At 38.3% G+C, this 144,179-nt stretch overlaps 1 protein-coding gene across 2 annotated transcripts; it reads right to left on the bottom strand.

Moving 5' to 3' along the window:
- Window positions 1-57,488: 57,488 nt before the first annotated feature.
- On the bottom strand, window positions 57,489-132,232 carry RpL9 (ribosomal protein L9). 2 transcript variants are annotated; one of them, XM_090373390.1, is made up of 5 exons: window positions 132,143-132,232; window positions 123,094-123,147; window positions 101,048-101,253; window positions 75,742-75,955; window positions 57,489-57,631 (listed from the first exon to the last, which is right to left on the bottom strand). In XM_090373390.1, exons 2-5 carry the CDS (start codon window positions 123,137-123,139, stop codon window positions 57,531-57,533), a joined length of 567 nt encoding a protein of 188 aa, XP_090229516.1. In that variant the 5' UTR covers window positions 123,140-123,147; window positions 132,143-132,232; the 3' UTR covers window positions 57,489-57,530. The 2 variants fall into 2 exon arrangements, with proteins under 2 accessions (XP_090229516.1, XP_090229517.1); XM_090373391.1 differs by lacking the exon at window positions 132,143-132,232 and adding an exon at window positions 131,995-132,072.
- Window positions 132,233-144,179: the final 11,947 nt, after the last annotated feature.

Here is a 144,179-nt window from a genome sequence, read left to right as displayed (position 1 = left end):
AGAGCGTAAGCCGAAAACACCAATAGAAGATGCTTGAGCTCTTGAAATATTAAAACTAGAAGGAGCAAAAGATATACGTTGGATGGTAACCAGATGGTAGCAGTTTCTCTGCCATCTGGGATAAGTGGCCAGTCACTCAACGAGAACAACACAAACGCTACAATATGGTACATATACACCATTTCATTGATTGACCTTCATTAGTACGGCATCATCATAATATACACAGGAGTTGCCATAGTTTGGTAAGGCCGTCAAAACAATAAATAAAATTTTACAAAAAAGAAGAAAATGCCCGCGGTTGATTTACCTCAGAAATTTTTCTATACCACACACGGTAACCTGTACTTTATTCCCCACAACGTAAGGTTCTTGCAGTAATGTAATATCACTGCTGTTTCCTTCCATGGCCTTATTTATTTGAATCGCACACTTTTAGCTTGCTAAGTCTAGCCGTAAAATTAAGCCCAACTGTAAATTTTTCAATCTCTTACCCATAATTAATTTTCCTTTTAAGATTCTCTAATGCATAATTAACATATTCAGGACACATCCATCAACATCAGTATGTGCAGCTGTAATCTTTTTTATTCTTACAGTTGCAGCAGACCAGAGTCTCTTCCCAAAAAGGAAATTTTTACGAGAATGTCCAGAGCTAGCACAATGTTTACATATTGCATCACCCCCTACAGAACTTTACAGTATGTCCAAAGTTCAGACATTTAAAACGCTGTGTCACAAAGAAGATTTCTAATTTTATATTCAGACCAATTTACATAAAATCTGTCTCAGTTTTTTTTACTGTCTGCCGTAACGGGGAAGTTTTCAATTCATAATTTTTGTAAACCCCTGTTGTTGCAGGCCACTTTCTACATCAAACACTACGACTTTTGGAGCTACGGCCTGGGTACAGAAAATACCATACCTAATTCTTGGAACGCCGTTTAATCTTACAGATAACATCGTAATTCTCGGCCTCAACAGCTTACAATGGTCTAATGTTTCTAATGGTCTTTACACTCCTTACTTTGACATAATCAAGTGCTGGTCTAACACTTTTTAAAATCTCACTTTTAACTTCCTCGCGCTAATTTTGTAATTCCCACAGCTTTTATCAGCATAACTTTAGGAGGCTTGACTACGTGTTCTTTAGTTTCAACAGTTGCATGTATTCTCACTTTTTCACCACTCTGATCGGTCTTTTAGCAACTTATTTTCTGTAAACTCATCCATCGCCTTAGTTTCTAGCACTTCCCATAAGTCCATTATAACTCTCATCGCAGCAGCTGGAACTTTGCTGTGAACATCAAATAGATAATTCCTAAGATCTGATCTTACTTCTTTAACCTATTCAAAGCTGCATTATCAGGCATTTTACATATACTATCATCTTTTCTTTTCTTTTTTACTCATCTTTTCTTTTTTGTAATTCCAGTGCCACTCTGCTCGTTCTTATTTTGTGAGATGTTGTTCCATTAGCTTTGCCCTTCTTTTGAAATGATGTGGCTTCATTAGCCTTTAGATCTGACTTAAATTTTTCCTTTTAGTTTCCCTTGGAGACAAGGAGTTCCTGGCATGATTTTACCAGAACACACTTCTGCCTCTGTCATTTCCTCTTATTGAGAAAACATCAGTTTATCTATCTCATCTCTTTCATCATCTATTACATCTGATGTCGCCTCCATTATGTTAGGTCCTTATCTTTCAGCAGCTCCCTAGGCTTCTTATCACTGGAAGAACCCAGACATGTTAATAAATTAATTATATAAATAAAAAAGGGAACTGTGTACACTTAAAAGTTGCAAATACACAGGGCCGTGCCGTGCTATGATACAGAGAGGCAGCCGCATCAGGCGGCACCGTAAGGCGGCGGCATATGCAGCGAAATCAAAATACAATTTGAACCATTAAGGGGCGGCATTTCGAAGACTTGCATCATACTGAGAAAATCTACTGCATGGCCCTGCAAATACAATACCATTAGTAGCAAACTATTTACAACACACGCGCCCATGCAGTGTTGCACTTCAGATTGCCCCTCAGGTGAACTTGAGAATCAAATGGAAAACTGAAAAACCCCTCTATCCCTCCAGTTATAAAAACAGCCAGCATCCAAGTAAAACTGGAACTAGAACCCAGGGGTAGTAATGAATTTCTATTCACGGAATTACAGGATTAAAGGTTAAATACTTTTTGATACACCCGATGTCCCCACTACAATCTCTTCACAAGCCCGTTCAGCCAGGCAGGGGAACCCCTGCATGCCTACCCCAGACAACGTAGCAGTAGGGCAGCTAAACCCGTAGACTTGTTTCAGTAGTAAGAATCAAAAAAGAAAATTCAGTTAATTTGAGTACTCGCTCAAATTAACACAGACCGGCACTTGCCTTCAGAAAAATTTCCCCAATCTAGCCGCTAGCGCACCAGCATCGGACGCCGCTTGAAAAGAGGCACTATACACTACGTTGAACCCCTGTGCCACTTTTCAAGCGGCATAGGGGTTCAACTCCGCACCAGCATCGGACAGTTATACTAGTTATGAACTCGAAGGGATGTTTAACGCTTAGCGCTGATTACATTTTCTGTTTGAAAAAGAGCATTCCATTTAAAGTGCCAAACAAGCACAACCAGGGATCACTACTTGAGATCAGCATCGGATGGTGGTGAGCTCAAGGTTCTTCAAGAGTCTGACAGTCTTTCATAGGGCTACATTATCATTTTGGTCTTTATCTGCTGGTCGCAAAATAAAACAGGCTTGACAAAAAATTCAGAAATTTAGCAACAGAATCTTCATTTGTGAGATATAGTTGATATAGTATTTTCTTACTGAGTAAGTAAATCAATGAAACTAACGAAAGCCGAATGACATAATCCCTGAATACTGGAACAGGAGCAGCCATCTTTTGCACCTATTAAATGTACACTGATTCTGCTGGTGCCCCATTCAGTGTTGCCAACTCTTAATAATATTTCCCGCTAGCCGCATACTCAAAATCCGCTATTTTTAGCACTTGACCCGCCAAATTTTTTAAATTTTCATTTGTTTGTACTTTGTAGTGAATAAAAACAAACAAACAAATAGTATATATAAATAGTTATTTATTTTTCTGTTTTTAATATAAAATCAATATCTAAAAATCTAAATTAATTTCGAAATTCAATACCTCCTCATCATGTGCTTCATGTGTACCTATTTTGCGAAGCACTTCTTCAAGTAAAACATAATTTTTACAACACTTTTCAACTCTTTTGAGCCCGTATCGTACTGATAAGATTGCATTAACCGTGCCAACACTCATTCTGTTGCGTGTTTTGTTTTTTACTAGATTTAAGTTGCTGAATATTCTTTCCACATCTGCATTGGATAATGGCAAAATTAAAATACCCAATGCAAATCGCTAATTTCTTTAAATGGATTTTTACCGCTTGCATCTCGATATTTCGAAACTTCTGACCTCTTCATTGTATTGTTGATGTTTTCCCATTTAACGAGAGTAATGTTTATATACTGTTGCTCAATTTTTTCAATTTCTACTTCAGACAATTTTAAATTTTGTAATAAATTTATCAGTGGTTCTTTTTGTTGCTTTAATATATTGTTAACTGAGATTAATGACATTTTTTCTAATTCTTTTATGTTGTCCGGAAGGCGTTGTTTTAATTATTGATACAAATCAATCAAGAAATTACGGCATCTCTCTCTCTTATTGAAATTTCATCTGTTGTTGTGATAAATTTATTTATTATTAATTCATTTATTTTTCTTTCAAATTGGTAACCTAAATATGGCTTAGGGTCTAAATAATTATTAATGTCCTCTTCTATCCTTTCAGTAACCCCGGGGGCTCACATCTGGTGAGTATGGGCTTGGCAAACCCAGGGTCCTGAGCTGGATATCATCATTCTTCTCTTTCTTGGTGATGTCTTTCCACTTCTCTCTCTCTCTCTCTCTCTCTCTCTCTCTCACACACACAGGGGGTAACTCGGGAATTTTTTTTTTTTTTTGGCTGGTGCAGCATAAGCCTCAGGCTTCCTTGTACCATATGGCTAATAATAATATGTGTATTTGGTAAAAACATTTTATTGGCAATCATCGACAATAGCGTGTTTAAATCATGTAGTAATAATGTAGGATCGGCAGTATTTGATTCAAAAGATTTGTTTACTCTTTGTACTTTAGATAAGATAGGTTTTAAAATAAAATATATGCTAAATTACTTTCATCTTTGAACATTGAATAAAGAAGTTCTGCAGTATAACATTTGTCAGTCAAACGAGTTATTTCGAAATGGGCTTTTAATTCAATATACTGTTCTAAAATTCTTGTTATAGCAACTTCAATGGATAACCACCTTGTTTGACACGAATGAACTATCTTTTTCGTATCTGCACAATCGTTTATGGCACTGTATAAATATTTGAATTGATTTTGTCGGCTGGTGGATTTACTAAACGCACGATTTTGCATTGCACGAGGGTTCTAGGAATACAACTATCGTGCTATACGAGGACTGACTATACTAAGATATTATTACACTGTGGTTATTAGAAATAATTATTACTTATTACTTATTGCTCTGTGTTTATTAGAAACGTTGAAAGAGATGTCGGTAATTCGGATCGCATTTCTTGGAAGCCAAACAAATACGACGAAGAAAAATTATCCAATGCCATTCCTTCCCTGTTTCAAAAAAAGCGTCATTAGAATTTTTTCCACATTTTTAGATTTGATTCAACAATTTAAAGCTATGACCCAATGATCAGGTCGTTTGACCGCGAGCGTAACTACGTAAAATTGTTGGGGTTCTCCTCAGGGAAATCCAGAATAATATAAAACCGATTCTTCGCTTTATAAAAAAAAACTATGAAATATGATATCCCTACTATTTCAATTATGAATTATTTTTATTGTTAATTAAAAAATAATTGAACAATTAATTTAATATTTCTTAATATAAATGTTACATTGCCAAAATACATAAAATGCTAAATATTTATACTCTTCCCGCTAAAAAATCCGCAATCCGCTATTTCATATTTTTATCCGCTAAACCTGAAGCAATTCCGCTAAATCTAGCGGGAAAACCGCTAAAATGGCAACACTGGCCCCATTGCTTGTGAAATTATTTCAGTACTAGTCTGGTCACATGACTTTTTTTTTCGGTTTACATTTTTTGCATAAGTTTTTGCACATAATTCACACTTCCATGATAATAAAGTGGCCAGAAAGGTGCATGGTTTACTTACTAATTATGGCGATTTTGAATACGGCGTGTTATTTACGACATATGCTATCTCTCCTGTGTTGCGTGGGGAAGTTAGCCATAGTGCATATCATAAATCATTATTTCGATAGAAACACTAATATTAAGGTATTTGAACTCTGGCTTAGCAGTTTCTGGTATCATTATATGCATCATTATATGTATCATATATTGAGAAATTGTTGAAGATAAATACAAGAAAGGCACCTGGGGTGGATGGGATCTATCCAGTTATATTAAAGGAGGCAGCGAAGGAAGTAAGCAATCCGTTAGCCATAATTATGAGAGCTTCCTTGGACTCAGGGGAGGTACCCACAGACTGGAGATGTGCAAATGTAACCCCAAATCACAAAGGAGGATCAAAGGCTGACACAAGTAATTATAGACCTGTGAGTTTAACTTCTGTTCCAGGAAAATTAATGGAAGCACTGGTTAAAGAAGCACTGCAGGATCATTTTGACAAGAATTCAGTTATAGCTCAGACACAGCATGGTTTGTTAAGGGAAGGTCTTGCCTGACCAATTCGATTGGATACCATGATGTAGTCACAAAAGAATTGGATGCAGGGAATAACTTTGATATTATATATTTGGATCTTAGAAAGGCTTTTGATACTGTTGCACATGGAAGACTGCTGCACAAATTGGAGCAGTGTGGCATTGGTGGAAAATTGTTGCTATGGGTAAAGGGATGGTTGAGTGGCAGAAGACAGAGAGTGGTAATTAATGGACACTGCTCATCGTGGACTAATGTTATTGGTGAAGTCTCTCATCAGTGTTGGGTCCATTGTTGTTTTCTGTATTTATAAATAATATTGATGATGGTATATCAAGCTTAATGTCCAAGTTTGCAGACGATACAAAAGTTGGTAGGGTTGTTAAGGACGCTACTGACGCTATGCTGCTGCAACAGGATCTGGAAAGGTTGAGCAGATGGGCTGACATGTGGCAAATGAAGTTTAACATTGACAAATGTAAAGTACTACATATAGGAAACAGCAACCCCAGAGCAACGTATCAACTCTGTGGTACTACACTGACAGTGGTAGAGAATGAAAAGGACCTGGGGGTAATTGTGCAGGCAGATATGAAGTTCTCTGAGCAGTGCAGAGGGGCTGCAAGAGTAGCTCATGGTGTCTTATCAATGATATACAGGAATTGTTCTAGCAGGGATAGGGAGGTGATTATTCCCTTGTATAAGGCAATGGCCAGGCCGCACCTTCAGTACTGTATACAGGTCTGGAGGCCTCATTTCAAGAAGGATGTAGAGCTGCTGGAACGAGTACAGAGAAGGGCAACAAGATTAGTGAACGGAACGAAGGGTTGCTCTTACGAAGAAAGGCTTAGGTTTTGCAAATTACAGTATCTGGAGGCTAGGCACCGGCGAGGTGATCTGATAGAAGTGTACAAAGCCTTGAATGGTTTGAGCATGCTCAATGCCGACGGGATACTGCCTCTTGGTCAGAATAATCACCTGAGAGGGCATAAATTCAAATTGAGGAAAGACAGATGTAGGATAATTGTGCGGAAATTTGCCTTTAGCCAGCGGGTAGTTGGTTGGTGGAACAGACTTCCATCCCTTGTTGTGGAAGTTGATAGCCTAAATAAATTTAAGGCTCAGCTGGACAGGTATTTCGAACGAACGGAGGGGTGAAGTGGAAGGGGTTTTTTTTTTTTTTTTTTTTGGCTGATGCTGCATAAGCTTGCTTTCTTGCATCATATGCCTCTACTAATGCTAATATATATCATTGTATATATATCTATGTATGTACGTAGCGCATTTGCCAGTTTCTGGTTAGGGGCCGCTTGTTTTTTTTTTTGTTAATAAAGAAAAAAAAAAACACTAACATTAAAAAGAAAATTGTCATGAGTCTGCATTAAACGTGCGACATTATCAGTAGTTAAAAAAATTAGACATGACTCCCCGTTTTAATTGCAATTTAAATGCCACGATGGAGCCCAGAAGTAAATCCTAACTCCAAATAAAAGAATGTAATACAATAAGAGTGATGCATCTCTCATTGATTATGTCAACTGTACCTATGGACGAGGCAGGAATTATCGGGATAAGGTGGTTGGTTCCATATAGTAACTACGTTGGTCGCCAGACCAACGTAGTTACTATAAGGAATAGAGTTTTTTAATTGCATATTATTTACTATAATTATTGCTCTTTTCGTGTTTCCCCTAAATCTGGTCATAAATAACTTATATGAGAACAATATTTGTGCCCAAGGTGACACAATCGTTATAATCACCAGCCCCCCTGCCATGACGGGTTTGAAAGGCTTCAGTTCTAATTTCTTCAATGACGCGAGAAATTTAACTTTTTTTTTTCACAAACGTGGCTGAATTAGTCGGTATCGGCGAGAATTGCATGTATTTTATTTTATTTTATTATTATTTTTTGTTTATTTTTCTCTTTCTCTCTCTTCCGGATATTATAGAAGCAGCATACGCACAAGTACAGACACATTACACAATTGTCTGTAATTGCTCGTATGACTCCTCATAGCCTTAGTTATTCGGCGCTTAATCACACCTAACAACATGTGAGGCATCAAGTAATCGCTTTTAATTATGCCACTGGTTTTAGAACGATACGATACACAGGGCACCAAACCACCAGTTTGGTGCCCTGTGCTACTGAAATCTCTCATTACTTATGAATTTGTAATACATTTAGTTATCTTATTTGCTTCATTAGGATTAAAATAATATAATGTAAAGATTTATTCCAAAATTAATTATTATTATTTGTGAAAATCCTGATTTAAGCTAACGTATTAAAATTCCTCAGACACAAAGAAATTCATGCCAATATAGTTACAGGATTGGAAGCATTACTTTGTTTAGAAGGGGAGACAAGAGTGAAAACGCTCTGATCTAATCACGACCCAAGTAAACTAATTAAACCATTAATCAGTTATCTAAAATAAGGAAATCCTGATGCTAATTCAGAGGGAGTAAATTTGAGAACATTAGTGAGGTAATGAATCCGTGTTAAAAACAGCTGCCTAAACAGGAGAGAATTAAAAATTCATATATTGTTAAATTTTCCTATTATTTAAAATTTTTAAGATATTTACTGTTTTACATATACAAATGTATTGAGAGCTAAATTTAAAAATGTATAAGTAAAATAAATCTAAGAAGTATCAAAGATATAAACCAAAATCATTGTCTACTACTGAGGAAAGCCAGAATGAAGGGACAAATTAAATAGGGATACATATTGTATCGGTTGTACTCAGTAAAGACAAAAGGGGAAATATTTAACAAATTATAAAGTCTTTAAAAATTAGGAACGAAAGAATAAAAAAGATGTATATAAAATAAAAGTTAATAATTAAGTCATTATAAACTGTAAGTAAGCCATCAAAAAGCGCAAGGAATAAATTAAATTCATACTAAAATAATAATGTGAACATGCATTGTCTTATGTATTAATTTTCTTGAGCCGCTTTTTACCTTCCCCACCCCACCAACACTCATTTCCTATGTTTAGAGTGGAGTGGTTTTGAAGTCTTGTTACTTTTATTTTTGAAATATTGTTTTAATATGGATGTAATTTATTTGTGTTGTTTTATAGTTTACTATTATTTTTGTTATTTTAAGTTACTTTATTTATTAATTTCTTATTCTTCGTCCTAATTTTGTAAGACTTTAAAATCCGCCATTTGCTTTACTGAGAACAGTAGAATATATACCCATTGTTTAACTTTGTTCCCTTCTTTTGTTTCCCTCAGTAGGTCCTAATTTTGGTTTAATTTTACTGATATTTCCCACTTGTAATTTGGGGATCTTTACTGGGGATTTTTGTACAGCAAAAATGCAACTCGACCAGAGAACACATGGAGTTTATGGACATAATACACATGGACTTAAATGTTCGGTCTTAGGTAGCCGAAATATGATAGCGTTATGCAAAAACGCTAAGGGAAAGAGCGCTAGATTATTTCGCTCTATGCAAAACTATTCTGTTGGAGAGAAAATACCCATTTTTTGTCGAAATAAAATTATAAATGATAGAACAAAAAATTTGGAAAAACTAAAAGAAATTTAGTAAAGAAGTGTAATACTATTTCAACAAGCATATGCAGATCGTTTGAGAAAATAATGTTTCTCGTTACGTTTTCTATCTTGATTTGGGGACACTAAGTGTCCCCATACATAAGCAAAAGTTCTCTTACTGTCACAGGAGAGAACAGAAGTGTCCCCACATAGCCAAGACAAAAAAAAACATAACATAGAGAAACAATACGTGTTTCTAAGTATTTTATTTTTGTGGCTAATTCATTTATTAGTACCCAGAACCTTCAGTTGAACTCGAATTTGACAGTTAATTCTTTTCTCCAAATGTACGAAGTGTGGCAGTAAAGTTCCCGGACTGGCTCAATAAAAAGAATACAAAGTGAAGAAGCTCAAAAATGGTTTAATTTTTATTCAAAGTAATCGCCACTTGATTGAATGCACTTATTACATGTGAGCAGGAGCAGCAGTGCGTAGCACACGCTTCTTGATTAGACCGGGGTTCGAACCCTTGACCACCAAATACAGAGGATACAGAAAGGTCAGGGAATGACCACCGCATATCCCCCGAGCAATATGGCATTAGTTGCTAATGCTCCTAAAAACCAAATAACAACTTATTACACGGTTCTAAAAGTTTCTGAAAAAGGTCAGGGAAGGCGTCCAAAGAGATGATGTTCAATTTCGCGGTTACATTTTTCATCATGTCCTCAACATGCTGAAATTTTTCCTCTGATATCAGTTTTCACCTTTTGGAAGAGGAAGAAGTCCGCTGGTGCTAGATTGGGAGAGTAAAGTGGATGGTCGATCTGTGCAGTGCCATGTTTCATCAGAAATATCTTCACAGCAAGTGAAGATATTTCTGGGGGGGGGGGGCATTGTCATGCAACAATAGCCGGCTGCCTTGCTTTCAAAATGTGAACTGGTTGAATCACCAGTACGCAAAACACCTCTCTATCATTAAGATGCAAATTCCTCGTTAATCATAACCTTGTATGTCGAAAAACATGATCAGTATCGTTTTGATCCTGGACTTCTGTAAACGAGACTTTTTGGGCCTTGATGATGATTTTGAAGTTCACTCTATGCTATGGCGCTTCGTCTGTGGGTCTCACTGAAACACCCAATACTTATCGCCAGTGACAAAACAGTCGAGGAAATTAGGATTGTCCTGATAAATCTGGGTGAAGTCTTCGCAGATGACACTCTTCGTTGCTTCTGCTCATCCATGAGGCTGTGCGGCACAAATTTTGCTTAGATCTTCCTTCTTTCCAAATTTTCATGCAGCATTTGACGAATCGTTTCCTTATTCATATCCATCTCATCGGACATAATGTTTAAAGTCAAAGGACGATCTCTTGCCACAATTTTCATAACTTTTGCAACTCTGTCTTCATTTCAAGAGGTTGACAGAAACCCACTTTTTTGGGTCATCGCAAAGATCCTTACGTCTGTCTTTAAACCGCTTATACCATTCAAATACGCCGGTACGACTTAAAATTAAATCGCCATAAACATTTTTAATGTTTCATACGTTATGTCAGGGTATGCTATTTATATTATGGAAACGCCGATTTCGCTTTCTTTCTACAATCACTTTTGCATATTTTCGATTGTTCTTTCCGCACTCCGGCACGACTACATAGTTTTCACGCGGTTACAACTAATTATTTCAACAATAATGTATTCATTACCCGTATTTAGCAGTCATGCAGGCTTAAACCACGATCCACTCAAACGCCGCGTGGTTAAACGCAGATGTACGATTGCACTCCTGTATTTGCCTACTCGGTTACGCCCTGTTGTTTCCAGTTATTACCCTTTTATTTCGAAGATCCAACGATATTTCTATTCATAAAAAGGTTCTAAATTCTTCGTCAAAAACTGTAGGGCAATAGCTTATTAACCAAAAGTTTTTGATTCTGTTATTCATCATAAGATTCATTTTCACTCTACTTTATTATAGGGACAGACATAGTAATATTACTAAAGCTAAAAAAGAGGAAACACTAAATCATGTTACAAATTCAGCAAATTCCTACTGTCTTTTTAAGGCTAAACTGATAAGGCAAAGAAAGCAAAACAACGCTCACCTTCAGCGGTGCAAAAGCACGACCCTCGGTCCAAGGAAACGCACGATCATACCCATAAAAGAACGAGTATTATTATTTTATTATTATTATTATCATCAATTTATTTCTCTTATGAGAACACCCGGTTACAGCCACAGGCTAGAGGGTGAACATACATATACAACTATGTTACAAAACATACAAATATGTTACAGTTATGAAATACATGAAATACATAATATCTGATTTATAATTATCTGGAATATAGAATATTTCAGTTATTAATTACTTACTACCGTAAACTGGTAAGAACTTAATACCATGACAATTGAAGCATACCTTTTGCTTGAACAGACACAAGTGATAGTTTCACCGTATTTACACAAACACAAATATTTACAGCCAAACAACGTACAGCATTTGTAACCACAGGAATGACTGCGATACAGTAAAAAAAAAAAAAAAAAAAAAAAAAAAATTGAAAGTTCAAATTTCCAGCAGTCGTCTTCTTCTGTGGGATTAGAGTTGTGTAGGTATGACAATCCTGACATCTATTTCTTGATGAGGTCGGGTTTCCTAAATCCCAGTGGCTTGTGTCTGGCCGAACAAGGTGCTGGAACTGTATCCTTAATTACATCTGTATTTGCAAGTAAGAGTTTCTGAGAACTTCCTTTCTGTAGGATTTGCAATTGCAGAGCTTTTCAGGATTGATATTTAGGTTGTTGAATAGCTGGATGGTGTTTGCTGGAAAGAATCTTCCGAGGCTATCTAACTGCGTAAATGCCGATTTCAGTTGTGGTTTCTTTTCTGCAACTCTTCTTGGTTTTTCGCCGGGTATTTTTATCCACTCTCGGGCTTTCGGTGCGTCCAGTCGTCCCGTTAAAAGCTGAGCGAGGGTCATTATGTTCCTTGACGTTATTGTTTGTCTCCAGGGTGTGACCTCTAAATTGGAGTATAGTATAGCTCTTGAGATGGTAAAAGGTTTAGCTGAAATTCTGTTCAGCCATCTCAAGAGCCAGTATTCGAGTCCTAGAAAGGCTTTGATACTGCATTCGGGAGCTGAAGACCAGATTTGTGCCGCGTATAGGGGAATAGGAGTAACACATCTGTTGATGTATTGCTTCATCAGACCGGGGTCTTTAATACCGGTGAGCTCCTGCCTGGTTGCCCAAAGCGCCGCGTATGTTTTGTTACGGATGTATGCGAAGTGCGGGCGGAAGGTCAGGCCTTCGTCCCACTTGAGACCAAGATCAATGTGTGACTGTGCCTTTTGGACGAGGATGCCGTTCACAAATATTGCCATTTTGTTTGGCTTTATTTTATTTGTGAAAGTCATTTGTGCCGTCTTTTTTTCGTTCAACTGCAGCCCGATACAATCTAGATACTCTTGAAGTTCTTTTATTCTAGTATTAGCCACTTGGTTGTGGTAGTCAGCTGATTTCTGATCTCCTGAGGTAATAAAAAATTTTATATCATCGGCGTATGTGATGAAGTGCTTCTTGTTCTGGGCTAAGAAGGGTTCGAGGGCTATGGCAAAAAGTGTGGCAGACAATACTCCGCCTTGCGGGACACCTTTATCAACCTCATACGTTGCGCACATGTTTTCGTTTGTCACCGCAATTTGTCTGCGCCAAAGAGTGCTCTTTAATAAATGGAGGGCATTTCCTGTAATGTGGAAGTAGTCCCGCAAAATGACTATGAGAGCTGGGATGGATATGTTATCATACGCGGATGCCACATCTAAATAGACTACGTCCACCTGCTGCTTACTGTTTAGTGCTTGCTGGATCCTTAGCAGTGTCCCCATGAGGTTGGTGATGGTCGATCTCTGCGGAAGTACCGAGTGCAGGTATTCTGGCCTGTGCTTAAAGCAATGCTCGATGATGGTGTGCAGGATTGTTTTTTCAAAGATTTTTTGCAATGAGCATCCGATAGCGATTGGTCTGAAGTCTTTTGCAGATTTTGGGTTTTTTATTTTGGGGATAGGTTTTACAAAATAGCTTTTCCACAGCTTCGGGAAGTTCTCCTCCATCAAAATTCTCTGGAATATGTGTAGTAGTACATCGATGATGTAACAGCTACAGATTTTGATCATAAATAGTGGGAAATTATCTGGCCCAATTGTTGCTTTATTTGGGAGGCTGTTGATTGCACTTTTTAAGTTGTCTCTGCTAATACTGATTTCCTTTAGATGTCCATTGTTAGTGACAATCCGATTACTATTGATAGATTCCTTAAACCCCTTGATTACATCTTGTATCCTGTTATTGTTTGCTTCGCTGTCAATTTGGTTTTCCTTGAGGGGTGTTCCGAAAGTGGCTTCGGTCCATTCCTTAAAGGATGCCTCAGTCATTTTATGCGCGAGGTTTTTTTTGCTGACAATTCTTTTGCCTTTTTTTAGTTTTGCTTTAGCCATATCTATGTGTGCCCGTTTCTTCTCCTTCATGAACCGTGCTCTTTCATGTTTGTACCGGGTGTGGTCCTCTGGATGTCTAGTTCTTTTCCATTTCCTGAACAATTTTTGCTTATTTTTGAAGATTGCTTTCAACTGTGAGTTGAACCAGGGCTTTGCCCTGTCTGATAATTTAATTTCCTTAGATGCTCCTTCTTCAGCCATATGCATGAGTGATTGTGAGAGCGCTGATAAGGCATCATCAGTGCCCAAAAGGTATAGGTTTTGCCAATTATATGCCATCAGATGTTTCAGAATGACGTCACTTTTAATATATTTTGATGAGAAAAGTATCTTTGTATCGCTTTTTGGATGCGGACCAGTTTGGCGGATGTCCCGGATTCTTCTTAAAGTGGCTTCACACGTGAGCGGTTGGTGATCCGAAGTGAATTTCATGTAGCTATTCCTCAACTTTATATCTGGGGTATTGTAGTATATGAGATCTAGGCACTGAGTTCCTCTTGTTGCTGGTGTTTTCAATTGGATCATGTTTAAAGCGTTCATTGTATCGTCCAACTCGCTTTTTGCCTCCCGATGTTTTGGTAGTGGCATATTGAGGTCCCCCATTATGATTGTGTCTGTGTTCGTGCTCAGATTTGAGGTGAGCCACGTAAGAAGCTCGGCTCTGTTTTCTTTAGTGTGTTCCGGTGGTAGGTATATTACGCCTAATTGCAATCTCCTCGTTTCCTTGCCAAGAGTGGCAATGATAGCCTCGAAATTCTTCGATTGCGCCTCGAGTTCTTTGACTACAGAAAATCCTTTCTTGAAAAGAATCATTACACCGCCTCCTCTTTTACCCTCTCTTCCATTTGCGATGCAGTTGTAACCGGAGGAGTGTGCAAGGGCGTCCAGGTGTCTATTATTATGGAGCCATGTTTCAACTAAGCATACGCAGTCATTCTCCGAGTTGAGTAGTAAGGTTTGTAGTGCGTGTAGCTTATTCGATATACTTCTTACGTTTTGCAAGAAGATAATGATCCGGTTCGAGTCTTTTGCGAGAGAAAAATTGACTGTTGATTGCTATTGGGCTCTTCGTAGGTTCGCGGTGCTGTTCCTAATTGTGGGCCTCCCAGCCCTTTCTCTATATGTCTTCACCAGCGTTCCTAATGGCCAGATGTTTCTGTCCAAGAGCCGTCCTTCACTATTTAGTGGGCAGGAGAGTATGAAAGAGGAATATGCAGGATGTCGTGTGCGTATTTGCTTGACCTCTACATCCATCCCCAATCCTCTGTCGCACATTTCTTTAATAAGATTTGGACCTGTCTGCGGATTGAGTCTTGAAATAAATATCTTTCCTCTGGTTTGTACAGAGGATATGTTAAATCTGTCGGCAAGCCTCTGACTGTGTCCCGCAACACGATTAGTTGTGGTCTCGGTTCTATTGTGCTCATCATTGATTTGATTCGTTTTTTGAACCCTATAGTCCGCGAGATTGTTCTCAAACATGGATTGATTTGCGCGAGAGGGTATCGATGGGGCAGATTCACTCGTCTTGTTCTGTTGCGGTGCCTTCTGTCTAATGGTCGCAATCTGCGCAAAGGTAGGTTGTCTAGTAAACCCAGCATTTATTTCAGTCGTCAATGTGCTCTGGGGGTTGTCATTGGTTGATAGGGAGAGGGGACTAGCATTTGCGAGGTCTATTCTTGTTTCTGGCCTAGTCGTGTGGTCTTTCTCAGTGGAGATTTCAGATCTTGACACTCTTAGACGCAGTAGTGACTCGCCTCCCTCATTTTTAAAGTTATTATTCCTATCATTTCTTGCTTTTCCCTTAGTATCCCTCTGTAATTTGGATGTCTGCGTATGCTGATCTGTTCGTGCCTTATCCGCCTCCTTATATTGGGCCCTATTTTCTTGTTTTTTCATAGCTAGTACAGCAGTGTCGATTTTTCTATCCGTTAGTTGTAACTGCGCTAATAGTGTGTTCAATTTTTCCTCTAATAACTTTTGACTTCTGCTGATTTTAATGTTTTGCTCCCTTAGTTCATTGTTCTCCTCTTGGATCTCACGTAGGGCCCTGTACATCGGAGAGAGGAGCTCTGTTAAGTAATATTCGTGATTACTTGTGTAGGGTTCCGAGCCGCAGTGTTGTTTTTTCTCAGTTCCATTGCAATGAGGGCTTTCTGCAACACGCTGTACAACGAAGTTTGACATTTTTTCAGTGTCTTGGGTTCTGCTAAGAAGTCTCCGATGTTCGCAGTCATCTGGACATGCGTCGCACCCTAGTATTTCCGTTATCGAGTCACCTATGACATTAATTGGTTCTTCGGGTATCCCAGAGCAGATACCTTGAGAGGAGTCCGTAGGCTCGCGTTCGCTGCAGGCGTCATCGCCCGACTCGCCTTCGCTAGACTCTTCTTTAGATGGCTTATTTACCCGTTCACCCCCATCGTTCCCTTTCTTGGATTTACAAGTTAGACAAAGAAATTTCTTCTTCCTAGCTCGATTAAGTCGAGCTATGTCCACCGAGGAGCAACATCTTCCAATAACCGCCTTGCATCCGCTGCATTTAATAGCGCATTTGCTCACTTTTTGGCATATATTACATATTTGATCAGTTGCTTCTGATCCCTGTTTTTCCATATTTTGTAATCCAGACATGTGTTTCCCTTTAGCTTTTAAGGTCGCTCTTTCCCTAAGGGCAAAAGAAGTATAGTGAGCTACTGTAACTTTACTAAAGCCTTTCTGCCCACCTATTAAGGGGAAGTACAGCGGGAGGTATGACCTTGTAGTGATTTCGAAAGACTACCCTCGGTAAGCGGACACGTTGCGTTTATACGAACTAGAAAATGTCCGATCAGGTATTCGCAGATTTAATCTTTAGAAATCATATTTACCTGCATGCTTTCGTCTTCTGTTCATACTTGTTTCAAAAGCTGGAGAAGAGAGCTACCCACTGATATCAATTACAACTAGTTTAACACTTTTAATCCATACTAAATTAAGGTAAAAAGCGGAGCACATAATTCCTCAGTTAGTCAACTTCCATTACTCTTTGTAAATAAATTATAAATTGAAAGAACTGGGAATTGACAAGCAACTGCTGTCTTCAGGACATCAGCGCTCGTGAACTCCAAAAAGAATTGCATTTCATTGAATGCTATCAGCAAAATGTCACGATTTTGTTGTAAACAAGAAATTAAAAATCGTTTCTCCATTGGGAGAATGGTCGAAAAGTAAAAGCGAATGATCACTCTTCACTTTACGTCTATAGTACTGACTGTGTAAGTGAGCAAACAGGAATTGTCTGTCTCTGATTAACTTTTCAACTAAAGAAATCGAATGCTAGCCTGTAGTAATTCATCTACCAAGAGAACTAAGCTAAATTTTCACTGAATTAAAAAGTGAAAATAATAATAAAATAAAATATACTCACATCGGTTTGCTGTTTCATTTGTCTCTTTAAGGCTTCTGCATCTTCTATAATTCCATCCATCAACGATGAGAGCTGTTGCATTAAAAGTAAATAATAATAAATAAATTATAAAATAGTTTGAGCTAATTTGTCATATTAGCGTTATTTACGCGAAAATTTTTAATTTTGTTTCAAACTGATATAGATCGAGATACTGATATAGAGTCTGCGATTGTTCATCTATGACTAAAGGATATACAGAATTTTATTTTATTTTGACACATTTTTCTTCCCTAAGGGAATTTACTTATTAATATAGTGCCAGATGCTAGCCATACGATTATAATCTTATGGCCAAGATAAGATTATATTATGGATGAATTTTCAAATCCACTACACAACTCACCTTATCCATACTTTCTTCAGCCGCATCCATTCTGTTTTTCATGTTGGTTGATCTCCATATCTGCGCTATTAGCTTAGCCTTTTTCTCAGTGGGCATGACTCTGCCTGCAATACGCATAAGTTCTTTATCTTGGTCTTTGCTTGGAGATGGGGCTGATGGTGATTTTTTTGAGGGCCTTCGCTTTTTGGAATCTTCACCCGTAGCTAGACTGCTGTCCCAATATGCAGGATCAGTAAGATCTTCTTCTTCGATCTTTAGTTCTAACTGTTCGTTTTGAAATCCTAACTTGTCAATCATACCTTTCAACAGGGTTCTCAGTATGTTAAAATTTACCGCTCCCTTTTCTGGATGACATAAGGACAGATCTACAAGATCTCCCATGCTAAATAATTCGCCATCCATGCTGCGATATTAAGGAGTACCCCGTGTAGTAAAAGGTGCAAGTTATACCTGAAAAAGAGGAAAAAGTTAAGAAAGTAGTTAACAGTGAATCAATTCACAAGAACAGATTTCCTCTTCGTAGTTTGTTAAACTAAGGGTTAAATGTCCCTTATTTGCTTCACTGTTCTAGACCTATTCTGTGGATTGGTTATCAAATATAAATTTATAATAATATAACTATATTATATGACTATATTATATTTATAAATGTAAATATATCAAATATAACTTTGATATATTTGCGTAAAAATTAAACTACAACTTAAATTCATTTTTCATGGATTCATATTTCCATTAGGCTGCATGAACGTAGCTTAATGGTTGATTATAAATATAATATTGTCAGAATGACATTTTTAAATTACCTTAAAATTTGAATATTATAAAAATTGACTTTCAGCGTACTTTTCAATGCGAAAAAATGTTCCTAAGGGCGCCATAGAGATGATGTAGTTGCAGAAATACTACAAGTAACTTAGGAGTGGTAGGAAGATCAACAATGGACAGAAGTTGAGTATAAATAACAGAATTGCAATGTTTTGAAAAATAATTTATATATTGAAAAATAATAAAATATGACATGCAGTGCATTATGCTATTATAACAATGTGCGAATTATGGGTAAGCATGTTATAATTTTTCCTTGGAAATTCTTATCATTCTGAAGATTCTCAAAAAATGGAATTAAATCATTCTGACTATTCGGATCGAAGTTATTTTACCAACATTGCATCAATTTTCAGTGTGCATCGTTTCATCTGTTCTGTCTAATGAAATCTGATTTTATTTTGATCTCTGATTGATACATTGTTATGAAATATTTCAATTGTATTCCTTACCGCATATGATATTTTCCTGTCATTATTCTGTGATTCAACTATTTCCCTGTACAGTTATTATACTCCTCAGAGTCATTAGGCCTATAGCACACTCCTACTCTCAATTTTGATCTCCCAATGCTTATGTCACACTAAACTGACTCGACACTGCACTGTCCAGCGATGTCGACTGGCTTCACTTCCTTGGTTTTTATGTGTTTCTTAACTAATAGCATAACCCCTCCCCCCTTCCTATCCTGTCTATCCTTTCTGTAGACGTTGTACTCCCCAAATTCCAGTTCTGCATCCCTTATATCTGTGTGACACCACGTCTCTGATATCCCAACAATATCTGCCTTTGATGCTTTGAGCAATACCTCAAATTTATTTATCAAACTCCTAGCATTGGTGTACACGCAAGTATACATGCACCTGTTTCTATTCTTAGCTACTCTAACACAACCCATGTGTTTACTTGTACCGCAATGACTACCAGCAGTCTCTGAAACGTCCTGCATCTTGTTTTCCAGGCTTCTGCTCATTCTAATAGAAGCAGTGCAAGAACATTTCTGCTTTCGCCTGTTTTTTATCCCAACCACGGATTAAAAAAAAAAAAAAAAAGTTCCTATGGTGATTGGCGGGATTCGAATTTGGACCCCTCCCTCCACGCGGTTTGGATAGGACAGTGATCTCTTGGTGTTCATCTGTAAACTCTGATAGATTTTCTGGTTAAAGTACATTTTTAGGCACGTTAGCATATATGCGAACGTACTTCATGCCCGTCTGTCTGTCTGTCTGTCTGCATGTAATAACTCGATTCCTGTTGAATGGATTTTCATAAAATTTTTATATTTTGCTCTTTTTAGAAAGATTTTACGAAGATATCTCAGATTTTATTAAAATCAGACCAGTAAAAATCCGGCAATTATTTCTTTTTTTCGGTTTGTATGCATGTAATAACTGGACTCCCAGTAGACTGATTTTTATGAAATTTTCAATTTGGCCCTTGTTGAACGGTTTGTGGAGCTTTCCCACATTTCATTCCGGGATTTTCTTAATATACTGGTGTGCAAAATTTAAGGACTAGTTAGGTTTTCACCTGTAGCTTCTCATAGGAGTGGCCTGGATATGGGAAAAGCATACCAAAGGAACCTCATGAGGTACAAAAATGAAGAAGGAAACAAAAGGGTACAGAGGGACTTTATTCAAAAATGGCAACATAGCATTGGCTGCCATGATACAGATGCATCACTGCCAAAGATGGAACAAAGGGAAGAGGTGGTCCTCAGTAGGAAATATGGCCACGCCTAATGTCGATGCAGGCTTTGCACCGCCTGTCCATACTTAGAACAATGTTGTTGACAAGTTCTTGCGGTAACATCGTCCATTCCTCTGTCAGTGCCATATTCAGCTGGTGAACATTTTCTGGTGGGTGTGGACGTGCCGCTAGGCGTCTCCCCAGAGCGCCTATATGTGTTCGATGGGATTTAGATCGTTGGAACGGGCAGGCCAATCCATACGAACAATGTCCTCACTTTCCAAAAGCATATCACAGCTGCAGTGCGATGGAGTGTGTCGTTCTCATCTATAAACACGAACTCGGGGCCAACGGCACCTCGGAACAGACGCACATGGGGAAGGATTACCTCAGTACAATAGCGTTCACCAGTTACCGTACATCCTTCCAGTATCTGGAGTTGTGTACGTCCATCCAAGATAACGCCTCCCCAGACGAGAACACCGCCATAGCGATCCCTTTCAGTGATGTTTGCGGGGTGATACCGTGTGCCAACATCTCGCCAGATTAGCTGATGTCCAGAATCGCTGCTGAAACTGAATGTACTCTCATCAGTAAAGAGTACCTTAAGTAAAGATTTTATGGCCCCGGGTGCCAAGCGGATTCTAGGTCAAGCGTTCCTATTGCGAAATAAACAGTGATTTTTCCAGTGATAAGTTCTTTTTAAGTTATATCATTTACTATCAGCAGTTCATTTATAAACCAGTTCTACACTTGAAAAGCATCAAGTAAGAACAAAGAGGGGGAACTCACCTTTCTTCTTTATTACATATATTTCTTTATTTATTAATCGACTAACTTTTCCATCCACTAGGCCTCCTTGCGGCACTGCTCCTGTCGCCCCGTGGCAGGGTCGGAAACCTTGGAGGGATAGTTAACCCCCAGGGCAAAAAGGAGCTAACTATGGATTACAACGATTATCCTGCACTTGAGCAGCCTAGACACTTATCTAGTACTATCAGCGATGCTGTTCATGAATCTACCTATGATGTAACAAAATCAAAAAGAATGCGTAAGAACCCAGAACAACAGGAATGCCCATCATTCTATATCAGATATATCTATGAGCACTTTATCACCAATTCTCATACAGAAATGCTTAGAAAATATGGCGGGCTCTCCCAAAATGGTGAGAAGACTAATATCAGGAGACCTTGGTTGAAACAGCGAGTTGTAAACATTCTGAGACTCTGCTGAATCTAACAGCATTTGGAGGACTAACAGTACAGGTCACCCCACATGCAACATTAAACACCTCAAAGGGAGTAATTTCAGAGTGTGATCTGATCAACGTAACAGCTGAACTGCTCCAGGAACTGAAACATCAAAAAGTGATTCAAGCCAAACGCATCATGATTAGGAAATATGGAGATCTTATTCCGACCAACAACATCATTCTGACATTCGGATCGCCTATCTTACCATCTAGTGTCAAAACCAGCTATCTCAACTGCAGAGTATGACCTTATATTCCGAATCCTATAAGATGCTACAGGTGCTAAAAATTTGTTGACTCGCAAATGTCTTGTAGGAGATCCAGTCTGTCCAAATTGTGGTTCCAAAGAACATTCACAAACAGACTGTGATGTTAAAACATCGCACTGTCCTAATTGCAAAGGGGTACATCCATCCTATTCAAAATCATGTGATCTCTGGAAAACATGGAAAAAAATCCAGAAGTACAGGGTAGAACGAAAAGTTTCATACCAATAGGCTAAAAAACAAATTATGCTTAATGCACCATGCAGCAGCCATGCAAAAATATCAATCAACGGCAACACAAACTGAAGTATCAGTTCCGCCAACCACATCGATTGCAGATTGGGCCCGATCTATACTGTCATCGTCGATGAAACTGACTCCTAAGGAGCAAAAGATAGTAGGCAGAGACAACAGCACCCCGGTCACAAGTCTACCAGCCACACCTCATAGATCATCAGATGTTACAAAATTAAAAACAGACTCGGCTCCCAATAGGAAGGCAAACAGTACCACATTAATAAACGTGGATACCGACAATAATGCAGACCCAAATAAACAGTACCACATTAATAACATGGATACCGACAATAATGCAGACCCAAATGAACCTATCTTAGACCTACACGCAGAAGATGACATCGATACTGGACGCCCAAACTTTCCAAAAAGAGAGAAAGTGAAGCTCAATCGCCATAAACAGCCTGGGAATAAAAAAAAGTCAGAAACATCCTTATGCAACAAAATCAAATAATGCATCATATCATACAATGGAACTGTAGAGGAATTCGCAGTAACATTGATGATATCTACGAGCTAATCAATCGTTATCATCCTACAGGCATCTGTTTACAAGAGACAAATTTAGCGCCACATGTATCTCTCTCAGTTAAAAATTATGCTCTTTTTAGGAAAGACAGAACTGTTATAAATACTGCTCATGGAGGGGTAGCTGTACTCCCAGATTCAAGAGTATCCTGCAGGCAAATTTCTTTACAAACCTCCATTGAAGCTGTTGCGGCGCGTATAATGATTGGTATTACTGTGACACTTGTCTCTATCTACCTCCACTCAGTCAACCCTCTACCATTCATGAACTTCAAAATCTTATTCTGCAGTTGCCAACCCCTATCTATTTATTGGGCGACTTCAATGGACACCATCCATTGTGGGGTTCCCCCAATGTGCAGATGGACGAGGACAACTCATTGAATCGCTCGCTGACAGACAAAAATTAACTATACTAAATACTGGCTCACCAACTTGCATCCATCTCTCTACTGGTACAACCTCTGCAATAGATCTCTCCGTCTGCTCACCGTCCCTCTTTCCTAGTATTGAGTGGACGGTCCTTGACAATCCGCTTAGCAGTGATCACTTCCCAGTAATATGCAAAATTCAAACAGCACACTCCATAATTTCAGAAAACCTCATAAAATGGAAATTTTCCAAAGCATATTGGAAATTTTCCAAAGCATATTTGATGATCAGATCATCGAAACCTCTCCAATCGACACAGTTACCGATCACATTACAAGGCAAATACTGGCTGCTACATCTACTGCGATTCCACAATCCATAGAACCATAAATTATTGGTGGAATGAAGAGTGTAAGTGCGCAAAAAAAGAAAAAACCGAGCGTGGAATTTGTTTCGCAAACATCCTACTGCGGTAAATCTTATAAACTACAAAAGACGTAGAGCGAAGGTCCGTCACAATAGGAAGAAAGCTAAAAGCGACTCTTGGTTTCTATTTGCAAACTCGATTAATAAAAGTACTGACACAAGAATAATATGGAGAAAAATAAAACAGCTAAATGGCAAAAATCCCCCCATTATCCTCCCCACTTCTCAACTGGAATGGGCATGAACTTTCTACTCCCACGGAGATAGCGAATACCTTAGGGACTGTATTTTCACAGTTGTCTACCTCGACAGCATATGATCCATCATTCCAAAAGATCAAAGTATTAGCCGAAAAGCCCCAATTGAACTTCAGGTCTAGATGTTCTTCACCCTACAATCAACCGCTTACAGTGCTTGAACTTCAAGAAGCCATATCGACCTCAAAAAACAGTACTGCAGGCCCCGATGGAATATATTATATAATGCTCCAACACATATAAAAAATCGGTCTCTTCACTGCTCACCTTTTCCAATCGCATCTTTCTTGAACATTCTTTCTCCAGTTCCTGCCATCACTCCCATATAATAGCAATTCAAAAACCAGAGAAAGATCAGTCTGTTCCTCAAAACTATAGACCCATTTATCTCAGCGGAAACATTTCGGGACCGCGATGTGCTCCTTGTACCATTGGGAGCTCCAATTTATGTATATTCTTGTCAGTGTTGTGATCTCTTGGCAGGCCTCAGGGGCCAGTCCGAGTACCCAGTTTGAGGAGCCTCCATTTCTACTCTTAGTTTGGAAATTCGGTGTTATAAGGCTGATAGGATCTCTGTCAGGTAGTGCCTGTTGCAGATTGCGCCTGTACACTTCTTCACATATGGAGGAAGGGCTGAGGTCAATGCGAAAAATGACTATAGAGGGGCCTTTCTCTCTGGGCGGTTCAGCTGAGAGCCCGAGTGTTGGGGATCCTGGAGTTTCTCATAATGAGATTTGAATCGTCCTTTGTTTCAGTTTCAATGATGATGATGACCCCTGTATTCCTCGTCTTTCTAATAGATGTGATCTTGGCAGATCTGAAGTCTTGGGTCAAGGAGTCGATCCCCGTTTTCTTTACTTCTTCGCTAGTTTTGTGAGTATCATTTGTGATGGGTTTAAGAACCACTAGATGTGGTGGTTGTTGTTGTTACAGTATTTGATTTTTAGGAGCATTAGCAACTAAGGCCATATTGCTCCGGGATATGTGTTGGTCATTTTCTGACCTTTCCGCATCCTTCGTATTTGGTGGTGACGGGCTCGAACCCCGGTCTAAACTAGATGTGGTTTTGGATGTAGTGTCTTCCTAGGATTAGGCTTGGAAGTGGTGGTTATAGTTGTAGCTGTAGTTTTGTTCCTCAGCGCCTCTGAATAGGTCGGGCGCCTTGTGGCATTTCACTTGCCTCACCTTGATAGTATACCTCTGACTTGGCAGTAACTCTCTCGTGTTCTACGTTGGCCTTATATAGAATGGTCTCCAGCTTGGTCCACAGGGAGATGATGTCAGCTCGGAGCCATGTGGTCACTCTGTTGTTTTGTTCTTTCAGGAGGTCTTCCAGTGCGTGCCTGAGGACGAGCATCTGGTCCGGCACAGGGAACCAACCCTCCGGAAGGATTGGGTCCAAGGTGTACACCTCTTCGATAGTTTCAACCTGTTGACTGTTCTGGTTTCTTGTCTGGGTGAGATTGGGACCTGGTTTCCATACTTGTTTTAGGGGCTGGTTGCCTCTTATTACGCCTTTTAGAGTGCGGGGCTGGTTTCTGTGTGTCAGCGCCGTCTCTTGGGTCGTCGATCATATAGTTTCGGGCGCTTTCTCGATATTTTCTTCCGTTTGGGTGAGATCTTCCGATGGTATATTGGTTGAGGTCGAACCTATCCTGGAACTTTGTTCTGGTATAGACTAGCATGAAGGTAATAGATCCTGGCCACCTCCACGTGGCGGGGGGGGATGCTGTGACCAGGTGTTCCTGCTTCCCACTTGCTAAGAGCCAGGTACCGCCCGACTACATAACAACAGAACACATCATAACATTTACACACCCAACACACTACATACAAATGGCCGGTCTTTGCGTGAGCCTCAACACAAGGAGTAATAGCGGCTAATGGGGGAAACCCTTGGGTCCGCCCCTAACAACACATGAATATCCCCTGGTTGAGGTCGAAAAAAACGGGGTTTCCAAATTAGCGGGATTCTGTCAGTGGATCCTTATAGGGGATAAGAAAAGAAGAATTTTGAGGAGTTACACAAGTCCGTGCGTTAATTAGGAGCTGCACAGCACTCTGTTGAAAATTTGGGCTTTCCCCCATGATCACGAGAGGAGAGGAACAGCCAATTTAAAGTTCGTCGCAGAAGGACGCAGTTACTTCCTCTCGAGGTTTTTAGGGGCGTAGAAAACGATGGTTAGGTCGATTCTGCAGCTAAAGTTATAGGTTCGAAGAGAGATTCTGTCCATATAAAGTCTATGGCAGGTGGGGGGGTAAATCACAAAATATATGTTCTTGTGTCCAAGTTCGTCTGTTACCAGTATAGTTTGGTGGAGCACTCTTTCAGCTCAGTTTGGCACTAATTTAGGGCATCTCCCCAGTCAAGTGCAGTCTACCAGCGTGGCAACCAATTTATATTGGTGCCTCTCTATCCTGATGTCAGCCACACGGTGGCCATGCGGTCTGGCAACAAAGGACACAGATGAGTAACGTTGATAAACTGCAAAAATCCCAGAAGGTTAATTAATTTGTCTCACCTAGGGAGTCCTCAGATGTTATTCTTTCGTTGTGGACACTTCTTGCTGATATAGACACTTTAAACACAAATTAACACAATATCCAGGAGCGCGAAATAACGTGGCCAGTGACAAAGAGGTGTCGAGTGTGTTTAGTGTCAAACTGCACCAGGGGTTTCCCCATCTCCGTGTACTATACATTGTGGGTGTGAAAGAGAACACTGTCAATGCCAGAGGTTTAAAAGTGTATGGATTTTGTACATGTATAATGTCGTGTACCGTTGTTCCGCTGGTAATTTATCCGCTGGGCCCCTAATGGGACCCAGCATTGTCCACACTCCGCCTCGTGGAGGCAGACCAGGTATACCACTATTATAGTTGTTTACTCTGGCAGGTCCTGGCACCTAATTTCCTGGGATTTCAGTGGCTAGGACCTAAAAAATATATATCTAAATAAATTAATTAAAAAAAATTAAACTAAAAAAAAAAAAAAAACGGTATAAAGTGGCACAGAGGTGTTACTGAGTCCAAAGGCAGTCAGTTTTTGTCGAATGGCACCGTGGCTGGTGAGCAGATAGGTGGTTAGTAATCCTGGTGATAGCCAGTGTGGGTATTTTGGATAGACGGCGAGTACCTGAGGTATGTATTTCCGAGTTATTGTGCCCTTCTGAGTTTTCCCAGCGTGTTTGCCAGGTTTTGCTGTAGATGTTGGATAAGCCTCTTCTTCTCTTCTTTGATGTCATTTCTCGGATCTGTTGTAAAATCTTGGCAGGTGACAGTTTTGCCCTTTGAAAGGTGGTGGAGGAGACCACTGCGAACTATTTCCAAGTCCAGAGGGAGGGCACTCATGAGAACTTGGAGTGCATGGGTGCTGACTATATTGCATGCTATGGAGATAGTGAGCAGAATATGGCGCCGTATTGTGTCGAGCCTTCGTCTGTTAGTTGCAGTAGTTGCTTTGTAGTACCATACCCCAGCCGCATACAGGATGATTGTTGGGAGGCAGCTTTCTGGTAGATAGCGAGGGTTTTCTTTCCTAGGCCCAATTTTTTGCGAGTAACTCTGGCAATAAGGGAGGAGTACCTTCTGATTTTGTTGCGTAGGTAGCTGATATGAGGAGTGAAGGATACGTGTCTGTCCATGATGATGATGATGCCAAGATGTTTCAGCTCAGTTGTTAGTTTGATTGTGGTCCCCTGCACTTTGATTTGGGGAGATCTAATGTCCAGGCTCCCTTGAAGTAATATTGAGCATCTCTTTGTTGATGATATTGATAAGTTATTTTGGTCGGTCTATTCTTGCATGGTGGCTAGCGCCCGGTTCCCGGTGGTTTCTAGTTGGGCTCTGGTGTCTTCAGCTAGCATCAGAATCAGGTCATCCGCATATGCTTTGGACTTGGCATTTCCAAGGTTTAGATTCAGGAAACTGGTCAGGACCACATTCCGGAGAAGTGGGCCTAGGATGGAGCCCTGTGGGCATCCTCTGTATATAGGTCTGGTTACGGAGCAGTACGGGGCTGTGACTGTGACGTATCTGTTTGTGAGGTAGTTACTAATGCACTTGTTGAGGTTCGTTGGCAGGTTAGCCACTCGGAGTCTGCCGAGGAACGCTTGGCCACTAGAGGGTGTCAGACGCCCCAGGAAAGTCAACTGCAAAGACGACGAAATACTTTCTATTTGTTGTTGTGGCAGCTCTGGTAATTTCTCTAGGGCATCTGCAGCTGAGCATCCCCTTCGGAAGCCGAACTAGTTCAGAGATTGTAGACCTGAGTTTATATAGTGTTGCTCGATTCTGTTTTGCAGGAGGTGTTCTAGGAGTTTGCTTAGCACTGTTAAGAGTGCTATGGGTCGGCAGGACCCTGAGAGGTCCTGTGGCTTATTTCGATATTTTAAGGCAAGTCGGAGCTCTGCCACCCTCCAAGCGAGGAGGAAGTATCCTTCTTTTAGGCATTTATTGTATAGGCTCATCAATTGGTCTGGGATGGTTTCAACTGTCTTTTTAATGATTTCAGGGTCTAGGAGGTCCGCGCCTGGGGATTTTTTTGTTCCGCAAGTCTTGCAGCCTCGTTATCCAGTTCGTTTCTTGTAAACGGCTCCTTTTCATGCGTTGTGATGTAAATACAGTTTTGGTGGCACAGCAGCAGTTGTTCTGGAGTGATTGGGTCTAGGTGTCCTGGGAAGATGACATCCAAGATATTATTTGTGGATCCTTGCCAGGTCTTTGTGTAATCTCCTTGCGGTTTTTTGGTTGCGGGGATGTTCGTTCGTGGTTACACGATAAACCATTCCATAAGGATCGTCGTTTCCCGTTGTGGTGACTAGGCGTTCCCACGTGCGCTGTTTTCGCTCATCGATCTTGGCGATATGTCTGTTTCAGGCTGTGCCATATTGTTCTCGCATCTCTTCCACTTCAGCAGCAGACCAGTTTTGCCTGGCACGCTAGAAATTTTTTCTTGTGATGTTCGCCTCCCGCCTTAGTTGTGGGAGCTCCGGAGACCACCAAGGAACGGCTCCGGGTGACGGTTTTTTCCGTTTGATTGCTTTGTTGGCCGCTTTGGTGTTTAATTTTGTTATTTCCATTTGATGTTGGTCCAAGTTTAATCTTTCTGTGTCAAGTGTGAAGGCAATCGTCCGCAGTTTTTCTTTGAAGAGGGGCCAGTCTGCCATTCCAGTAGCATATCTGTTCTGTTTTTGCTTGGGTATTGTTGTTCTGGTTATTGTGCGGTTTAGTTGGAACGTGATAGTTCTGTGATCGGAGGTTGTCCAGTTTTCGGCGACAGTCCAGTTTATAGTTTGGTCTTCAATGGATCTGGTGGCTAGGCTGATGTCTATTGTAACCTCCCACATTGTACTGGAGAAGGTTGGTTTAGAATTGTATAGCAACTGCTTGCAAGGAACTCTTTTAGGCGTTGTATATTTGTTTACGCCACGTCTCCCTGGAGTTTCACGGTGCCAAGCTGTTGAACGGCGGTTAACATCTGCACCTATGATTATTCTTGCATTTGGGAGGTTAGTGTGTATGCTCTGCAGGTAGGTTATGGTTGGTTGGATGTCATCCCCCAGTCTGCTGCGGAGCGAGAACGCGTAGAAGTCCCCTAGGGCTGTGACTGTGTGGGCGCACACGGCCCAGGGAAAGCAGTAATTTGTCAGCTTGGTTACAGGGGATTTCCCCATCAATTTGAACAACTTTGTAATCCAGTGGGATGGGTATCCCCTGACCGCCTTACACTGGGTGTAGGGCTCCTGTATGAGCATAATATCAAGATTTTCCTCATCAGCTTTCTTTGAAGCTGTGTGGCGACTGCCTTTGATCTTTAGGCATTCAGCTGTGCGTATTGTACCCTGTTGTTGTTATATTGCTTATGGCGTGCTGCCATAGTCTAATCTGAGTTGATGTATTCTCTTTGCCTTGTTGTAGACAGGGCACTTGTTGTCCCTGATCGAATGGTCCGCCTGTAGTTGTTGCGACTTGCAGTTCTCACAGGTCGGAGGTTCCTCTTTTTTGGGGCAATCCTTGTATTCGTGGCCTTTTCGGCACAATGGCCACATGTGAGCACGGTTTGGGCGCAAGTATGCGCTGTGTGTCCGAAACGGCCACATCTGAAACATTTGGGGACGGTGACGTGCTCGTTGTAACGGTGACTGCTCCAGTTTATGAATACCCTGTTTTGTTGATTTATGGTTCCCCATGCAGCCGGTGAAAGCTCCACCACCCAGTTTGTGGCGCTGCCAGATCTGGCCTTCGTCTGATATCTTGGTGTTATTAGCATCGCTGGGTCTGCTCCTGGATGATCTTGTTGAAAGTTTCTTGCATAAAGTTTCTCGTAGTGCCTCTTGTGTCAGATCTTTATCTATGTTGTAGATGTTGGGTCCTCTCTTTGTTGGGTCCTCTCTTTTTTGGGGACGCAGCTTCCAGTCCAAGGATCTTAGGGTTCGTGATTATCCTTTGGGCGTCGTCTTTGGTTTGGGTTTCTATAATTACGCCCGTGTTCCTTATTTTCGGTACGGACTTGATTCTTGTTGTCTTGAAGTTATCTGTCAGTTTTGTAATTACTGTGTTTTTCACAGCTTCACTTGTAGCGTGTTCTTCCGCTGATGTTGGTCGGAGAATGACTAAGTGTAGAAGTGTTTTACGTTTGGTAACGGTTTGGGTTGGTATTGTTCGTGGTTCCTTTGCGTTTGTCCTCAGCGCTTCATAGTATGTCGAGGCGCGCCATGGCATTTGTCTTTCCCCGCATTCCATGTCAGCATGTAGCTGTCTGACAGCTGTCTCATTTTCCACATATGTATTATGCAGAATTATCTCCATCTTGTGAAAGATGGTGACAATCTGCGATCTCAGGGCAGTGGATATCCTATTGGGATTCTCCTTGAAGATGGTTTCGAGGGCCGTTTTCAGAAAGAGGGTTTTCTCATATATGGAGCCCTCATGTATGGTATGGTCTAGGGATGGTTCTTGTTGTTTGTCATCATTTGCCCGAAATCGTGTTTCCCGTTCCGATTCGGGAACCACTCGTTTGCTGGTTTTTCCGCTTGGTTGAGTGGATCCCAGGTCGGGTGTCCTCTGTTTCCAGCGTCAGAAGCGCATAAGGCATGGACTATGACTGTTTGTGCTATCCGCAAAATGATTGCGAAATTTGAAGCGCCAGGACATCTTGGTGTTCAACCAGGTAGAGGTCGAAAACGAGTGAACTCCTCTCGTTGAAGATGTGGCTATGGCTGTCATAGATTTATCAAGTCAATCTCCATGTGGTAGCGCAAGTGTTCAGCTGTTTCTCGTGAAGTGGCCATGCTGTATTCCACTGTAAGGCTAGTAATGCGTTAGTTGTTGCGGTACTATCCTCACAAGATGCATATGCCACAACAGCCAAAGCATGGTGATGCTGATATTCGTTTCACATACGCACTTCAGTTTCTGGCGCGAATGACAGTGGATATCAGTTGGCCATGGAAATATCCTTTGGAGTAATGAAGCCCACTTCTGCTTAAATGGACAAGTGAATACGCACAACTCTTGCATTTGGGCAACAGAAAACCCTCGAGTTATCCAAGAGGTCCTGTTGCATTCTCCAAAAGTGACAGTGTGGTATGGATTTAGCCACATTCATGATAAGACTATATTTTTTTGAACAGGTAACACCGACTGGACCCCGAATCTGTTACCTCACTGGACAGCGATATTATGAAATGTTGGCAAATTTCGCAATATCAGAGTTGCATCAACGTGGGCGCCTTTAGGATACCATGTTCATGCAAGAGTGTGCCACACCACATCCACCATTGTGTCCAAAGATTGCTAAAGCAACAATTTACAGACGAAAGAGTCATCAGCCGTTGTTTCCAGACATCTTGGCCACCCCGATCACCGGACCTCATCCAATGCAACTTCTGGTTGTGGAGTTTTTTAAGAACCAGGTGTATCGGGAAGGATATCAAACTCTGGCAGATCTGTAGGACAGCATTAGACGTTATGTGCTGGCTATTCCAGTTGACATATTACATTCTACTGTAGAAAAATGCTATTCTTCGAATGGAAACTGTTGTTGACCCAAATGGAGGAGACATTGAACAATTGTAGCGCTGTTCAAGTGATTTGTATTACCCAAGCGCCATATAGTGACAAATTTTATAATTAATTTTTTTTCCAATAAATGGCGAGCGCATTCTTTATTGTACCTGTTTTCCAAATTTCACTTCAGTACGAGAACTCGCTCCAGAGCCCTCTACATAGGAATACTTTAATTTTAACAACCCTGTATATGATATCAGAATTATTTGTTGCATCTAATTGCTTTGTGACCACGTCATAGTATCCAATCAAATTGGTCACACAAGACTTCCCCTTAACAAACCCATGTTGTCTTTGAGCTATAACTGCAGTCTTGTTTAGATGATCCTGCAGTGCTCCTTTAACCAGTGCCACCATTATTTTCCCCGAATCAGGAGTTAATCTAACAAGTCTGTAATTACTCGTGTCACCCTTTGATCCCCCTTTATGAATTGGGAACATTTTTGCACATCTCCAGTCAATTGGAACCTCACCTGAGTCAAAGGAAGCTCTCATAATTATGGCTAAGGGTTTGCTTACTTCCTTTGCTGCCTCCTTTAATATAACTGGATAGATTCCATCTATTTAGTTATATTAAAGGAGCCTTTATGTTTAGCTTCAACAATTTCTCCTCCACTTTGCACTCAGTTATTACAAAATCATTTAGCTCCCTGTCATAGTTTGATAAACTTCTTACATTCCCCTCATTGAATAACTGCACATGTCTGAATGTAGATGCAAAATACTCATTGAATTTGTCAGCTACCTGAGCAGGATCATCAACATTCAACCGTCGATATCAAGTGGATAAATCTGATTCATTACCTTTCTAGAGTTTACATAAATAAAGAAATCTTTGCTGTTTTTCTTTGCATCCTTTGCCAAAGATTTCTCGTAATCTGCCTTCGATAGTCTAACCTCCTTTGTGACTTGATTACAGACCAGCTTATATCTACCGTAGCTTTCTGTGTCATCTGATAATTTATATGCATATGCATCCCATGCATTTTTATTCTCTGCCAATAGTCTCATTAGTTCATCTGACATCCATTTAGGCCTAAACCTTGAACAGTATTTTTTGGATGGTACTAAAAGCCAAGTAGCTTCCAAGCTTAATTCCTTGAATGCTTCCCATGCTGATGCTATCGAGGCAGTGTTAGGTGGGTCGGAAAACTGCTAGCTTGGGAGGGATACACAGACTAAAAGGTTAACAGTGGCCGCAGGCAGAGGCAAAAGCGATTCTTGCACTGCTTCTCTTGAAATGAGCAGCAGTATGGGAAAGCAAGGCAATGGAGATTTTCAGGACTCTAGGGAGTCATAATGGAACAAATAAATACATACGCTGTGTTAGAGTAACTAAGAGTAGAAACAGGTGCATGTATGCTTGCATGTACACCAATGCTAGGAGTATAGTTAATAAATATCAAAGGCAGATATTGTTGGGATATGAGAGACATGGTCACACAGATATAAGCAGTGCAGAATTGGAATTTGGGGGAGTACAGTGTGGTACAGAAAGGATACACAGGACAGGAAGGGAGGAGGAGTTATGCTGTTAGTTAAGAAACACATAAAATCTAAGGAAGTGCATTCAATTGATGTTGGTGGACAATGCAATGTTGAGTCTGTTTGGTGTGACATAAGCACTGGAAAAGGAAAAATGAGAGCAGGTGTGTAATAGGCACAATGAATCTGATGAGTATAAGGAGCAATTGTGCAGAGAAATAGTGGGCCAGTAAATCAGAATGTCTTATAATGGGGATTTTAACTTTCCAGATATTTACTGGAACTTGTAGGTTGTTCACTCGCACACTAAGAAGACTTTTTTGGATTTACGGTTATTAACAGCAACCTGTTCAAGAGGCAACTAGAGGGAGTAATACTTTTGATCTGATTATCAGCAGTGATTATTCATGCATTAAGAATTTGCAAATAAAGGAACTACTGGGTGACAGTGATCACAATGTACTGATATGGGAATTACGAGACTTAAAGATATAACTACCATCAAGGCTAAAGGGAAGGGTTTTGCTTTCGTAAAGGTGACTGCAGGAGTCTCAGACAGTTTTTAAATTCTGTACAGTGGGATCAACTGATGATGTTACCAACGTTTAATTCTAAATGGGAAGCCTTCAGAGACTTAATCTTGGAGGCTACTAGGCTTTTCAGTCCAACTAAGAACTACTGTTCAAGGTTCAGGCCTAAATGGATGTGAGGTGAATTAATGAGGCTCGTGGTAGAGAAGAAAAATGTATGGGATGCATATAAATTGTCAGATGACACAGAAACCATGGCAGATATAAGCTTGTCTGTAATCGAATCACAAAGGAGGTTAGGCAGGCGAAGGAAGATTACAAGAAATCTTTAGCAAAGGATGAAAAGAAAACAGCGAGTTCTTTACATATGTAAACTCTAGAAGGAAAGGGATGAATCAGATTGTACCACTTAACATAGATTGGTTGAGTATTGATGATAATGCTCAGGTAGCTGATAATCTGAATGAGTATTTTGCAACTAATTTCACATATGAGAAGTTATTAAATGAAGGGAATGCGAGAAGTTTATCAAACTCTAACAGGGAACTAAGTGATTTTGTAATAACTAATAGCAAAGTGGAGGAGAAATTGTTGAAGTTAATCATAAGGAAGGCATATCTATCCAGTTGTATTAAAGGAGGCAGCAAAGGAAATAAGCAAACCTTTAGCCATAATTATGAGAGCATACTTGGGCTCAGGTGGGGTCCCGATGGAGAGGTATGGCAATTAAGGGTAAGTTGCTACAATGGATAAAGGGATGGTTGAGTGGGAGACGACAGAGAGTGGTAATCAATGGATACTGCTCTTCGTGAACAAATGTTATTAGTGGAGTTCCTCAGGGTTCGGTGCTGGGCCCATTGTTTTTTTTTTTTCTTTTTGTGTATTCATCAATGATATTGATAAAGGTATATCAGAATTAATGTCCAAGTTTGCAGATGGTACAAGGGCTGGCAGGGTTGTTAACGACAGTAAAGAGAGTATGCTACTCCAACTGGTTGTAGACAAGTTGGGTAAATGGGCTGAGAAGTGGCAACTGAAATTTAACATTGAGAAATGCAAAGTACTGCATATGGGTAGCAATACGCGAAGAGAAATGTACCAACTGTGTGGTACTACTACACTCAGGGAAGTGAAGAATGAAAAAGACCTGGGGGTAATTGTGCCGTCAAATATGAAGTTTGCTGAGCTGTGCAGATGGGCTGCCAGGGCAGGTCATGGAGTCTTGTCATTGATAAATAGGAGTTTTGCTAGCAGGCACAGGGAGGTGATTATCCCGTTATATAAGGCCTCATTTTAGGAAGAATGTAGAGTTGCTAGAACGAGTACAAAGAATGGCAACAAGATTGGTGAGGGGAACAAAAGGGTACTCTTACCAAGAAAGACTTAAATTCTGCAAATTGCAGAATTTAAGTCTTTCTTGGTAAGAAAGACTGGAGTGTAGGCACCTGCGAGGTGATCTGATTGAGGTGTATAAGGCCTTGAATGGGTTGAGCAAGCTGAATGCTGATGGGATTGTTCATCTTGCTCAGATTAGGAACCTGAGGGGGCATAGATTCAAATTGAGGAAAGAAAATTCTACAATTCAAATTGTAGAATAGATGTGCGGAAATTTGCCTTTAGCCAGCTGGTGGTTGATTGGTGGAACATACTTCCATATTTTGTTGTGGAAGTTGATAGCTTAAATAAATTTAAGGTGGTGAAATGGAAGGTGATAGGATTTACTTAGAGTGTTGAAATGGAAGGTGTTTTTTTTTTTTTTTTTTTGCTGATGCTGCATAAGCTTGCTTTCTTCCATTCGTATGCCTCTGCTAATGCTAATTTAGAATTTGCTGTTGGTAACATCATCAGTTGGTCCCACTGTATAGAATTTAAAAACTGTCTAAGACCACTGTAGAAACTTTTACTAAAGCAAAAACCCTTCCTTCTACCCATAATGGTAGTTACATCTCTGAGTAAATCCTAGATCAGCACCCTGTGATCACTGCCACCTAGTGGTTCCTTTATCTGTAGATTCTTAATGCATGAAGAATCACTGCTGATAATCAGATTAAGAGTATGATTCCCTTTTGTTGACTCTCGAACATGCTTCTGTTGAAAACAATCATACAATAAATCCACAAAAACCTTGCTATTGCTAGTGTGCGAGTGATCAATCCAAAGTTCCGGTCAATATCTGCGAAATTAAAATCTCCAATTAAAAGTCAATCTGATATACTAGCTCACTCTATTTCTCTGTACATTTGTTCATTGTACTCATCAGCGTAATTAGGGCTATAACACACTTCTACTCTCTATTTTACTTTCCTAGTGCTTATGTCACGCCAAACTGATTCAACATTGCACTATCCGGGCAAGTCAACCGGATGCAGTTCCTTAGATTTATGCATTTCTTAACTCACAGCATAACCCCTCCTCCTTTCCTATCCTGTTTATCCAATTCTGTATTCCTTGCCGTAGCCTAGTGGTCAGGCGCACGGGTGCATAAGTACACGTGCGTTGAGTGACCGGGGTTCAAGTCCGTTACTGCTGAATACAGTGCTGTTTCTTGTATTTTGTCTGTTTTGTGAACTCTTCTGACAGTTTGGTTGTCCCGGAGTATAAAGAGAAAATTAATTTAATTTTTACATCTGTGTGACATAACGTTTCTAATATACCCACATTATGTACCTTTGAGTTATGACTAGCACCTCAAATTTATCAGATTTATTTATTTACAGATTTATTTATTTATCAGATTAATTTACATTTAAAGTTTAATTAACAGTTAATTTAATTGATAAAATAGCATTTTATGTTATTTCCAGTAGTTCCAGACCATGTGAAACATCCTTGGAGGCACCTACAAAAATATCAATAGAGAAAATATGATTCGTCACGGAAATGATTACGTCATCCGCAGCTTTCGCCAGAGTCGCATCCCACGCGCCAACCACTAGTCTGTGGCGAGAACTTACTAGTACTGTAGTGTGATTAGAGCGTGACGCATTTTTGTGACCTGTACGATAACTCGAGTTCTAGTGAACCGATTTACAAAATTTTAACGTCATTCGTTTGAATTTCGTCGAACTACATTAGAACAATAATAAAAGAAAACAGAACTAGCGTGTGTACCTTGTACGCACAAAAGATGTTTTAGTTTATGTGACAACATCCTTGGCTTGGAAGAGGTTAGCAAAATCCAAGCCATTAGACTAATTACCGATTTGATTGTAGCGATTTTTTGAATGGTATGGCGTCACAATCGTACTTCCTGCAGCTACTACTACTGCAGAAAGTATGATTAAAACAATGCAAGTATTTGTCATATGGCTGCAGAAATACAAATTCTTGTTTCGTCTCGCACTTTCGTTACATTCCATTTTAGGTGCCACTGGATTTTAACTACAAGATCAGTACCTAAATCGACTCTGTTTTCCAGAGACATTAGATACGTTGCAGTCGCAGGTAGATTACTTGCAAGTAGATTAAATCCATTGTAGGGGCCCCAGTGATGTTTCACATAAAGCGATATACTGCACTTGCTCAGCACACGCTCCTTTATTTTGTTGATATCCAAGTTAGGCAGCCTGGGTATGGGATATTTGCTGGCATCCACTGGTATTGCATTACCACCAGTGGATGCTGGATGTTTCGCGAATTAGCGCAAACAGTAGAAACAGACCCGCCTCCTCGTTGGCTAGGAACATGTTTTAGGCAGCAGTTGCCCAGGTATTAGCTGCTCCTGTGGAAGCTAAGTGGCTTGACACAACACCAACAGCCGACCGGGCTAGTCGGGTGGGAAAAGTGCCTGCCTGGCAACCCAAAGGTCGCGGGTTCGATTCCTGCCTCGGGCTTGGATCAAAGTACTGCAAAAACCTTGCGAGGTGTATTATGGCCACAGAAGCCTATGCGCCAACTACCAAAAAAAAAAAAAAAAAAAAACACTAACAACACACTTGAACACTAACTACACAAACACACATAATCAGGCCTAATATACAGAGATTCAGAAATCATGCAGGTCATTCCATTTCGCATTCTTGTAATGCCAAACCACTCGAGGCTGAGAATATCCATGAGAGGGAGAAGAGACCTTAAAGTTGCCTATAAGACCACTAATACTGAGCTGGTATTTGAAGGGTTGTTGGGTAGGAAAAGATTGGGTGCGTGTTACGATTGCCTAGTATCCTGTTAGGTAAATGAATAAGTCATGTTAGTTTATTGATAATCGCAAAGTCAGCTTCTCGACCAACTGGTCTGTGTAATTAGAAAATGGAAGTCAGCTGGAGTTTTGAATATTGAAGTCACCAAGGAAAATTCTCACTATTAATTATCTCAAAGTTAGACTAGAGAAGTCTGACTTTTTTAAGAGATCTCAACTAAAACTGTCTTCATTGTGCGGATTGCTATAGGTGACTCGGAGCTCATCGAAACAAAAAAACCAAATGAAGATCCCTGTGTCAATAGTTAAGATTTAATTGCTCGTATTACGAAACATAGATACAAACGTCACATATTAAATACGACTTATATTTAAAGTATGTTAGTGTACTATCACCAGAAAAATAATAAGTTATGGAAATAATAAGTGTCTTTTGTTGCGGATAAGATTTATTCCGCATGTTCTGTTCTGTTGTTGGGTTTAAGATACATCAGCGACTTGCACCATTTTGGGCCTTTGTGTATTCTTGATTGTATAAGAGTATTCATTCGCTGCTTTGCATGTTATGCGCGCTGAAAGAGCTGGATAACTCACGGGGGTGGTAGTAGTAGTAGTAGTGGCATGTGATGCAAGAAAGCAAGTGACTCTCCGGGTGTGTAAGAGCTAATTAATGAATAAACCCATACGATCCTGTTTCTGTCATGCATAACTTCCGCACTTTAGCAAAAACAATATTGAAATAAATTGCTGAAATGAGTCTAATTCTTTTATTTACTAATTAAAAATTAATAGTAATAAAATATAAGTATTTGAGAGCGTGATACCTATATCTATTTTAATGATGAATTAAGATTTTATTTCAAATTTTGAGTTGTAATTTTCCTAGTAATTGATATTGTTTTCAAACTGAGATAAGCATATTTCATTTTCGATATATTTTACGACTTTCTCTCACTGAGACCTGGCAAAATACATTTATTTTTTATTATTTGTTTTATTACTGTTTAATCGTTTCGAACTTTCACAAATATAAGAGCACTGTTTTTAATGTTATGTGACACACCCTTATCATCACGGGTATTCCTTAATGTTAACACTGTTATGGAATTTTCTTGCCTAGAACGGGAAAAATGGGAATGTATGATGCCAGCCTGAGTCAATTAATCTTTGAGTTGATGCAAATTATTTATTGTACTTGTAAATAGTTTCGAAATCAGCTTACGTTATTGGATGGCCGAATATGCTTTTTTTAGGGATGTTACTGCCTCCATAGTAGGAAATCGAAAAATAAAATGAAGTAGAATCAAGAGCCTGATAGGATGGTAGAAATAGTATCAGGCACACGCAAAGTGGAGAAAAAAAAATTGTGAAAACTATTTTTGCTGGCATTGTTCAGTTTCCGTTTTAAATTGTCTTTAACGTTTATTGTTAAAATCTGTGGTGTCACAGTTATTAATTGTTAACACTATTCTTCAAAAAAAAAAGGACAAACATTTCCACTCTCTCTTATGGCGTGCACCGCGTTATTATGTGCAAAACAGCGGCAATAATCGCTGTCACATAGGCGGTTGCATAAACCACAAAGATTTCATAAAAGGCTGTGGCTGCAATTCCAATATTCTTAAAGGTGGTAAACCAACAAAACAAATCGGATGGGGGAATTTTGGAAGATACGAACTACTTCTGAAATAGTGAAGAGTAGTAATTCAGAATCGTGAGCAGCTAATATCATTTCGGCGTTTTGTAAACTGATGGTATTGCCATAATCGGTAGTACCTTGTGAAGGTCAATGCAAGTTGGTGGTGTTATCAGACTCCATCACAACGGCAAGCATTCGGGGGGGGGGGGTCGCTTATAGTAGACGACCGGAATAAGGTGCAGTGGTCTGATGAATCGTGTTTTTTTATATATCATCATAAATAAATAAATTAATTAATTTTCTGTTTATACTCTGGGACGACCAAACAGTCAGAGGAGTTCCCAAGATAGAAAGAATACAAGAAACAGCACCGTATTCAGCAGTCACAGGCTTGAACCCCGGTCACTCAAGGCACGTGTACTTATGCACCCGCGCGCCTGACCACTCGGCTACGGCGGCCTTTCATCGAGAACCTGCTCCGGCTTAGGTCTTTTAAGACCTGTCCCGTTGCAGCTCTTGATCTCGCCATCGTTGTCTTGGTCGACCAACATCTCTCTTGCCTGTAGGTTTGTAGTTAAAGGCTAATTTTGGGATCCGGTCTGGGTTCATTCTTTCTATGTGGCTGATCCATTTTTCCTGATACCGTTTTATGTTATCTAATTTTAATTTCTCGCGGATATCTAAAGTTCTTTGGTGGTCTAATCTTGTAAAGCCTAATAATGGTCTTAAAAATCTCATTTGTGCTGCTTCTACTTTGTGTGCATACAGCTGTAGAGGAGGGCTGGTTTTGAAGTGATTTTGTGCAGTCGTAATTTTGTTTCAGTTGTCATTTGTTTTCCGAAGTGGCGTTTAATCGTTCTATTCATTTTATTATATTTTTGTTGTTTAGTGTGGATGTCTTTCCCTTCATTTGATATTAAATTTCCCAAATAGGTGAAGTCAGATATTTGTTCAATTATTTTATCATCTATAACAATTTTGACTCTTTGTACGTTTTTTCCACATACTCCCATTGATTTTGTTTTTGAGGTGGAGATTTTCATCTCGTACTTCTGACATATTTTATTAAGTTCATTTGCAGATATCTGTAGTTAATTTTCGGATTTGTAATTATAACTTCATCATCAGCATATAATATAGTTTGGATTTTATTCCTGTTTTCAACTGTATTCCATTAATTGCTTGTTTCCATTCTTTAAGAATTTTATTGATGTAGATATTGAATAAATTTGGTGATATATATATATATATATATATAATATCCATAATATCTTTATTGCAATCAGCGAAAATAAGTAAATTTTACATGCATGCCTGATGCAATGCCCATAACAGCAAAAATGCTAGGGGTTTAACATAGAAACGAACTAAAACTCTAACAACAAAAAAATAAGTTGTAAACAGATGAAAACAGGGTGTTTTTTTTTTTTTTTTTTTTTTTAACAATATCAACAAACCAATGAAGATGAGAGCTGTTCCCTGATGATGCGTCTTCTGTAGGCTTTGTCCTCAATGAAATTCTTGTAGTCAGCATCCATATCTTGGACGTTTTGGAGCATCTCCATTGGCAGGAATCTGTCGCCCTTCCTGAGCCTCCACGCCACGGACTGTAAAGAAGGGAGGGCCCTTAAGGGTCTCGGTGGGATTCTCCAACTACAAATCTGCCAAAAACTTGGCGTGTTGATTTCACCCACTATCATTTTAATGGTAACGAGTAAGCGGAGGATGAAGATCCTTTCTGAGACTTTTCTGTAGTTTAGAAGTTTGGTCATTTCTGAAGTATGTGTGGAAGCTTGTGCTTGAAGAGCACCCACCGAAGAAGCCAGTACTCATCAGATGAGATGGTTTTTAGCGTGGTTTTTGCTGCCGACGCACAGATTTCAGATCCGTAGGTAATGACTGGCTGAAGAAATCGGCAAATATATTGAATGGTGTACTGGAATTCTGTGACATGAAGGTGTTGTTTGGCAAGCCATCTGGATCGGCAGACCTTGTTGTGAATATCTGCCACATGGTGTTTAAAACTAAGCTTAGGGTTAAAGATGACCCCGAGATCTCTGTGCTTGGTAACTGGAGGTTCCATGAATTTTCAGGTTTAGTTGAGTTGGGTGTGATTTCAGTGAGAACATCATTTGTGCAGATTTATTTGGGTTAATTTGGTGAGAGAGAACTGTGCTAAGTACGTAACTAGAGCTTTTAGGCTGTTGTTGATGGTGTCGGAAGCAGTCTCAGGTTGGTCGGTCCCATGGATCCAATAGAGGAGCTTCAAATCATCTGCCTAGCTGAAAAAATCCATTTCCTGGCATAGGAATGGGTGAATGGCAGCAGTAAAGTGGAGCCCATACAGAACTCCGCCCTGGAGAACACCTACACTGACTTTCCTAGTGAAGGATTTTTTATTCACCGTCAGGTGAAGAACCCTGGTTGTAAGAAGCGACTTTAAGAATTCAAGGATATTTCCTTTAATCTGGTATCCCTCCTCATAAAGCTGAAGGAGGGGCTGGATGTCAAGGCAGACTGGATAACTAGATACACAATTGCCATCTCCTCCCTGTCTTGTAGAGCCTCCAGAATGGTGTTAGTGGTTGCCAGCAGGTTAGTGATGGTGGACCTGCGTTTCAGAGCATAATGGATAAATTGTGAATTGCATGGGAGAACCTGGTTGGTTAAGATGGGAAGAAGGCACTTCTCCATAACTTTGAGGATGCATGACGCTTTCATAATTGGCCTGAACTGTTATGATGAGGTAGCTCCGTGTGATTTTGGAATTGCCCGAACTATATATTGGTTCCAGGCTCTTGGGAAACTGAGTTACGAGAATTCCACTTAGGAGCCCATCTATAGATGCTTTTTAGGAGCACATCATAGATGCGTTTCCTAGAAGCACATCTATGATGAAAACAGTTACGCTCTTAAGGATAAATTGTGGGATCCCATCAAATCCAGTTCATGATATTGGTGGGATACTATTGATGGCCTGGATGAGCTCTCCTTTTGAAATGATGGATGTGAGGGTATCTCACTGATAATGTTGTGAAGGTTCTCACGGTCTGACGCAGACTTGGGCTTGAATCTTGTAATGTAGTCAAGCCATTCGATCGGATTAATTTGCTGAGGGAAATCATCACGTCCTGCCTTAAACGTTGTCTTCCCTACCTTGAGTGTTTTATCAATGTAGGCTTTCATGGCTTTAGATTTACATCTGTTAAACTGAGCATGGGTGCTTAAGTATGCTATCCTGTCTATTGGGTCTGATGTGGTTTTCCATTTTGCATGAAGCCTTTGCTTATTCTGAAATTCGAGGCTGAGCTGTTGGTTCCACCATGCTTTGCTCCGGCGAGGAATTGAGACTGTTTTCGACTCTGCAGATGAAGCAATGGAATTCAGCCAGCAGGTAAGAAAGTGCAGCCCGAGCTGTGGATGACATTGGTTTAGGGCATCCCAAGGAAAGATGGATGCTGCAAAGCAGCATTTCTGTGGATCGAGGAGTGAAGGACTAATCACTAATCAGTTTTCTTAACTGGTATCTGATGTTGCCATGGTGACTTGGAAGCAGTTGGGAGACAGAGGGATATTGGTAAGTGGTCTGACATGAAGGCTGTTTCAGGCTGGATGTCTAAGGTGAGGGAGTCTGTTGCAAAGATTAGATCTAACTGGCTAATGCCTCTAGTGGGGGCAAAGTTCTGGAGGGTCAGTCCTACTGCAGCCAGATTAGAAGACAACAATCTGTGAAGACTGTGTTGGTCTGAGCTAATATTGAAGTCTCCACACATAAGTAAAGTTGCTTTTGGGTGGCATTGATTAATGATCCAGTTAGAGACCTCTTGTATAGCGTTCTTAACTGAAAGTGGGGGGATATAGACTGTGCACACATCAAATCTGTTGTCTTGGACACTGAGTGAGACTCTTACAGCTTCAAAGTGGCTGACTTGTCAGTAAGAATTTATGTGTTGAAGAGAATGTCTACACCGCTGCCAGTCCTCCACTCTCTTAAGGCAAAAACGCCAGAAAAACATGCAGGTTGAGAGAAGGCGAAGTCCTCTTCATTACGGGAGAGCCAAGTCTCTGTAACGCAAATCGCGTCATACAACCTCGATAGGAGAAAATTTCCATTGTCTGAAGCTTATTTCTGAGGCTTCTAGCATTTTGGTAGAAAATAGTGCACATCATAGAAGTTTTGATGTATGTCCTTGTTGGAGCTCTGGTGGCCTTCGAATATCGGCTTTGATTCGTTCTGGAGGTTATCCTCACTTTAATCTTCATGTCCCTCAGCAGTTGGTCGCAGGTGTTCTTGTCACTGACTTGCTTCTATGAGGCTGTTTGGACCTTTGGAGAGGTTCAGAACAGTATAACCAGAATGCTTCTCCCTTTTCTTAGACTTGATGGTGGGTCTGAGTCAGCTCTTCCTTTCCGTCATGATTTCATACCGTTCAGGAAACTGCGTCTCGGTAGAGAGACGCTTGGAAGGGTAGAAATGTTTCACAAGTGCCCCCGGCAGGCCAAGATGATGCAAGGCTGATTAGTTTATAGTTAGATTCCGTAGAAGTGATTTTTGAATGATACGCAGTATGGTTTTTTGGTGGTAAGCCTAGTAACTTCTGCATCTATACCTGTCTTCATTCAGATATGATCTCATCTGTTCAACTGTTGTCTGTGGGGAAAGCCGTGTGACAAAAATTGATCTATTACATGTCGAGATTTTAAGCGGAATCGCATAAATTTTTGTTGGGTTAGCAGTACCAACCGTGGGCTTCATATGGTAGTTTGGCTTTTCTGGTGTGGTTTCTGCTATTTTTGTGCCTTTCTGCTTACGTTCTAAAAACTTAATCTCCTTAGGATATTCTGGCTGAGTTGTTACTTCGTTGTAACTGTGGGATGGATGATTTCGGTATGTTTTTCTTTGGGGAGGGTACTTGTAGATCAGATTTGGTTGATACGTTGCCTCCAGTACCTTAAATGGTGGTAGGTATTTGGATGCCAGGAATTGGTCGTGTCTCATCCCCCAGGGAGTGTGGCCGGATATGTAGCCTTGGGGTGTTCTTCTTAAATGTCTGGACGGTTGAATGATTGGATTTGAGAAGTCTGCATATGTATCACATCGGCTTAACTCTGCATCTTGGATGGATAGGTTTTGTTTCTGAGATGAACGAAGATGGGTGGTTCTGTCCTGCTGTGATGAGGGATGACAGGTCAGGAGTTCGGTCGCAGTTTCTGAGGTGGAAGGAGATCTATCGTTGGGTTGATAATTCTTATTTGCTCCAAACGTTTGTTTTTTGACTGATGACATTATTCCTGAGTGGGGGGGGGGGGGGTGACATCCCTTTCTCCTGTTTGTGGGATGGCATTCATCAGTTATCCTTTCCTGTGAGTGTGTATGTGTCCCTGGGAAGAACAATGTTCGTTCTTGTCAGTTGAAGTAGGCTGTTGCAGACACGTAGATTGGAACCTCAGCAGAATCTTTTCTCTTGGGAATGGTGGGGGGAAAGAACATGACTAGATTTCCTTTTACAATCAGGACAAACTAGCACAATATTCGACTTATCAACGTTTTTATATATCTTAATGAGTTCCTGCGCGTTAAGGTTTGAAATGTCCTCGTATCCTCAGACTTATTAGTTCGATCTTATTGAAGATGTCGTGAAGAATAAGTTTAATGTCTTTGTTACTCCCGTGCAGAAATGTGACATTATCTTGCAGTCCTGCAAGGTTCGCTTTCATCATATTGAAGCCGAATTCCAATTTCGAAATAACGCCCGATGAGGTCTCCTGGAGGTTCAGTAATTCTTTCTCAATGAGGTTGACTCTGGACATCACAATTTCGGAACTGTTGAGAAACGCGTCCATCGCAGTCGTGACTGTTGAATCAGTTTCCGTTCTCATTTTATATTGATGTTCCAGTTTCGCGATAACGTTCTCTGTCAGTCGCACGTGAGCCTCTTTTAACTGATCTAGTCCGGTTACCAGTTGCGTAACTGCGACTTGAATTGGGTTCACAAGGGTTCTCAATTCATACCAACCAATGGGATGTTTGTTCCGTGTGTTTTATTGTGGAGGTGGTGATTGCCGCTGCGATAATTGTTCATTTTGCATGCATCACATTTCCAAGAAAGCTTAATCTTCTTTGCAAGCTTCTTTAGGTCGGAATAAGGGCTACATGGTCTTCTTGTTTGCACTTCCTCTAAGCAGGAAGTGCAAACAAGAAGAAAATCTGCTTTCTTAAGACATCTGGTGCACAACGCAGCTTGACTCATGCCGAAATTAGCTGAAATGAAGTATCAGAGGCGGTATTTTAAAACATTTAAATGAGTACATACCTGCGAATTCAAACTTTTTAAAGTTGTTTTCGTCATAATAACAGATGTTTCCATAATTAGGATATGCTGAAATTGAGAATAATGCTCATTTTTCTCTATCTGAAAACAATGAACACTATTCTTGGGTATCTTGTACCAGCTGGATGTCTCGGCGTTAGACAACTGAGCGAACACTCGTGAACTACGTTCCTCTGCATAACACAAACGTTCGATGGTATCGATGTTGAGGGAGTGGCGGTCAGGGAGCACTAAGAAATGCTTGGACATGATCCTTGAACCATTCCTGCCCAATGTGAGCCTTGTGACACGGGATGTTGTCTTGTTGAAAGAATCTAGTGTCACATGGATACAGTCACTATATAGGGAAAAACTTGATCCGGGGTAGGAACTGACAGTAACGGTGTGTTCAATGTGGATGAGGGGACTAAGTGATGTCATGAAAACATCCCCAAATCATGATACCACTGTCACAGGCCTGCTTACATCCAACCCAGTGGAAGGTTGCAGCTGTTCACCTTCTCACAGGTGAACAGCTGTGAATTTACCTACATTGGTATGATGGAGTTGGAATCTTGATTCATCATACCAGGTGACTCCAGAAACAGTTCTCTTGCCCACTGCAGGCAGAGGTGTTTGTTCAAAATGGGCACATGAATAGGTCGCCTACTCCATAGGCCTAATTTCAAGAGTCCACTGGATGATGTGCTTAGAAAGTTTCTCTGTATACCCTGGTTGTAGTCTGCCATTAATTGGGGGATTGTAAGCCGCTTGTTCTCCCAGACAGCACGTTCCAACCACCATTCGCCTCATGTGTTAATCAGTGGTGGTTTCCTGGTCCTGTTGGCAAGTTGAATGATTGTGTCCGTCTTCTGAAGACTCCGTCACTACTGCGGCCCTTGAGCATTTGACAGTGCCACCCCACCATCCTAGTGCTGCAACTCATTCCCTGTTAAAACTCAGTCAGGTTCTTTCCCCCGTCGGTGATGTCACTCCTAAGTGCTGTGGGATGCATCCACTCGTACAGACATTTCCATTTTTTCCCCCATTTACACACACACACAGTTTACATACATTCATATATATATATATACACATTTCCATTCACACCATCCAGGGCGTGTACGTGTATGGCAGTTCAATAATGATGATAATAAAAATACATTTCAAAAATATTTTTCGGAAAACTACCAGTACAAAATGTTTTACTGATATTCTCTACCACCACACTTGCAGATTTCCAAACAGTATACTGTAAACAAAAGATCGTATATACAGTACTCCCCCTTGTATAAGGTCACAAAATCAAAAACCTTACAAGCACAGGAGAGGGATTTTGCTCTTAAATGTTGCTGCATGGGTTGATTACAGAGCCATTCCTTGTTTAGTACCCATACTACAAATCAAATTTGCTTCTTTGTAAACAGTGCCTCAATATCGAAACACATCATAAGAAATTGAAATTTCAGTTTTTAAGAAGTAACTTGACAATTTACTTTTTGAGAACTCAAAATAAATCAAAAAACAACTCTCAAGTGAACTGTTTTCTTCAGATGAAGAAATTTTTGGGTTTTGAAGTGAGCAATAATGGACATTTGTGGAAAAATTGGTATTCGTGTCTTTCTAGCCCTAAGCATGTGCCCTTAATGAAATCTGTAACAGGGTATAGAGTTTCTATACCATGACATTCTCTGTGATGGTGTAGAAACTCTAGGCCACTTCGCCACCAGCTGGTGCCCATCTCCAGGCACAATGAAACCAGCCTGGGTCTACTATCTTATAATATGCACCTAAATGTGGTTATGTGCAATCGTGGAGGTCATGTTTTGCCTGTATCTTGTTCGATCCTAGGATAGCACCGCCTTGCATGTTACAACAAAACAGGCTGATCTGTTGCCAAAATTGTCTCCAGCCTAATTTTGCCTTCTTACACTGGCCCTATAAAAAAACTTTTTTCTTTTTTCCTTTTACAGATTTCATTAAAGGCACATGTTAGAAAGACATGAATACCAATATTTCCACAAAATTCAATTATTGCTCATTGAAAACAAAAATTTCATCTGAATAAAACAGTTCATTTGAGAGTTGCTTTTGGATTTACTTTTGAGTTCTCAAAAAGTAAATTTTCCATATACTTTTTAAGAACTGAAATGTGAATTTATGTGTTTCTATATTGAGGCACTGTTTACAAAGAAGCCAAATTGATTTGTAGTGTGGATACTAAACAAGGAATGGCTCTGTAATCAACCCATACCGCAACATTTAAGAGTGATACACGTCTCCTGTACTTGTAAGGTTTTTGATTTTGTGACCTTATGCAAGGGGGAATACTGTATGTACGACACTAGCGTAGCTACCCTTTTTCAGGCGAGGCAAAGAACATGTTCGGGCCAGTACTTAATGAAAATTGCAAAAACAGGAGACAGCCAAAGATGCCAGAGGCAATTGCCTTGCCTACCTACATGGTAGCTACGCTACTGATATACGATCATCTTTTGTTTACAGTATACCGTTTGGAAATCTGAAATTTGGTGGTAGAGAATATTAGTAAAACATTTTGTACTGATAGTTTACCGAAAAATATTTTTTAAATGTATTTTTATTATCATCATTATTGAACTGGCAGTTCCTTTTATATAAACTGCCATTAAAAAATTAATTGACGTCCCTGCAATTGTGACAATGTTATGCTATATCTGAAAAATTGGTAGTGTACCAGTAAGAATAATTTTAGTTTCAGCACTGTGCACTATGATAAAATTTGAATGCAAACTTTTAAAAATATAAATTCGTTACGGTTCTTGTTTTGGGGATTTTAATGGATTAGCTGTTTTCATCACGCGTGGTTGTTCGTATGGTTTATTGTATATTTTGCCATTCAACATGCTCTAAGAAGTGCATGTTTACAGCCTAATTTGCACTTGTAGAGGCTGTGGCACCCATAGTTGCTGTATTACTGGATGGTGCAAAAGGTACCTATTTGTTTAAATCTTTATTTTTCCATTATAATTGAGAGTAAAGTGTTCATTTACTCTCGATATTCAAACAGCATACAAGGATAAAGCTGACATCCCATTTTTCTTCCAACTATTGTATTAATGATCTTGGTAAAACACCTCCCACCATGCTTCATTCAGTGCCTCCTGTGGTCTTCTCTCAGGATTCGGACAAATCTTGATGCTAAGAAAGCTCCAGGTCCTGATGGTATTTCTCCACTTGTTCTCAAAACCTGTTCACCTGAACTTACTCCTGTTCTTTGCCACCTTTTTTCACTTTCTTATTCCAAAGGTGTTTTTCCTTCTGCTTGGAAATTTGCTCATATCCAGCCAGTTCCTAAAAAGGGTGACAAATTCCTCCCATCCAATTACTTTTACTCTTTCTAAAGTAATGGAGAAATAAATTCGCCGCCAACTCTTAAACTACCTAGAAACATTCCGTCTGATCAATGATCACTAGTGTGGATTCAGTCAGTGTCGATCCACTGGTGATATTCTGGCTTGTGTTACCCATTTGTGGACAAATTCAATGGAAAAGTTCGGCGAAACACAAGCAGTTGCTCTTGACATATCAAAGGCTTTCGATCGTGTTTAGCACAAAGATCTTCTAAACAAGCTTCCAGCTTATGGTTTGCCAACTGTTTTTTGTAATTGGTTATCCAGTTTTCTCCCTGACCACTCACTGGGTGATGGTAGATGGCTCTCTAACTTCTCCCCTAATACTAGTGACCCCCAAAGTTGTTCTATCCCCCACTCTGCTCCTCCTGTACATTAATGACCTTCCATTGACTGGAAATCCTATCCATAGTTTTGCTGATAGCTCATTGCATTCCATTTTGAGAAACCTTGCCCTGCTCAATGAGCTTCGAATATCTGCTGTCAATTCCTTAAATGCTGATCTCCTGGTAATTCTCCAGTGGGGTAAAGACAACTTAGTTTATTTCAATCCTTCTAAAACTGTCTTGTCTTAACTTACAAAAAGGATTCTTCTGCTCCTATACTTCTTTGGTGACACTGATTTTTGATTTCTATGCAAAATGATCTCTTTTGGCTATTACACTGACTTCTAATCTCTCTTGGCAAAGATATTACAAATTATTATTATTATTATTAATGGCCATATGGTACAAGGAAGCCTGAGGCTTATGCTGCACCAGCCAAAAAAAAAAAAATTCCCAAGTTACCCCCCTGTGAGAGAGAGAGAGAGAGAGAGAGAGAAGTAGAAAGGAATCACCAAGAAAGAGAAGAATGATGATATCCAGCTCAGGACCCTGGGTTTGCCAAGCCCATACTCACCAGATGTGAGCCCCCGGGGCAAAATATTGCATCCTCACCAGACATTCCTGAAACCACTATGATCTCTCCTTGTACCTGCTCTTCCCTCATCACCGGCCACTATCAGAACTGGATGAACACCTAACTGGACATCTTCAACGTTGGAATGATATAAATCAAACCCAGACACTTCCCATTGCACCTTCCTTGTTCTGCAAGCTGTCTTCCTTTCCCTTCAGTGGGCTCCCAGACCAGGGGTGATTGCTACTTCTCCCTTCCCACCTCTTCTTTCCCCCAGAGGATGTCTTCTTTCCTCATCCAGGGGCTCACATTTGGTATGGGCTTGGCACACCCAGGGGTCCTGAGCTGGATATTATTATTCTTTCTTGGTGATTCCCTTTTTCTCTCTCAGGGGTAACTCAGAAATTTTTGTTTGGCTGGTTCAGCAAAAGCCTCAGGCTTCCTTGCATGATACGGCTAATTAAAATAATCCTCCTCCTTTTGCCTGCTTTGATTCCACCACTTCTACTATCTTACCCACTCTCTTCCCTTTTTTTTTTGGCCTCCATCCAGAAAGCTCAGGCAACCATAGCAGAGATCAGCCACAGTATGAAGGCAGCCTGTCTCACTTCCCAGTGGTGGTGGCGGGCAACATAGGATTCCACTAGGGGTCCTGTAGCCAAAGACAACACAACAGAACAGAACATAACATAATACTGCTGCATTCCATCAGAGTGTATACGGCGCAGATGTACCCGAAAACTTCTCTCAGGCTTCTAGATTCCATTAAGAGGGCAGTTAGGTTAATTAATGACTCCTAAGTCTCTCCACTCGGTCTCAAAGAATACCGTTTCTGCTGCATGCCTTTGCTAGATATTTCCACAGGCACTGTTCTTCTGAATTGGCTTCTATAAATCCCGCTCTCTTTCAAAACAGTCCGAACATATGCCACCAACAGCCAAGATCCATTTACTGTCTAACTTCAAACTTACAGAACCAAGTTTTCTTCTTCCTCGTTTATTCATTCAACAACCTTCATATGCATTTCCTGAAAATTAGTCTACAGAAGTTCAAGTCTAATGTCAACATATCTTCTTTCATCTTATCAACCTCCAACGGAAGCACGGTACTAAGTATTATAGATTCTAATACTTCTCGTGTTTGAGATTTTCAAAGGGAAAAAAAAAAAAATAATAATATATATATATATATACACACACACACAAGCTGTTCGATAGTTCAACATCACAGCCTTGCTTAAGCTCCTTAAATTATCACATCACAGACAAATTACTGAAGTTTCTGATATCCCTTTTTCAGATCAGATCCAACTGCCCATAGGAAAGCAGACATATAGTAGGCAAATACGAGTAGGAGTGCCACAAGGAGTCCTATCTGGTATTTTTTAGCTATAATTAACCAGTTAATACACAACAGGACAAGCATATGCTGATGACTTGAAGCGCTTAAAAATAAAATCAGCCGACGAAGCAATAGACACTACAGCAACCATCAACAAGACCTTATCAGAAATACAGCAGTACCTCAGATTTAACTTGCAAGTTAACCCTGAAAAATCCACCATTGTGGTCTTCTCTCTGAAACCCACACTAGCAATTCAGCCGGCATTTGAAGGAGTTTTGATTGCCCCGTCGAAAAGCAGAGATCTGGGTGGTCTTTGACCAAAAAACTTAAAATTCCATCTGTCTAGAAGAGCCTTCACGCCAAATTCAATAGGAAACAGCGGATTGCCAAGCAGCACTTGCTACATGTTCAGAACAGAAATCTGATAAAAATGTATATCAGAATGATGATTTTCGAAGGCATACTGTGTGGAGTAGAGTTGTGGGGCTCGGCTACAAACTATTAAATGCTGAAGAATACTGGCTCCTGAAGTGGGCAACCTGGAAGTGTAGTCTAGTCTCCCACCACAGCAGCACACACAACACCGATGGCCAAAGCGCTGAACTTAACTAGATTTTCAGCCTTAATCCACGAAAGAAGAGTAATCTGCACAATCAAAATGATCACTGGGAGAATCTCAGCACCCTACATTTGGGACACTGTTGGCAGATCCCCCAACCAATTCTCTGCTTGAAGGCTACATCTTAAAGATAGTTTCCTCCCTTATCAGCTCAATCTAGTTCAATTCCTGGATGCTGACTTGTGTAAAATCGTAGAGCAAGTATAGATGTCTCATCTTAGATTCGCACGTTGTTTTCAAAGCCATAAACTGAACTGAAGAAAAAAAAACTTATTCTAATTTTTTTTTTGTGATTTTGATGCATTATTATTATTAGTTTTTTTTAAGTTAATATAATCTGCTTGATGTTATTAACACAATTTTTCTTTACTTTACTCTTATTTAAACTTTGTACTTATCCTGTTATATTTCCAGCAAGATTGTATCTCTGCCGCTGCTTGTTAAGCCCTGGCTTAGTGCTGTGAAGCGTTTGTAAAAGGTAGGGTACCTGTATGTACCTAACAATAAAGATATTTATCCATTAAGATAAAAATATGAATGCACAGTGCAGCAATCGGAAAACAAGACTGTTATGACAACAGTGCGAGCTGAACTGCAGATCTCTCCTGTTTGTCTTGTGGAGATAATGGAACAGAGTAAACATCGTTTTGTTTGACTGGAAAAATGTGTGGAGAGAATTCATGCACATGTTCATATAACCAAGGATTTGAAACAATGCAGGACTGTGCATGGTTTGTTCCACATTCCTTAACAGATTATCAATGACAGGCACAAGTTGAACACTGCAGAGATCTTATTGAGGCTGCTGAAAGCAAACCCAGCTTCCTGAATTTGAGCATTACAGATGTTTTCAGTAGTAACCCACAGCGAAGTGACAGTGTGGAGTGGAGGTTGGTAAACTCTCCCAAAGCCAATAGTTTGTCAAGAAAGATCAAAAATGAAAATCATGCTCACCTCTTTACAATAGCAAGAGAATTGTGCACAGAGTTCGTGTCCAAACTGCTGCCCACTACCTGTATGCTTTAAACATTTGTTGTAGAGAGTGTTGTGTGCAGCTTCAGTCTGGAGACAACAGCAGTTGGTTCTTCTTACACGGTAATGCACCAAACCACAAGGCTCTCATTGTTCGGGAGTTTTTGACTAGCAAAAGTCTGTATTGTTGCATCCACTGTATTGCGAATTCTTTTTGTTCCAGAAGCTCAGGGCACCACTGAAAAGCTATTACTTTCATGACATCCACATCATTTAAAGAGCTGTGACGAGAATATTGACCAGTATACCAGTCACGACTTTCCAACAGTTCCATTTGCTTTGTGGTGATTGTTGCACACAGTGTAACAGAAGTTACACTTGCTGGAGGTTGGCAAGTCCCCAACTTCCGGTCAGCACATGCGCATAGCTATCTTCTTACCACTGCACAAACCTTGCTAACTCTTGCCTGGACCCACTAGTTCTCTAGATGAGAGGCGCACTGAAATTGCTAGTCAAGGCGGATCTTGCAAGGTGTGGCTATCCCACCTATACCCTTGACAGGTGTGACCTACAGACACATGACCACATAGCGACCGCCTTTATCCCATACTACCCAAACCTATCACAACAGGTTTCTAGGGTACTAAAATCACAAGGGATAAAATGCATACAACTCCTCAAGAGCCATCCACTTAGTGGACATAGAATACTCTGCCATTACCAAACACGTTTGGTCAACCCACACTGCAATGCTGGGTGCCTCCGTAGCCAGGTGGGAAGGAGCAGCAGTGCGTAGCACACGCTTCTTGATTAGACCGGGGTTCGAGCCCGTCACCACCAAATACGGAGAATGCGGAAAGGTCAGGGAATGACCACCGCATATCCCAGAGCAATATGGCCTTAGTTGCTAATGCTCCTAAAAACCAAATAACAAACATAACAAACTGCAATGCTTTGATTGTAGAGAGGTCCTGCCACTACCGGCAATGCGGCTGGTTGGAGTCATTGAACATCACATGCTCTAATACCTCGGTCAATATGAGCAGTGGATGTTATATCCACCCTGGCAGTACACACCCCCATATTCCGCACTCTTAACTGTCAGTTAAACTGATCAAGGTTAACAAACTAACCAAAAGCTTTTATATGTATCTAATTTATTAGATATGTTTTCCAATTAATATTAAACTTGTCATTATCTATTCTGTCTCCATTTCACTGTGTTCGCAATAATCCACATAGTAATCATGCATGGAATTTTTTTTTTCCAGCATCAGTCTCATTTTCCAGTTGCCTCACTGCGTATATTATGTACGTTCTTGTTTATGCTCCAGCATGATCACTAGGTTGGGAGTTTCGAAATTATTTTGACAATGAATACAATCATTGACTATATTTAGCAGTCATACAGGTTTTGAACCACAAATTCTGAACAACTATCATTACAGTTCCTCTTTTAACTGTATACCACCAGCTAATTCCTATTACCTTCAAGTACCCCAATCAGCTTTCCAATTTATCTTAAATACTTTTTGTAGTGTTTTCTTTATAACAATAAATATTATTATAATAAAAATGCTATCCTTGTGGATAGCCCCCATTTCAGCCTTTGCAAATTACAACTAGCATAACTGTTACACTTCACTTTACAGTGGGATTTGAATTAAAAATTAAATTAACCAAATTTAACACTAAATCACCTAATAGGGTCACAGAGCAACTGTCTGGGTCCCTATTAGACACCCCTCCCAGGTTCACTGCACTCAGGAACAAGACTCATTGTCTGACCACACCGTAACCCTACCAATCCCAATGCTTTATAGAGCACTAACTTCACTGGATATTATAAATTTGACAGCAAAGTGATATAAATGGCAACAAAAGAAAATACACCACACCTTTCCTTCAGGTTATAATAAAGTCCAAAGCACCACAAATTTAAAATCACCAGTGGGGGGGGGGGGGTATGTAAATTGTATATAGTTAACCCACTGGGAATATGCGGACTGTTATGCTGTAGAAAGGTTATACCAGTCCTTGTCCAATGGACAACATTACCATTTTGTTTTATCAAAAAAAAAAAAAAAAAAAAGAAAAAATGTATTAACATAAACTTCCATATAGGTATTCACCGTAATTCCTAATCATAGATTACAAATACAGTAAACCCCCGCTATTCGCGATTTAATATAAAATGAAACCTAAAAAAAAAAAATGTGAATTTTAAAGCGCCGTGAATATTTTCCGCCATAAAAAAACATGGGCGTGGCTAAAATGATCTTTCCCGGTCAAAACAGCGCTCAGTGGGTGGAGGGAGAGGGTTGACAAAATCACGAGCGTGGATGTTTCTCGCTAATCCTTGTTCCGTATGTGTTATGAGCTTGTGATGGAAGGTTTCATGGTTTGCTTTTAATTTATATGCTTATAAATTGAATAAATTTATCAATTTATAAATTGATATGCTTACAAAAGTGATAAATCTACCGTTTTGCAGTGTAAAACAGACTTTTTCGAGTGTGTTAACAGAAGAAAGTGACTTTATTGTGGACAAATTCTTTCTAACCCGTACAAAAATGTGGCTACAAATAACAAGAGAAATGTGAAAAGATCAAAGGTGATGACATTAGCGAATAAAATTGAGTTATTAGACAAAATTTCTAATGGTGAAAGTGTCTCCTCAGTGGCAAAACATTATAAAATCAATGAGTCAACGGTACGATCAATCAAAAAGTCGGAAGAAAAAATCCGCCGTAGTGTCCGTGAACACACGCTAACTGCTTCAAAAATTTTCTTTGTAACTCGGGATGTTAAATTAGAAAAAAATGGAAAAGGCTTTAAATCTGTGGATAGAAGACCGAACTTAAAATAAAATTGCGTTAAGTTCACTCATCATTCGTGAAAAGGCAAAACTCCTTTATCAACACTTTAGCAAAACTGGTGATAGCACTAGCGGGATAAGTGTTTTTGCTAGCAAAGGCGCTGGTTTGAAAGATTTGTTTGAAATTTCTAATAAATATTACATTTAATATTAAATTGTTTCTTATTTTCATTTCGATGCCATATGCTTGCATTTCACTATGTACTGTCTATGTACATAGTCATGTTATGAAGGTACATATAATACACACAGACAAAATTTTAGACTACTTTTTCTTATATATTTCATACTTTGGAACGGAACCCCTTTATTACTATGGGAGCCATAACTCAGTATTCGCGTTTTCGGTATTACTGTATAATACAGGTCACATAATCACAAACAAATTAACCAAGCATATATAATTATTACTGACAGACTAACCAACAAAACAGGCCAGATAGCACCCTGGCCTCCTATAAAGCAGCTCCCGGGCAGATTGCATGTGCTTTCTCGTACCAACCACCAGCTAGTATTCATAGGTAAATACCTTACTTTTTATATTTACTCTGATGCATACCAGTTCGGCTTTGGGTCCCAATCCCAGTTTGCAATCAATTATAATCCAAAAATTTTAAACTAAATTAACAATTAAATTTATTTGCCTTATTACATTAGGACATCCATAACTAAACATGAGTACTTAGTAAGTAAAACTGTTATTGAGACTACAGAAAAGGGTATGCATGAGACATTCTTTTAGTATGGCTATCTGTCTGCTTAAAGACCATGAGGAAGTAGCAGAGAGATGGCCATGTGAAGGAATGTTACCTTCCTAATTCTTCTTAGCTATTTTCCTTCACTTAATTTTTAATGATTCCCTTTATTTCCTTTCTCCTCTAATCTTTAGATTTATATATTTGTTAACGTGATTTGATGCACATTAACAACTGCTAGCCAGTTAGTTAATGCCTCCCGTCCAAAATAATAATTTTCGCTACTACTTGCAAAACAAAAATCAATGCACTTATAAATGTTTAATCCTATAATAGCATTAACTCTGCATAACCTAACCACACCAATATCACAGCTGAAAATTTAATATAAGTTAATGTTTGCCTTTTGTTTCTATAACCAAGATATAAAGTATGAAAGATTGAATAATTGGCATCATTCAGGAAATACATACACTGAACAAAAAATTAGTCAATTGTGCAATTTTTCAATTTATGAATTCTTGTTGGTAGGGATTCACCTAGATCCCTTAAATAGTTTATATTAGGTCATGCTGAAAACAACTGGGCCCCAAAATTCATTTGAATTTTGTGGATGTGGTGGTTGTTTTCACTTCCATTAAAATAGTTCCATATATTCTCTATAGGATTTAAAGCTGGCCAATTTAAATGCCATACCATTCCACTCATGTCAGGTTAAAAACAGAACAGGTACTGTAAACTGGGCATTTCTCATCCTGCAATACAAGAGTATTGAAATCTTGAGTGTACCTAAGGTATTCAGCAAAAGGCACAGCCTTTTGAATCTAGAATAGTAAATCAGCATTGATTTAATGTTGCTGATTCATCCCCATTGGTATTTCAAAAAACTATTGTTGTTTTTTTTTTTGGCTGATTCTGTATAAGCTTGCTTTCTTGCATCATATGCCAATGCTAACTGCACCTTATCTTAATAAAAGCATGTAAGAAATGTTATGAAGACAAATTATTTACCAAGATGTTAAACAGGAAATATGCACTTTATTTATTCAAAGTTTATGTCTCATTCATCAACAATAGTTGTTTTTTCTGACACATAAATTCCATCAAGGAATTTCCGGATATCTTTATTCTTTACCAGTGTTGACTGCTGAATTCTTGCAGCTGAAAAAAAAAACACCACTATTTACATTTAACGACAAAATATCAACATAAAGACAATAAGTCTCATACAAGGAATTCTAAAGAAAAATTTCTATCTGTAAAAAAAGTTCAATTGGTTGACCTTTTTAAAAAGAGATGGAGCTGTTGGTTCAAACAACAGTTCCTTTAGCAATACTACTGATAAAAAAAAAAAAAATGTCCTGTGAGGTGAAATAAAATAAGAGCTTACAATGTAGTAAAAGCTGGCCATACTTTAGGATCTTGTTTTAAGATCTTCAACAGCAAAAAAAACCTACTGCTGTCTAAGAAAAGGAATTAGGGTTTATCCTCAAGTCCTGACTAGCTGAAGAGGTGCATGTCCATCCTAAGTGGACCAGATCAGTATGGCATCATTCAGGATTTAGAGGGAGCTATGTTGCTGAAAGCTACTTGCCTAGAGGGTTTTGTATTTCAGGGGAAGAACTGGATGTATGTGGTAATGGTATATATAACCCAGGTCAAATCAGTTCATTCAACTGTATTAAATTTTGAACAATTAATAGTTCCATATTTAAGCATGTGTTTTTTACTTTTTTTTTTTTTTATATCAGGCAGCCACAGTGCCACAGTTAGTTTACTGGTAATAAGCAGGACATAACAGAAATATGAATGCTACACTTCAAGAGCAAATACTAACTGTCAGTATTTGCTTTTGAATAGAATTTCTTAGCATCATCCCAGCAGCAGTTGCACCTTATCTTTACAGAAGTGTATTTGTGGGCCAATTGCCATGTCATGTGGGCTGAAAGCTCTGGAATAGCAACTCATGGGAAAAATCATTGATAGGACTTGAACCCACACCTCTGCAAACAAGTGATGACACCCCTATATGGCCATGATATTTGCAGAATTCTATAAGATTGTTGGTGAGTAATGGGTTGCTTGTTAATATAGTTTAATTTAACCTGTAACCAGGCATGTCACTGTGTTTTGAGGATCACATGCACACTTGGAAAAAAAAAAAAATCACCCCATTTATAATCTTAAAAATAAAAAAGAAATAATTCAAAGTCATTTATTTTTTGATGCCACTTTTATCCTCAACCTATGAACACAACTGGGAAAAAATCCATTTCTATATTAAAAACTTTTTAAAATAAAAACCAATTTCAGAGTTAGACATTTATCCCCTTCCTTACTTTGGCCTTATCGATTTACATTTCACTTGTGAAAAGTAATGCCAATGAACGAAATGTAAATTGAAAAACTATGTGAATCAATAACACAAAACCAGTGCACTACAATAATTGCATGCAAGAGATGCTACTACTTTTAAGTTTAGTTTTCACGCAAGTAATTATGAGTCTTAACCTGATTGTACATTTTTCCTAGAGGCGCCTCCGTAGCCAGGTGGGAAGGAGCAGCAGTGCGTAGCACACGCTTCTTGATTAGACCGGGGTTCGAGCCCGTCACCACCAAATACGGAGGATGCGGAAAGGTCAAGGAATGACCACCGCATATCCCGGAGCAATATGGCCTTAGTTGCTAATGCTCCTAAAAACCAAATAACAAACAAACAAACAAACATTTTTCCTGTTTGAACAGCAACCATAAGAAAGATTTTTGGAATTTTCAATGAAGAAATAAAAAATAAATAAAACTTTACTGAAGGATACTGGGGTTTACATCATTTGTGTGGACTGGGTAGAGAGACAAATAATGCATCAACGAAATCGTGACAGCTCTTGATAGCCCATTTGCCAGCTCTAGGTTCATTACTTAGTTTCAATTAAAGCTCACGTATAACTTGCTGCAGTTAGCAGTTTTCATTTAGGGCTTAAACAGTTTTTATATGTATAATTATGTAGTGAGCCCCATTATGAATTGTAATAAAGGGACCTACATCCATCTGATTATGGATGCCAATTCTGTAATGCAACAACCACTGACTTGTCTCATGTTGTTTTGCAGTCTAATTTATCTTCTTCCTCCTCTTCACCTACTGATACACAGCCATATGAAACATGAGCCTTCTGCTATTTAAGCTAACTGCATAGCTGATTCCATTACAAATCTAATAAAGGGACCTACATCCATCCAATTGTGGAGGTCTGCAATTTTACAATACAAGAAATGGTTGTACATCCCTTGTGCATGTTATTTTCTACTGCCCGAGTCTGCTTAGTTCCTTACATTTTTTTGAACACTATCACACCTGACTATTCCAGTGTTACAATAGCTATGTGTCTTCTATTTAACCTGTGGTGGTGGATCACCCGACAGTTTAACAATGTTCTTTTTGAATTCTCAATGGTTCTCAGTACTTACTGTATTTACTTTTCAAGCTTTAATAAAAAAATTTAACAATTTTATAACATGCTAAATGTTTGGCAACATTTGTGTAAAAAAAAAATAAATAAATAAACCTGCTTAAAAAAAAAAAAGTCATTCCTTTCCATTTTCTAGCTTAAAAGACCATTAAGTGTGCAAAATTCAAAACATGCATGCACATATTTCTGCTTTTAATGTATTATTATCATTAAAAATACATACAGTCGAACTTCCCTATAACGAATTCGATAAATCCGGCGAAAAAATTCATTATACAGAGAATCTTTTTTATTAGAAATTGTTATCTAATTATAAAATGAAAACGAATCTACATTTATTTTTAATGTATTTTATTTCAAAAACACTTATTTAAATTACGTTTACACAATTTTCGCCCATAAATATGACAAATTAAAAAAATCTATAATTTTCGTTTGCACAGTACAATTAAAAAATTGTCTGATTCTCAGAGAAAACCTCACATTTGTTCAGAGCATTAAAAACATTATTAGGAACATTTTCACAAAACTAGACCCATACGCACCGTTTTAAAAGCCTTAATCATTTCTTCGCGAGTTGGCTTTTCTACGGGTTGTTCTGATGCGTCTTCAGCGTCATCGTTAATTTTTTCGTGATCAGGTCGCGTCTAACACTGTTCAGCAGTATTTCATCTTCATTTGGATGTTCGGCTGTGATCTACATAAACATAACTATTCAGTGTTATTTCATTTTCGATGTTTCCAGACGATTCTAATAATGTCCAAAAGTTTTTCAGTTGTGAAAGTGAAAGGGGCAGTTCATCTTGTTCGACTTCTGTATTCAATGCAAATCCCGCTTTCGAAAAACAATTTTGAATAGTGTATTCAGAGACATTGTTTGTCCAAACTTTTGCCAGTTCAGAGATGCAATCTCTAAGGTTAATTGTAACCTCCAAGTTTCTATTTTCTGATAACGCATTGACAATCTTCATTATTATTCTCTTTCGATAATGAAATTAAAAACTTTTAATAATGCTTTGGTCCATTGGCTGGAGTTTTGACGTTACATTTGGTGGTAAAAACAACTTCGCACTTTAAGTTTGGCAGGATGTGTCAGTTACCAACACGATTTTCCTTTTGTTATACGCTTGTCTAGTTTTAATATCCATTCTTCAAAAATATCACTTGTCATCCATGCTTTTTTATTAATAGGTGTAGTCAACTTCCAAAGATTTTGTGCCTCTAAAACATCTTGGGTTTTTTGATATTCCGATGACTAAAAGTCTTAATTTTTCACTTCCTCTCATATTTGCTCCAACTAGCAGCACAGTGATTCTTTCTTTGCTTTCCGCCAAAACATTTATCATCCTTAAAAGCAAGTGTTCTATTCGGTAAACATTTAAAGAATAAACCCATTTGGTCAGCATTAAAAACATCCTTACGCTCATATTCTTCCAAAATCTTCTTTAAAGTATTGTTCCTCCAACTGATCTTCTTCGCTTACATTAACACTTTCTCCACAAAACCTTTTCCACAATTCTGTGGCGCTTCTTAAATTTATCTTAGCCACCCAGTGCTCGTATTAAATTCTCTTTGTCCAAGGGACTCTGCAAATTTCAGAGCTTGTTGCTTAATTATTAGGCCCGATATTGGGATATTCTTTTCACGTATCATTTGCACCCATTTTAGAACAGCTTTATCAACACCTTCATATATACACAACTTAATTCGCTTCTTGTCTGCTCCTCCTTCAATTGCATTTAAAATTGATTCTCGATTTTTTAAAAATCGTAGATAAACTGCTTGCAGTTGCCATATTTCTCCGCAACATCTTTTTTCTTAAAACCCTGGTCAATATCATAATAATCTTTGCTTTATCATTAATACTTAAACACTTTCTCTTTGACATTGTTTTCGCAATTATAAAAATTACTCTACTGCAGTTCTTGCCGAATACATACACCGCAAACTTCGCTAAGCTGGCCAGTAGTGAATTGTTAGTCCCGCCTACTCAATGACGTTCGCTTGCCAATTCAACAGTATCACTCACTTTGAAGAAATATACGACTTGTGAATTTCTTTTATTCTGCTTTCATTCGCATATACACGAAAGAAAATTTATGATTAACGTATGCTGTATGTTACTTTTCAGAAAAAAAAAAATACAAGAGCATATAGCCTATGTGATTGATGACGAACGAAATAAAAATAAAAATAAAAAATTCATGAAAACCATCTACTGGGAGTCCAGTTAGACGAGAACGGACATGCCACATAATGATTGACAGGAAGGTCACGTGGTACAGTTGAGAGGAGAAGCGAATGTCACTCAGTAGGCATTACTAAAAACCGACTATGGTAGCATTCTATGTATTGCCACCGCAGCACGCTTACTGCTAAAAGGCTTACCGCAGCAAATTTCGCTTTCTCCTGAGCCAACATCAATTTACAAATCTACCCTATTTATTGTAACATTTAAAGACCACTTTTAAGAAAACCCATTTGGTTTAACAACTGTAACAAAAAAGAAACAAAGACTCTTCTACGGGCGTCAATGGCCGCAAGTGTTCACTAAAAGGATGATTATTTAATTCCAGATGCTAATGCGCAATTTCGGAAGGAAGGTGGCAGTATATGTGAGCAGCTGTTTAGCAGTAAATGCTTGAAAATCTTCAAAAATGCTTTTACTAATTTTTTTAAAAATTCGTTATAGAGAGACTAACACTTCGTTATATGGGGTTAATTTTACATGTAATTTCGTTTCAAGGTGCAATGTTTTGCGAAAAAATTCGTAATATAGTAGTAGTAGTGGCACCTGATGCAAGAAAGCAAGTATAGGAGCTTATGCAGCATCAGCCAAAAAAAAAAATCACACCATACCCTCCAATTGCCTGTCCAGTTCCTCCTTAAATTTATTTAACCTATCAACTTCCACAACGACAGATGGAAGTTTGTTCCAGCAATTAACCACCCGCTGGCTAAAGGCAAATTTCCGCACATCTATTCTACATCTATCCTTTCTTAATTTGAACTTATGTCCCCGTAGGTTCGTATTCTGAACAAGTGGGAGGATCCCATCAGAATTCAGCGTGCTCAACCCATTCAAGGCCTTATAGACCTCAATCAGATCACCGCGCAGGTGCCTAGTCTCCAGCCACTGCAATTTGCAGAACTTAAGCCTCTCTTGGTAAGAGGATCCCTTCATTCCCCTCACCAATCGTGTTGCTCTTCTCTGTACACGCTCAAGCAAATCTACATCCTTCCTAAAATGAGGCCTCCAGACCTGTAGGCAGTACTCAAGGCATGGCCTGACCATTGCCTTATACAGAGGGATAATCACCTCCTTTTCCCTGCTAGCAAAATTCCTATATATCATTGACAAAACCCCATGACCCGCCCTGGCAGCCTGTCTGCATTGCTCAGAAAACTTCATATCTGACTGCACAATTACTCCCAGGTCTTTTTCATTTTCTACCACCTTAAGTGTAGTACACACAGTTGGTACGTTTCTCTGGGGTTACTTCTACCCATATGCAGTACTTTGCATTTGTCAAGGTTAAACTTCAGTTGCCACTTCTTAGCCCATCTGCCCAAATTATCTAGATCCTGTTGCAGTAGCACACTGCCATTACTGTCATTAACAACCCTGCCAACCTTCGTGTCATCTGCAAACTTCGACATTAAGCCTGATATACCTTCATCAATATCATTGATAAATATACAAAACAACAGTGGACCCAACACCGAACCCTGTGGGACTCCACTAATAACATTAGTCCACGAAGAGCAGCACCCATTGATTACCACCCTCTGTCTTCTCCCACTTAACCATCCTTTTATCCACTGTAGCAACTTACCCTTAATACCATTCTGCTCCAATTTGTACAGTAGTCTTCCATGCGCAACAGTGTCAAAAGCTTTCCTGAAATCCAAGTATATGATATCAAAATTATTTTTTGCATCCAGTTCCTTTGTGACCACATCATAATAACCAATCAAATTTGTCAGACAAGACTTTCCCTTAACAAACCCATGCTGTGTCTGAATTATTGCTGCAGTCTTGTCTAGATGATCCTGCAATGCATCTTTAACCAGTGACTCCATTATTTTACCCGGAACAGAAGTTAAACTAACTGGTCTGTAATTATTCGTGTCACCCTTCGAACCTCCTTTGTGAATTGGGGATACATTTGCACATCTCCAGTCCGTGGGAACCTCCCCTGAATCCAAGGATGCTCTCATAATTATGGCTAAGGGTTTGCTTAGTTGCTTTGCCGCCTCCTTTAATATAACTGGATAGATCCCATCCGCCCCAGGTGCCTTTCTTATGTTTAACTTCAACAATTTCTCCTCCACTTTGCTCTCAGTTATTACAAAATCATTAAGCACACTGCTACAATTTGATAACCTTCTTCCATTTTCAAACTGTAATGATTCCTCACGTGTGAATGTAGATGCAAAATACTCATTCAGTTTGTTTGCTATCTGAGCAGGATCATCAACAGTCGAACCATCGATGTCAAGTGGACCAATCATATTCAGCCCCTTCCTTTTAGAGTTTATATAAGTAAAGAAATCCTTGCTGTTTTTCTTGGCATCTTTTGCCAAAGATTTCTCGTAATCCGCCTTTGCCTGCCGAACCTCCTTTGTGACCTGATTACAGACTAGCTTATATCTGCTACAGGCTAGATAGAGAAATATAGAGAAATTCGTTAAATAGAAGTTCGTAATAGAGAAGTTCCACTGTATATTTATATATTTTATTTTATTTTAAGGTTTATTTCAAATTTGGGATGCCACACCACACGTGAAATCTGGTACCACGTATCTTGCTTCTTAAAGTTTAGCAGCTAACTGGAGAGAATATTGGATTTCGCGTTCCCATCCTTCACTATATGAAAACAATGTCTTCAAAAACAACTATAAGACTGGATATTTATGAAACCAGTGGGAGAACAAACAAGCTGACTGAAATTATAAGAGCAATACAGCAATGGCACTTTGTCTGCCACTCTTCCAGCAAAACGCATAGCTACCAACTTTTGACTTTAAAGACACTGCGGATGAAGCATTTGTAAACAAGAAGAAAACAGATTACTAACTAAAGATCAAATTTTTCTAAAGTCCACACCACACTAGAAATCAAGTTTGATTGGAGAAATACACATTTTATATAAAAATACAACCAAAGGATAGTTTACCAGTACAGTATTCTTTCAAACTTTAGCATACCTGACATTTTTCTCTGCAGATTTCTATTTAACATCAACTAATTTTGATTACTTCAAGAAAGATACTACTGCAGATAATATCTTTCTTGAAGCAATCTTTCATTGCATTTCCTGCTGCTTGAAAGTGAAGTTTTTCATCATACTTCTCCAGCATCTTTCTGGAAGATGCTACAACAGAGAACAACACTATTATTGCAATGTTTATTTTGCAATTAAGATTACAACAGCAACACCTCACAGCCAATTAGAAAAAAAAAAAAAAGCATTACAAAAACATAAGCAGAGATTTTCAAAATTTTTTTAAAAAAAATCCCAATTTTGATGTAGTTTTATTATTTTTTGTGAAAAGACATATATAAACTAGATTTTTGTATTTAAAAAAAAAAAAAGATGGGGATGTTTTTGTCACCAACTAAATTATATATGCAGCCATAATATGAATTTGGTAATGAGCAATCTGGTCTGACAATCTGATTGGATTCTACCATGTGGTAACAAAGAAACTAGGTGCAAAATATACTTTTATTTATCATATACTTAGATTTATGATTGCTTCAAGAAAGATACTACTGCAGATAGTATCTTTCTTGAAGCAATCTTTCATTGCATTAGAGTCTTATAATAGTGATGGATCCAAGTTTCATCTATGGTTACTAGCCATGAAAAAAACCTCTTTCTGGCACACCAACGACAGTTCATGTGCACCTCATGCCCTTTTCTTCTTTTGGTAAGGGTCAGAAGTCTGGGAACCCATCTAGCAGACACTACATATCTGCAACCGTTGATGGATGTTCTCCACAGACCATACTCTAATTTGGAGCCCTGCAGCTAGTTCTTTGAGGCTAATATGACGATCTTCCAGGATTAATTACTTATCTTTGCAACACTCTTCTGATACAACAGCTGCTAGGCATCCTGGGATTTATTCATCATACACTAAAGTACTTCTGTATTTGAATTATTTATACCAATGGGCAGTCTTGACCATTTCTTTGGATTGTTTTGAGTGTTTCCCCTTAGCAAAAAAGAGTAACCAAATTGCTGATCTCTATTCCATTTTATCTATTGTGACACTTCACTCAATTCAGCACTGCAAAGAAAAAGAAAGAAAAAAAAATTGTCAGATTGAAATCAAAACTCGTGGTTGCAGATTTAAAAGGTATCAAACAAAACATCTTTATCAACTACTTCTGGGTGATGCAAATCTTTTTTGAACCCTCTCATATATTATAATTATGAAAATACTGTGGAGGGGGGGGACTGGTCAACAACAATTATGTTTACCTACATTTTTGGCATATTCAGTAGTTTTTTAATGCTGAATATGTAAGGAACATTTTCAAGCAACCATGATTTTGGAGAAATTTGTAGTTTGCTTCTCATAAAAATGTAGAAGCACAAAAGCTAATATTATTATTCAAAAGAATGGCATTTGCTAGGATGATAACTGGCTTCTTTGCTCCCTTATTTTCAGAGATTTGGAGAAAACCTTTTTGGAAGAAAATGATATAGTACCACAAATAACGTCAGGGTGGCCAAAGCTGCATATGAAAAAACATCAGCCAGGAGAGTAAAGAAATGGGCACAAGAAATTTTTCGTGTATGGGAATAAAGCAAAAAAAAAAAAAGAAAAAAGAAAGCTAATCAAATTGGACCACTGTGCACTGGGCCTGAGAAAGTCTTAGATAATTCAGCTCATGTTGCTGATGATTTGAATAGGTACTTTGCATTGGTCATTACTGACCAAAGACCCTTCATGCTGAGAAGTTGAGCTGTATGAAAATTAGATGTTTTAATTATAGATGATTGTTTATGAGAAACACTTTTGAACATAAACAAGTGGGGCTCCTGGATTGATGACATACACCAACGAGCCAAACATTATGACCACCTACCCAATATAATTGTTGGTCCTCCACGCGCAGCCAAAATAGCTCTTACCTGGCAAGGTAAGGACGTCACAAGATCTCTAAATGTCTTGTGGTATCTGGTACCAACAAATAACCAGCAGATCCTTCAACTCCTGTAAAGTCCATGGTTGAGATGCTGCAGATTGGAGTTGCTGTTCCAACACAAACCACAGATGCTTAATGGGATTGATGTTGTTGTTGTTATTTGGAACATTAGCAACTAAGGCCATATTGCTCCGGGGATATGCGGTGGTCACTCTCTGACCTTTCCGCATCCTCCGTATTTGGTGGGCACGGGCTCGAACTCCGGTCTAGTCAAGAAGCGTGTGCTACGCACTGCTGCTCCTGCCCACCTGGCTACGGAGGCGCCGGGATTGATGTCTGGGGAATTTGGAGGCCAGGGCAATACCTGGAAGTCTTCCCCTCTTCCTCATATTCCGCAAACCAGTCTTGAACAATCTGGGTGGTGTGGCATGACGAATTATCCTGCTGAAAGACTGCACTGCCAGAGGGGAAGACCGCTGTCACGAAAGGGTGTACCTGGTCAGCAATGATGTTTAGGTAGGTGGTAGACATCAAGAGTGCCAGGCACATGGATGACTAGACCCAGGGTATCCCAGCAGAGTATTGCCCAAAGCATGACACTGTAGCTACTGGCTTGTTTTCATCCCATGGTGTGCATCCAGGTGTCATTACTTCCCCAGGTAAACGAGGCACACGTACCTGGCTGTCCACATGATGCAACAGGAAATGTGATTCAGCGGACCAGGCTGCCTTCTTCCAATCAACTCAACGTTCAGTTGATGCTTGCATGGCCATTGTAGATGCTGTCGCCGGTGAATTGTGGTTAGTATGGGCACTCTGAGTGACCTGTGGCTATGCAGCCACATTTTCAGCAAGGTTCAATGTACTGTGTGACACACACACACACACACACACTACTCCTGTTACCAGCATTCCGATTACCGGTGAGTTGTGCCAGCCATCCTTCTGTTGCCACGTACCATCCAGGAGAGCCTTTGCTTACCTCGAGCATCAATGAACCGTGGTCACCCAACACCTTGTTGGTGGTTCCTAGGTTTCCTCTCCTCCGCCCACTTTCGCTAGGTACTAACTACAACTGATCGTGAGCATCCCATCAGCCACACCGTTTTGCATATGCTCTGACCCGGTCATGGCCATTTCAATTTGGCCTTTGTCAAACTTGCTTAAGTCCGCTGCCTTTCCCATCTGAAGAACAAAGGTAACGCTGATTAACGAAGTTCAGTATCGGGTGTTTTTATACAATGTCCCGAAGCGAGCATTCACCACAATTCACCTGCAGTTGCTTTGATTTGCACAACGACTCATTGGTCACAATGTTTTGGCTCATCAGTGTATATCTTGTAGTTTTGATGGAGAGCACAAGGGAGCGTATTGAACCATTGAGGTTATTATGAGAGCATCTTTGGACTCAGAGGAGATTCTTTTGGATTAGAGAAATTATAAATTTCTCCAATCCAAAAGGTTTGGTTGCCTCCTCTAATATAATTGAATAGATCCCAATCCACTCTCCAGGTGCCTTTCTCATATTTAATATCAACAATTTCAGTTTCTCTTCCACTTTCCTTGGTTATTACAAAATCATTTAGCTTCCCATTAGAATTTGATAAACTACTGGTATCCACTTCCCTAAAGAATTTCTCATGTGTGAATGTAGATGCAAAATACCTATTCAGTTTGTCAGTGACCTTAGCAGGATCATCAACAGCTAAACCATTGATATCTGGACCAATATGATTTCATCCTCTTCCTTTTAGTGTTTACATAAAAACAAATTTACATTTTGCACTTTGGACGTACATCCAAAGTTCAAAAAGTGATTCATCTAAAATGAATAAAGTAGATTGGATTCCTCTTTGATAAATCAAATAGATTAAAAAGAGTGACACCATCTATTTTCACTGCATTCTGGGCATTTAGTGAAGACTAAGGACATTTTGTTTACAAACTGTGGTTGCAGCTGTCAGATATCAGTACAGTGGACCCTGCTTTAAGATTGGTTCAATATACAACTTGTGGTAAGCACTGGTCATTGTGTTCATGTTTGTAAATTCAATTTTAATTCTATTAAACGGCTATTCTAATAAGTGAAAATAGGAGGAATATTATCCACAGGTTATAAAAGTAAAGATCATAAATTTACACTTTATTATATTACCAATTAACAAAATAAAATATGTGAAAATCAAGAATATTTTCCACAGGTTAGCAAAATAAAAATAAATTTATGCTTACATACATGGCTTAATCAATACGTATTGTATTATGTACATACTAACTAGTTCACATCACCGATATTTGGGTTTGGGGGGGGGGGGTGTAATAAAATTTACAACTGTAAAAAAGATAAGCAATCAATAACAAAGAACATGGCATGTATAAAATACACAAGTTTAAAAAGATTAAAAAATAGTAATGAAGAGAAGATTCTGAAAATTTATATGATTAAAGATTTCGTGGAAGGGAAAACCTTTCACCATAACATAAAAACCCATAGAATTCCAGCAATCAGTGTTATAGCAAATGCAATAAGATCAAGTTTACTACCCATTTATAATAGATTTCAGTAACAGAAAAGCCCAATAAACTGAAAATTGTTTTATGATGGTGACCTCCAGAAATAACAAAGGCATTCAAAATCAATTCTTATAAATGAACATACAATGAAAGTGTAGTGCATTTTAATGATTTGCATCGCTTTTTTGAAACTGAAGTGGCTGATTCTCTAACCAGCGATAATGTTAACCATACCTACTTATTTCACTTTATGATGGGATGGGGTTACAATTCTCTGACCAGACCACATAGTCCTTCCTCTTAGCCAATAAGCAGCATTTGTAAATGCATTGGCCACACATTTTCTTTTTGCATCCTTTAGTTGAAGTGATTTTTTGTGTTGTGCTTTAATCAACTTTTTAAATCAATATGTACAATTTCCATTATAAAAATAATCTTTTAGAGAGAGAAATAGCTTAGTTATATAGCAAAAATTTTAACTTCCAAGATCTTCGAACGAATTAATAAAAAACAAATGTCTTATTGGGTTCACATTGATATTTTCTGATATGGTGTTTCTGGAATGGATTAATATCATAAAGCACGTAGGGGGGGAGGGGGTCCAGTGTATAATAATGGCATTTAATTGGAAGGATGAGCATATGCATATATTTTCCAAAGTCTACAAAAATTGAGTGCCTGTAAAACAAAAAGTATTAGGATCTTCCTCAGCAAGTTTTATTAACAGTTTTGTTGATGCTTCCAGTTGCTCTTGCCACTTGATCCATGGCCTTGTCTATCAACAACAGCATTAGCATGGATTTTTTTTTTTTCACCCCTCATTTCATTTAATATTTTAGCACATTCTCCTACAAGGGCTACAGTTATTAAATTAATTCCAACACTCACTATTTCAGTCACTGACAGTTTGGAAACTGATGAAATCAAACTGCATTTTGACAATTTGAATGATGTAAATTGTCAGCTTTCAACTGTTTCTCTGTGGATAAATCATCCTGGATTTACATCCAAAGTGAAAAATGTAAACTTGCCTTTACCACTTTAATTTGCTTCCTTTGCCAGAGACCTCTCAACCTTGTAATCTGCCTTAGCTTGCCTAACCTCCTTTGTGACTTGACTGTTGTCTAGTTTATATCCACTGTAGGCACATGTATCATATAATAATTTATATACATCCCACACATTTTTCTTCATTGCCCAAAGTCTCATCTGTTCATTAACAACCATTTAGGTTTATGCTTTGAACTGTATCACTTAGTTTGTATAAGTAGCCTAGTAGCTTCTTTGATAATATCCCCAAATGCTCCACACTTAGAATTTGCTTGGTAACTTCATCAGTTGGTCCCTTTGCATAAAATTAAATAAACTGTCTTGAGACCACTGTTTATGAAAGCAAAAACCCTTCTCTTTGCCCTCAATAGTAGTTCCATCCTTAAGTAAATCCCCATCAATTATAAAATATCAGTGTCATAGTGAACTCATAATGAAAAACTAGTGTAAAGGCATAGATTTAATTGCATGTCATATTGTGGAAATGACTTCACAACTGGATTGGCATGATTGCAACACCAGGGTACCTGCCCACCCACTGAGGATAGGCAAATAAGCCTTGAAATAGCTCCATCTGGATGGTGATGTCCAATGAGAATAAGTAACAATAGTCTTCTCTATTAGTGAAGACTTACTTATTCAAGGTAGTGCAATACATGGTATCTTGTTGTGAAGGTAGTTACAAAATGAGATAATTGAATCGATGCCTTTACACTACTTATGTGGTTTTTCACTGAGTTCACTATGGTGTATTGACACTGATATTTTAAACTCATTATGCCTTGAGCATTTATATTTTATTTAAGTATTATCTTGCACACCTTTTGGCATCTCATATTGTGGAAATAACTTCACAACTGGGTTGACATGACTGCAACACCATGGTACCCACCCACCCAACCGAGGATAGGCCAATAAGCCTCGAAACGGTGCCCACTGAGAATAAGTAACAGTTGTCTTCTCTATTAGTGAAGCCTTACTTATTCAAGGTAGTGCAATATATAGCAATTCATCGTGAAGGTAGTCACAATATGAGATACAATTAAATCAATGGCTTTAACACTACTTATGTAGTTTTTCATTATGACTTCACTATGGTGTATTTACACCAATATTCTATAGTGTATTTTAAACTCAAAATCTTATGACTTGAGCATTTATATTTTATTTAAGTATTATCCCCATTGATACACTGTTACCACTGCTGATAATAAGGTCAAGAGTATTACTCCCTCTTGTTACCTCTTTAACATGCTGCTGTAGAAAATAGTAGTGCAATAATCCACAAATGCCTTGCTAGTATTTCAGTTCCAGTCAATTCCCCCCCCCCCATTATAAGACATTCTGATTTACTGCCCCACTATTTCTCTATGTAGTTGGGTGTTATGCTCATCAGTCGTATAATGCACTCCTAATGTAGAGTTTGTTTACCCAGTGCTTAATGTCACACCCAACTGACTCAACATTGCACTTGCCACTCACGTAAACTGGATGCTGCCTAAGTTTTTATGTGCTTCTTAACTAAGAGCATAATCCCCCCACTGTCCTGTCAATATAGGTTGTACTCTCCATATTCAAATTCTGTGTTCCTTATATCCTAGTGACACCAAGTATCTGTTATCCCCATATCTGCATTTGGTAACTTGATCAGCACCTCAGATTTATTTACCATGCTTCTAGTTTATGCACAAGCAAGTATACCTGAACCTATTCTTACTCTTAGTTATCCTAACACAAACCATGCATTTCCTTGTGTCAAAATCACCCACAACAGGCCTTGAAAACTCTGATAGCTTGCTTTCTGGACTGCTACATGTACAAGAATCACTTTCACCTTTACATAAAGCTATTAGTGTGTGTACCTCCAAAGCTACTAGTTTTCTGACTCGCCTAACACTGCCTCGATAGCACTGTGGCTTTTGATCGTGTTTAGCATCAAGTTCTTCTAAACAAGCTTCCATCTTATGGTTTGTCAACTGTTTTTTTGTAATTGGTAATCCAGTTTTCTCCCTGACCACTCACTGAAGGTGATGGTAGATGGCTCTGTCTTCTAACCTCTCCACTAATGCCAGTGTCCCCCAAAGTTCAGTTCTTTCCCCCACTCTTTTCTTCTTGTATATTAATGACCTTCTTCCATTGACTGGAAATCCTATCCATAGTTTTGCCGATGATAGCACATTGCATTCTACTTTCCATTTTGAGAAACCTTGCCCTGCTCAATCAGCTTCAACTTCTTGAAAATCTGCTACCAATTCCTTAAATTCTCCAGTGGGGCAAAGACAACTTAGTTGATTTCAACCCTTCTAAAATTCAGTCTTGTCTTATATCTTGCAAAAAGCTTATCTTTAGTGACACTCCGATTTCTAGGCAAAATGATCGCTCACTTTTTTTATGGATTTTAGATGCAGAGGCGTTACTTTTAACGCCTCTGCATCTAAAAAAAACTTGGGTTTCTCTTTCACTCTAGGTGTTACTTTTCTTCCAAACAGCTGCTCACTCTGTATAAATCAGAAATCTGCCCTGCCATGGAATATTGCCCGAGAGTTTTTGGGTGGTGCCCCCAAAAACTCCCGGGCTTCTTGATTCCATTCAGAAGAGGGCAGTTAGGTTAATTAATGATTCATCTCTAACAGACTCTCCACTTACTGTCTCATAGACAGTACTGTTTCTGCTGCATGCCTCTTCTACAGATAATTCCATGGGCACTGTTCTTCTGAATTGGCTTCTATAATTCCTGCTATCTCTTTCAAAACAGTCTGAACACGTGCCGCCACCAGCCAACATCCATTTACTGTCCAACTTCAAACTCACAGAATCAACTTTTCATCTTCCTTGTTTATTCATTCAACTGCTGTTTTCTAGAACAACCTTCCTTCATACATATTTCCTGAAAATTATGTCTACAGAAGTTCAAGTCTAATGTCAACATATATCTTATTTCCTCTTCTCAACCTCCAACCCAAGCACGGTACTAAGTACTATAGGTTCTAACACCCCTCGTGTCTGGGGTTTACATAGAAGAAGAAAAAAACCGAACAACCAACTGAATGCTTCACCGCATGGACCTTTACTACATACATCCACGAGTGGTTACTTATAGGATGGGAATCGTTCTTGTCTCTGATACTAATGCGCTAATTGCTGATTGGCTCAGAGACAAGAAAGATTCCCATCCTCTTTTATTTTGAGACAATCAATCAGACAATCAATTTTGTCTGACGATTTTAAACTTTCAATTTATAAAAAAAATTTCAAAAATAAATAAATAAAAATAGCACTGTGGTTAGTGATCGGCACTATTGCGAATCAGTGCAGCGCAAAATGAGAGCTACCTGTAGTTCTTTTCTGTTCACCATCTCATATAATGAAATGGTTTTAGTCTGGCTTGACCTATAAAATTTCTTTTGTAGTCTTATTATTTTTAATTTATTAAAAGGACTCTTCAACACTAGTGAATGTTACCAGAAATGTGAGAAATAACAATTAAGTGTTTTTCTGTGCATTATTATTATTATTATTATTAATGGCCATATGGTACAAGGAAGCCTGAGGCTTATGCTGCACCAGCCAAAAAAAAAAAAAAAAAAAAAATTCCCAAGTTACCCCCTGAGAGAGAGAGAGAGAGAAGTAGAAAGGAATCACCAAGAAAGAGAAGAATGATGATATCCAGCTCAGGGCCCTGGGTTTGCCAAGCCCATACTCACTAGATGTGAGCCCCTGGGGTTAATATTTATAACCCCCCCGGGGTTATAAATATTATAGTTTTCTCTCAATCTGTTGATAAAATTTCAGTTCACACCTGTTGGCCCTATCTTCATTGTTGTTAATTCTTACACCATGGTAGTAATGCTTTGGTTGGGCTGAAGCATGGGAAGGGGCTCAGCTGTTGCTCCTTTCTTAGGTCTTCATAGCTAATTTCAAGTGGAAGAGTTCTTATCACAGCATCTGTGTAAGCCATTTTCTCAACCACAGGGGCTCACCATCTGGTGAGTATGGGCTTAGCACACCCAGGATATTGAGCTGGATATCATTGTTCTTTCTTGGTAATTCCCTTCTACTTCTGAGCCTTGTTTTCTCTCTATCTCATGGTAACTCAGATTTTTTTTTTTTTTTTTTTTTTGCTGATGCAGCAAAAGGCTTCCTTGCACCACATGGCTAATAATAATAATAAAAGTTCACAACAGTTCCTCAATGCCAACAAAAAAGAGAAACCCACCCCCAGCCTTTCTTGCTTAAAAACATTCATACTTATGAGATTTGCAAGGCAAGTAATAAATGCTGTACAAAACTACATTGCAAAAAAACTAGTTGGTTCCTCACAATAATAATTCCAATTTGCACATAAGTGACAGGCATTGAAAGTAGCACAAAATTTAATACAGGGCCATCAATACATATGGTGTGTGAGATGAGTCGCTTCTGGAGTATTCCCCGACACAAAAAAAAAAAAAAAAAAAAAACCCACGCCCTCTTGAAAGGGCTATATAAATCATAAGTAAAATTGAAAATTCATTAAAACAACAAAAGTTTGCACTACAGTAATACCCCAAAATTACGCGATAGGTGGGTCCAACAAAAATCGCTTAAGTCGAATTCGCGTAAGTTGGGGTACAACTTTGCATATAAATAAATATATATTTTGTTTAATTGGGACCAAGGACTAACAAAAACACTAGTTTAGAAGAAAAATATTTAATAAAATTGCAGTTCTTTATACATATTAATACAAAATATGTATTAAAGAAAAATAAATGAGTTACGTAAAAAAGTTATTTCGATGTTGATGGCTTCATAAAATCTTAACAAATTCGTCTGATGACATGGCGCTTTTTTTGCATTCATCTGCTGTTACTCACAGATGAAATCAAGCATGTGCCAATTCGAAAATCACATACTCTCTGTTTCCTAACATATCAGTTGCACTGGAGCAAATTCATGTTGCGAAAGTGTGTTATAGCTGAACTGATTGTATGTACATATTACAGTATTAATTAAGCTATGTGTATGTAATAAGCACTGATTTCAACTTTTCCTTTGGGGTGCATTTTAATTTCATGTAGTAAGTTTCAAACCTGATCGGGACACAAGCTCAATGTCATTTCCTTCCAAAATCAGCTCATCCTTCTGCTGGCTTGAATTTTTGCATGTAACTCCTGTTTGCATCTTTACTCGACGTACATACTTTTCTCCCAAAAAGTTTCTAATTTCCACTAGTGTATTATTCTCGCTTGTAGTTACATTGATAGGAAAATGGGCATATACTGAACGCATCTTATACTGGAAACCCTAAAAAAAAAAAAAATATATATATATATATATATATATATATATATATATTTTAAAGATCTTAATGTATTATAAAAATTATTTGAGTACAAAGAGAAAAGATAAGTTTACAGATCAGATTTATTACAAAAAAAAGAACTAATTCATCAGAGAACTGAAATTAATTTCAGAAGTTGTATTTACAGGAAGCAAAGAATTCATTTTGGTTTCTCAATTTTTCACAAAAAAAAAAATAAATAAATAAATAAATAAATAAATAAATAATACTTATCCATTATATATATATATATATATATATATATAAAAAACATTTTAATTCCCCTATTTACATTAGTAAACATTTATAAAAAAAAATGAATACTCAGTACAAGTTATTCAAACATTGTTTATTCAAGTTTACATGAGTTATTACATAAGTGATTAAAAAATATTTAAAAAAAAAAACAGGTTTCAGACATTTTTAATATTTGTTAAATATATTATTTTAGTGTATTTCTTGAAACATTCACCAGGATGCAATCCTGGTTTTCTAGAACATTTCTTTCTCAAATACCAAACTGCTTTCTTGCACTGCTAACCCTTCTGTCACTATATACTGCCCTGTCTTTCTTATTTCATCACAAAATGAGGACAGTCATTCAATCTCTCCTTGGCATCTAATATTGGACTTTTTTTTTTTTTTCTTTACAGAAAGGACATTCTTATTTTGGTTGTCTCCTACTAGCTAAACAAGCAACTTCTTTCGAAACTGCTTGTGACAAAGGTTTTTCCGAGTTGGATCTGCTACTTTCAACAAGATGAAGCTGCTCACATTTCAGACTCCTAAAAGCCAGAAAATCAACTTTCTCCACCATCTCATTGATTTCAGAGTAAACGAATAACTTTCACAGTAATGGTTAGCTCTGTCTACTGCTCCCAAATTTCTTACACAAATAGCAATGATTTTCAATCTGTAAGATGCCCCCTGCTTTTATCATTCTTGTTGTGACCAGTTTGGGTATCATAGAAAATATAAAGGATAAGAACAATTCTTTTTTTCTTTGTATACCAGTACTTTTACTTTATCCTTCATTCAGAAACAAACAACCATGCTTTTCAGTTTTCTATGTAATATTAATCTCTAGTATTGAATCTTTCCTGTTTCCCCAAACAGTGCCTGTTAGGTGTATACAGGTGACCCCGCTTAACGCTGATAATTTGTTCGTAAAAACAGAGTGCTAAGCGAGCACCGCATTCCCATAAGGTAACATATGTATTTGTGAGTTGCGGTCGGTGCCACAGGATATTTCCCTAATCAATAATAAATGGTAGTGAAAAGATGCACAAGTGTCGGTCAAAATATTTAATATTCAAATATTTGTACATATAAAATATTCTGCATTACATATGTATATAATTATGTGGTAACTACTTACGTATCAAAATTAAACTTAATTCCAATTAAAATCATGAAAAATGTTTCAATTTTGGGTTGAACTTTGGCCCTCTTCCAAATAAACTAAAAGAGGTAATAATTTTCAATCCCCTGCAGCATTACCACCCAGCAATAAAGTCAACCGATCCTTCGCCGCTTTGAAACCCGGCATGTTTTTCCCTCTTTCAATATGAAACTTCTTTTAGGCATTCGTTTCCACAAAAGTCCTGCTTCATCTATGTTAAAAACTTGTTGAGAAGTATAACACGTAATACCTCTCTTCAATAATTTTAACAAGTTCTTTTTTGAAAGTTTCGGCTCCTTCTGCACTTGCAGCTTCTCCTTGGATTTTAAATCTATTCAACCAGCCATTACTACTTTTGAATGATTCCACATTTTTTTTTAGGTGAGTTTTCTTCAGATCATCATATTGGCTAATCTCTCTCTTTAATAATATTGAACTTAACTGAATTCTGCATTGGATATGATCTTCAATAAAATTAGTTAGTCTTTCCATTTCAATCCTAATAGCCGGCCTAGCCCTAGTTGCTTGCAGTGGAACAGCTATCTTTCCCGCTGCTAAATTAATTCTCTCTTTTTTTTTTTAATTGTTCTTACAGTTAAACTTGCAAGTCCTAAATTATGGCACATATCCGCTTGTCTTTGAACAGAATAGATTCGCTTCAAAATGTCTAATTTAATTCTCAAATTCAGTCTTTCTTACATTTAGTCTTCGTACTGCACTTAGACGTTGCTTTTTCATTCTTATCGGCCATTATTAACGCTTCAAAAATGTAACTGCGTTGTTTACATTAATTACGATACAATGTTCGAGTAAACTGTCCGTTTCGTGCGATGACTAGACTTCGGATAAATGCATATAAAGCAAATATTACAAGCAGTATACTTGATATTTTTTTAAAATGTTGATCTCGGAACTATGTAACAAATCACTGTACTGCATTAAATTAGTGTGCAAGAAAATTTCACAGAGCGTGGGAAAATTTCTCAAGTCGGTATGGGAAACGTTTTAATATTGTTTTGCTATTCATTTTCAAGCTATCAACTTCATCAAATGAAACGATTTTGTTAAATATGCCAAAAATGCAATCTGTAAAAGAGCGTTATATGATCTCTGACAGCATTATAGTCAGATATGGGTTATAATATAAGAACAGCATTATAGCGAATCAGCATAAAGCAAACCGCGTTATAACAGGAGCCTGCTGTATTCAGTTTGTCAGGAGTTGCAACCTTTGAGTGAAGAGCCATTTTTGATCTAATTTAAAAAAAAAAAAAGAGAATCCGAAGAGCCACACATCAGCTCAAGCTTGGAGGAGTTTAAGAAATGGAATAGAACGGGAAGGTGTTTTATTAAAAATATATATTTTTTGAAATATTATTTATCAATACTGAAAAAACATAACAAACAACCAATTAGGTACAAATTAATGTGACATTTACTGCTGAACTTCTTGAATGTTTGCAACATCAAGTGTCTCAACATCAAGCGAGTATGCCATACTTTATCTTTAAAGATGCTGAGAGACTCATTGTTCAGACGGTTTCTTGATTTATTTTTAAAATAGTTCATGTTCAAAAATATTTGCCTACAGAAATTCATCAAACCAAAAACACAAATAGTTTTAAATTTTATACAAGTGTGCGGTAAGCTACTCCATGCATCAAACAATTTGTTCTGGCTTTTAACTCATTTATCGCCACCCATTCGTGTAGAAGTGTAAGGGCAGCCTTTTGCCTCTCCAAATCCTTGATTTCAATTTTGAGGCATTTTAGTCTTGCACCCCCACATGTCCTTGATTTTCAAGTCCTCTAACTCCACTGCAAATTGTGCTTCATATGGGCTAAAAGTAAAAGAGCTGCATGCAGCTTACGAGCCACAGGTTGCCAAACCCTGGTTTATGTAGTTCTGCTGGCTGAATACCAGTGTAAAATTGGTCAGTTAACAAATGAAATCCACTACCCTCAACATTTAAGTTTTTGGATGAGATAAAGCACAAGATGAAAGTCAAGTCTGAACTTATCAAAATGTCAATTGTAGCCTTTCCAAAATATGGCACAACAGATGAGATATAACCTATTTCTAAGCCAGCTAAAATATATATACAAAGACTGCACATTGACTTTTGAGGGTTATGAAATTTGAACAAAATTCCATCCTTAAAATCAACAATACTTAATCTAATGCAATTTTTCTGCACCAAACAAAATGTTCAAGAAACTTTTCATCAAGATAATCAACAATATTCTTCACTTTCAATACCTTTTGTTATATATTCAACCCACCCACTTTCACAACAGCTGGAAGCCTATTCCAACAATCAACCGCCTGCTGGCTGAAGGAAAACTTCTGCATATATCCTGCAACTATTCTCCCTCAACTTGAATTTATGTCCCCCTCATGTTTGTAGTCTCAACAAGTGGAAGAATACCAGTAACATTCAGCTTACTCAATCCATTCAATGCTTTAAACATCTCAATCTGATCTCTACACAAGTGCCTGGTCTCAAGATACTGCAATTTGCAGAACTGAAGCCTTTCTAGATAACAATACCCTTTTGTTCCCTTCACCAATCTGGTTGGACTTTCTCTGCACCCATTCCATCAGATCTATATCTTTCCTAAAGTGAGGCTTCCAGACCTGTATCAGTATTCAAGATGTGTCCCAACCATGGCCTTATAAAAGGAATAATCACCTCCTTATCCCCGCTAGCAGAATTTCTGTATATTGCTGAAAAAACCCCAAGAGCTGTCCTGGCAATATGTCTGAACTGCTCAGATAATTTAATGTCTGACTGCACAATTACCCCCAGGCCTTTTTAATTTTCTACTACCCTGAGAGTAATACTACATAGTTGAAAGTTACTGGGGTACTGCTACCCAGTTGCAGTACATTGCATTTCTCAGTGTTAAACTTCTCAACCAATCAACCAAAATTTCCTAGATAGTGTTGCAGCAGCTCACTCTGATGACTCATTAACCACTCTGCCAACCTTTGAATCTCTGCAAACTTACACATTAAGCCTGATATACTGCGTCAACATCATTTATAAATAATGAAAACAACAATACAAACAGAACTGAATTCTAGGGAACTCCACTAATAACATTAGTCCATGAAAAGCAATGCTCATTGACAACCACTGTCTTCTTCCACTTAACCATCCCTTTATCCATAACAGTAACTTGCCCTTAATGCCACATTGTTCCAGTTTGTACAGCAGGCTTTTATATGCAGCCTTCCTGAAATCCAAGTATATGATGACAAAATTATTTTTTGCATCTAGTTCCTTGGTAGGTTGTTATGTTGCATTGAAAGTGCAACATAGTAACCTATCAGGTTGGTTAGACAAGACTGCCCCTTGACAAATCCCTCTCCTGTCCATAGGGTCCTCCTCTGATAATTATAGCTATGGGTTTGCTTACCTCCTTTGCTGCCCCCATTATTATAATTGGATAGATTCCATGTGCCTTTATTATGTCCATCCTCAACAATTTCTCCTCCACTTTCCTTTCAGTTATTATAAAGTTATTTTGTTCCCTGTTAGAGTTTTATAAACTTCTGGCATCCCATTCTCTAAAGAATTCCTCATGTGTGAATGTAGATACAAAATACTTATTAAATTTTACCCCAACCTGAGCAGTGTCATAAACAGTTAACCCACAGACATCAAGTGGCCCAATGCAATTCAAACCCTTCCTTCTATTGTTAATAGAAGCACAGAAGACTGCTGTTTTTCTTTGCCAGAGACTTCTCATAATCTGCCTTAAGTTGCCTAATCTCCCTTGACTTGATTACAGGACTGATTTATGCCTACTATAGGCTTCTGTATCACTGACAATTTATATGCAATCCCATGCACTTTTCTTCTCTACCGCATGTCTAAACAGTTCATCTGACATCCATTTAGGTATTCTTTGTTGGTATGAAAAGCCTAGTATCTTCTTTGATTACTTCACTGAATAGTTCCCATTGAGAATTTACTGTTGGTAACATCATCAGTTGGTCCCCCTGCACACAATTGAAAAACTCTGAGACCTCTGTAGTCGCCCTTAAAAAGCCTTTCCCTTTATCCTTGACAGTAGTTATGTCTTTATTAAATTCCACATTAGTACACTGTGATTGTCACCACCCAGTGGATATTTACCTGAAAATTCTTAATGCATAAAGAATAACTGATGATAACCAGATCAAGAGTATTACTTCTTGCTGCCTCTCTAACATGCTGCTGTAGAAAACAGTCATTCAAGAAATGCTAGTGTTTGACCAACCCATAAATTCCAGTCAACATCTGGAAAGTTGAAATCCCCCATTATGAGACATCCTGATTTGTTAGCCCACTATTTACCTGTATGGTATACTTATCACAGTCATTAGGCCTATAACACACCAAACTGACTCAACATTGTACTTGTTACCCAAGATGACATACCTTCGATTTAATATTTTTCTTAACTAAGAACATAACCATCTCTCCCCTCCCATCTTGCCTGTCCTTTCTGTATACATTGTCTTCTGCATATTCAAATTCAGCATAATTTGTCTGAGTGACACCATGTGTCCACTATTCCTACAATGTCTGCATTCAACAAATTAATCAGTACTTCAAATTCATTTACAGTGCTCCTAGCATTAGTGTACATGCACATGTCCATACCCTTATACAAATGAATAAGTGTTAGTTAACCTAACACTTATTCATTTGTTCCATGATGATCCATAGCAGGGTCTGAAATCCCAGACATCTTGCTTACCAAGCTGCTGCATGTACCAACAGTAGCAATTCAAGAATCACTTTCACCTCTGCCTGCAGCTCCAGTTAAACTATTAGTATGTGTCCCCCCCCCCCAGGTTAGAAATTTTCCTCCATAACTATCAGCAAATATTCTTGCAACCTTCTATTGAAGTGTATTCCGTTGCTGTAAAAAAGTCTCTCCCACTGACAAACAAAGACCACACTAAGAAAAAAAAAAAAAAAAAAAAAAAAATTCTACCCCACAAGCCTTGCATAATTTTCTCCGGTGCTGAACTGTTTGACAAGACTCAAAATATGAGGCAACCTTCATGTAACACGGCACTTCTACAACACTGTTTTTGAGCTTTTGTGTGGGGAAAAACCTGCTATTATGTTGAATGTAATTTTTCAGCATTTGTATTCTTTTTTGTGAATCCGAGCTGTTAAATTGCTAGTATAATGCTAGTCATTATGCAAAAAAAAAAAAAAAAAGGGAAATCCCCGTGTTGTTTGTGCTATTGAACTTGTGCTTGTTTGAGACCATAAAAATTTGTGACTTCGAAGCATGCAGTTCGTAACCTTTAAGGTTTTTGTAAGGTTATTTTGGTTTTTATTTGATTGTTTATAAATTTTGCTAAGTATGTATTACTAAACCTTGTTCTTAAGAAGCGTATTGGAATAATTTTTGTTTTGAATTAAATTCCAGTAATAAATTACCCCAAAGGAAATTAGGCATAATTTGGGTAACTACAGGTTTATTTAAAGAATGGATTCTAAATTGTTTTGTGCCAACGCATGGAAAACCATTTTTAAAGCGGAAAAATCTAGATGTCAAAGTTTTATTACTATTGGATAATGTGCCAAGGCCACCCAAAAGGATGGCCTGGAACGTTATCCAAAGTCATCCAAACGTTGAACTAATGTTCCTACCACCTAATACAACTTCTTTAATTCAGCCATTAGATCAAGGCATTAATCTACCTTTAAGACTCATTACATCAGAAAATCTTTACAATGGATTTTGGAAAAAATTGGATTCCTAATCTATTGAAATGGAGGGGAACAATTTTCAGTCATGGACTGTATCAGAATCAAAGCTTTATTGCTCAAAGAAATAAGATTGTCAACATTAATGGCCAACATTAAATGGACTTGGAAAAATGTATGGCCAGAGTCAGTTCATTCAGGAGGTATGGTTGAACTTGCAGAAAACTGAATCGGTGCGATGGTAGAATTGCTAAGTCAGTAGGAGGGAAAGGTTTTGATGATATGACAACTGAAGATGTTCAAGAAACTGGTAGAAAAAGAGGCTGCCGAAGCAGATTTGGTGGAAATGTCATCAGAGATAAACCAAATCAATTCAGAGGATGATAGCACAGCTGAATATTGTAAGGTTCCAAATTTTACACAAGAAGGCATAAACTTAGCCGAGCAATTAGAATCTTATTTTGTGAATGCTGATCCTTCTACTGAAAGGAGCACAGCAAAGTTCAAAAATGTTTAGCTCCATACCAAGAAATTTACAAAAATCTATCAAGAAAATGCAAACAAATCCAGATTACTGATTTTTTACACAAGGTATACAAAATCTAGATGATGCAGAGGAAAGTTCAGAAGGTGAAGATATTCTGCAACAGAGAAAACATTCTCATTTGTTTGTGCTTAGCAGTGATGAAGAGAAAGAAAATTAAATGAATGAACATTATCTGACATATGTATCACACTTTCTAAAAATAAAGTTAAAATATTAAGTTATTGCTTCTATTCTTTAAACTATCATAGACACCCATCAGAATGCCGAGTTTGCATTTAAAATGAGGAAGCTATTGCCAACTCAGCATTCTGATGGATGTTTATGAGAGTTTGAAGAGTGTTTCCATTATTTTCCAGGAAAAATAATGAAAGCACTGGTTAAAGGAGGAATGCAGGACAATTTGGACAAGCATGCATTCATACTACAATCAGATCATGGATTTGCCAAGGGGTGGTCTTGTGTAATCAATGCAATGAGTTATTATGATACAGTGACCAAGGAACTGGATGCAAAAAATAATTTTGATATTGTTTGGCATTCGATACTGTTGCACATAAAATACTGCTGTACAAACTGGAGCAATGTGGTATTAAGGGCAAGTTACTGCTATGGATAAAGGGATGGTTAAGTGGAAGAACACAAAGTGGTTATCAATGGACACTGTTCTTCGTGGACTAATGTTATTAGTGGAGTTCCCCGGGGTTCACGGCTGGGTGCACTGTTGTTTTCAATATTTATCAAATGATATTGATGGAGGTATATCATGCTTAATTTAAGTTTGATAATGATCCACGACAGGCATCAGGGTGAGCTACTGTAACAAGACAGAGGAAAATTGAGTCGATGGGCTTTGAAATGCAAGGTACTGGACATGGGTAGCAGTAACCCCAGAGTAACTTATCAACTGTGTGATACTACTCAGGGTAGTGGAAAATGAAAAAGCCCTGTGGAGTGGTAAATGGGTTTGTTTGCTTTTTCTTGATAGATTTTTGTAAGTTTCTTGGTATGGAGCTAAACATTTTTGAACTTTGCTGTGCTCCTTTCAGTAGAAGGATCAGCATTCACAAAATAAGATTTTAATTGCTTGGCTAAGTTTATGCCTTCTTGTGTTAAATTGTCTGAACAATGCAGATATGCTGCCAGGACAGCTCATGGAGTTTTGTAAATGATACATAGAAACATTGCTAGCAGGGACAAGGAGATGATTATCCCTTTGTATAAGGCTATGGTTAGGCTGTATCTTGACTACTGTATACAGTAGTTGGGGCCTCACTTTAGGAAAGATGCAGATCTTCTGGAATGGGTGCAGAGAAGATCAACCAGATTGGTGAAGGGAACAAAAGTGTGCTCTTACCTAGAAAGCGCTTCAGTTCTGCAAATTGCAGTGTCTAGAGACCAGACACATGTGAGAAGATCTTCCTGAGGTGCTTAGAGCCTTGATTGGATTGAGTAAGCTGAATGTCAATAGTATTCTTTCACTTGCTGAGACTATACACAAGGGGATATAAATTCAAGTTTAGGAAGGATGGTTGCAGGATAGATGTGTAGAAGTTTGCCTTCAGCCAGCACAGTGGTTGATTGCTGAAACAGGCTTACATCTGTTGTGGAAGTGAATGGGTTGACTAAATTAAAGGCAGAACTAGACAAATTCTTGGAGGTTAGAGCTGGTGGAAGTGGTTTTTTTTTGGCTGATGCTATATAAGCTTGTTTTCTTGCATCACTTGCTTATTACTACACACACTCTGCACCTAGCACACACAAAGACATCCTCCTTGGCTAGATCATACATTGTTCCAGAAAAGTCTGCAAACATTTCACAAGTTACATTTTTTTAGGCTGTGATGCAGTGGAGAATTTCACCCTCACTACTTTGTACTTGTTGCTTTGCTCCTCTAGTCTGGGGCATGATTTCTATTAAAATACAATTTAATTGATTAATTGAAAATACTACACTCAGCTAATAGATTCTTAAATACAGTGATACATATTACACTAACTAGTTCTGTTCTACCTTATGGTGTGAAGTTTTACGCTATACCATAATGATTGCAATGTTAAATCAGTTATATCCTTGCCTTGTAAATGCCTACTATTTCCCTGCACTACTCATTACGTGTTATAATATTTGTGCCAAAACTAAAACCCAGTCGCATCATATGGAACAATCAGGAAGTAACTTATTTGAAAGAGTTTCACTGGCATAATTATCTGTTTCATTCAGAATTTCTTCAAACAAATAATCGGTAAAAAACATTCCAGTTCAGTTTTTGGAATAGCTCAATTCCTCAAATGAAATTTACAGTCCAAAACAAAAAAGGGGAAAATGTTTGAATGAAACATCTACTTTGTCTCCAATTTTCCAACCACTGTTGGCTAACAGGTCATCAATTTCTTCATCAATGCTGCAAGATATATTGCGAGGATTGAAAACAATATTATCCTTACTATCAGTCAATAGTAAATCAAATTCTGAATAAGTTCTGACAATTTTCAATTCCATCAGCAGAAAGGCCTTTATGGGATACGGATTCCATGAATAAATTTGTTTCTGGCAGAGTGAATGCACAGAGAATACCAAAATTAAAAACCCACAGCCACCAGCTTTTAACAACTGAATGTAAACATTCAATTAGTTCAAATTGTTTATATGAAATATGAACAGAAGGAAGTTCAATAGTAGAAGTGGCATGTGATGCAAGAAAGCAAGTGTATGAGCTTATGCAGCATCAGCAAAAAAAAAAAAAAAAAACACCATTCCCTCCAAATGCCTGTCCAGTTCCTCCTTAAATTTATTTAACCTATCAACTTCCACAATGACAGATGGAAGTCTGTTCCAGCAATTAACCACCCGCTGGCTAAAGACAAATTTCCACACATCTATTCTACATCTGTCTTTTCTTAATGTGAATTTATGCCCCCTTAGGTTCGTAATCTGAACAAGTGGAAGGATCCCATCAGAATTCAGCGTGCTCAACCCATTCATGGCCTTATACACCTCAATCAGATCACCGTGCAAGGTGCCTAGTCTCCAGCCACTGCAATTTGCAGAACTTAAGCCTCTCTTGGTAAGAGAATCCCTTCATTTCCCTCACCAATCTTGTTGCCCTTCTCTGTACACACTCAACCAAATCGACATCCTTTCTAAAATGAGGCCTCCAGACCTGTACGCAGTACTCAAGGTGTGGCCTGACCATTGCCTTATACAGAAGGACAATCACCTCCTTTTCCCTACTAGCAAAATTCCTATATATCATTGATAAAACCCCATGACCTGCCCTGGCAGCCTGTCTGCATTGCTCAGAAAACTTCATATCTGACTGCACAATTACTCCCAGGTCTTTTTCATTTTCTACCACCTTAAGTGTAGTACCACACAGTTGGTACGTTTCTCTGGGGTTATTTCTACACATATGTAGTACTTTGCATTTGTCAAGGTTAAACTTCAAGTTGCCACTTCTTAGCCCATCTGCCCAAATTGTCTAGATCCTGTTGCAGTAGCACACTGGCATTACTGTCACAACAACCCTGCCAACCTTTGTTTCATCTACAAATTTCGATACTAAGCCTGATATACCTTCATCAATATCATTGATAAATATACAAAACAGAGGACCCAATACCGAACCCTGTAGGACTCCACTAATAACATAGTCCACGAAGGCAGCACCCATTGATTACCACCCTCTGTCTTCTCCCACTCAACCATCCTTTTATCCATTGTAACAACTTACCCTTAATACCATTCTGCTCCAATTTGTACAATATTCTTCCACGTGCAACAGTGTCAAGAACTTTCCTGAAATCCAAATACAGTCAGTCCTCGTATAGCACGATAGCTGTGTTCCTAGAAACCCTCGTGCAATATAAACAACAGACCCTATGGGGAAAATAGGGTTAGGTGCCGACCACCCAAGATTGAACACTCATTTGTAACCAAAACATTACCAAACACAATAAATAATCGTAATAAAATACTTACTTAGTTTATTACAACTATTATTACAACTATTAGGGTACAAGCTAAGGATAGGATACAAAATACTGCACCAATCAACAATAGTAATATCAAAAAATACTTTATTTCTGTCCCATATGTTGAACAGTGGCACAAACAGCTTAACAGATTCTTTAAAGATAGCGAATTTAAAATTATAGCTAGGCCTATACGGAAGTTACACACTATACTGAACAATCGCTCTGTTCTTTCCGCGTTCGCAACACAAATTAATGATCTTGTATACAACATTTCTTGCGGTGATTGCGACTCGTCTTATCAGGGTTCGACGCAGTTTTCTCTTAATATTCGTGTAAATCAACATGAAGCCTCAGTTCGTGCTTCTCGTTCAGCAGCGTCAGAATTAGCCTTTCATGCCATTAACGAAAAACATACTTTTTTATTTAACGAGGCCAAAATACTTAACGTTCAACGTAATTATACGCGACTATTAATTGCAGAAACCGTTGAAATTAAATTACACGAGAATTCTGTTAATGTTCGGCGGCCATATTTGATCTCCGATGCGTGGACCTTTACGCGCATGCGCGAAGACACATAATCACTATTTAAGTTGCAGGTTTAGCCTGATTCGGTAATTTTCATACCTGTGATCACGACAGTCGGTCGAAAAGCATTGTCAGCTTCAGGAAGGAAAATCGTTTTGAATATTTTCGTTAGATTCTTTTAATTGCGTTAATTTGAATTTTATTGTTTTGAATTGATTTTGAATTGTGTTAAATTGATTATTTAATTATTTATATTTTACTTTTATTATTTATATTTTACTTTAATGTACCGGTAAGTTGTCGATTTTTTCGTTTTTTCCGTTTTAATTTCTGGAGGGTTTCATACGGAAGTGTTCCACGTACTATATTGAGGTAAACTCCTCTGATTAATTTACTAATACAACTATTATGTAATAAAATATTGCTAATGCTTTTGCTTCTATCATAAGCAAACTTGTTTTTTTTGTTTGATTTTCTATCCAAAGATGACAGCCATTCCATCTGTTCCAATTCTTTGTGTCTTAATCTAATGGATTTTAATTACAATGAGTTTTTCCTGCTATGAAAGTTTTTGTAATTCTCGGCATTGCCTCATTTAGGTCTGTAGCACATGCAATATCACATGGTCTTCCATTTTCGCTCAAAGCATTTCACAATTTCATATTTTTTCTCTATCGACAGACTGGCCATAAGCCTTACCGAGGAAACCTGGTGATTTTGGCCATTTTCCTGGGTAAGAATTTTTGACCCAGTCTGCCTGTTTATCGATATTGCTTTTCTTTTTCTCTCTAAATCTGTAGTGTCTTCTCCAGGACACTTCCTTTTCACACCTTAAGTATTTTACTCATTTTTAGGGAATAAAGCACAATTACAAAACGAGGAGGCACACTTGATACACATAAACAAAGCTGCACGCCTGTAGCAACTGAATAAACAACACCGTAAAGCCAGAGATACACTATTAACACTTCACATTTTACCAAAGCACATTTCTAGGGGTTACTACCATAAAACAATAAAAACAATTTCCCGTTGCATTTCTGCTAGTGGAATCTGTTATAAACTGGTAGCAAACTATCTAATTGCAGTTGCGATTATACCGATAGCTGGGGTTGTGTTGGTTTTTACGTTATTATGGTGAGATGTGTTTCCCCCTCACTGATATAAAAAACAAATACATTTTCAGAATCTTCTCTTCATTCCTATTGTGTTGCATTCGGTTGGGGTGATGCCGCGTTCGACTGCCATTTCTTGTAAACACAAAGGCAAATCATGCATAAGCGAATTCGGTTCGTGTTATATAAGATATCGTTCCCCTATTTATAAATCATATATGATCGAATTCTTGTAGTGTAAACACGTGTTATACAAGGACTGACTGTATATGATATCAAAATTATTTTTTGCATCCAGTTCCTTTGTAACCACATCATAATATCCTCTCAAATTTGTCAGACAAGACTTTCCCTTAACAAACCCATTATTGCTGCAGTCTTGTCTAAATGATCCTGCAATGCATCTTTAACCAGTGACTCCATTATTTTACCCGGAACAGAAGTTAAACTAACTGGTCTGTAATTACTCGTGTCACCCTTCGATCTGCCCTTTGTGAATTGGGGATACATTTGCACATCTCCAGTCCGTTGGGACCTCCCCTTAGTTCAAGGATGCTCTCATAATTATGGCTAAGGGTTTGCTTAGTTGCTTTGCCACCTCCTTTAATATAACTGGATAGATCCCATCCATCCCAGGTGCCTTTCTTATGTTTAACTTCAAAAATTTCTCGTCCACTTTGCTCTCAGTTATTACAAAATCATTAAGCACCCTGCCACAATTTGATAACCTTCTGCTATTTTCACACCTTAACTCCTCATGTGGGAATGTAGATGCAAAATACTCATTGTTTGTTTGCTATCTGAGCAGGATCATTAACAGTTGAACCATTGATATCAAGTGGACCAATCAGATTCATCCCCTTCCTTTTAGAGTTTATATAAGTACACCAGAAGAGCAGGAAAACAAGCTATATAATTAACAAAATAGAAAAGTGCATCTGACAAAACATTGGACCATAAGAGAAATTTTACGATGGCGCACGAGAGGCGACATTGGATTGCAAAGGGTTAATGTATTATGTCCAAGTTTCATCTCTGTCATTATAACTAAAGCATGGGGGGGGGGGGAGAAGGCAACTAGTTTTGTTTAGGTTTATTTTTTTTTTTTTTTTTTAATACTGGGTCATTTCTATTACACTTAAATGTCTAAAGGGTTAAATGAAGAGGTCTGTACTTAACCACTAACAATGAGAATATTTTAAAATTATCTTTGGAGATTGCTTTTATAAGTCTTGAGGGGAAGGTTATCTCTTGCACCCTCAGGGTCTTAAGGTTGCAGCCACTTTTTCTGGCTTCAAAAGTTAATATTAGAGAAAGATTATCGGAATGTTAAATGCTGAGCCGATTTCCTCTTCAGACATTAATTGTAACAGAAATCATTCAGTATTCACATAAATCACAATTTAAACTCAAGACTTAGAGTTGTGTATATTACGCTATAATTTTGATATAGTAACCTTTCTACTGTCAAACAGCTTGTACAGAAAGTGATGCATTAGACCAGTGGTTTTCAACCTTTTTTTAAATAACAACACCCCTAAGTAATTTATTTTATTTTGCAGCACCCCTACTCAATTTATATATATAAAATATTAAAAATGTTATGATATTTATTACAATATAATTATGAAAATTGCATTTCATAATACAAATTATATATATATATATATATATATATATACACACATACACACACACACACAGTATATAATTTTATTCTTTATATAGAGGTACTAAGTAAACATGAATTATAGATCACCACAAAATTAAAGAGATACTGTACACCTCTTTATAATGAAACAAACAAATTAAAAAATAATAAGTTTAAGTAACTTAAACCCAAATTACGTGGCACCTCTGGAACGTTGTTGCTGCACCCTAAGGTGCTGTGGCACCCCGGTTGAAAACCACTGCATTAAACTGAAAGATAAGAGTGAGACAACTCAATATAAGCATTGTTTGTTCATCATATTGTCCATAAGTGGTGAAAAGAGTGTGTGTAACAAAATGGGGTTCCTCATTGAGCTACTGTTTGTGGAGCATAAATAACAAAGATAAGCTAATGTAATCACCAGGCTGCTGTATTGATATGAAAGAGAAAGGAATAATTAAGTGACTGGAGAAAATATAGTGAATGGAGATGAATCATTCATTCATACATAACCTTCAGTCTGAACAGAAGCAACCCAGTGAACAGTGGTTATCATTCTAGCTCCCCAAAGTCAAAGAAATTGAGTACCTTTCCTGACACATGCAGGAAAGGTAATGCCTACTATACTTTGGAACAAAAAAGGGATTTTGGAGAGTGATAGGTAGACAGTTGTCAATAGCTGCTTCAACTGCAATAAAAACTTATGAGCCACCTGGAGGCCACAATCCACACCATATGCAAGGTTGATCTGAAAGGGTATTTATTTGCAGTATGACATCCATTTTCACAGCATCTGCTCAACTGCTGATGCCATTCACAATTTATTTTGATACTACTCATTTTTCACAATTGGCTCCAAGTAACTATCTGATGGGACAATTTTAAGAGGTGGAGAAGACGCAACTTTTTTATTACACAAGTGTTGCTGACTTCTGTATGTCTTCTCACATACCACACTGGGCTCTTGCTTCAGTATCATATTACTTTTCTTTTCCCAATCCAAGCCATCAAAACAAGCATTGTGGCACACGTGCATTGGCCTATTTAAAAATGTCACCCTCTCTGCCATAAAACATCAATATTGAAAGAATGACATAGGATTTTGTAATATTGCTCCTACAAGGTAAGACACAAAAACAGCTGCCAATTTTTGACTTTAGATGAGGCTCTTGTAAGTAGGAGAACAGGAGGTTTTGGGGTGAAGATAGGCAAAACAATTTTTTTTTCCCAAAATGCAGGAATGCTTCCCAAAAACAATAGATTTTTCAGAAAAATTGGGAGTTATTTAAACTCACTGTAAAATGTATATTTTATATTTACAATACAATCAAGATTGTTTTTACCTAGTACAGCATACTTATAAACATTAGCCAGGTCTAGTCTAACCAATTTAACTAGATACTATGCTGCAGTAACAAAGTAACTGGATGCAAAAAATAACTTTGATATCATAGTCTTAAGATACTGTCCACATAAACATCTGTTGTACAAATTGGAGTGGTGTGACATTAAGGGCAAGTTACTTCTACGCAGTGCTTTTTTTTTGTGACGATACGGCGTACCAGCACCTTTATTAACAGTGATGTGTGATATTTGGATGCAGTGCACTTTGAAATTTGTAATATTCTGTAATTTTTTTTCACATGTTTATCTACTATTCAAATAAGCTTAAAATTATTTAACTAAATTTACATTTTTCACTGTCTGTTGTTAAGATATTTTCTATATAAAACTGTATAACCATTTTTATAATTCTAAATTACTCAGTCGGATCTCTGTTTAATTATTTTGAATTCCCCTTGGAAGTTACATTTAAAATAGTTTCCATTGAGCAAGAAAATTTTCATATAGTGAACGGATTAGGAGAGGATGAACTTAGTACATCCTGTTCGCATTTCTGGCCTTCAGGCAATTTGTGCTGCTGCGCAAATTAAGAGAGCTGAAGGGATTACCATTCTACAACTTAGTGGTACCTGGTAAAAACTATCCGACCACCCGTCCCCATATACGGAGAAGTTGCGTAGGTCTGCAGTGAGCAGATCAAGGTGTATTCCCAATGCGCTCTGGTCCACCTTCTACTGCAGTGGTGTCCAAACATTTCCCATACAGGGGCCATATTCAAAAAAATTCAAAGTTAGATTTCTTTAGTGTGTTACATTTTCCATATCTTGTTGCATGTAAAATTGAAAATATTCGAAAATTTTATTAAGTATGAGTTTTTTTTTTTTGATAATTAACAAAATTTAAAATGCTGTTTTAGTTCACTTTCCTGGCGGGCCATAGGTTGGACCCCTTCGTGAATCAGCTGTAAGCGCCCCGTTCGAGAATTAGGAGAGGATGATTTTCTTTTACCCCAACAAATAATCATCTGTCGTTTCACGGAAGTGTGTTATCCACATTTTTCCGTAAATTTTCCCCATCTCTGTTTACATGGTCACAGTACCTGAATATCCGGATGACACCGACATTTGACAGTTTCAAAAAAATAAATAAATAATAATAAATAAAAAAAATTCAAATTTAACAACTAGTACAAATACTGATGATGAGAGATGGAAAATGAGGACAATGAAGGTATTAAACCTTCTAAGCATGAATTGTTGGCATTTGGTGAAAATGAAGTTAGAAAATTATCAATTAGGTTACAGTTAAATGCAATTCGTGGATTTCGGGGGTAATTGAAAAGATGGTTTCGGAAGAATTGAAGAATTTTATGGACAGTGAGTACGATACCAATTTCATCGAGTGAATGTGAACGAGGATTTTCACAAATGAATATGATTGTCAGCTCAACCAGAGCTTTGTTGATGGCAAAAACAGTTTCTTCAATACTGTTTCTTAAAATTGTATGCCCACTGCTGACCCACTTCGATCCAGCAAAATATGTCGATTCGTGACTGCTTTGGAAACGTCATTCAGCAACTGACACACAAAGAGGAAGAAAAGAAGTCGGCATAGGGTGTTGGAGGAAAACTTAATTTGGAATATTCTACAAAAACTTTAATGCAAGTAATTTGTGTCCCCCTCTCTATTTCTGTCGCTAACGGAGCTAAAAATTTAGCTGCGTTATTCAATGCTTATCAAGGGAAAACTATTCCGATCAAAATCTATCATTTATTTTTGTGTTAAAATTAAAAAAAAAAAAAAAACTTTTTATTGCACTTCGATAGCATGCTTCTTTGTACTAAGTAACTCTCCTTTTGGTGACAAAAAGGTTGCTAAATAGTTAGTAAATAATTCTATAAAGGTCATTTATAAATTTTGCAACCAGAAGTATTTTTAACAATTTTCAAAGCTGGAGTTGTCCCGGCAAGGGGAGATACTCAGAGAGCCAGTGTTGAGGCGCCTGCGCGGAGTCTTGCATGGCCCTCACCTGCTAGTCGCTTCTCCCCCGAGACTTTAATTGCTTCTCCAGGAACGGTAGTGAACGGTACTTTACTATGGTGACTCCATCGTACAGTGAACCAATTGTAAAGCGGGGGTCCATTGTATTTTTAACTTTTTACATGAAACTTCAGATAATTGGGGCAGCCACTTAATCTGGCCAGCACTAGTCCCAAATAACTGGAATCAACTGTGTGTGTGTGTGTGTTTGTGTGTGTATATATACACACACACACACACAGTGAAACTTCCCTTTAATGGACAGCCATGGGGAACAAAAATGTGTCCGTTAGAGAGAAGTGTCCGCTAACAAGAAGTCTGAGGGAGAAAAAAAATAAGAAAAATCGTTAAATGTTTAATGTAAAATTAAATTAAATTATATACAGATTTTGCACAATATTTTTGTAAATATACATACAATTGTGCTATGCATATTATGACTATCTTAAGAAAAATACATACAGTAATCACTTATTTTCTTCTGCACCTTCTTCCGGCTGATAATTTTGTTTTCAACATTTGTTTGGAGTGAAGAAACCATCAAAAGTCCTTCAGTATCTTCTTCAGCAACGAAAAACATTTTTAAACGATTGATTTGTATGAGCACTTCTATTTTCATTGGTGGTTCGTCATTAATATGTTCTTCAACAGGATTACCTCCTTCCATTTCTTCATCTTCATGAGGAACTTCTTGAAAAATATCAATGATAATGTTATTGATATCTAGAGCACCATCTTCTGTAGTGAGGTTCGAGTCTATATCTTTGTAGCCAGGGTCACTTGTAGCGGAAGTATTGTACATTATCAATAGATGTTGAAGTTCTTGTTCTTCTTGGTGCTCCACATTGCTGTTCACAACTTCAATTTTTGCGTTTGAGAAGCCAGACTTTACAAAACAGTTCATGACAGTTTGTTTTCTAATTGCGTTTACTGAAGAGGAAATCCACTGAATCGCATCTAGGATGCTGAGTTTCTTTGCAAGGTCACTCACACATGTTGCATCGTTCATGTTTGCAATGAGATGTCTTAAAACATGTTTTCTGTAGTGAAGTTTAAAATTTTTTATTATCCCTTGATCCAAGGGCTGACACTCTGCAGATGTGTTTGGTGGCAGAAAAACGATTTGAATGATACAATTCAATGTGTGAGTGAGATGCAGCATTATCCATGAAAAGAATAATTTTTCTGTTTTGACGAATCATGTTTTGGTTAAAATGAGTTAACCATTCGCTCATGATATCTCGTGTCATCCACACTTTTTTTTATTAGACTTCCAGTCAACATTCAACTTTATGCCCTTGAAACAACGAGGATTTTGTGGTTTTCCTATAACAAGAGGTTGTTCAAAGTCTCCCAGCATATTTGTACACAATAGTACAGTCAAGCGCTCCTTAGAAATTTTTCCACCCTGGCACTTTTCTTTTTTAGACTCATTGTTTTTTCAGGAAGAGCTTTAAAAAACAACCCTGTTTCGTAACAGTTGTAAATAGCCTTAGCTTCAAAATCACGACATAAATCTTCCAATTTGACGGTCCACTCTGTTACAACCCCAGTATCAACAGATCCACCTTCACCACTTATGGTTTTCCAAGAAATTTTATGCCGAGCTTTGAACTTGTCTAGCCATCCCACAGAAGCTTTGAACTCATTTACTCCCATAGATTTCGCAACCTCCAAAGCCTTTTCCCTAATAATAGGCTCATTAATGGGAATTTTTTTTCATGTGTGACAAAACCACTCATATGTAACATTGTCAATTTGAAGTCCAACAGTTTTCGGGAATGATTTTTGAACCTGATCATTTACGTGTTGCCAAAGTTGTTTGAGCAGTTCATTTTTTCCCTTTAGGATGTCGCTTACCTGCGTCTTCCCGATTTTGGATTTTGCAGTGAGATTGCGAACACTATTTTTTTGCCGATCATACGCATTAATGAGTTCAACTATCTTTTAAAGTTAAATGTTTACGAGAAGACATTGTGCACTTCACACGACACTAAACAAAACTGAATACTAAAACTCAAAAGACGAAAGGCCAACAAAATCCCCTCCCCCTGCACACACACCGAATTCATCAGAAGTTTTACACGTGCTTTAAAATTCTTGAAAAAAAGGGTTTAGAACCGCGACGTAAACCTTGATAAAATTCAGAGAATCGGAAATAGAAGATAAACGCACAGTTGAGGCGATGTGTGGAAGAAACGTTCCTAGAAAAAGGGCCGTGAACTCACCCGCTGTCCGTTATGGGGAGATCAAATTAAGTGCTAATCTAAATGAAACAGTACAGATTGTCTGTCCGTGTCTGTTATCCATTACAGAGAATGTCCGCTAGACAGAAGCTGAAAACACGTTAAAACCAATAGAGGAGAGTTGGGGAATTTGAAAATGTCTGTTGTAGAGAGATGTCCGTTAGAAGTTTCACTGTACACACACACACACACACACACACACCTGCATTAAGCGAAGAATTATTTGTAAATTTTAACATAGAGATCAGCACCGATTAATGCCATCTAAGTGAAAGATGGTCCATTACATCGGTCTGTATTGACATGTTCTAGATATGATAGAATATGGTAGAGTAAAAACTTATCGGATTGGCAAATGAGGTAGCAGGTTGAGTGCTGTTAGGTGCAGTCTGCGAAAGACCTGTGCGTCAAAAATGCCCAAGTAACATGCAAAGGCCCAACCCCGGCACGGTGGCAAAAACCTAGAAGTACAATATGTACAGTAATACCCAGAAGTTACATGATAGGTGGGTCTGACGAAAATCACTTAAGTCGAATTCGCGTAAGTCGGGGTACAACTTTGCATATAAATACATATAAATTTTGTTTAATTGGGACCAAGGACTAACAAAAACACTAGTTTAAAAGAAAAATATTTAATAAAATTGCAGTTATTTATATATATTAATACAAATTATGTATTAAAAAAATAAATGAGTTACGTAAAAAAGTTATTTCATTGTCGATGGCTTCATAAAATCTAACAAATTCGTCTGATGACACAGCGCCTTATTTTTTTCACGCAGAATTTCTTCGTAGCAAACTAATAATTTTTTTATTCCTTGCTTTGTAGCTATGTGTTCTTTGTTGGGGTCTGTTTTCTAAAATTTAAGCCCTTTTCAATCGAGCTGTGAGACCTTCTGTCAAGCTTGCAATTGTCATGTGCTTTTCTGGTGGAACTGGGTCTGAAGTGTCAGATAATTCAGCGACGTTTTGCTCACGCATCTCTATGAGCTCATTCGTTGTCAGCTCCTCACTATGTGAATCCAACAGCTTATTGACATCATCACCACTGACTTCCAAAATTCTTCAATGATTCTTACGGCATCATAATTGTTTCCAAAAGTCTTTAACAGATATCTCACTATTTTGTCTCATAGCTTCATTCAGACATGCAAACGAACACCTCATGTAGTAGGCCTTGAATGTTTTGGTGATTCCCTGGTCCATCGGTTGAAGCAAGCTGGTTGTGTTTGGAGGCAAAAACATAACTTTCACATGACGGTCGAAATTAATTAGGGTGGCAGGAGGGTGACCGGGTGCACTGTTAATAAGAAGGATCAATTTAAATGGAATCTGTTTAGACTTGCAATAACGTTTGACTTTGGGTATGAAGTGGTGACCAAACCAGTCCTCAAAAACGGAAGCTGTCAACCCAAGCTTTATGATTTGACTTCCAAATCACTGGTAAGCTAATTTTAGATATTTTTTAAAACTCTTGGATTTTCGGAGCAATAAATTAAGGTTTTAACTTGCAGTCAGCAGCTGCATTCCCACCGACCATCATTGTCAATCGGTCTTTGGAAATCTTAAAGCCTGGAAAGTTTTTTTTATTCGTGAAAACTATAATTTCCAACAAAAGTTGAGCACGAATTTGAACGCACACATAAATGACAGTTGGAATGCAAATTCTTGTATATGTGTGCAGCTCATGTGGCAGCAAAGTTGAATTTTGTTCTTCTTTCGCTCTCACTCTCTGCTGTCGCACCGTATATCGATAGCATATGAAAAACGACCTTGAAGATAGTGGGCAGCAGTGTTGCTAAACGAAAAAAAATCAAGAACCGCGTAACTCTGAGTTTGCGTAAGTCGGGGTATTACTGTAATATAAAGTGAGAGTAAAACCAAAATAAGATAAAACGTAAATCAAAACGGCAAAAAAAAAAAAGGTAGTAGCATAAATAGAAATATGATAGAGCAAAAATATATAAAATAAAATAATAAGGCAATATTATAAAATGTGTTAATTATGGGTTAGTAGATATATTGCAAGGGACTTTTTCTAGGGCTAACCCTCTCAATATATCGGCCCATAATTAATGTGGCTATCTGTTTCTGTTGTCAACTGCCCGCAAAACTAGGTTCGAATATATATAAGATAGTATGATAGTAATAATGCAGTACCATGGTGAATCAAGAAATTTAGCAGTATTATAAAATAAGGGCCAAAAGCTGATAATAAGCAAAATGTAGTAAGTAAAGTAATTTGGAAGTAATATATCATGGCTTAATGCTGATAATAAGCAGATTTTGATTAGTAGTTTACGGGCGAGATGACTATTAGCCCGACAGATAGCATAGTAGCATATAATAGAGCAAGAGTTCCATCCACCACCGTACTACATTATTACTATATATATTCGAACCTAGTTTTGTGGGCAGTTGACAACAGAAACAGATAGCCACATTAATTATGGGCCAATATATTGAGAGGGTTAGCCCTAGAAAAAGTCCCTTTCAGTATATCTACTAACCCATAATTAACATTTTATAACTTTTATAATTTTGCCTTATTTTATTTATTTTTGCTCTATCATATTTCGATTTATGCTAATACCACTGCTACCTTTTTTTGCCTTTTTGCTTTACGTTTTATCTCATTTTGGTTTTACTCTCATTTTATATTACATATTGTACTTCTAGGTTTTTGCCACCATTGGGCCTTTGCACGTTACTTGGGCATTTTTGACGCACAGGTCTTTTGCAGACTGCACCTAATCTCACTCAACCTGCTACCTCATTGTCAATCCGATAAATTTTTACTCTACCATATTCTATCATATCTATATGGATCCACAAACTTTTTTCATTTTTGAAGGGGTCTGTAGATCTCAGTAGTTTGGAAATCATTGCTTTAGAGCAGGGGTGGGCAACTTTTTTTGTCAGCGGGCCGAATGAAATTTTCGCACCATGATGCGGGCTGAATGAAATTTTCGCATCATGATGCGGGCCGGAATAGTTGAACGATTTAATAAAAAAAATCAGAACCTAAAAAAAAAAAAAAAAAAAAAAAAAAAAATGTTATATTACTTGAATTACCAAATTATTAATGTATTTTTAAAAAATAATATCTGAATGTCCAATTATCATTGAAAATGCAGCATTCGGCATCAATTTTTCTTTTTTAATTGGCTCATTTTATGGGCTATAAATTATATTAAATTAAAAATTGTAATAATTAGAAAAGGCATAAAACATAAAATATCTCGCACCAATATTTTTTTCAATAAGAAGTCAAACCCAAAGGAACTTCGTTCGATCGATGCTACAATAATAATTAGGAAATAACTCTTTGACGCTGCGTAGAATCACTTGGTTACTGTTGTACTGGACACAATTCCCGATTGAACCGAATTAAGCCGAACGTTTACAGCGAGTGTAGTCAGGTATGGATTTTCTATATTTATGCATTTACCGAGGGGGCCGGATTCAACATCGTCACGGGCCGGCTGTTGCCCACCCCTGCTCTAGAGCAATGTACAAGCATTGCTTTGACTCAACACATTAATAACACCACCCCAAATTAACAGTTCACTCAAACCCTTAAGATATCATTATAAATATACATTTTTACCAAGGTGTGCTGCCCTTGCACATCTTTGTAAAAATGTATACTGTCTCTACAACATATTACTTCTGGCTACAAGTGGAGACCACAATGACAAAATTTCTTCCTCCAAAACCCCTGTAGAGATCCTCAAGTCTTGAGTTAATCCACAAAGCTTTCGGTATATAATCCACCCTATTACACTTACGTCAGAATATATCTGCAATTCTGCCCAACTCACTTTTTTTCCCCAGCCGTTCTATATTTATTCAGCAAGTTATCAGTTTGTTTATGCTTAATATCATTAGTCCTCATTTAATCTGACAGTCCGTTGGTGACATCATTGTTACTCCCATCACACCGAAGGACTAGAATCTATCCCAAAGATATTCTAGTCCATCTATCCTTATTACAAAAATAATACATAGTGAGCTGTAACCTCTCCTCATACCTGGAAGAATGTGTGTAACAAGCCTGAATGAACAAAGAGTCCTAGGGACATATGTAAGTAGGCAGGGAGAGGTGCTGGTAACATCTTAAATGATTGCTGCAACCACTTTCTGCTGAAATGTTCTCTCCTAATTGTGATCCACCAATCTTCAGACTTGGAAGGTGCTAAAAGTTTGAGCATGGATTAACAAATTATCTCCCTCCCATTTCCATCACAGGAAATATTTCATACTAACTAAATGCCCTAGATATCCCCATTCAAGCTGGCTACTGTTTAGTTAAATTACAAAAGGAGTCAAAAATTTAAATCACTACACAACTTCAAAATCCATATTTATATAGTTGCAATTTTCATATAGTTTAATAAGAAATCACACGTTCAGGAAAAAATGTTGGAAAAAAAAAAACTGGCAAATCTAAATACATAGCAATAACAAACTAAGTTAACTTGCCTTAGTTACACCTTTGATCATGTTTTCAATGTGTGAGCAAACAGTACGTACAGTAGCCAATTCTTTACGGATCCCAAACCATTTCTGCACTTGTAATTTATCTTTTCCAATCACTTGCATGTCTACTTGTACGTGCCTAAAGTCACGTTTTAAGATTCCACGAGGTCCTTTCACAGTCACTCTACGTGACTTTACCTTCACTTCAACTGTAAGAAAATGTGAACATTTAAAAACCCAGAATCCAATTTTTATACATATATCCTGTTATCAATTTACCATGTCATTTTCCTATTAATGTAATTTAAAAACTTGCTTTATTTGAATGCATATCAGCCAACTTTTGACTTTCAAAAAGCTGGATAAGAGGCAATTATAAACATGAGGAAAACAGAGGCTTCAGGACAAAGAGAAGTAAAACAGATTTTTTGCAAAAAATTTCCTGTTTTTAAAGGCCCAAACTGCACTAGAAATTCAATTTTAACAACAGTATATACATTTTATATTAAAACAGTCACAAGATTGTTTAACCAATACAATGATTTCAAACATTAGCTTACCTTATTCGTCTGTGTGTGGATATCTTTGGATTATTTGTTAGATATTAAGGGATTATGACTGCTTCAAGAAAGATGCTACTGAAGACCCTGCACTACCTTAGAAATGCCAAGTCAAAGTTTTGCTTGTAATAATGACACCGAAGTTCAGAACTGGGTGTCATATGCATTTCTGAAGTTCCTGCTAAAAGGGAAGATCTGAACTTTTTTTTTTATTTTTTTTTTTTACTTAGCTGAATATTCTTTCACACTCGCCACTGGAATAAGGAATTATTAAAATGGCAAGAATCATTTGTTATATTTCATGCTTCCATGCACGCTTGGCAGATCCCCAATCAAAGATTAATGTACATCATTATCCCCCTACCAATATAGTATGGGGTCGAAAATCCGAACAAGCCATCATTTTAGACCAGAAGTTCTGATAGTAAATTTGAAAAAAGGTAGACAAAAAGGATTTTATGGCTCCAACTAACAGATGCTTTTCTTAAATTTTTGCAGTTTTATTGACTTAATTGGCATATTAATTTATTTTCTAGAAGTAGCTTTATATTCCTAGTTATGCTACTAAGTTTATTTTGAATTTAGATAGATTTTGTAGGTTATTACTTAGTATCGGACAGACTACTGTGCCCGTACTTTACGAAACTTTCCAGCATTGTTTGTTGTAGAATATTAGATCGATATGGAATAACGTAATGTATATCTCGAACTTGATAGCATAAAGAATAACATAATACGTAGCACTGTATTAGGAATCTGTTAGCTTAGTATAGTATTGTTAATTAAATTTATAAATCTTATTAATTTATTGTCAATTAAATAGTATTTAAACAGAAATCATGCCCCAGTCTAGAGCAGCAAAGCAGCAGAAGCATTGTGGCTTGGAAGATTCTCAAATGCATTCACAGTCTTAACAAAAAAAAAAAAAAAAAGTGCAAAATGTGAAATGTTTGCCCAACTCAACACCAGAGCTCACTCTTGTGCACCAGGCAACAACTGTGGCTATCTTCATGGCAAAATGCACTGATCCCCAGGAGCTAGTTATTGTCAGTGACTCAATTGTCAGGAAAACAGGAAATTGATGTTAGAGAGCAAATATCTTTTAAGGGCACAAAAGGTGATATTGTACACATTGGCACTAATGACATTAGGTGTAGATCTGCAGATTTACTCATCAAATAAAGTCACAAATTGGGGTTAAATTTTAGTGTCTGCAATCCTGCCCAGACATGATAGGAGGGAGTGTATGATGAGAGCCTTGTTTGGCCCTGAAGAGATTGTGCAAGGCTCAGGGGTAGAAATATTCATAGCATGATCTGTGCTTGTTAACAGGAGAGATTGCTTCTACAGGGATGGGATACACTTAAATAGAAAGGATGCAAGAATATTTGCTGATGCTGTCGAGGCAGTGTTAGGTGGGTTGCTAACTTTTGGGGGTACAAAGAATAATAGATTAACAGGCAGAGGCAAAAGTAATTTTTGCACTGTTTCTATTGAAATGAGCAGCAGTCTGGAAAGCAAGTTGCTAGGGATTTCAGGAACTGCTCAGAGTCATGAAACAAGTAAATATATGGGCTGTGTTAGAGTAAATAAGAGTAAAAACAGTTGCATGTATACTTGCATGTACACTAATGCTAGGAGTATAGTAAATAAATTTGATGAATTTGAAGTACTGGTCAAGACATCAAAGGCAGATATTGTTGGGATATCAGACGTGGTGTCACACAGATACGAGGAATGCAGAATTGGAATTTGGGGAGTATAATGTGTACAGAAAGGACAGACAGCTGTTGTCATTTGGTTTTTAGGAGCATTAGCAACTAAGGCCATATTGCTCTGGGGATATGCAGTGGTCATTTCCTGATCTTTCTGCATCCTCCGTATTTGGTGGTCACAGGCTCGAACCCCGGTCTAATCAAGAAGCGTGTGCTACGGACTGCTGCTCCTGCTCACCTGGCTACGGAGGCACCGGACAGACAGCGTGGGATGGGAGGAGGTTATGCTGTTAGTTAAGAAACAGCAAATCTAAGGAAATTCGTCTAGTTGACATAGATGGACAGTGCAGGGTTGAGTCAGTTTGGTGTGACATAAACACTGGGAAGGCAAAAATGTTATAGGCTTAATGGATCTGATTGGTACAATGAACAATTATACAGAGAAATAGAATGGACCAGTAAATCAGAATGTCTTACAATGGAGGATTTTAATTTCCCAGATACTAACTGGAACTTGGTTATTCACTCGCATACTAGCAACTCTTGTGGATTTATTGGATGATTGTTTTCTACAGCATGTTCAAGAGGCAACCACAGGAAGTAATACTCTTGATTTGATTATCGGCAGTGATTATTCATGCGTTAAGAATTTACAGATAAAGGAACCACTAGGTGGCAGTGATCACAGTGTACTGATGTGGGATTTACATAGATTTCACTACCATCAAGGGTAAAGGAAAAAGGTTTTTGCTTTTGTAAAGGTGACTACAGTGGTCTCAGAGATTTTTGAAATTCTAAACGGGAAGCTGTTGTTATTTGGTTTTTAGGAGCATTAGCAACTAAGGCGATATTGCTCCGGGGATATGCGGTGGTCATTCCCTGACCTTTCCGCATCCTCCGCATTTGGTGGCTCGCGAGCTCGAACCTCTGTCTAATCAAGAAGCATGTGCTAAGCACTGTAAATGGGAAGTATTCAAGGAATTAATCTTGAAAGCTACTAGGCTTTTCATACCAACTAAAAAAGACTGTTCTGGGTTTAAGCCTAAATGGATGCCAGATGAACTAATGAGACATGTGGCAGAGGAGAAAAATGCATGGGATGCATATAAATTATCAGATGGCACAGAAGCCTTATGATAGATATAAGCTAGTCTGTAATCAAGTCACAAAGGAAGTTAGGCAAGTGAAGGCAGATTATGAGAAATCTTTGGCAAAGGATGCAAAGAAAAACAGCAAAGATTTCTTTACTTATGTAAACTAAATGGAAGGTGATGAATCAGATTTGTCTACTTGATATGGATGGTTCAATGTTGATGATCCTGCTCAGGAGGTAACTGGCAAACTAAATGAAGATTTTACATCTAAATCCACACGAGGAATTCTGTAGGGAACTGGAGGTCAGAAGTTTATCAAACTGTAACAGGGAGTTAAATAATTTTGTAATAACTGAGAGCAAAGTAGAGGAGAAATTGTTGAAGTTAAACATAAGGCACTTGGTGTGGATGGGATCTATCCAATTAAATTAAAGGAGGCAGGACAAAGAAAGTAAGCAAATCCTTATCCATAATTATGAGAGCACCACTGGAGTCAGGAGGTTTCCACAGACTGGAGACGTGTAAATGTATCTCCAATTCACAAAGGGGGATCAACGGGTGACATGAGTAATTACAAACCTGTAAGTTTAAATTCTGTTCAGGGGAAAATAAAGGAGTCACTGGCAAAAAAAAAAAAAAAACACTGCAGGATCATCTAGGCAAGACTGCAATAATAATTCAGACACAGCATGGGTTTGTTAATGGAAGTCTTGTCTGACTGATAATTTTCTGATGTAATGAGTTTACAAGGTGGATATAATCCTTGATCTAATGGCTGAATGAAAGAAGTTGTATTAACCTAGTACAATTGTGGTGGTAGAAACATAACTTCAACATTTGGTTGACTTAAATCTTTTGGATGGCCTGGCATTCTATCCAATAGTAATAAAACTTTGAAATCTAAAATTTTTCCACAAGTTCAACAAGCATAAGTTCAATTACACAGAACAACACAAGGATTGCCCAACAAAATAAAAAACAGGGATTTCTCAATTTTTTGACTAGCGAGTCAGTGGGAATTCAAAAAGAGTGGAAATGTTGAAAAATTACATCCAACATAATACCAGGGTTTTCCCCACACAAAAGCTCAAAAATACCTTGTTATGCAAGGTTTGCCAAAATTATCTAACCACATTAGACCAAAACACATTAGACCAAAACAGACAAAAGTAACATGTTGTAGAACATGGTACTTATATAATATACAGTGTTGTAGAAGTACCATGTTATACGGGGGTTGCCTGTACAGAGAAGGCTTAAGTTCTGCAAATTGCAGCATCTAGAGACTAGGCTCTGAGAGGTGATCTGAATGAGGTGGATAAGGCCTTGAATGGATTGAGCAGGCTGATGGGATTCTTCCTCTTGCTCAGTTAAACTTTAGGGAGCATAAACTGAAATTGAGTAAAGACAGTTGTCAAATAGATGTGCTGAAATTTGCCTTTAGCCAGCAGGCAGTTGATTGCTGGAATAAACTGCCATCTGTTGTTGTGGAAGTTGATAGCTTAAATAAATTCAAGGAAGAAGTGGACAAACTTTTGGAGCAAATATGGTTTTTTTTTTTTTTGGCTGATGCTGTATAAGTTTGCTTTCTTGCATCATATGCCTCTACTAATGCTAATTTTTTTTATGCTGGTGCCATAAAATAATTACAGTAATTGCCGGTTACTGTGATTGCATCTGCAAATTGAATTTTGATTTTATTAAACAGTAATTGTAATAAGCAAAAAATGGGAGAATATTATCCAGTCTATAAAAATTAAGATACAAAGCACAAATTTTTACTTTTATTTCACCTTACCAATTAACAAAATTAAATGATACGTGAAAATCGAAAGAATATTATCCACAGGTTAGCACAATAAAAATAAATTTACACTTATGTACATAGCTTTATTAATCAATATACATACAGTACTAACTAAATATAACACTTTGTAATCTGTTATTCAACACACTCTGTTCACTGACTTTTTTTTGGGATATAAAATTAAAACAGTAAAAAACAATAAGTGTCAATCAATAACCAAGACACAGCATGCACAGTGAGATACAAAGTAAAAAGCTTCAAGTTCAGATATTGGAATGAAGAGATTCTGAACATTTACAGTTTTATTTTATCATACTGTAGTTATGGTCTTCTTAGTCCTTTAAAAGGAAACAAATTTTTAATAATTAAATCAAAGATTGAGGTTTTAAGCAGACTTCCAAAGGGAGAAAGCGGGTCATCATTAGCAAGATTTTACGAGGTTGGAAAGTCAAACATAACAACATTTGGTCCTTGAGGTTGCCACAGGCATTCTCTCAAATATGCAAGACAAGCTGTACTTGCTACCTGGGAGTCTAAAACGCTGATGGAACTGATATTCGGGCAACACTCAAGTCAAGTGGACCCAATTCGGTGAAGTCCGGACGGTCTGTGACAGCCAAATCCACTGCTTGCACCTTCACGATGGTGGGGTATAACCTCCATGCACAAGTACATGGTGGGTGACCACCCAGGTGTGAACCAACGTAAGCAGGGGTCGAGGTGTGGCACCCACACCACATGGAGGAACGCCGCCCCTCTATGTTACCAGGCAGTACTAGGAGGTAGATGACTCACATCAACGGGTGAAATACAACCACTTTGCTTATTGGAGGCTTGAAGTGGTGGAACCCATGTTTAGTCTCTAGAGCTAAGTTCCAGTCAACCCTTCCCTATCCCTTCCATCATGCAGTATGATTGATGACTTTTGAGGTTATGATGAATGTCGTGGCGAGATCCAATATTCCTTACATTTCGAGGGTACAGCTCTAAAACAGTGTTCGCAGGCCGGCCGCTACTTAGTACACCGGACCGAACCTATTGGTAACTCTCTAGGAGGCTTCCGGATCAGCTAGTGTATAACCTTGCTACTTCTACTCTGCCAGATAGTGACTGGAGGGAGTCCGAGTAGTGTGTATGCGGGGAGCATTGTCGAGGCCACGTTATGTCAAGGATCTGGGTATATTCTTACCACATGTACGCCATATCCAAAAATTTCATTACTTCATACAGCATGTCCCACCCACTTTTTCTTACTATTGAATACACCATGAATTGGTAAACTAATAGAGCAAGCTTATCTGCAGAAAGATCTAAACCTCCCAAGCACTTCCTAATTCATTTCACAAATATACATGGTCTCAATTCTAATATCTCAACAATGTCCATTTCCACTTGCAGTCTGCCAAACCCCAGGTACTTTTCCTTACAGAATCTCAGTTATCGGTTGATTCAACTACTGCTCATCTCAGATGCCCAAATTATTCGTTGTATGATTCCTTTCACCTCAAAGGTGGTACATGTGCCTATGTCCGTTCTGATATTCCCTGTCAGACTTGGCAATTTGAAATCTCCTCTCTTTGATCTTCTCCGGATTAAAATCTCTACCTCATTGTGTCAAATTCATCTGTTGTCTCTACCGTTCTCCCAACTTCACTAATCACTTGAGCTCCAAGTGATTAGCTCTTTGACTTCCTCTCTTTGCAACTTGACTTTCTCCAGTCCAACTTTCCTAACAGTGAGGTAATTTTCCTTGGTGATTTTAACGTTCACAACTCCAGCTGGCTTCCATTTTCTAGTCACACTCACCCAGCAGGTCGAGATGCTGAGGCTTTTGCAATTACTAATGACCTTGCACCGATTGTTCATTTACTACAAGAATACCGCACAATCCTAATCATACAGCCAATATGCTTGATCTTTTTCTCACAAACAACCCTTCTAAGTACACGGTCGAAGTGAGAGGTCCTTTAGGCACTTCAGATCACAACTTGGTGATTGTCTCTTCTCCAATTGAACCTTTATCTCATGACTATACCCAACCTCGTGTTGTTTGGCTTTACAAGAATGCAAAATGGGATGACCTGCGAGACTTCTTTTCTTCTTTTCCTTGGTCGAATTACTGTTTCAAAACTTCTGATGTCAACATTTGCTCAGATCGTGTCAGTGAAATTATTCTTGCAGGAATGGAATCCTTTATCCCACACTCCACTTTAAAATCTCGTCCTTTATCTAAACCTTGGTTTTCCAATAAATGTGCTAAGGCTGTTCAAGAGAAGAATGTTGCATATCGTAATTGGCTTGTTTATAATTCTCCAGTTTCATTTTCTGCTACACCAAAGCTCACAACAATTGTAAAGCAGTTATTAATCAGTCCAAACTAGAGTTTGAACAGGCTAAGAGTAGAAAACTTGCTTCTTGCCCTAATGGTAGCTGAGCATTCTGGTCTCTTGCCAAAGCTATTGGCCGCAACTTTTGCCCATCTCTGCTCCCACCTCTGTCCAAACCAGATGGTTCTGTTGTCACTTCAGCCAAGGATAAAGCTGACCTGCTAGCATCCCATTTTTCTTCCAATTCATGTATTAATGATCTTGGTAAAACACCTCCCACCATTCCCAACACTCTCCATTCAATGCCTCCTGTGGTCTTCCGTCAAAAGGATATCAGAAGGATTTTGATGAATCTTGATGCTAAGAAAGCCCCAGGTCCTGATGGTATATCTCCACTTGTTCTCAAAACCTGTGCTCCTGAACTTACTCCTATTCTTTGCCGCCTTTTTTCACTTTCTTATTCCAAAGGTGTTTTTCCTTCTGCTTGGAAATTTGCTCATATCCAGCCAGTTCCTAAAAAGGGTGACAAATCCCTCCCATCCAATTATCGTCCCATTGCAATTACTTCTACTCTTTCTAAAGTAATGGAGAAATCAATTAACTGCCAACTCTAGAAACTGCTAACTACCTAGAAACATTCCGTGTGATCAACGATCGCCAGTATGGATTCAGTCAGTGTCGATCCACTGGTGATATTCTGGCTTATGTTACCCATTTATGGACTAATTCAATGGAAAGGTTCGGTGAAACACAAGTAGTTGCTCTTGACATCTCAAAGGCTTTTGATCGTGTTTGGCATAAAGGTCTTCTAAACAAGCTTCCATCTTATGGTTTGCCAACTGTTTTTAGTAATTGGTTATCCAGTTTTCTCTCTGATCGCTCACCGAGGGTGATGGTAGATGGCTCTGTCTTCTAACTTCTCCACTAATGCCGGTGTCCCCCAAGGTTCAGTTCTTTCCCCCACTCTTTTCCTCTTGTACATTAATGACCTTCCATTGACTGGAAATCCTATCCATAGTTTTGCCGACGATAGCACATTGCATTCCATTTTCCATTTTGAGAAATCTTGTCCTGCTCAATCAGCTTCAGCTTCTCGAAAATCTGCTACCAATTCCTTAAATGTCGATCTTCAGGTAATTCTCCAGTGGGGAAAAGACAACTTAGTTGATTTCAACCCTTCTAAAACTCAGTCTTGTCTTATAACTTGCAAAAAAGATTCTTCTGCTCCTATGCTTATCTTTAGTGACACTCTGATTTCTAGGCAAAATGATCTATCTCTTTTGGGGATTACCCTAACTTCTAATCTCTCTTGGTACAAGCACATTACAAATATTGCTTCCTCTGCATCTAAAAAACTTGGTTTGCTCTTTCGCTCTCGGCGTTACTTTTCTTCCAAACAGCTGCTCACTCTGTATAAATCGCAAAGCTGCCCTGCCATGGAATATTGTTCACACATCTGGGGTGGTGCCCCCAAAACCTCTCTCAGGCTTCTTGATTCCATTCAGAAGAGGGCAGTTAGATTAATTAATGATTCACCTCTAACAGTCTCTCCACTCGCTTTCTCATAGACGCACTGTTTCTGCTGCATGCCTCTTCTACAGATACTTCCATGGGCACTGTTCTTCTGAACTGGCTTCTATAATTCCCACTCTCTTCCAAAACAGTCCGAACACGTGACGCCACCAGCCAACATCCATTTACTGTCCAACTTCAAACCCACAGAACCAACTTTTCATCTTCCTCATTTATTCATTCAACTGCCATTTTCTGGAACAACCTTCCTTCATACATATTTCCTGAAAATTACAATCTACAGAAGTTCAAGTCCAATGTCAACAAATATCTTCTTTCGTCTTCTCATCCTCCAACCCAAGCACGGTACTAAGTACTATAGGTTCTAATACCTCTCGTGTTTGGGGTTTACATAAAAAAAAAAAAAACAGAAATTAAAAACAAGGAAAAAATTTAAGTTTGCATCAAAACTTGATTCAGATGGTAAAAAGAAAAAAGAAAGAAACTGAGAATGACCCATCCCTCGAATATACTGTTTGTTATTGGGTTCTGGGAGCATCAGTGACTAAGGCCATGTTGCTCCAAACGTTTGGAGTGAATGGATGGGAAGTTTTTTTTTTTGGCTGATGCTATATAAGCTTGCTTTCATCATATGCCTCTACTAATGCTGGCCCATGTTTTTTTTTGTGTACATAATGTATTTCTTATTTTTATTTAAATATTTATTTATTGAACAATTTTTTTTTTATATTTTAGTTTTATGCTTTATTTCACTAGTTTAGTTTTTACAAATCTCTAAAGCAGTGTTTCCCAACCTGTGCTCTGTGGAGCCCTAAGGACTCCGCGTACACTTCTCAGGGTCTCCTTGGCCTCTCAAGGAAAATAAAATAGCTAAAAATTTAATGAAATTAAAGAATTAGAAATCATTCTGAATAAAAATTTGCCAAGTTGAATTTTGTGCATTCTCTAGCAGGCAACGTTCAGTCATTTTGCTGCCATTAGCTTCAAAATTATTGTAGTACGAGACGTACAGACGACGAGGCAGAGCGGAGCACCAGCATAATGGCTCCTCCATAGAAATTGATTCTAAAAAGCGCTCAGTGGGTCAAAAAGGTTGGGAATCGCTACTCTAAAGTGTCTCTTTACAGCACATATAATTTCCAAACACCCATTGTCTAGAAATCTGTGTTGTTGTCATTTGATCAGATATTTAGTGTTATATGCATTAAATAAGTGCCTCTCCTTGATAAGAATTAATTAATACACTTGGAATTCATATTTTGGCACAGTCCACTGCTAGGCTTCAAAGCTTAAGGATGTCTAATATTTTTTTTTGTCCCTGTAGGCATGATTTACATACAGAGATAGATAGATGGTTTTCGAATGTGGATACATAGAATTAACTGTTAGAAACAATGCGTCTAACTTGAATTTGATGATTTTCGGAAATTTCGTGGGCTATCTGTGCAGACATTCCCTTTAATACCACTGCATAGGTAACTGAGAAAGCCATATGGGGTGCCTCCGTAGCCAGGAGAAGCAGTGCATAGCACACGCTTCTTGGTTAGACCGGGGTTCCAGCCTGGCACGGGCTCGAACCCCGGTCTAATCAAGCATCTTCCGCATCTGGTGGTGCCCACCAAATATGGAAAGGTCATTCCCTGACCTTTCCGCATATCCCCGGAGCAATATGGCCTTAGTTGCTAATGCTCCTAAAAACCAAATAACAAACAAACAAGCCATATGGAGACATCACAGCTGTGTAAAATATTTTAAATTTTTTTCTGGGAATGAATGTCATAAGTCATACGTTGTAAGTCGAGGAGAGTGCATTAAATTTGAAAATAAAATCCATATACAATCCAGAGGCATAGAAATAGGTGCTACTAGTTAATGTAATCTGAAAAATTTATACCTACATTTTTATGAAAGAAATCTAGACCTTAGCATTAAAAGTATTTCGTTTCATAGGCAACATTCTTATATCCAATTATGATGAATGAGAAAATTTATAATGTAATCTAACCGAGTGATGTAAAATTGATTTTACAAACAGCAGTACGCAAGCAACATACCTTGATTTGGAAATAGACATAACTAACAAACAATAATGCATAAAAATTTATAACAAATGAGATGAACATCTTTAACATTATAGCCTCACAAATTGGAACTCTAAAACTTCTAAAAAAAGTACATGCTAATAATAAGAATGCAAACATAAAAGAATTAAAATAAGTAGCAACAAAATATACTTAATTACTAGCTTGAACAAATTAAAACTAATTATAAATAGTATTCCAGAAGGATATACAAATTACGATATGGATGAAGTTAAAAAAAAAGGTTCTGCTGGTATTTTGTGTAGATGCTACCACCTGGACAACTGACTGAATTTGAAACAAACAGGACTTGATGCTTGACAATACTGAACATCAAGATGTTATACAAATTTGGCACCAAAATTAGCAGAATAATATTATCTGCAAGAAATTTGAAAGCAGTAATTTAATAAGTTATTCAAATAAAATGCACATCAAATGCTATAGCACCTAAAGTAGATTTTTTCCAAAGTTAATATCCATTGATTCCCCATGGGTTGAAAAGTTGTAAAAGACTGTATATAGGCTATTAAATCTGATCACCTCGGCTGTATGCTGTAGAAAAGTTATACCAGTCTGGTCGGAATAATAGCATTAATTTAGCAATGCAATGTTTTAAATGCATGTTTAGTTTTAGTATTTTGATGTATTAAATACTCCATTATTTTGCACTTTGCTTTATATTTCATTTTCAAAAAAAAAAGGAAAGACACCTTGACTTGAATTTCTGTAGACTGTAATTTTCGGCAAATACATATAAAGGAAGGTTATTCCAGAAAACGGCAGTTGAATGAATAAACATGGAAGAAGAAAAGTTCGTTGGCGAGTTTGAAGTTAGACAGTAAATGGATGTTGGCTGGTGGCTGCATGTGTTCGGACTGTTTTGAAAGAGAGCGGGAATTATAGAAACCAATTCAGAAGAACAGTGCCCATGGAAGTATCTGTAGAAAAGGCATGCAGCAGAAACAGTACATCTATGAGACAGCAAGTTGAGACTTAGAGATGAGTCATTAATTAACCTAACTGCCCTCTTCTGAATGGAATCTAGAAGCCTGAGGGAGGTTTTGGGGGGGGGGGACCACCCCAGATGTGGGAACAATATTCCATGGTAGGACAGATTTGTGATTTGTACAGAGTGAACAGCTGTTTGGAAGAAAAGTAACGCCGAGAGCAAAAGAGAAAACCAAGTTTTTGTAGATGCAGCGGAAGCAATATTTGTAATATGCTTGTGCCAAGAGAGATTAGAAGTCAGGGTAATCCCTAAAAGAGATCATCTTGCCTAGAAATCGGAGTGTCGCCAAAGATAAGCATAGGAGCAGAAGAATGCTTTTTGTGAGATAGGACTGAATTTTAGAAGGATTGAAATCAACTAAGTTGGCCACTGGAGATTGGCATTTAAGGAATTGGTAGTGGATATTCAAGAAGTTGAAGCTGATTGAGCAGGGCAAGGTTTCTCAAACTGGAATGCAATGTGCTATCATCAGCAAAACTATGGATAGGATTTCCAGTTAATGGAATGTTATAAATATACAAGAAAAGAGTGAGGGAAAGAACTGAACCTTGGGGGACACTAGCATTAGTGGAGAAGTTAGAAGACAGAGCCCTCTATCATCACCCTCAAGTGAGCAGTCAGAGAGAAAACTGGAAAACCAATTACAAAAAAACAGAAAACCATAAGATAGCAGCTGTTTAGAAGACTTTTATGTCAAACATAATCGAAAGCCTTTGAGGTGTCAAGAGCAACTGCTTGTGTTTCACTGAACTTTTCCATGAATTTGTCCATAAATGGGTAACATAAGCCAGAATATCACCAGTGGATCAACACACTGGCAATCGCTGATCAGACGGAAGGTTTCTAGACAGTTTAGAAGTTGGCAGTTAATTTAGACACTGTCCTTAGCCTATGCACATTATTAACAATAAGAATACAACTAAATACAGCTGGCCCTTGTTATAACGTGGTTTGCTTTAACGCTGTCACAATGCAATCTGTAAAAATTTTGGCATACTTAACGAAATCATTTCATTTGATGGAGTCAATAGCTTGAAAATGAATAGCAAAACAGCATTAAAACATTTTCCACGCAGACTTGAGAAATTTTTCCACGCTCAGTGAAATTTTCTCACACGTTAATTTAATTGCAGTACAGCGACTTTGTTACTTAGTTCTAAGATCAACATCTTAAAAAACTATCAAGTATATTGCTTGTAATATTTGCATTGCATGCAATTATCACTCAGTACGTAACGGACAGTTTACTTGAACATTCGTATCATAATTAATGCAACCAACGCAGTTACATTTTTGTAGAGTTAATAATGGCGGACAAGAATGAAAAAGCAATGCCTGGACGCAGTACGAAGACTATAAATGTAAGAAAATTACCGAATTTGAAAATTAAATTAGACATTTTGAAGCAAATAGATTCCGGTCAACGACAAGCGGATGTGTGCCATAATTTAGGACTGGCAAGTTTAACTGTAAGAACAATTATAAAAAAAATTAATTTTAGCAGTGCAAAAGACAGCTGTTCCACTACAAGCAACTAGGGTTAGGCTGGCTATTACAATCGAAACGGAGAGACTAATCTTATTGAAGATAATATCCAACACAGAATTAGTTAAGTTAAATATTATTAAAAAAAAAAAAAAAAAAAAAAAAGTGGAATCATTTAAAACTAGTAATGGCTGGTTGAATAGATTTAAAATCCAGGGAGAAGCCGCAACTGCAGATCAAGGAGTCAAAACTTTCAAAAAAGAACTTGTTAAAATTATTGAAGAAGTGTATTATGTGTTATACTTCTCAATATGTTTTTAACATAGATGAAGCAAGACTTATTTGGAATTGAATGCCTAAAAAGTTCCATATCCGAAGAATAAAAAACATGTCAGGTTTCAAAGCGGCAAAGGATTGGTTGACTTTATTGTTGGGTAGTAATGCTGCAGGGGATTTAAAATTAAAACCCCTTTTAGTTTACCAGGAAGAGGGCCAAAGTACAACCAAAAATCGACACATTTTTCAAGATTAAATTCATCAATTAAATTAGACATTAAGCGGGAGGTCACCTGTACTACAATAGTACATGAGAAACACAGCAGCAACCCCCCCAAGGCAGAATGTGCTGGTCCCACAGGAACTAGTAGTTGTTGATGACTATTGTCAGGGAAACGGGGAACAGAACCAAGGTATGCCTGCCAGGGGCAAAGGTTGATGACGTTGTAAAGCAGATATCATCTTTTAAGGGCACAAAGGGTGATTGTTGTACACATTGGCACTAATGATATTAAGAGTAGGAGACCGGTGGAATAATTACTTAACAAGTACAGGTCACTGTTGAAAAAAAGGAGTGAATTAGAGCTGAATTTGAAAGTGTCTGCAATTCTGTGCAGACACAATAGGAGGGAGTGTGCATAGTGTTAGGGTCGGGCGCCACCTGTGGTTTCCCACATCTGCGCCATATGTACACTGTGAAGAAATACAGAACACTGTAAATGCCAGAAAAAGTGTAGTGTGTTGAATGTGTAGTTTTGTGTTGGGTTCTGTTGTGTGTCCTGGCATTTGGCCGCAGGGCCCCTGGTGGAACCCCACGTTGCCCGCACACACCACTAGGAGGTAGCCAGGCTGCCCATTATTCTCTGGCAGGTCTCCGTCAGGGTCGCCTGAGCTTTCTGAACGGAGACCAATTAAAAAATAATAATAATAAAAAAAATAAAATTTAAAAAAAATTAAATTAAATAAAAAAAAAAATAAAATAATAAAATAAAAAAAAATAAAAATAATAATAAAATTAAATTAAATTTAAAAAAAATAATAATAATAAAAAAAACAAAAAACCGATGATAATAATAATATTAAAAAATAATAATAAAAAATAAATAAAAAAAATAATTAAAAAATAATAATAAATAAATAAATAAAATAATAATAATAAAGGTATGTGTTGTAGCCTGGTGTACAGTGTTCCTCGAAGATTGTTATAAATTGGGCAGTTATAAAGAAGATGGTCCCAATCTTCAATTTCTCCACATGTACAGTAGGGGTTATTGATGATTCCCAAGGTAGTTAACTTATGATTTATAGAACCGTGTCCAGTTATAATATATGTACAGTAGAGTCCAGGAGAGAACCAAGGCGGCGACTTTGGATAAACTAGTTTGACATCCGGGATGAATTTCTTAGTTATCAGGCCCTTGCCTGTCTCCTCCCATCTTGTCTGCCAGATTTGTAGTAGCATGGCAGCTAGTTTTTTCTTTTCTTGCTTGCAGTCAGTGCGGGTGTCGATGGTATGTCCAAAGATGGTAGCTGGGATTCCCCGCGACAGGCAGTAGTGCAATCCTCGACGGATAACCTCCAAGTCAAGTGGGAGGACACCTGCAAGAACCTGTAGAGCCGGAGTACTTACTGTGCAACAGGCCCTGGTAATGGCAAGCAGTATACTTCGCTGAATTGTTTCCAGTTTGCATTTATTGCGAACAATTATTGCTCTGTGGTACCAAATCCCGGATCCGTATGTAATAACAGGGAGGAATATAGCGTTATACAGGAGTTTGAGTGTTCTCCGGTTCAGACCCAGTCACACCTGCTTATTCGGACGATTAAGGCTGCATAATTTCTGATTTTTACTTGAAGGTATGAGAGGTGCGGGAAGAAGGAGAGCTTTGAATCCAGGATGATACCCAGGTGTTTTAGGGAAGTTACCAGCTTGATGGTTTTTCCTTGTACCTTGATCTGAGGTGGCCTTGATATTTGTAGGGTGCCTTTGAGAAGTATGGATTGTGTCTTCTGTGGAGAAATCCGGAGCTTGTGTAGAGTTGCCCAGTCCTGTAAGATCTGTAGTGCCTGATTTCCAGCGGCCTCGAGAGCTGCTCTGGTGTCCGCTGCGATGGAGATGGTAATATCATCTGCGAATGCTTGGATAGTAACAGGGCCCAGATCCAGACCAAGTAACTCATCAAGGACGATGTTCCAGAGGAACGGGCCGAGGACCGAACCCTGTGGGCAGCCTCTGTAGATAGATTTGGTGAGCTTCTGGTATGGCGAGGAGATGGTGATCTTCCTGTTGTTAAGGTAACTTTCTATACACCTGTATAAGTTGGCTGGTATGCGCGCCAATCTTAGCCTGCGAAGAATGCTTGGCCACCAGAGCATGTCAAAGGCCCGGCAAAGTCAATGGTTATGAGGAGAAAGTACTTGTAATTAGTGTTGGCTGTAGCTTGGGTTATTTGGTAGAGAGCATCCTCTGTGCAGCGCCCTGGGCGAAATCCATACTGTGAATTGGACTGTAGGCCAGCTTCTGTGTAGTGTGTTAGGAGTCTGGTATGGAGAAGGCGTTCAAGTAGCTTGCTCAATGTGGACAAGAGGGCAATGGGTCGGTATGAGTTAGGCTGTTCCGGAGGCTTCGATGGATTTTTCAGTATTAACTTTAATTCAGCTATTTTCCAGCTTTCTGGGAAGGATCCCTGTGTCAGGCATTTATTGAACAGGTCAAGCAGAAATTGGGGATTTACCTGGGCGACCTTTTTTAGTATTTCTGGTTCAATGCGATCTAGTCCTGGGGATTTTTTATCCTTCATTTTGGCAAGGGCTTGCTGCAGTTCTTCAGTGTTAAATTCTTCCTCCACAGAGTCAATGTGGTAATTGCCATTATCTAGACAAATTTGCTGCTGTTGTGTTGTGAGATGATCGGCGTCACTGATAAAGAGAGTATCCAAGATATTCATCATGGATTGCTCCCATGACGTTGTCATGATTCCTTGTGGTGTTATTGTGGAATGGACTACTTCTCCTCTTGGCAATTTGTTGGTAGTAACTCGGTACACCACTCCCCAAGGGTCCGAGTTACCAGTGGTGGTAACCAGCTGCTCCCATGTAGTTCTTTTTCGCTGCCTGATCATGGAAGTGTATTGGTTCCTGGTCCTCTTGTAGTCTTCACGAAGGGCTTCCACATCAGTAGCTGGCCAAGAAGTGCGAGCTCTCTGAAAAGCTTTCCTCTTGTTATGAACAGTCCAGCGTAGACGTTCGAGTTCCTGAGACCACCATGGTACAGCACTTGGAGGTTTTTTCTTGGGCATAGATTGATTGCAGGAGAGGGTGATGATGTTAGTTACAAGCTTTTGATGCTGCTCGGGATTCAAGGAGAGGATATCAGAAGGATGATCCATGATTGTTGACTGGAGAGAAGTGGTGAACAGCTCCCAATTGGCTTTGCTAATGGCATAGCGGTTGATATCGTAGTGCGGAGTAGGAGTTGATTCTATATTTCTTGTGAGGCTGTATGTAATTGCTCTATGGTCGGAGGTGGTCCAGGCTTCATTTACCTGCCACCCCGACACCTTACTTGAGATTGATCTTGTAGCAATTGTTATGTCTATTGTAGACTCCCACATAGTACTGGAGAATGTTGGGAGGTTATTGGGCCTGTTTATTATATTAAATGGTGAGGTGGCTAGAAAGTCTTCCAAAAGCCACCCATTATGGCAACCAGGTCGGTCAGCTGTGAGGCTGTGCCAAGCAGGAGAACGGCAGTTAACATCTGCCCCCAGGATGATTTTAGCGTTAGGTAGAGTAGTGGTAACAGTTCTTAGGTAGTCAATAGGAGGGAGTATATGATGAGAGCCTTGTCAATCAATTCGGCCCTGAAAAGATTGTGCAAGGATCAATCTTTCAATTGTGCAAGGATTTTTTTCAGCCTAGTCTGTACTTGTTAACAAGAGAGACTGCTTCTACAGGGATGGGATACACTTAAATAGAAAGGGTGCAAGAATATTTGCCGATGCTATCAAGGCAGTGTTAGGTGGTTTAGAAAACTGCTAGCTGGGGGGGGGGGAATACACGGACTAATAGATTAACAATAGCCACTGGCAGAGGTGAAAGTGAATCTTGCACTGCTTCTGTTGGAATGAGCAGCAGCCTGGAAAACAAGATGCAAGATATTTCAGAGACTGCCGGGAGTCATTGCGGTACAAGTAAACACATGGGTTGTGTTAGGGTAGCTAAGAATAGGAACAGGTGCATGTATACTTGCGTGTACCTCAATGCTAGGAGTTTGGTAAATAAATTTGATGAATTTGTGGTACTGCTCAAAACATCAAAGGCAGATATTGTTGGGATATCAGAGATGTGGTGTCACACAGATATAAAGAATGCAGAACTGGAATTTGGGGAGTACAATGTGTACAGAAAGGATAGGAAGGGAGGAGGGGTTATAGTATTAGTTAAGAAACACAAAAATCCAAGGAAGTGAAACCAGTTGACATCGCTGGACAATGCAGTGTCGAGTCAGTTTGGTGTGACATAAACATTGAGAGATCAAAATTGAGAGTAGGAGTGTGCTGTAGGCCTAATGACTCTGATGAGTATAATAAGGAACTGTACAGGGAAATAGTGGAGACAGTCTTATAATGGGGGATTTTAATTTCCCAGATATTGAATGGAATTTGTGGGTTGGTCACTCATACACTAGCAAGGCTTTTGTGGATTTATTGGATGATTGTTTTCTACATCAGCATGTTTGGGAGGCAACTAGAGGGAGTAATACTCTTGATCTGATTATCAGTAGTGATTCTTCATGCATTAAGAATCTGCAGATAAAGGAGCCACTAGGTGGCAGTGATCACAGTGTGCTGAAGTGGGATTTACTCAGAGGTAACTACCATCAGGGGTAAAGGGAAGGGTTTTTGCTTTCGTAAAAGGCAACTACGATAGTCTGAGACAGTATTAAAAAATTCTATACAGTGGGACCAACTGATGATGTTACCTACCAATGGCAAATTCAAAATGGGAAGCATTCAAAGAACTCATCTTGGAAGCTACTAGGCTTTACATACCAACTAAGAAATATTGTTCAAGGTTTAGGCCTAAATGGATGTCAGATGAACTAATGAGACATATGGCAGAGAAGAAAAGTGCATGGGTTACATATAAATTAATGGGTGACAATGAAGCCTATGATAGATATAAGCTGGTCCGTAACAAAGTCAAAGGAGATTAGGCAGGCAAAAGGCAGAGAAATGCTTGGCAAAGGATGCAAAGAAAAACAGAAGAGTTCTTTACCTATGTAAACTCTAGAAGGAAAGGGATGAATCAGATTGGTCCACTGGATATTGATTGTTCAACAGTTGAGGATCCTGCACAGGTGGCTAACAAACTAAATGAATATTTTGCATCTACAGCCACACATGAGGAGTTATTCAGGAAGGGGAATGCCAGAGGTGAAGTACACTATGGCAGTGAGCTAGATGATTTTGTAATAACTGAGAGTAAAGTGGAGGAGAAATTGTTGAAGATAAACACAAGAAAGGCACCTGTGGTGGATGGGATCTATCCTGTTATATTAAAGGCGGCAGCAAAGGAAGTAAGCAAACCCTTAGCCATAATTTTGAGAGCTTCCTTGGACTCAGGGGAGGTACCCATAAACTGGAGATGTGCAAATGTGACCCCAATTCACAAAGGAGGATTAAAGGCTGACACAAGTAATTATAGACCTGTGAGTTTAACTTCTGTTCCAGGAAAATTAATGGAGGCACTGGTTAAAGAAGCACAGCAGGATCATCCAGACAAGACTTCAGTTATAGCTCCGGACACAGCATGGTTTTGTTAAGGGAAAATCTTGCCTGACCAATTTGATTGGATACTATGATGCAGTCACAAAAAGAACTGGATGCAGGGAATAACTTTGATATTATATATTTGGATCTTAGAAAGGCTTTTGATACTGTTGCACATGGAAGACTACTGCACAAATTGGAGCAGTATGGCATTGGAAGCAAATTGCTGCTGTGGATAAAGGGATGGTTGAGGGGGAAAAGACGGAGTGGTAATCAATGGACACTGCTCATCGTGGACTAATGTTATTAGTGGAGTCCCTTGGGACTCAGTGCTGGGTCCATTGTTTTCTGTTTTTATAAATGATATTGATGATGGTATATCAAGCTTAATGTCCAAGTTTGCAGACAATACAAAGGTTGGCAGGGTTGTTAAGGACACTACTGACGAAACAGGATCTGGAAAGGTTGAGTAGATGGGCTGAGGTGGCAAATGAAGTTTAACATTGACAAATGTAAAGTACTACATATGGGAAACAGCAACCCCAGAGCAATGTATCAACTCTGTGATACTACACTGACAGTGGTAGAGAATGAGAAGGACCTGGGGGTAACTGTGCAGGCAGATATGAAGTTCTCTGAGCAGTGCAGACAAGCTGCAAGAGTAGCTCATGGTGTCTTGTCAATGATATACATGAATTTTGTTAGCAGGGATAAGGAGGTGATTATTCCCTTGTATAAAGTAAATGGTCAGGCCACACCTTAAATACTGTATGCAGGTCTGGAGGCCTCATTTTAAGAAGGATGTGGAGCTGTTGGAACGAGTATAGAGAGGGTCAACAAAATTAGTGAATGGGTTGCTCTTACGAAGAATGGCTTAAGTTTTGCAAATTAGTGTCTGGAGACTAGGCACCTGCGAGATGATCTGATTGAGGTGTATAAAGCATTGTATGGTTTGAGCATGCTCAATGGTGATGGGATTCTTCCTCTTGCTCAGAATAATCAACTGAGAGGGCATAAATTGAGATTTAGGAATGACTGATGTAGGATAGATATGCGGAAATTTGCCTTTAGCCCGCGGGTAGTTAGTTGGTGGAACAGACTTCCATCCCTTGTTGTGGAAGTTGATGGTGTAAATAAATTTAAGGCTCAGCTGGACAGGTATTTTGAATGAATGGAGGGGTGAAATGGAAGTGTTTTTTTTTTTTTTTGGCTGATGCTGCATAAGCTTGCTTTCTTGCATCAAATGCCTCTACTAATGCTAAGTTTGTTCTATTAGTTTGACAATTCGTGGTGTATTTAGTAATAAGAAAAGGTTGGGGAGGGGAGTCATGCTGTATGAAGTAATTTGGGATATAGCATACACATGGTGCGAATATACCCAGCTCCTTAACATAACCTGGCCTCAACATAACCCCTGTCCCCTTCTGCATACACACTACTCAGACTCCATCCAGTCTATCTTGCAGAGTAGAGACAGCAAGATAATACACTAGCTCATGCAGAAGCCTCCTAAACAGTTATCAATAGGTTCGGTCCAGTGGATTACCTAGTGGCTGGCTTGCAGTCACCATTTTAGAGCTGTACTCTCAAAATTAAGGAAGATTGGAGCTTGTCAAAGATATCAATCATATTGCAAGACTGAAGAGAGTTTGCTTTGCTCAGGAGACTAAACATGGATTCCACCACTTCAAGCCTCCAGTAATAAAAGTAGTGATATTGCACCAGTTGATGGGAGTCATCTACCATCTAGTACTGCCTCGTAACACAGAGGGGGTGGCATTTGTCAGTGTGGGTCGGTGCCACACCATGACCCCTCCTTACAATGGTTCTTACCTGGGTGGTCACCTACAGTGTTATGTTCCGTATTTCAGTACTTGCATATGGGGGTTATAGCCAGGTTACTAACAGTCCCATCATCGTGGTACAAGCAGAGGATCTGGCTGTCAGACCAACCGGACTTTGGTTAAAATTAGGTTCACTTGACAAGTGCCACCCGAATATCAGTTCCATCAGCATTTTAGACTCCCAGATAGCAAGCACAGCTGGCATACCTGAGAAAGAATGTCAGCGACAGCCTCAAGGACCATACTTATATCCCTGACCTTGTATAATTTATCTTGATATATTTTTTTTTTTTACAATTACAGTTGTCTTGAAACACTGAAAATAGTGTCTACTGATTTTATATTTGGTAATGTGCCTTAAGTGATATGTACATTTGCATGTTCCAGTAAGCTAAAATTAATTACACAAAAAAGTGTAATATTTCAACTTTCATTAAATCACTAATGTAATAAAAAAACAAAAAGTGACAGAAGCTGCTGTATATCAGACATTTTGTATCTATTAATGAAATATAAAATGGGATGAAACAAAGCAACCTACCTCCCTTTGGTATCTTCACTATCTGACTTGCTAAAATAGTTTTCATTATTGACACTGAAACATAATTGTAAAGTTGTTAAAAATTAGGTTTTCATTAAATTTTCTAATAAAATTTGACAATCCAAAAAATACACTGCTTAAAATAAATCCATGACATGCTGTAATTCCAATCACATCTAATATAATACAAACAATACACATATGCTTTCGTCATTTTCAATCCACCGCAGGGTGAAGGCCTCTTCAGCAATTTTCCAGTTCCTTTGTTTTGTGCAATGGCCATCCATTTACTACCCACAAACTCATGAATTTCATCTGTCCATCTCCATCATCTTCCAGGTTTTCTTCTAGTTCCTCTTTGGTACCATTCTGTTGTTCTCTTAGTCCATCTATCATGTCTTCGAACAATGTGTCATGCCCAAGACACATTTTAAATTGCTCTTCTTGAAGTATTCTGTTATATAGAAAGAGCAGTTGATCTATGGATTTTGCAGACAGATGCTTGATCATATCATAATGGATAAGATCTGGTCCAGCAGCACTTGTCTTGGTAAGAGTTAGAGCTGTTTTTAACTCTTCCGTGATAAGAATTTTTTGTAACTGGAATTCGTTAGAGTTCATCTTCATTTTCCTCCTCAGCGAAATTATCAGTAACAGACTGGGCAATTTCTTCATCTGTTAAAGCTGTAGTTACTTGTAGATCACCATCTATGTCCACTCAATCATTCAACTCCTGTTCACCCATGTCAAAATGCTTTTCAACATTATTAGTATCATGACTTAGTTCCATCACGAGTAATTAATCCCCATTTTTTGAAACTGTTGCTAATGCAGGTTTCGGAAACTTCATTCCAGGCACTCATATTCATATGAAGTGCATTCAGAACAGTTATCTGCTTAGCAATATAAGATTATGTTCCCAACCCATCTATAGATAATGATTCTTCTCCTCATATCCGATCAATAAAATGTCTTAAAAGGTTTTTATTATTCCTGGATGAGAGGTTGAACCAGTGATGTATGTGGTATTTGAAGGTAGAAAAAACTAATTGAAGAAATGTTTTTGAAAGCCAACTTTGGATGAGCTGGGCAGTTCTCCAAAACCAAATGCAATTTTTTTGTTTTTCTTATCCTAGTGCAAATCCCATTTACGAAGATAAACTTCAAATAAAAAAGCTGTCATCCAAACGTTGGCATAATCAACAGGCAGCCATTTTAAACTTTTAAATTATCTAGGCAAATATCTGGAACCAAATGAAAAATCTTCATCATCTACTATTTGGCATTTCCCTTCACACTTCCTTTTTCTGGTATCACTAATCACATTAGTGCTTAGTGTGTGACGTGATTTTAATAAAGATGGCTGAAGCACTCCTAATTTTACTGCCACTTCCCTTTGAGATGATGCTTTTATTGTCCCTTTCTATAATTTGTAACTTATCTTTTACGCTCAATTCACTCTTCGTTCACTGACTTTTTTTGGTAGTACAATTTAAAACACAGTAAGCATCCATCAATAACAAAGCACACACAAATTAGAACTAACATGACACATGGAAGTGAGACAAAGTTTAGATATAGAATTGAAGAGCAAATTTTAGTGACGGTGAAACATTTCACCATAGTAACATGAAAATACTGAATTCCAGCTATTGGTATTATTGCAAATGCAATAAGATTCAATGAGTTTATTACCCGTTTATTGCACTAACAGAAAAGCCCAATAAACCAGAAACGGTGTATTGTTTTTAGTTTTATGGTTGTGACCTCTAATAAAAGAGACCTCCAGAAATGTGCTTTAGAAAAATATCATAAGGCGTTCACAACCGATTCTTATAAATGATGAAAGTGTAGTGCATTTTATTGATTTGAATCAGTTCTTTTGAAATTTGATTCTATAAAGCGACTGATTCTAATAACCAGTGACCACTATAACTGCTTACTGTACATCGAAACATCCTATATTTTAAACAAACAGAACTTTTCAATCGAGGCAAAAATGTGCGTGTTTCAGGAATATGAGAGCCAATGCCTCTTTGAAGAAGCACTTTGGTTCCCCCTCAACTTTTACGTTTTTCTTCTTTATTGGGCATCTACGTTTTCTCACCCTTCCCTGGGTGAGTGCAGGCTTCTGCTCATTTATTTATTTCTGAAATTTTGTAAGTATTTTTTACTGATAATTTCATTTTTAATTTGTATGCAATAACATGACAACTTAAATAACATTTATTTTCAATGTGGGATGGTAGCTGGATGACCCATCAGTAACCTGAGGTAACCAACCACAGGCAGCACTACAATTCAATCGAGAGATTGTTCAGTGGGGCTGAGGCCACCAGAACATCTTTCAGTACATCAACCATCCATAGGGAGCTGCATAACCTTGTGTTCAATGATGGAGCAGCTGAACATAAACCCAATATCAGTCACCAATGCAAAATGGCATTTTGAGTGGCATCAATCCCAATATTCATGCACTCTAGAATTGTAGAAGGTTCTATGGAGTGAAGAATCTCATTACAATGTTTTGTTCCAGTGGATGTGTCAGGGTATGGGGATTGCTCAGAGTGCATCATCCTGATCATGAAGCTGTGCTGAAGGTACAGAACTGTTTCAGTTGGTTCAGACAGCCTCTCAGTGGTAGTGCCTGTAACCACAAAATCTATATGCTATTTGGCTATTTTAGACAATTATGCACTACTGTGAAGTAATGCATAATTGTTTAAGTGGTCCTATGTGTTACTGGTCATATGTCTAAAGATCAAATTTCTAATAATGAATGAAGCAGGGGTTCATGTCAGAATCCTACAACTATGCTTTGGCAGTTCTGCAGAAATAGGCATGATAATGCTCCATGTCATACAGCAAGGGTCATAGAGGACTAGTTTGTAGTGATAAAGAAAAGTTGAGCTGTAAGCTCAGAGATCAGCCTTCAACTACTGTAGTTTAATTGTGGTTGTTTATTAGGGTTGAGAGCTGAGCTTAACAAAAATTGGCAGAAAGGAAAATTAAGGTTATTACAGGCCAAGGTGTATCCTACTATGTATTAATGGATACTTTAAATACTTTTGGCCAAGTAAGGTCTAAATATAATTTCTGATAATGAGGTGGTGCTCACAGAAAGATCACTACCTGTAAATTAGGAAATTTACACTATTAACATGAGTAGATGATTAGTGCTTTGGTGAAACATAGCTTCTTACATAAGCAAATATAAATTATTTGCTTATGTAAAAAGCAAGTAAAATAAAGTGGCATTCAAAAATTACTGTTAATTAATTTCATTTGGCCCAGAGTCAGATACTATCTAGCACAAGTATCAAATATTCCTTCAGAATAAAAAAATAATTTCATCATTCCCAGGGCCAATTATTTTAAATATATTTCAAAATGTTTATTGGACATTCTACTCTAAGAATCTTACAAACCTGTCAATCTTACAAAGTGTTAAAGAACATGCTCTGCAACATTATATATATAGAATATTAAAGATAATAGAAAATTATTAGAAAAAGTAAATCAATCCAATAATAATACCATCAGGGCCCTAAGAAAATGCAAAAAAAAAAATGCTTTTTACCGACAGTCTAGATGACTTCAACTGGGGCCAACCGCCCAGAATGAAGGCAAAAAAACGGCAAGAGGTTCTGTTTCTGTGATGATCAATTTATACTAAGTAATTTAAATCTAAACCAAATATAAACCAGTACAGGCCAAATATAAATCGAATGTAGATAAAAAGTTAAGAAATTTTAGAATTATTAGAATCAAATGTAAGAAATATAAGTAAGATATAAATGTAAGAATATATTAATCATAGTTGACCCGACAGAGAATGTAATTTAATGATTAAAATAAGATTAAATATATAATACTGTACATACTACATATTGACCGTATCTAGGACATGATGTAATAGTCTTCAAAATAATGTGGTGCCTCCTATGTGATGGATACAGTAAAAATAAATAAATAAATAATTGAATTTAAGTTAATGCAAAGAGAAACATGCAGATAGTAAGAAGAAAAACTAAAGGAGTAGGAATAATAGAACCTGAACTCCACAAAGGTGAAAAATAGTGGTATAGATAAGAAATAGTTTATCCTACTTAGTTTATCCTAAATAGTTACTTAGCATATATTGATCATCACAGAAACAGAGAACCTCTTGTTTTTTGCCTTCATTCTGTGTGGTTACCCATAAATATTAGTTACAGTTACTGTCGTTTTAACTTTCTTTCCTTTTTTTATATCACTAATATATATATATATATATATATATATATATATATATATATATATATATAAAAAAAAATTGGCAAAAGCAACAACTTATATGCAAACAGAGAAATTTGTGTCTGCACATTGTTACAAGACTAGCCTATGCAGTATGTACGGGGGAAAAAAAAAAAAAAGTGGTCCAATTTAAATTAATGAAATTTGGGACAACCATAAATATTTCTAAAAGGTGTAAATATGAAATCTGTCTACTGAAAATCAAGTTTTTATGTGAGGCCAAAAAAAAAAATAAATAAATAAATAAAAAATACCAGTTGCCTAATTTTTATCAGTCTGATTTTCATAAAATTTGGAATAGCCCAACAAATCTTTTTAAAAAGGTCTAAATATAAAATTTCATGAAAATCCATCCATTGGAAGTGGAGTTGTTACATGTGGAAAGATGGACATGGTGAAGACAATAGGCACATAATACATATATGCTAATAAGCCTAACAACAAGAAATATGTTTGGAGAAGGTAAAGAAAGCCAATACAAGAACCACAGCAAACTTACCAGAAAAACTCATTTGCTGTTACCGCAATTTATCACTGCATCCTCGGTAAACAGATGGTGCGTGTTATCAGTAGGGGCAGTAGAAGTCTAGACCGATATACTGATTTGATTTAACACGAAGTATTTATAAAGATACTAAGTACAAGTACGGTGAAACCCAAGCTAAGTTCATGGCAAACAGATGATTTAATAGGTTCAAGCATCGTGCTGGTTTACAAAACATTAAAGTATGCAGTGAAGTCGCCAGTGCCGATTCTGCAGCTACAGAGAAATTGTGATGTGTTGGAAAATCCCCTCCTAAATCTCAGACCTCAAATTATCTAGCTGCGTGCTTATCAGCTGAAGAGTTGATTCAACTGGCAATGATGCTTGAAAGATAAAACTTGCTGACGTTATGACTGCCTCCCCTCTCTTTTTGTAATTTTATAATTTAGAAATTTTGTAGACTTTGGTAATTTTTCCTGCGCATCAGATGAAATTGAATAAATAATTTTATTTACAAGTTTGTCAAACATTTCTTTTTTGCTTCAATCAAATTCGCAAGTGTTGCATAAGCATTTAGGGAAATTCTGACTTACGTAGAGTTGTGCAGAACACAACCTTTAAGTTCTCGGCTAAGATTTAGTACTCGGTGCACCCTCTTTACACTCGCTGACACGGCAGTGATTGACGGGTGCTGACTCCGCCCAGTGTCACGTGTTCTCCTGAACATATGGAAACATCAGGCACGCATGCCACGCCGTGCGTGTCACCCGTGTTATGAATTTCGCTGTAAAAAATGTCACGTGGTGTTAATACTTGATTAGCATATTATCTGATTTTATCGATGCGTAATTATAAAGCAAAAAAAGAAAGTTGTTTGGTTTTGGGAAAGGCTGAATAATAGCGTATATCGTATTATTCAGTAAATAGTACCCAGAAACGGGGGGTCTGGGGGGCAGAGCCCCCCAGAAAAAAAAAAAAAAAAAAAAAAAAAACCCTCTATTTGCGTATTCGATTGTTGGTGACTTACTCTTTGGTTTCCCATGGTTGAGACGGGTGTCTGTTGTATTGGGTGATTTTTTTTTTTTTTTTTTCCTGCGAAATATTAGTTCCAAAATGTTGGGTTGTTTTGAAAATATAATTCAATTGATGAGGTGAGTGGTTTTCTGTCGTTTTAGCATTTCTGTTGGGCATCAGCAATTTTCAGTGTTGCCCATGGTGTTAATTTTTTTTTCAGTGTTGCACGTGGTGTTAATTTTTTTTTAGATTTTAGATCAGTGATTATTAGATTGCTTGTGATTAATTTTTTGCTTTTAGCATTTCTGTTGACGGGCATCAGCAATTTTCAGTGTTACACGTGGTGTTAATTTTTGTTACAAATAATACTAATTACTTGTTTTTTTTTCATGTCCGGGCAGAAAGGCAGGGGATTGGGATTCCCGTCTAGTAATGTACGGGCGAGAAGAATCAAGGGTTGCACGTGGTGCGAATTTTTTTTAAACAAACAAAAAAAAAGAAAAGAAAAGTTGTTTGGTGTTGGAAAAGGCTGAATAATACGTATATCGGGGGTGTGGGGGCAGAAGCCCCCACAGAAACGGGGGTCTGGGGGCAGAGCCCCCAGAAAAAAAAAATAATAATGATCCCCCTATTTGCGCTAAAAATAATTGCCCTAAAAATAATAATCTCCCCATTAAAATTACTGTTTTATTTTTTTTTTTTTTCCTTTTCAGCGAATCTCATTGTTAATGCTTGTAAAATATAGCTTAGAAAAACGTGCATTTTTGTTTGTTTTATTTTTAATAATTGTTCATCTGCCGTTCCTTTTCTTTCGAGAAAATTACCTTTCCCCCCCTTTTTTTTTTCTTTTCGGTTGTATCCGACTTATTCAAATGTCACGTGATATTTTGTGATCCACGAAAACCGTATTTTTGTAACTTGAACTTTTGAAATTATTGGATTTATCCTGTTTTCAGCCGCCGTATTTGTTGCTGTGCCACCCGCGTGTCACCTAGTACCGTTTGCCGAGGAGAATAGCGGGAACGCAGTGAGTGGGCGGAGTCACAATCCGTCAATCACTGCTTTCCATCCTCTTCTCCTCGCCGCCATTTTGAAGGGTGCACCGAGTATTAAATCTTTACCAAGTTCTCTTGATAAGGGACCCCTTCACTACCCTCACCAATCTTGTTACCTTTCCCTATACATGCTCAAGCAACCCTACATCCTTCCTAAAATGAGACCTCCAGACAGGTACATAGTACTCAAAGCATGGCCTCATCATTTGCTTAAACAAAGGGATAATCTCCTCCTTTTCCCTACTAGCAAAATTCCTGTATATCATTGACAATACCCCATGACCTGCTCTAGCAGTCTATCTCCATTACTCAGAAAACTTCATCTGACTGCACAATTACTCCCAGATCTTTTTCATTTTCTACCACCCTAAGTGTAGTACCACACAGTTGGTATGTTTCTCTGGGATTACTTCTACCCATATGCAGTACTTTGCATTTGTCATTTTAAAAACTTCAGTTACCACTTCTCAGCCCATCTGCCCTAGTTTTTTCCTAAATCCTGTTGCAGTAGCAAACTGCTGCCTTTACCATCATTAACAACCCTGCAAACTTTGAAATTAAGCCTGATAGACCATCAGTATCATTGATAAATATACAAAACAACACCAAACCCTGTGGGACTCCACTAATAACATTAGTCCACGAAGAGCAGTATCCACTGATTACCACTCTGTCTTCTCCCACTCAATCACCCTTTTATCCATTGTAGCAACTTACCCTTAATACCATACAGCTCCAATTTGTACAGTAACCTTCCATACATAACAGTATCAAAAGCTTTCCTCAAATCCAAGTATATGATATCAAAATTATTTTTTGCATCAAGTTCCTTTGTAACCACATCAAAATATTCAATCAAATTTGTCAGACAAGACTTTTTCTTAACAAACCCATGCTGTGTCTGAACTATTGTTGTAGTCTTGTCTACATTATCCTGGAATGCATCTTTAACCAGCAAATCCACTATTTTACATAACAGCAGTCAAACTAACTGGTCTGTAATTTGCATACAGGTCTGGAGGCCTCATTTTAGGAAGGATGTAGATTTACTTCAGCATGTACAGAGAAGGGCAACAAGATTAGTGAGGGGAATGAAGGGATCCTCTTACCAAGAGAGGCTTAAGTTCTGCAAATTGCAGTGGCTGGACTAGGCACCTGCACGGTGATCTGATTGAGGTGTATAAGGCCTTGAATGGGTTAAGCACGCTGAATTCTGATGGGATCCTTCCACTTGTACAGATTACGAACCTAAGGGGGTATAAATTCAAATTAAGAAAGGACAGATGGAATAGATGTGTGGAAATTTGCCTTTAGCCAGCAGGTGGTTAATTGCTGGAACAAACTTCCATCTGTCGTGGAAGTTGATAGGTTGAATAAATTTAAGGAGGAAGTGGACAGGCATTTGGAAGGAATGGTGCGATTTTTTTTTTTTTTTTTTTGGCTGATGCTGCATAAGCTCATACACTTGCTTTCTTGCATCACATGCCACTACTACTACTCGTGTACATATTATTGAGTATTGTACATTCATGTTAATTCTTACTTTGTATTTCTACATACAACCGAACTTGTGTTTAAGCGGTATAATGCATGCATTATTTCAAATAATAAAATAAAAGCTACTGAAAAACAAATGAAAAAACGGCTACACTCTAGTTTGTGGTACCCTTCGTGTTTCGCTATGTGATGCACATAAGGTTGTGCTTCTATATTATGCAATAAACACTAGAAAAAAACAAATAAAAAATCGGAGTGCGAGCAGCACCGACACCAGCAAAAAAAAAAAAAAAAACATGAAATATAATTGCGAGCTACCGGCCGGTAGCTCGCAATTATTTCATTTTTTTGGGTTTTTTTCTTTTCACGGTGAGGGCAAAAAAAAAAAAAAAAGCACATTTTCATTCTTTCACCGTGAGGTAGAAAAAATATACATATATAAAAATTACTAATAAAACAGTAGATTCCTGTATAATTTCAGTAAAGAAACAATTGGTGAAATTGGATAAAACGTCAATCGTAAAAAGACAAAAAAAAAAAAACTTATAGTCTTACCATGTTCGTTACAAGTGATAACCTGCAAACACGTTAAGGTTTGAGTAAACACTTAATAAAAGCCAAATAATCAAAAAAGTAAAACGTCAACATGAATTTTCCTTTTTCGCGGAATCACATTATGGTATTTCAGAAAAAAATTACTTACGATGGAAAACGATTCAAACTACACACCAAAATGTAAGCCAACAGACACTGACCATCAGACAATTTTTAAAAGAAATATAATTATTGCGAGTGCAGCGCCACAACAATTTCCAAAGTATTAAATAGTAGTATTATTAAATAGTATTAAATATTTACACACAAAATCGTCAAAGAATAAATCAGTTATATTATTTACTAGTTATTAATTGAAATCATTAATACATATATTACTTTATCGTGAAGAATCAGAAGACATTAATCAGCCTGAAACTGACTTAGAAACAGCCTGAAAGTCACTTAGAAAGAAATAGGCATGAATGCATAATCGAAAAAAAGTCTAGCAACTTCTAAGATTACTTTCTTCGATGCTGCACATTTAGAACAGCAAATTCTAAATGGGAATCGTTAAAGGAAGTAATCTTGGAAGATGCTAGGCTTTTGTCCCCACAAAGAAATACTTTTCAAGGTTTAGGCTTAAATAATAATAATAATAATAAAATTCTTTATTTATAGAAATGTAGGACACGATTCCCGCTACAGGCAACCAGAGGAATCTAACCATTAACTAGAGGCAGATGAACTAATGAAACTCAAGGCAGAGAAGAAAAATGACAGAGATCCATAAAAATTATCAGGTGATACAGAGGACTATGGTAGACATAAGAAGGTCTGTACAGGTAACCCCCGTATAACACGGTACTGCTATAACACAGTTTCACTCCAACACGATTGATAAATTGTGGCATGCCTCGCACAAAACGATACTTATATTGCACGGTTAGAGAATTTCGTTAAACCTCGCATAACAAAAAAAAAAAAAAAAAAACCCAACCTATTATATTAGGCCACCCGAATATGTAAATTCATCTGCCGTGCATTGGGTATTATTTCTGTAAATTGCGTGTGTTCAATGGCCGATTTGCCTGTTTTGCTGGACGAAACCCCCCCCAGTTTCTGGGGGGAGGGACACGCAATCTACGCCTGAAACGACTAACTCAGCCACAGAGTGAAAAAAGCCCATTAAAGTTCCTCGCCTCATTGAAGGGATTGTTTCAATCCCGTCGATGACGCGAGGAACTGATATTCACTGTTGAAGCAGCAAGACCTAATTCCCTTGCAATAGATGACAAACTTTGTCCTGCTTCGTACTTCTTAATGATTTTCATCTTCATTTCTAAATGAATTTTGTTTCGTTTCCTGGCACTACCACCACTTGCAATTTTCGTTGGTCGCTTTCCCTTCATCATTGTAATACCTAAATAGGAACGAAGAGAAGTTTATGAAAGTTTGTTTTTTATATGATTGAAGTTTTCAGTGAAGGGGAACACATTTCACCATAATAGCATAAAAATCCACACAATTGCAGTTATCGTTATTATTGCAAATATAATAAGATCGAGTTTACTACCGATCATAATTAGATACACTAACAGAAAAGCCCAATAAATCGGAAAGTGCAAACTGTTTTTATTGTTTTTTGGTCGTGACCTCCAGAACCGTGTTTTAGAAATATATCACAAAAACGTTCAAAATTGATTCTCATAACGGGAACATACGATAACGATGAATGCGTAGTGCAATTTTCGTTATAAATATCACCTTTTAGAGAGATAAATAGGTTAGTGATATAGCGAAATTTTCAACTTTCAAGGTCTTTGAACAAATTACAAAAAAAAAAAAAAAAAAACAGTGTTATTCGGTTCACATTACGATATTCTCACTACACCTCCATTTGTTCCTACGGGATGCAGAATATATTTCCACGAATTTTTTAAGTCTGCACCGGCAGGCAAAATCTTTCGTAAAGTCCTGTTAGTTTAACTTCTGTTCCAGGTAAATTAATGGAGGCACTGGTTAAAGAAGCACTGCAGGATCATCTAGACAAGAATTCTGTTATAGCTCAGACGCAGCATGGTTTTGTTAAGGGCAGGTCTTGCCTGACCAATTTGATTGGATACTATGATGTAGTCACAAAAGAACTGGATGCAGGGAATAACTTTGATATTATATATTTGGATCTTAGAAAGGCTTTCGATACTGTTGCACATGGAAGACTGCTGCACAAATTGGAGCAGTGTGGCATTGGAGGCAAATTGCTGCTATGGATAAGGGGATGGTTGAGTGGCAGAAGACAGAGAGTGGTAATCAATGGACACTGCTCAACGTGGACTAATGTTATTAGTGGAGTTCCTCAAGGTTCAGTGTTGGGTCCGTTGTTGTTTTCGGTGTTTATGAATGATATTGATGATGACATATCAAGTTTAATGTCCAAGTTTGCAGATGATACAAAGGTTGGCAGGGTCGTTAAGGACACTACTGACGCTATGCTGCTGCAACAGGATCTGGAAAGGTTGAACAGATGGGCTGAGAGGTGGCAAATGAAGTTTAACATTGACAAATGTAAAGTACTACATATGGGATACAGTAACCCCAGAGCAACGTATCAACTCTGCGGTACTACACTGACAGTGGTGGAGAATGAAAAGGACCTGGGGGTAATTGTGTAGGCAGATATGAAGTTCTCTGAGCAGTGCAGACGAGCTGCAAGAGTAGCTCATGGTGTCTTGTCAATGATATACAGGAATTTTTCTAGCAGGGATAAGGAGGTGATTATTCCCTTGTATAAGGCAATGGTTAGGCCACATCTTGAGTACTGTATACAGGTCTGGAGGCCTCATTTCAAGAAGGATGTAGAGCTGCTGGAACGGGTACAGAGAAGGGCAACAAGATTAGTAAATGGAACAAAGGGTTGCTCTTACGAAGAAAGGCTTAAGTTTTGCAAATTACAGAGTCTGGAGACTAGGCACCGGCGAGGTGATCTGATAGAGGTGTTTAAGGCTTTGAATGGTTTGAGCATGCTCAATGCCAATGGGATTCTTCATCTTGCTCAGAATAATCACCTCAGAGGGCATAAATTCAAATTGAGGAAGGACGGATGTCGGATAGATGTGCGGAAATTTGCCTTTGGCCAGCGGGTGGTTGGTTGGTGGAACCGACTTCCATCACTTGTTGTTGAAGTTGATAGCCTAAACAAATTTAAAGCTCAACTGGACAGGTATTTCGAACAAACGGAGGGGTGAAATGGGAGTGGGTTTTTTTTTTTTTTTTTTGGCTGATGCTGAATAAGCTTGCTTTCTTGCATCATATGCCTCTACTAATGCTAATGCTAAGTCGAATTTACGTAAGTTGGGGAATTCCTTTATATATATACAGTATATATATATATATTGATTTATTTTTTATATATAAAATTTATTTCGTTATTGTTGTTATTTATTTATTTTTCTTATTTAATTTTATTTATTATTATTTTATTTATTTTAAATTTTTTATTTATTTTTTTATTATTTTTTTTTCCTGGTTCCCAGGGCGGCCTGGGAGCGGGATCGCTGGCACCCACCGGTATAGCACTACTTCCTGTGGGTGCGGGACTTTAGTGCATGAGGCAATGACAGAATGGTGAACTCAAGCCCGGTTTTATGTGCCTGGGGACGTCCAATCGGAGGGGAATGTCTGGGTACCGGCTGCAATCCGGTGGCGCAGAGGCCTTTTCCATACAGGTCCATTTTGAAGAAATTCTGCATAAATTCAGCTTTTCAAGTGGAGATAGACGGAAGTCTAGGTCCCACCCTAGACATGATGATGATAATAATAATAATAATAATACCTAAACATCATTGTTCCTTGGTGGTCTGAGAAATTAGCGTCTCTTCGTAGACAAGTTAATTCTGCAAGAAGAGATTATTATAGAACACGATCGTTGCCAGCTCAGGAGGTCTAATGGTTTAAAACCAAATACAAAATCTCCCCGCCTTACGTAAAGGTTGCGTTCCGCAGAACGCTACGCAAGTCGGATTTTACGTTAGTCAAAATTTCCCCATGCTTGTGCATCACTCTCAAGTGTGTTCACTGAATTGATAGAATCAAAAAAGAAATGTTCGACGAACATGTGAATAGAATTATTTATTGTATTTATTCAATTGTTTATCTCATGCGCAGGAAAAATTGCGTGCAAGTGAAAAAAATTTCAAAATTATAAAATTACAAAAAAAGAGAGGAGACAGGCATATCGTCAGTAAGTTTTACCTCTCGAGCATCTTTGCAAATTTGACGTCTTCAGCTGATAAGTACGCCGCTGCGGAGGTTGAGGGCTGTGGAGATTTAGTCTCCACAGCCGCTCAACCGCTGTTGAGCGGCTGTGGAGACTCGGGATCGGCCGCTCCATCTTTCGAAAGAACATATCAATGGATGACTGGACGGTGGCTTTTTATTTTCATCGTAGATTTATTTGTAGCAAGCAAGCATATCATTCTCCCCTCTGTTAACTTTTAAGAATCGTTCGCTCTCAGGATCCATCTTCTCAAACCTCGCCATTTCGGATGCAATTTCACGAAATGCCATTGCCATATGAGGAGCATCTCAGCTCCTCATTTGGTTCATCTCGATCTTCATCATCGTTTTCTTCTTTCACTATCGCTGCCTGCAGGTCAATAAGTTGTTAGTTACATAATTCCTTCTCTTCTTCCTCTATTAACTCCTCCACGTCTTTGGCATCGACCTCCAACTGAAGTAGCTCTGCAACCTTTAAAATCTTATCTGTAACCTCTTCATATGATTAGTCTTTTTCAAATCTTCGAAACATTTTACGTGACGTGGGCATATTTTCTTCCATGCGCCATTTAAACAACTTTTAGTAATTTCCCCTCAGGCCTTATTAATGTTTAAGATGACATGGTAAATATTGTAAGGTTTCTAAAAGTCTCTTAACGTAAACTTTTTCTCCTCGTCTACTGCAGACAATGCCTGAGAAAATGTTGTGCGAAAATAGTATGCTTTTAAATTCGAAATAACATCCTGATCCCTAGATTGGATGAATGAAGTCGTGTTTGGCGGTAGAAATATGACTCTCACGTTCGAATTGAAATTATCTAGATGCGTAGGATGTCTAGGGGCATTATCTAATAGAAGCAAAATCTTGAAAGGAACGTCGTTGTCTGTACAATATTTTTCAATCTCGGGAATGAAGCAGCATTTAAACCAATCCTCAAAGAGAAATATGTTATCCATGCTATTTCTTGAATGGTCATTAGACTCGGGGGCACTCGCTTCTGAATCTGATTTTCCATCTACATTATTAACAGCTGTTCCATCTTCGAAATAGCACCTGAACGCTGTTTTGTGATCACTGTTGATCTTAAGTGCGTTGATCCTTTGACATGTCCTTTTATACGCTCACTGTCCTTTAAAATAGTATTCAGTGTTAAAGCAGCCAGACCTAATTCCCTTGCAGTAGATGACATACTTTGTCCTGCTTCGTACTTCTTAAAGATTTTCATCTTCATTTCTAAATCAATTTTGTTTCGTTTCCTGTCACTACCATCACCTGCACTTTCCGTTGGTCTCTTTCCCTTCATCATTGTGATACGTAAATAGGAATGAAGAGAAGTTTCTGAAAATTTGTTTTTTGTATGGTTGAAGATTTCAGTGAAGAGGAACACATTTCACCATAAAGCCGTAACGTGAAAACCCACATGATTGCAGTTATCGGGATTATTGTAAATGCAATAAGATCGGGTTTACTGCCTGTTTATAATTAGATGCGCTAGTAGGAAAGCCTAATAAAGAGGAAATTGCAAATTATTTTTATGGTAGTGACCTCCGGAAATGTGTTTTAGAAAAATATTACAAAGGCGTTCAAAATTGATTCTATTAACGGAACATATGGTAACGATGAAAGTGTAGCGCAATTTCCATTTAAAAATGACCTTTTAGAGAGATAAATAGCTTAATAATATAATGAAATTTTCAACTTCCAAGGACTTGGAACGAATTACAAAAAAAAAAAAAAAAAAAAAAAAATGTATTATTGGGTTAATCTTACGATATTTTCACCCTCCGTTTATTACTACGGGATGCAAAATACGTTTCCACGATTTTTTTTTGAAGTTTGCACCGGCGGGCAAAAACTTACGTAAAGTCGAATTTCCGTAAGTCAAGTATTACGTAAGTCGTGGAGTTACTGTACAAAAATAAAAAGATATACTGAAAAGCATTCAAGAACAGAGGTTATGTTATAGCGTGTCAACTGTGTATGAGTTAATCACTAAGTTAAAGAAGCAGGTAGTAAACTACACTACAAGTGAGTCGAGCAAAATAACAAAGACGGCATCAAACTTTATATTAGCTAAGTGGGTTGACTTTGAAGCTATTGCAACAGAGTGTAGAGTGTGTTTAGTGTCAAACAGCACCAGGGATTTCCCCCACCTCCGCCTAGTATACATTGTGGGTGTGGAACAGAACACTGTCAATGCCAGAGGTTTAAAAGTGTATGGGTTTTTTAAATGTGTAGTGTCGAGTACCATTGTTCCTCTGGTCATTTAGCCGCTGGGCCCCTAATGGGTTCCAACCTTGTCCACACTCTGCCCCGTGGAGGCAGACCAGGTACACCAGTATTATAGTTATTTCCGCTGGCAGATCCTGCCACCAAATTTCCCGAGATTTCATTGGCTAGGACCTTAAAAAAAAAAAAAATACTACAGATAGGGGTTAGCCAAAAGGATTACTAATTATGCAACTGATGTTGTTATTAAGTTTTTGGGTGTAGGGCTCAAGCAATTTAGAGATGGTTCAGATGCTGGTTATAAGTTAGAGATGGGGGAGGGAGACTGAAGGCTGGGGGGGAAAACACAGAGATAAGGGGTCCATAGAGAAGATGACCCCCAAATCAGTGGAGCAGGCCCATGCCCACCAGAGGGAAAAGAGGGATGCGAGGGGGCAGGCGATCAGGGATAAACTTCCTCCTGCCTGGGCGGTGGGGAAAAAGAACCACGCAAGGGAGCGTAGCAAAGAAAGCTTAATGGCAGCAGCTGAGCTGTGCTTTGGAGTGTCAAAGCTGGAACGTAGGTCCCTTTCCATCTTGTTTTCTTTTTCAGAGTCTGGCACGGCTGTCACATTTGGGACTGTACGTAATGTGTCCTGCACGATGTAGTAGTAGTAGTAGTAGTGGCATGTGATGCAAGAAAGCAAGTGTGTGAGCTTATGCAGCACCAGCCAAAAAAAAAAAAAAAAAAAAATCACACCATTCCCTCCAAATGCCTGTCCAGTTCCTCCTCAAATTTATTCAGCCTATCAACTTCCACAAAGATAGATGGAAGTTTGTTCCAGCAATTGAAGTTTAACATTGACAAGTGTAAAGTACTACACATGGGAAACAGCAATCCCAGAGCAACGTATCAACTCTGTGGTACTACACTGACAGTGGTAGAGAATGAAAGGGACTTGGGGGTGGTTGTGCAGGCAGATATGAAGTTCTCTAAGCAGTACAGACGGGCTGCAAGGGTAGCTCATGGAGTATTGTCAATGATATACAGGAATTTTTCCAGCAGGGATAAGGAGGTGATTATTCCACTGTATAAGGCAACGGTCAGGCCACACCTAGAGTACTGTATACAGGTCTGGAGGCCTCATTTCAAGAAGGATGTAGAGCTGCTGGAACGAGTACAGAGAAGGGCAACAAGATTAGTGAATGGAACAAAGGGGTGCTTTTACGAAGAAAGGATTAAGTTTTGCAAATTACAGTGTCTGGAGACTAGGCACCAGCGAGGTGATCTGATAGAGGTGTATAAAGCCTTGAATGGTTTAAGCATGCTCAATGCTGATGGGATTCTTCCTCTAGCTCAGAAAAATCACCTGAGAGGGCATAAATTCAAATTGAGGAAAGACAGATGTAGGATAGATGTGCGGAAATTTGCCTTTAGCCAGCGGGTGGTTGGTTGGTGGAACAGACTTCCATCCCTTGTGGTGGTGGTTGATAGCCTAAATAAGTTAAAGGCTCAGCTGGACAGGTATTTTGAACGAACAGAGGGGTGAAGTGGAAGTGGGTTTTTTTTTTTTTTTTTGGCTGATGCTGCATAAGCTTGCTTTCTTGCATCAAATGCCTCTACTAATGCTAATGCTAATTAACCACCCGCTGTCTAAAGGCAAATTTCCGCACATCTATTCTACATCTATCCTTTCTTAATTTGAATTTATGCCCCCTTAGGTTCGTAATCTGTACAAGTGGAAGGATCCCATCAGAATTCAGCGTGCTCAACCCATTCGAGGCCTTATATACCTCAATCAGATCACCGCGCAGGTGCCTAGCCTCCAACCACTACAATTTGCAGAACCTAAGCCTCTCTTGGTAAGAGAATCCCTTCATTCCCCTCACTAATCTTGTTGCTCTTCTCTGTACACGCTCAAGTAAATCTACAACCTTTCTAAAATGAGGCCTCCAGACCTGTACAGAGTATTCAAGGCGTGGCGTGACCATTGCCTTATACAGAGGGACAATCAGCTCCTTCTCCCTGCTAGAAAAATTCCTATATATCATTGACAAAACCCCATGACCTGCCCTGGCAGCCTGTGTGCATTGCTCAGAAAACTTCATATCTGACTGCACAATTACTCCCAGGTCTTTTTCATTTTCTACCACCGTAAGTGTAGTACCGCACAATTGGTACGTTTCTCTGGGGTTACTTCTACCCATATGCAGTACTTTGCATTTGTCAAGGTTAAACATCAGTTGCCACTTCTTAGCCCATCTGCCCAAATTATCTAGATCCTGTTGCAGTAGCACACAGGCATTGCTGTCATTAACAACCCTGCAAACCTTTGTATCATCTGCAAACTTCGACATTAAGCCTGCTATACCTTCATCAATATCATTGATAAATATACAAAATAACAGTGGACCTGACACCTAACCCTGTGGGACACGCTAATAACATTAGTCCACGAAGAGCAGCACCCATTGATTACCACCCTCTGTTTTCTCCCACTTAACCATCCTTTTATCCATTGTAGCAATTTACCCTTAATACCATTCTGCTCCAATTTGTACAATAGTCTTCCATGAGCAACAGTGTCAAAAGCTTTCCTGAAATCCAAATATATGATATCAAAATTATTTTTTGCATCCAGTTCCTTTGTAACCACATCATAAAAGCCTATCAAATTTGTCAGACGAGACTTTCTCTTAACAAACCCATGCTGTGTCTGAATTATTGCTACTGCCTTGTCTAGATGATCCTGCAATGCATCTTTAACCAGTGACTCCATTATTTTATCCGGAACGGAACATTTTATCACACTTCGATTCCCCTTTCTTCAACAATTTCTCCTCCACTTTGCTTTCAGTTATTACAAAATCATTAAGTATCCTGCTACAATTTGATAACCTTCTTCCATTTTCAAACCTTAATAATTACTCATGTGTGAATGTAGATGCAAAATACTCATTGAGTTTGTTTGCTATCTGAGCAGGATCATCAACAGTCGAACCATCGAAATCAAGTGGACCAATCAGATTCATCCCCTTCATTTTAGAGTTTATATGAGTAAAGAAATCCTTGCTGTTTTTCTTAGCATCTTTTGCCAGGAATTTCTCGTGATCTGCCTTTGCCTGCCTAACCTCCTTTGTGACCTAATTACAGACTAACTTATATCTGCCATAGGCGTCTGAATCGCTTGATAATTTATATGCATCCCATGCATTTTTCTTCTCTGTTACGAGTCTTATTCGTTCATTAGATAACCATTTAGGCCTAAACCTTGAACCTCGTCAGCAGACGGTGACGAGGCGACTAGTGGCCAGACGTGTTCAAAGCGCTAAGTGGATTTTTCTTATTTATTGATTTGCAATTATTGTTTTTCTAAAAACTTTTGATTTAAATTTAGCAGTATAGCATTATTTTGTGATTTTCTGATTAATTTGGTGTATTTATTCTTTACTGGGCCTTGCAATTGCATAAAAGTATCGGTCAGGGTATACACGTGTTACCAGTCGCAACACCGCTGAACGAGAAGTTTTTTTTAGCCATATTTAGGCGCTTATTGAATATTTTTTACATCAAATTATTTTTTTAAGTAGCTTATAGACCAAGTAAGGATCGTTAGTTTATTCGAAAGTTAATTAATACTTAAGTGTCCATAAATTACCGTTCGTAACTTCCCGCCTTTGTCTTCGTCATACGATCGTCATATATCGCACCTAGATAGCGTTAGTATAGTAGAGGTTATAATATTTTCAGTGATCGGTAAAATCTATTAACTTCTTGAACTTCGTTGGCATTTAAATTGAACTTTTTTACCTAAATACATATATCGACTTAGATTACAAACGTAACATAATTAATTAATACATAACTGGTACGGAAGTGATATGAGGGGAACTCGGAGATAATTAATACTTGACACTAAAAAATATATATCCCGTTATAACTGTGTTGGGAGATAATTTAGGGTTATAAACTGAAATTGAAATTTTATTTAAATTAAAAGAAACATGACTCAGACCAGAGCAGCAAAACAAAAGGCTCAAGCTAATGGAAGTGCTGTTGCGCAGAGGAGAGCTGAGGGGGGGGGGGGCAGTTGCCTTCTGAATCACAGACTTCTAAAATGCACAGCTTGCATGATGTTTGTGGAGCAATCAGATACGGGACATGATATTGCCATGGGGGATGTCTTTGTGTGTGCGCGATGCAAGGAATGTATCGAAATCAGGCAACAACTCAGCGTTTTTATGGGCCTATATGAGAGCTTGAAGGACAGGGTGGATGCCCTCAAAGGAACTAAATTGAGGGGCCCATCAAGCTCTCAGCTGCCCACATCAACGCCAGAGCTTGCACGTGGTCGTCGCGCAACACAGCGGCAACCCCAAGGCAGAATGCGCTGGTCCCAAAGGAACTAGTAGTTGTTGGTGACTCTATTGTCAGGGAAACGGGGAACATGCTTTGTAAAAAGGATAGGTACAACAGGACCAGGGTATGTCTGCCAGGAGTCAAGGTTGATGACGTTGTAGAGCAGATATCATCTTTTAAGGGCACAAAAGGTGATATAGTTGTACACGTTGGCACTAATGATATCAAGAGTAGGAGACAGGCAGAATTACTTAACAAGTACAGGTCACTGTTGAAAAAAAGCCCTGAAATAGGGTTGAATTTGAAAGTGTCTGCAATTCTGCCCAGACACGATAGGAGGGAGTATATGATGAGAGCCTTGTCGATCAATTCGGCCATGGAAAGATTGTGCAAGGCCCAAGAGGTAGAATTTTTTTCAGCCTGGACTGTACTTGTTAACAGGAGAGATTGCTTCTACACGGATGGGATACACTTAAATAGAAAGGGTGCAAGAATATTTGCTGATGCTATCGAGGCAGTGTTAGGTAGTTCGGAAAACTGCTAGCTTGGGGGGGAGACAAAGACGAATAGATTAACAGTAGCCACTGGCAGAGGTGAAAGAGATTCTTGCACTGCTTCTATTAGAATGAACAGAAGCCTGAAAAACCAGATGCAGGATATTTCAGAGACTGCCGGGAGTCATTGCGGTACAAGTAAACACATGGGTTGTGTGAGGGTAGCTAAGAATAAAAATAGGTACATGTATACTTGCGTTTACACCAATGCTAGGAGTTTACTAAATAAATTTGATGAATTTGAGGTATTGCTCAAACCATCAAAGGCAGATATTGTTGGGATATCAGAGACGTAGTGTCACAGAGATATAAAGAATGCAGAACTGGAATTTGGGGAGTACAACGTCTACAGAAAGGATAGACTGGATAGGAAGGGAGGAGGTGTTATGCTATTAGTTAAGAAATACATAAAATCCAAGGAAGTGAAGCCAGTGGACATCGGTGGACAGTGCAGTATCGAGTCAGTTTGGTGTGACATAAGCATTGGGAGATCAAAATTCAGAGTAGGAGTGTGCTATAGGCCTAATGACTCTGATGAGTATAATGAGATACTGTACAAGGAAATAGAGTGGGCCAGTAAATCAGAGAGTCTTATAATGGGAGATTTTAATTTCCCAGATATTGACGGGAATTTGGGGGCTGGTCACTCACACACTAGCAAGGCTTTTGTGGATTTATTGTATGATTGTTTTCTACATCAACATGTTCAGGAGGCAACTAGAGGGAAGAATACACTTGTTTGATTATCAGCAGTGATTCTTCATGCATTAAGAATCTGCAGATAAATGAACCACTAGGTGGCAGT

The sequence above is a fragment of the Mastigoproctus giganteus genome, chromosome 5 (assembly GCF_048544385.1).
Source record: "Mastigoproctus giganteus isolate SK-2022 chromosome 5, ASM4854438v1, whole genome shotgun sequence".
Classification (NCBI taxonomy): Eukaryota; Metazoa; Arthropoda; class Arachnida; order Uropygi; family Thelyphonidae; genus Mastigoproctus; species Mastigoproctus giganteus.
The sequence above is the reverse complement of the archived record's forward strand: the minus strand, read 5'-3'. Positions and strand labels throughout refer to the sequence as shown.

Coding starts and splice junctions, on each gene's coding strand:
- RpL9 (XM_090373390.1), bottom strand. CDS start 123,139: ATGAAAACTATTTTAGCAAGTCAGATAGTGAAGATACCAAAGGGAG. Junction 101,254..123,093: donor AGTGAAGATACCAAAGGGAG/GTAGGTTGCTTT, acceptor ATTTTCTTACAG/TTGAAGTGAAGGTAAAGTCA. Junction 75,956..101,047: donor TGATCAAAGGTGTAACTAAG/GCAAGTTAACTT, acceptor TTTTTTTTTTAG/GGTTTCCAGTATAAGATGCG.